Below are 144,179 nucleotides of genomic sequence, written 5' to 3' on the forward strand. Positions count from 1 at the left end.
CAATCTGATATTCAGGCGTATCGGCGACTAAGACAGCAGGCCGAGCCTCTTTTGCTCAACGGCTCCGTCATGGGACGAAGAAACGCCCTTTTTCTCGAAAACGGAATATATTTTACTTGCAGGACAGTTGTAAATTTTCTGGGAAAGTACATTAGCCTGGAACATTATAACATATATGTTTAAGAAAAAATAATGTTCGAAAGCAATAAAAAAATGTAATTTTTAGGTCATATGACCAAGCCTTTCATCATTAGAATAACAAAAGTAAAATGAACCAATGAAAAGTTTTATTTACAAGTCACATGACCTGTTATGCCTACGTTACGCGCTGCGCGCCGTGCCCCGGATCGCTTCCGAGAAGCTGCGCTTCGCGCACCGGAGCACTTCCGGGTGCGCTAACGCGGCGTGTCATATGACGCATTACGCGACAACGTAGGTCCAGAATATAGTCAAAATGTTTCCACCAACCAGCGGTCGGAACACAACCCCTTCCAGCAGTCTAAAAAGTTTTGTTAAATGACAACAGAAGGGACAGGCAACAAGAACCATCAGTCAAAGAGGGGAGGGTAAGATCTTCTCTACCGGGTCACGTTGGGGCGTTATCGGAACTGATCGAATTGGTAGTCTACAGTGTTTCTGGATGTTTCAGATTGAAGCTGGTGTCAGCATGAGAGCACCACCATCTCGTAGCTCCGTCGTGGCCATTCCACGAGCAATCATGGCAGCCGCTCCCCACCAGAAGCGAGCGGGAGTCGGGGGTCCCCAAGACTTTTGTAGAATCTTCAAGGCTGAGGGGACGCTTTCGAGAATGGAGCCCAAGCCCTAGCAGACAAGCGTCCGAGTTCCAAGGTGTCCCAGGGCCATTTTAGTGGCCCACGCCCAAATCTGAAAAGCCGGCCACCATTTTGAGAGTGCTGTGGGAGGCGCCTATCGCTGCACCGCAAGAGCGGGAGCAATTCAACTACATGGTGAGGGAGACGCTGTAGTCGCAAGAGCGGGCAGTAAACAGCTGAATGGCGGAAGAGGCACAGTGTAGCAAAAGCGGGCGGAATGGCAACTGAAACGGTAAAGAGGCGCCCCACTACAGCGTGTCTTCAGGTCAAACGGATTGTGGGACAAGATCCAGAATAGAAGAGTCACCAAAAGGCAAAAAGTTCCGCTTGACCCTGGGAGCCGGCCGCCAATGTCGCGGGCGATCTCAGGCCACACCAGGGTAACACGATTTGGGGAGGGGGCCGGAGTCAAGCGATCCCTCCGAGTCCGCGCCATCATACCGTCCCTCGGGGGCCTCCGTCAAGCAGTTCAGGGAGGCACCGCATCACATTGTTTTCAAATGCAGTCACGTCCTCAAACAGCCCCCACTTACATTGAGAATAGTGAAGCTGCAGCAGGTGCAAATAAGCTTCAGACAGTCTAACAAGCACTCCTCAAAACCTTGAACTATCAGAGTGCATGAGTTTCATGCTCGATCGATTGAGCTAGCCGGATCGGGCAACAAAAAGTATAAAATAGTTATGTAAATAGTTATTTAATAAAATGTTTTACCCTGTTACTTTGCTGGTGTGTTGTATATATTTATAATATTTGCATAGAGTTTGTCGTTATTTTGGGCGGGGTGGGTGACGGAGCTGAGCTGTCTTGCAGCCATCATGGCGTGGAGCTCAAATCATCTCACTAGTTTCGTATTTCTCATGAGGGGTTGTTCCTAATGTTTCTATTTTAGCGAGGTCAAAAAGAGATCCCATTAGTGGCCTACTGATTTTGCTCGATTCCTTTTGTTTTTTTACACGATTTTTCACTATCTGCAAAGAATAAACAGAGTATTGCGACTCTAAGCTTGTTTGTAAATAGAGAATGAACCAAAGAGAACCAATTCTAAAACAGTAAATGGTTGGATAACAATCAATCAAATGGAGAGAGAAGCAGGCACAACGGATTACAACGGGGGCAAAGGCGTGCATTAACTACCCTTCACTATCTGCGAAGAGAGAGTACTCCTAATAGAAATGAGGGGGGGGGTCAGCGTTCAAAGCACATCAGCGTGCATAAATACGAAAATGTTTTTATCTATCACGTACTTGACATTTGACAGCTTATGATATTTGCTATTAAAAAACCATTGAAATTCACTGAAAAAACCATAGGTTAGAGACCATATATAGTTAGGAATTAGCATTTACAAAACCTTGAAAATTCACTGAAAAAACCATAGGTTATAGACCATATATAGTTAGGGATTAGCATTTACAAAACCTTATTTTACTCGCACAAAACCATAGAAATTCGCATATATAGTTAGTTGCAATAACTATATATCGCGCACCCGCAATCCACTGCTGATGATGTCACATATTACATCATTCATGACATGGTCAGTGACATCACTGATGACATCACTGATGACATCATCCAGTGACTGTATGTTTCTGTAAAGTTAAAATATGTCTTACATATTGAAGAATGAGTGGATGTATAAGTGTCTGGATGAAGGATTTAGTAGGTGCATGACTGACTGTATGAGTGAGTGATTAAATGTGTCTCACTGAGTGCATGGGTTAGTGACTAAACTGTCTTAATTTGTGCATCATTATGTCTGTTGTTCTGTAAACTGTTGCATGTGTTGATAAGTAGCTATATGAGTAACTATATGGGTTATTGATTGGTTGCCCAAGTATTTGTATGGGAGACTGAGTGTGTGTGTGGGTGGCTGGGAGGTGTATGACTCTGTGCATAGATGTGTGAGCAGTTGATTCACTAGATGTATGGTTTCAAAAGTGCATGTGGAAACAGCTGTATGGGCGGTTGACTGTGTGCATGAGTGTATTGGTGAGTGAATGGATATCTCAGTGCTACATGTCAAAGTAAGTACATATGTAAAACACAGTACATGTGAGAGTTGACATATATAAATAACTGTGCGTAAGAGCCAGTGAATGTGCGAGTGGCTGTATGGATCATTGTGAACTTGTATCAGGGATTGTATAAGAGAGTAAATATGTGTTAGTATATGTTTGAATAAGTACAGTTTGTATAACTGTAAAGTTGAGGAAATGGAGGTGTGATTGATTCTTTGCATGACTGACTAGGTGTGTGAGTAACTCCATGGATGAGTGACAGTCTGTGAGTGTCTGTTTACACTGATTGTATCTAAGGTTATATTGGAGTCTGAAGAGGTTCATCGTATTATCACATGAATGATATCATCAGTGATGTGATCAGTAATGTCAAATGAGATGTCATCAGTGATGTCATCAGTGATGTCATTTGAGATGTCATCAGTGATGTCATCAGTGATGACACTGACCATGTCATGAATGATGTAATATGTGACATCATCAGCAGTGGATTGCGGGTGCGCGATATATAGTTAGTGCAACTAACTATATATGGTCTATAACCTATAGTTTTTTCAGTGAATATATATATATATATATATATATATATATATATATATATATATATATATATATATATATATATATATATATATATATATATATATATATATAGCGATGCAGAAATCTAACAGGAAACAAGGAAGCTACAATTTGAGTTTTAGTTAAAAAAAATTTACCATATCTAGCCTCATTGGACATTTGAGGGAGGAAAATTTACTTGGGTTTGAACCCACTTTTGCAGTTTAAATCAAGTCTTATGTTCTTATTGATCAGGTTCAAATTGGTATCGTCGATAATATTCGGATCCCCTTCAAGGTCATGAAGCAGATGCAGCATACCTACATCCCCTATTTCAATTTTACTAACAGTGACAAAAAAATGATTTGATCCAGACCTCAACTGAGATCAACAAATACAGAATTAAAATAATTTTAGATACTCATAAAAATGAGTAGATAAAAGACTTTTGCTTTTTAGGCTCACTACAAGTTGGTACAGTAGCAATATTCTACCACCTACTCATACAGCATTCGATAGGATTAGATATGGTGAAATCTTCGGTTTTGTGCTTATAACTTAAAACAGCTGCATAAAGCTTTTTAAAAACTTAAACAGATTATAACAGACTAATTCATTAACGGGATAATTACACAATTTGATTAAGTCTTGGGCAGAGACTGCGTTATACTTTAATTGAATTAGGGTTATATAACGCTGACGAGCCGCAACTATGCTCACATTAGGACATATTAATAAAACGTGTAGAAATTCTTGTTGGCCACCTTTGCATAATTTGCATAAACCTTTCGGATTATTAGTACCATCCCATTTAGCTAAATAAAAAAGTGGCTAATGAGAGTATACCCAAGCGTAAGAGTAGAATACAACATCTTACTCCATGATTTAATTGAAATCCCAAATAGGGAGCATAGGTTTTAAATTCCATTTGTTCTGCAAACCGTATATAGTGCTTCAATTGACTGCAGTGTTCTTTATCAGATTCCAAGCTGATTCTATGGGCCAAATGTTTTAAAAACAATTTCCAGGTGGCTGGGGACCACTGCTGCAAAAGCGCGACCGAGCATTGAGAGACCTCAAAGGCTTTTACCATATTCCTAATAAAAGTATTCCCAGTCACTTCCTCTCTGAAAGTCTCCAATTTTAGCATATGTCTTAAGGTGTCCGGGGCTGCATGTAATAAATTGTACACCCATCTAATAATATTTGAAATTACTCTGGTTGAGATGCCCGTTACCGATAGCTCAAGACGTAGGGCTTGAACTGGCACCGACTGAGCCACTTTTATCAATTTTCGGAGTATGGTCCGTTCCTTTACTTTTATAGATTGCCATGTTTTAATTTGTGAATATTTCATGTCATACGATAAAATCGGAAAGATTTTCATACCGTAGACTTCCAGCATTGGTGTATTTATTTTTATTTTTTTAATTTTTATTTTATTTAATTTTTTATGGCATCGAGTAATTATACACAATCTCTTTTAAGATACTACAAAAAACATGTCCAGCAGAGCAATAATTATACAGAACAGTACAATGCAGGGAAAAAAAGAAAAGTATAGAAAGAAATATAAGCATTATAAAACACATTTAATCCAATTACAAATAGGAGCCCAGAGTTTTTGACCAAAAAGCTTTTTTCTCTTCCCCTTTAGATTATATATTGCTTTCTCCAATTGATAAACACTCAGAAATTTTGATTGCCAGGGACGAAACATCGGTGGGTCAGTATCTAGCCAGCGAGAGGTTATACAATATCTAAATATAGACATAGAGATAAACAGAAAACCTTCTTCTGCTTCTGGTATAGTCCCCCTCCGACCAGATTGGGTTCCAAATATTACCAATTCAGCAGATAGTACAATTAATGTATCTAGAATGTTATTTAAGAAAGTTTGTACTTCATTAATGAATTGAGCTAGTCTAAAATGTCCACATCGGCTACATTTAACACCCCTACTAGCTTTCCATTTTGCCAGCTTTGCCGGGGTATAATATAAATCGAAAGTACACATAAAATGCTGGCTTTTTAGCGATCCGTTAAACAAAACAATGCTGGCCATTTCTAACGAGCTAGGCAGATCTACATTCCTTATTCCTAGACCTTTCTGCCATTTATCTGTATAAACTTCTAAATTATCTTCAATTCGATTTAACATTGTCTGATAGATCAAAGCAATTCTATTCCTTTTCTTGCAGCATTCCAGCACATCAAATTGAGTCATCTTACTGGTGTTTAGTAGATTTTTAGACTCAAGAAAACTACGTATTTGGAGGTATTTAAATAAATCTCCTCTAGAAAAATGATATCTTTCCTGCAGAACGTATATGAAACAAGTTTTTCATCCTGATAAAGATCTCCTAATTGACACAGCGTTGAGCTTTGCCATCTCTGCATAATAGAGTCATTGAAAATTACAGGCAACATTGGATTGTTAAATAGAGGCGTATAATAATTAAAATTTTCACAGCAACGAAACCTCTTTCTGAATTGCTTCCAGATTTGAAACGCCGTTAGCATAATTTTAAATTTAGTTTTTTTGTAGTAGCTTGGTTTGATTAATCTCACCAAGCTTTGACGTGCTTCGGCCCCCATGACCATTTCATATATAGAAGGATATGTAGATTTGTCCGTTATAAAATCTTGAAAGATTAGAGTGCCCATAAGTCTTAACGAGACTGCCCAATAGTATAGCCAAAAATTCGGCATCCCCCAGCCTCCCCTTATCCTGGGAAGAGTACACCATTTAGGAGATCGTCTAGCTCTCCTATAACCCCAGAAAAACGTGGAAGCAATTTTATCTAGTTTGTTAAAGAATGCTGAAGGAAACAGTAATGGGATGGTACGAAAAAAATAAAAGAATTTGGGGAAAATAATCATCTTTATTACATTGGTTCGACCACATAAGGATAGGTGTAAGTTATTCAGCCTCTCAAGAATCCTATTGGCCGAGACAAGCAAAGGATCTAAATTAAGCCCTAGAATATCCTCTACTTTAGCGGAGATTTTTACACCCAGATATAGAGCTGAGGTTGCCAGTGTCACCCCTTCCGGTATGCCGACAGTAGAATTAAATACCTGTGTCTTCGATATGCTTAGTTTATAACCCGAGAATTCTCCAAATTCACCGGCTAGTTCTATGATTTTGGGTAGCACAGTTTTAATGTCAGATGTAACTATCGCAACGTCATCGGCGTATGCGAAGACTTTATATTCTATTTGATGGATTTTTACAGGAGGGATATCAACTTCTTTTATAAGTCTTTGTAAATACGGCTCTATATACAACGCAAACAACAGGGGGGAGCAGGGACAATGCTGCTGTGTCCCCCTTGTAATCGATAAAGGAGCGGAGGTCTCCGCGGCTAACCGTATTACAGCTTTAGGATTGGTATATAGCGCACGGTTAGCAATCAAATATTCTTCAGAAAACCCCTTCCAGCCTAGCACAGACCGCAGGAACCCCCAGTCGACCCTGTCAAACGCCTTTTCAGCATCCAACAGGGCCACTCCAACTGGAGATCCCGTGGCCTGCGCCCAATCTAGGAGAGTGATAATTCACCTTACGTGATCAGTTGTATCTCTTTTCTTAATAAAGCTGTGTTGGATCTTGAAAACCAGATTGGGCATAATGTCATTTAACCTATTCGCTAGAATCTTAGAAAAGATCTTACTGTCTGATGTTATAAGAGAAATTGGTCGATATGACCCTAGATCAGAAGCTTCTTTTCCTTTTTTTTTAAATACAACTATGGTTGCCAAAGACTAAGAAGCGGGTGGGTCACCTTGAAACGCCTGTTGAAAAACCTTGAGAAGTTCCGGTTTAAGCATATTACGGAAAGCGCGATAAAATTCCAGAGGGATGTTATCTGGTCCCATTGCTTTACCTAGAGCTAGCCAAAGAATAGCTGTTTCAATATCTTCCAAGGTAATTGGAGCCGCTAACATTGCTTTTTCTATTTTTGTAAGAGTAGGATTATCCAGATTCCTGAAACACGTTGACGCATCACTGATTGCGCTGGTGCCATCATTAGTCGTATTATATAGTGATTGATAAAAATCACTGAATGCATTCAGTATCCCCAATCTGGATTCTTGAACTACTCCTTCTTGATCAATAATTTTTTTTTTTATGTATTTATTTGAGCAAGTTTTAAAGTGGTACAGTAAAAAAAAAATGACATACACAATAAAAATTTGTAAAATATACTGAACATAATACAATATGAAAAAAAGAGAAAAAAAAAGAAATCATTACATCGTTCATTCCATGCGATCATGGTGAATAAACAAGACGGTAAAAAAATAATTCAATCATTTCAGGATTATTACACAAACATAATCAAGTATAAACAATGTCCTCTGCTGAACCTATAAATGTCTTTGGATATCAAACCAATTAGCAACAGGGGCCCATATCTGTTCCCCGAGTATTCTTGATGTTTTCCCTCTCACTCTATAAATTGCAGTCTCCTGCTTGTAAATACTTAATAATCTGCTCAGCCACCCCTGAAAAGTAGGAGCCTCTTCATCTTTCCACCGTGCTGTCAAGATGAATCTAAATACAGCCGCACCGATAAAGATAGACATTGCTTCTTTATTACTATGCCCTAGAGAGTCATCATACCCTATAACAAAGAGTGTCGTTGAAGTTCTTAGTCCGTGCCCCAAAATTTCGGCCCAGTATTTGATCATACCTTTTTTAATCATGTCTAGTTTTGGACATTCAGCTAGCATGTGAATGAGATTAGCTGGACCTAAGGAACATCTTGGGCAATGGTCATTAATTCCTTTACCCCAGGTAAATAATTTTGCGGGGGTAAAATAAAGATTGTGAATTGTTTTGTAGGTTTGGGCCTTTAAGTTTGACGCTAAGAGTAGCTTCGATGTTAATATCAAAGACTTATCTATATCGATATTTGGATTATTTAGCTTAGTAGCCCAGTTTCTTTCCGTTTGTTCGATATCGTCAGGGTGATTCTTTATGAATAGTTCATAGATGCTACCTATCCGGGTTGTCTGTTTACCTATTAGTTCTAGTATTGGAACTGTTTTTAAATCTATGCAGGGAATCACCTGTCTGAGGGTAGTGTAAATTTGTATAAATTTCATGTAATCAGTGCGGGGGATTTGATACTTTTTACATAGCTCTACAAAAGATACCATAGAATCATTACCCAGGAAGTCTCCTAATTTTACAACCCCGAGGCTCTCCCATCTCCTAGAAATGCTGTAGTTAAGTTGGAGCGGGTTAATTGAGCTCTGCCACAGGGGTGTGTATTTAGTATATTTTGGTATTTTCAAATATTTACTAGCACGCTTCCAGATTTTCCATGCGTCTGTAATGATCTTGAATTTGATCTTTTTAAAATAGGATGGTTCGACTTGTTTCAGCAACAGTCCTCTAGCCTTATCTCCTAACGATAGTTCGTATATTGAGGGTATCTCTTGTTCAGAGTTAGTGCCTACTGTAGATGTGTTATCTAAGAGGGTGGTCATTTGTTGTAAGAGGGTCGCCCACATATATAGTGTTAGATTTGGTATGGCTAATCCTCCTCTTAAATATGGTAAGGTTAGTTTGGGGAGAGCCCTCCTAACTTTGCCATAATTCCAGATAAATCTAGACATGGCAGAGTCAAGATTTTTAATTATACTATCGTCAACCAGGAGTGGAATTGCCCGGAATAAGTATAGTATTTTTGGGAACACATTCATTTTTAAGTAGTTCCCCCTGCCAATTAGAGATAGATGAAGATTATTAACTCTGAGAAGGTCTTTTTTAACTTTCTTGATAAGCGGTTCATAATTTAGTTGCTTAATCTCGTTTATTTTAGGCGAGATGTTTACGCCCAAGTAGACCGCATTGTCAACTCTATACTGGCTAACAAATGATGTATTCTCGGTGCAGATTACCATCGTCTTTTCCCTATTCAGGGAGTACCCCGAATATGAGCCAAAGGACAGTGTGATTACTTCGATCTCATCAATTGCCTCTGTGGGGTTTGGTGTTAATACCGCTACGTCATCGGCATAAGCAAGAACTTTAGTATTATAGGGACCCGCTTTAACTGGTTCAATTACAGTAGAGGTGAGAAGTTTAAGGATAAGTGGGCTGATGTAGAGGGAGAATAGAATCGGGGAGCACGGGCAACCTTGCCGCGTGCCCCTCTGGATGTTAATAGACTCTGATTCTCTACCCCCCACCAAAATTTTTGCCTTAGGGTCAACGTAGAGGGCCTTGATTGTTTATCTCTAACACCTCCCATAGGAACTGCCATGAGTCCCGGTCAAAGGCCTTCTCTGCATCCAATAGGATCATCGACATCTGGCCTCCCTCTACTCCCATGATGTCAAATAAGGAGATGACTCTCCGGGTGTGATCAATCGTACTTTTGCCGGGAATGAAACCGTGTTGCCAGGGGGAGACCAGATGTTCGATGATCTTACTGAGACGGTTGGCAAAAACTTTGGCATAAATCTTTGAGTCTGAATTAATAAGTGAGATTGGACAATATGAAGAGGTTTGTTCTGGTGGTTTATTTTTTTGGGGGAAGATGACAATATTTGTATGTTTCCATGACTCAGGAGGGTTCCCATGCCATTGTACTCCAAAAAATAAATCGTAGAGGAATGGCACGATAAGGTTACCAAGCAGCTTATAAAAATGTAGAGGTATTCCGTCTGGTCCGGCTGCTTTTCCGGTAGCAAGTTCTAATAAAGCTAATTCTACCTCAGTGCTGGAATTTCTTTTTCAAGGTCTTCCCTTGTTGTTTCGTCGATTGTTCTCCCAAGATCTGTTTCATTGAGCCAATCATTTAAAAACTCTTTAGTATTAGGTGTTAACTGTTGGTCTTTGTTTTGGTATAACTTCTGATAGTAGTCTTGGAATGCCGCTATTATGCCAGCGGAGGAGGTATGTTTCTGTCCTTCGTATTCCATGAGTTGAATGGAATTATGCGATTGTTTGTGACGAGTTTTAAGAGCCAAATGTTTTCCAACATTTTCTCCGGTTTCATATATTTTATTGCGATTTACCTGGAGAATTTCTGCTGCTTTTTTAGATAGGTCACTATTGATCTCGGCTTTTAAAATTAAAATCTTGGAGAGAGTATCTTCATTTTGCTCCCCGAGGTGGATCTGGGTGGCGTGTAGGTACTCTAAGGTTGTTAATTCTGTGTTTAGTTGGTCAGTCAACCTTTCACAATCTTTTTTACGCTTAGCTACAAAGGACACAGTTTCCCCCCTTAGGGCTGCTTTATAGCTATCCCAGACAACCACCCTGGGTGCACTATATTGATTACATTCAAAGAACTCCTTAGTCCATAGCTTAATGCGTGTTATATATTCTTGATTGGCAAGAAGCCTACGGTCGAATGACCATTGGGAGTGTGGCCTCTTATAGCTAGCAGCGTCAAATACAACAGAAAGAGCATTATGATCTGATATCGTCTTGGGTGCTTTAGTTATAACAGCATTTAGGGCAATATCAGTAGTTGACATTATATAGTCGATACGTACGTACTTATTGTGGGGGTAACAAAAGTATGTATATCCTGGATCACCTTTATTTTTCAGGCTCCAGATATCTCTTAAGTTATGAGTGACCATCAATTGCTGTACTGCCCTAAATACGTTGGGTTTACGCCCTAGGTATGTTCGCTGTGTCAATCTACTCTGTAAATGGCGCAACGTTATATTGAAATCGCCACATATTATAAGAGAGCCAGTCCAGGATGCCAGCTCGAGTTCTAGATCGTAAAATAGGGCAGGTTTGTCTTGGTTTGACCCGTAGATCGAGCAGACAATAATGCCTATATTAAGCTGTACTATAGTCCATCTGCCGTGGGGATCTGCCAGTTTGCGCGTTGGTTTACCCAGGGAAGTCCTTGCTAGTATGACCACACCCTGAGTTCTAGACGTCTGTGTAGTTGACTCAAGAATGTTAAAGCCGGGGATTTTTAACAGATCTATTTCACCTATTGGAATGTGGGTCTCCTGTAAGCATATAATATCCCATGAACTTTGATATATTGCTTGACACAATTGTGCTCTTTTCCCCCTGTCGTGGAGGACTGCTACATTCCAGCAACCGAGTTTTAACTTCCCCATAATTTTTTTCAAGTAGCCAGACCATGCCTTATGTTAGGCCAGAATATTTGTTTTGTTGTTTGTATATAGATGCTAATTTCTATACAACGTCTTGCCATATATTGAACCTCATTATTTACCTAAGCTATTGTGTGCGTTACTAAATTACTTGTACCCTTTGACTTGCCCATTTTATATTCCTTTTTACCCCCTCCAGTTCCCCACCCCCACCCACCGCCCGACAGAACCCTCCCCCCTTACACCCAGAAATAAGGCAATTAGACTCTGTAAGAGTCTGTGGTGATGGTCTAACGCTATCTGACCAGTGCTTAATGACCACACAGTTCCAGAGAGAAATGAATAGATATAGGAAAAGAGAGAAAAAAAAAGAACTGGGAAAAAAATGATTAAATACTAGAAATACAGAAAATACAGACTTGATATCATAATGCAGTAATGAGTGGTATAGAGGGAATAAAGTCGAGGGGGTCGATAGGATCAAGATGAAGTCTTCAGTAGAGCATTATTTAGACATTATTATTGTCCCCTCTCGAACCTTGTAGTTTACTTCAATCTAAACTAAAGTAAGTTCATCTGAATAGTAGTATAATTGTAACTATTTTAGGCTCTCTAGGTACTCCTTGGCCTTAATCTCCGAAGTAAAATACTTTGTTTGCCCCCCAAATATAACTTTTAATTTGGCAGGATTGTTAAGATACGCCATCGCTTTTTTGTCTAAGAAGGGTTTAATTAGCTGCCTGAGGCGCCATCTTCTTTCCACTGTAATGTGGCAGAAATCGGGGCGAACAAAGTATGAGATCGATTCTCTGTTGCGGCGCTTATCAGGTGTAACTTTATCAGAGATAGCTTGCCGAAGTGAAAAGTTCCCAAAGTAGACTAGGAGTGCTCGTGGGTATCCCCCTGTTTTTGCTGTGGTTTTTATTGTTAATGGAACTCTATGGGCCCGTTGTATTTCGTAGCTCCAATCCCAGCTGGAGAGTTCAGGAAGGGTGTCGCGGAAAAGCTGTATAATGTATGAGCGGCAATCCTCCCCTTCACTTTTCTTGGGGATACCAAGGACGCGTAGGTTGTTTCGGCATAGCCGATTTTCGCAGTCCTCGAGTTTCCATCTAACGTCCTGGAGTTCAGCTTCGTGAGCTTCCACACGTTCGTGAGTCGTGGCTACCGTATTTTCATTTGAGACTATACGTTCTTCCATCTCATTTATACGGTCATTGAATGTGCCTACAGTTTTAGTGAGCTTACGAACAACACCTTGTACTTTTTGCAATGCAGCCCGTGCTTTGCGTCCATCTTTAGATGTTTCTTCTCGATGTGATGCGATGGCCTGGAGTATTGTATCCATGACTTGAGTTAGTGTGGCCCCAGGTTGTTCTGATTGGTCCGCTGATTCTAATTGGAGAGAGTGAGATACTAGGGATGGTTGGGGTGGATGCACCTGGCTTTGGCTCAGTCCGTGGTTTGTTGGTGTATAGTCCCACACCAGATCGTTTGCACCGTGATGTCCTCCCCTTTTCTTCTTCAAAACTGTTTTCCGCCTCTCACGAGGTGCCTTAGCACGTAAGTCTTGATCACTTTCCGTGCTAATAAGTGACTCTGCGTCGTCGTCATCATCCAGATCTTCAGGCTCCCCCTCTGTATCCCTGGACCAACTAACATCCTCTGAGAATGAGTAGAAGTCTGTAGGGTCTGTAAGTTCCCTATCTGTCTCGATCGTTTCTACTTCTATGGCTTCAGTTGCGTTGTCCTGCAGTGTATTCCTGAGAGTATCCTTTTTTGTGTGATTAATCACTGTTTCAGTTGTACTCTCTTCTATGGACACCTGGTGCATCATTTCCTCAGAGTTCTGGACATTTGTACTGCAATTCTCCCCTCTGGCGTCTTCCACCATTAAAGTGGAAATAGGTGCCTCCTTATCTGGCCCAACGACCCTGGTTTCGGTATCCCTAATAAGGGGGACATTCGGTTCCTGTGTGTTATTTAAGAGTGGCAAAGTATGTATTACAGGTGTCTTTGGTGCGTTTGGGGTTAGTTTTAAAGTCACATTGCCACCAACCCCGAGGGACATACCTTCGCCGACTTGCACCTCCGGGAGATCCCCTGTTGTTGCAGTACAATCCAAAGCCTCCAGCCCCGTCATTGCAGATAAGCCGGATGAGTCAGGGCATTCCAAAACAGCCCCGGGAGAATTATCAGGCAGAGGTCCCCCCAAACATTCCAATGCATGTGCTCCAGTCTGTTGGTCCGTGTTTGGTGAGTTTAACGATGGAGCAGGCAAAGCATTCGGTGTGTTTTTTGCTGTGCTGTCAGACCTGGGACACGTCGAAGCATGTCAATTACGGAGGGCGGAGCTGTGGTAGACTTCCCCGCTGTCTTCGGGGTAGGATTCAGTTCTTCGGACCCACCCGCTGAATTATTCTCCGTGTTGCCGTGGCCAGCTGCTCTTTGTTTATTCATAACCTCCTGATCAAGGAGGGCCTGTTTTGCGGCTCTGGTTTTAGCCGCTGCCGCTGCGTTGACTGCTGCATTCTTGGGAGCCATTACAGTAGCGGAGACGTCCTGGGTGTTTTCCTTCTGATGCCGGCTGACAGCAGCTGCAGGTCAAGTCAAGTCAAGTGAGTCAAGTCAAGTGATTTATGTAGCGTGCTACATACCCATAGGGTCTCAAGGCGCTTGAGGAAGGGTGGGGAATTACTTGTCGAATATCCAAGTTTTAAGTTGTTTTCTGAATGCTAGGTGGTTCTGAGTGAGGCGAAGGTGGGTGGGAAGAGAGTTCCAAGCTTTAGCTGCCAGGTAGGAGAAGGATCTACCTCCCATGGTGGTCTTGTTGATGCGAGGTACAGTGGCAAGGGCTTGGTTCGAGGATCGTAGCTGACGGGGGGGGGGTGTAGAAGGACAGTCGTGTGTTGAGGCATTCGGGTCCAAGTTCGTAAAGTGCTTTGTGTGCGTGGGTTAGGAGGCGGAAAGTAATCCTCTTATTTACGGGGAGCCAGTGGAGGTTTTTCAGGTGACCAGAGATGTGTTCCTTACGCGGGATGTCTAGTATGAGCCTGGCTGAAGTGTTCTGGATGCGTTGGAGTTTTTTCTGGAGTTTTGCGGTGGTACCGGCGTATAGGGCGTTACCGTAGTCCAGGCGGCTCGTGACCAGTGCGTGGGTGACCGTTTTTCTAGTTTCGGTGGGGATCCAGCGAAATGTTTTTTTGAGCATGCGAAGAATGTTGAAGCAAGATGATGAAACGGCGTTGACTTGTCTGGTCATCGAGAGTGAGGAGTCCAGGATGACGCCCAGGTTCCGTGCGTGGTCTGTCGGGATGGGTGCTTTTCCAAGGGCCTCTGGCCACCAAGAGTCATCCCAGGCAGAGGGGGAGGTGCCTAAGATGAGGACTTCTGTTTTGTCTGAGTTCAATTTCAGACGGCTGTGCTTCATCCACTCGGCTACTTCTTTCATTCCTTGGTGTAAGTTGGTTTTGGAGGTGTTAGGGTCTTTGGTGAGAGAGAGGATCAGTTGAGTGTCGTCAGCGTAGGAGATGATGTTGAGATTGTGTTGGCGAGCGATGGTCGCAAGGGGGCTCATGTATACGTTGAAGAGAGTGGGGCTGAGTGAAGATCCTTGTGGTACACCGCAGATGACTTCAGAGGCCTCTGACATGAATGGTGGGAGGCGGACTCTCTGGGTTCTTCCGGTAAGGAACGAGGTGATCCATTCCAGTGCTTTTCCTTGGATTCCGACGTTTCTGAGGCGCTGTAGAAGGGTGCTATGGCAGACTGTGTCGAAGGCAGCGGAGAGGTCGAGGAGGATGAGGGCGACTGTGTCTCCATTGTCCAGTAGAGTTCGAATGTCGTCAGTTGCTGCGATAAGTGCGGTCTCAGTGCTGTGTTTGGCTCGGAAGCCGGATTGTGAGGAGTCGAGGGATTTGTTGGTTTCGAGGAAGGTGGCAAGCTGGTTGTTGACAGCTTTCTCGATGACTTTGGCCGGGAATGGAAGAAGCGAGATGGGGCGGTAGTTTTTGAGTTCGGTGGGGTCAGCTGTGGGTTTTTTCAGAAGGGCGCTGAGTTCTGCGTGTTTCCAGCTTTCCGGGAAGGTGGCGGAATTGAGGGAGCAGTTGATGACATCTCGGAGGTGTGGTGCTATGATGGAGTCTGCTTTGTTGAAGATGTGGTGAGGGCATGGGTCAGTTGGGGATCCTGAGTGGATGGAGTTCATCAGGCGGATGGTGTCCTCAGTGGAGATTGGGTTCCAGTCATTAAGGATGTTCAAGGGGGGTGAAGGTCCTGCAGAAGGTTGGGTGGGTTGGTCTCCGGGTCGGTTGTCGAAGCTGTTGTGGATGTCTGCGATTTTGTTGTGGAAGAAGGTAGCTAGGGAGTCGCAGAGGGCTTGGGAGGGGGTGATGTCGTTGGAGTTGGCTGATGGGTTGGTAAATTCTTTGACGATGTTGAATAATTCCTTGCTGTTGTGGGCGTTGTTGTCTAGTCGGTCTTTGAATGCGGCTTTCTTAGCAGACCGGATTAGTTGGTGGTGTATGCGGGTGGCGTTTTTGAAGGCGTCCCTGGTGCTGGTGTTTGGGTCTTTTTTCCAGGCCTTCTCGAGGGAGCGACAGAGTTTCTTCGATTTCTTAAGATCATCGTTGAACCAGGAAGCGTTTTTGCTGCCTAGTTTGATTTGACGTTTTTTCAACGGTGCTAGGATGTCGGCGCTGTTGGATAGCCATTGGGTGAGGTTAATGGCTGCTTGGTCGGGGTTTGAGGAGTGGGCGGGGGGGTTTAGAAGAAGCGATGAGGAGATGTGGTCGATGGTGATTTTGTTCCAATTTCTTCGCAGGGTAGATTGAGGAAGGTTGTGGATTGTGGTCTTATTGTAGATAAAGTGAACGCATCTGTGGTCCGTCCAATGGAGAGCTGTGGTGTGACTGAACGAGACATGTTTGCTGGAGGTGAAGATAGGGTCGAGTGTGTGACCTGCAATGTGGGTGGGGGTAGTGACAAGTTGTTTGAGTCCGAGGTTGGTGAGATTGTCCAGAAGGGTGGTGGCGCTGCTGTCATTGCTCTTATCCAGGTGAAAATTGAGGTCTCCCAATAGAATGTAGTCCTCGGAGGGGAGGGCGTGTGGGGTGATAAAGTCAGTGATGTCATCACTGAATTGTGCACGGGGACCTGGGGGCCGGTAGAGGAGGGTGCCTCTGAGTGTGGTCTTGGGGTCGGTGTGAATCTGGAAGTGGAGGTGTTCGGCGCTGGCAAGGTTGACGTCTGAGCTGGTTGAGATGCGGATGGAGTTCTTATGGACGATAGCGATGCCTCCTCCTGTTTGCTTGATGCGGTCCTTACGGATGATCTTGTATCCTTCCGGGATGGCAATGGTGATGTCTGGGGCTGAAGAGGCATTCATCCATGTTTCTGTTAGGAAGGCGACGTCCGGAGAGATGGTGTCTAGTAGATTCCAGAGGTCGATGTCGTGTCTGTGGACCGAGCGGGTGTTGAGCAGGATGCATTTTAGGTGGTTGGTGTCAGGTCTCTGTTTGGTGTTGGTGGATGAGGAGTTGGTTTTGGTGCCGTCGAACTTGCAGGAGTTGCATGAGAAGGGTCCATGGGTGTGTCCAGGAGCGGCTTGGACGCAGTTGGGGGAGCGGCCGGGGTTAAGGGCTAGGAGGGTGGTGGCATCGTAAGTGATGCGAGTGGGCTGGGCATTACGGGAACCAGGGGGTCTGGCGCTGGGCGCGGTCCAGGCGCGGACGGGCGTAGACAGGCTTACCTTTGGCGCACCTTCGGCGCGGCCGTAGCGCGTGGACGCTGCGCGTTGGTACATCTGACATAAATGGGGAGTGGAGGGGGGCGGAGCGTGGGAGGGTCAGCTGGGAGGCGGGATCTAGGTGCAGGGAGGGTCTGCAAGGGGTCCTAACAAAATGGCTGCACAGTAAACAAACAGATCAGCAAAGCTCCAACAACAATCTCGAGGTGCACAACAATAAAAGCACTAGCAGAAACAAATGCGAGGCAGGTAGCGTTATTGAGCGCTACGCCAAATAATTAATTAAAGCACTTGCAGAGGCACTAAAGCGCACAGGTCACGAGCGCTGCACAGAGTCAATTATAAGAATAGTGCCTGGAGTACAACTGAGCACAGGACACGAGCGCTGAACAGAATCAATTAAAATTAAAGTGCCCGGAGTCCAAATGAGCACCGTTCTCGAGCGCTGCACAATACCAGTGATACCAGCAGGAGGGGGAGGTGAGGGGAGCGGCCGCTTCTGCGAGGAGCAGGACGGTCACAGCTGTACACGAGGGCAAGCACAGGCTCTACCTCTGTGGGTGGGAGGGTCAGCTGGGAGGCGGGATCTAGGTGCAGGGAGGGTCTGCAAGGGGTGTTCTTGACCCTCTGTCCACGCCGCCACCGCAGACATAATTGATCCGCCTTTAGACTTTTCTGCTCCGCATTAACAGGCCATCGTTTGGAGGGTCGGAGGGCATAGAGAAGGTGATTAAGCTGCTTAAACTGCACAAGGCATACTCGCAGAACAGCGCGCGAGTGAAGGGTTCTCTTCTCCTATCTTTCCGTCTGCATGGTCATCAGAGCTCGGTCAGGGAGCTGCTAATAGCGACCTAGCAAGTCGCCGCCATCTTGCCCCTGTTGAGCCGATCAATAATCTTTGTAATGTCATTCATGGCGGCCTTCTGTCTTAACCTTTGTGCTAAAATTCTACCTGTTTGTTCATTAAATTCATAGCATTCCATTTTATATTGTTTATATTTAGATGCTACCTGATCAGCCAAGTATGAATATGCAGCAGCACGTTCAATTGTTAACACGCGTTGTGCTTCTTCAATACCTTGGACAGATTTAATGCTATCAGCTAGTTTTAGTTCTGCCTTCATTACTTTATCCAAAGATATCTTAAATTCTTTCTGTTTCTTTTTCCGGCGGAAATTCGAAAAGCTCAGGGTTTCCCCCCTTATTATAGATTTAAAGGTAACCCATACTGTTTGGACCAAAGCCGTCTCATTATTATGTAGGAAGAATTCATCTATAGTCTTAGCCATGTGTAAAAGGTAATCCTCATCTAGCAACAGATTCCTTTGAAATGACCGCTGTCTATTCAGATTGTTACTCTGCAACAATTCTAATACGAGAGGATTATGATCAGAAACCACTCGTGGTAAAATGTCGATCTTTGTTTTTTCCAAAAGAACTGAAGAGATAAAGAAATAATCCAGACGAACAGACTTTTGATGTGGAGCAGAAAAAAAGGTGAAACCAGGCTCAGTAGGTCTCAATTTGTTCCACACATCAATCAGCCCGTTCCCTAATATTAGCTCCCTAGGAGCCTTATAAGTCCTGATCTTTCGACCTTTATAGTACTCAATGTTCCTAATATTAAAATCGGCTTCCATATGAGCATTAAGATCGCCACAAAGGATTATAGGTTGACGCCAATCAGCCAATTCTAAATTAATTGTATTCATTACCTCATTATCATCCAAGTTTGGGCCATATGTAGAACACACAGTGAATTTATTACCCTCAATAACAATTTCTGATAGCCCCCATCTCCCCCATTTATCCGCTGAGGTTCTGACACATTTCCCCACCCCTTGCTTCATAAAAATAGCAACTCCTCTTTTGACACCAGTCTGTTTTGAGCAGACTAACAGCTCGAGACCTATTTTTTTAAGCATATTCCGCTTATCCCAAGAAATATGTGTCTCTTGTAGAGACAAGATATCAATTTGTAATAATTGAATTAATCTACGTAAGATCCTTATCTTCTTGAAATCATTAAGGCCATTAATATTTAGCGTACATAGTTTTATTTTCTTATCCATTTTGAAGCTTTAAAATTAACCTTAATAATACTTCTCTACTCTGGCGATTGCCACCCTTACAAAATAAACATACTGAGTTAGTCTGCTCTGCTGTTCGTTCAAAATTAACTACCGCTGCCTTACACCCCACACCCCACCACCACCCCAAACGCCTCCACCCCCTGGTGGATGACCAGCCCCCCACTCCCCTCCCCAACAAATGAGGCTCAGGAACTCTCAGATCCTGTAAAGTATGGTATGCCGTGCCCCCCCAACTCCGAGGACTTTCAGAGGGAAAAACCAATTACACTAGGAAACAAAATAAGGTTTAATATATATCAACCCTACCATCCCTACAGACCCCTTAATCATAGAAACTTGCTCATAAAGCTCATAGAGATTCTAAATATTCCTTAGCTTTAATTTCTGATAAAAAAATTGGTCTGCCCTTTCCAGATTTTTTTTAACTTGGCTGGATTTTGCAAATACACAGTGGCCCCTTTTCTCTGAAAATCAGGTATTAATTGCTGGAGATACCATTGTTTGGCCACTGTGGCCTGACAAAAATCAGGCCTTACAAAAAACGAACATTGCTTAGCTGCTGCTTTTTTCTTGGGTCTAGCTAAAGAGTATATCTCCTCTCTGGCAAGAAAATTATTAAACCACACTAAGATTGCCCGGGGGTATTCACCCTCCCCCTGACGAGTTTTCTTGACAGAGAAGGGAAATCTTTGTGCTCTTTGTACTTCTCTTGCCCAGTCCCATGCCGTCAACTCGGGAAAAGCCTCTGTTAATAACTCCACAATGAATTTTCTAGTATCGGCCCCCTTTTTTTTCTCAGGTATCCCTTGAAAACGTAGATTATTCATGCGGGCCTGGTTCTCCAAGCCCATTAATTTATAGGAGAGATCATCCCTATGAGCTCTGACCGTCTCAAGTTCTTGCTTCTGTGAAACCGACTCTTCTTCCAGAGCCAAGATCCTCACCTCGTTTTCAGTCACTCTATCAGCTGTTTCAGTACATATTTTAATTGCTTGATGGACAGCATTCTTCATTTTCGAACAAGTAGCTTGAGTACGCAAGTTTTCCGCTTTGCTTTCAGCGCGGTGAGCCATCACTGTCTTGTAAATAGTAGTTAGAGTAATTTCTGTACTAGTCTTCGAGGTCTTTCCATTGTCTTCGGCATCCAGACCGATTACAGGAATAGTTCCGCCCTCCACTGATGGGTTTGCTGTAACCCCGTTGTTCGTCTTACCATCCTCTGGGCATGATTCTATGTTTTTAGATCCAGAACGCTGGAAGCCTCTTTTCCTGCGCCTTCTGACAGTCGAAACACTGACATTGGGTGAGGTTGACTTAGCTCCCAAGTCCTCTTCCTCTGCCGAGCTACTTTCAGCACTATAGTCGGCCCAATGTTTACTAATGTTAGAGCTGTCGTCTGAAGTATGGTCGGATAAAGAAAAAAGAAAAAAAAATCTCCACTGCTTCCTGCATAACCTGAACATCCTACGCTAAATTAGTACCTGCAGAAGTCAACCTCCATTACAGCACTCAGCTCCTGAATTAGAAGATCAGGCCTGCCCACAATACATGATTCGCTCTGCTCACTGCTCTGTACTCCATCTCCCATAATGCCCCTAACATCTTGTATTGCCTCCTGAGTTCCTGCAGCACTCGGGCTTGAAACAATCTCTCCGTTAGGGTTATTCTGCAACATTGTTACTTCCCCCTGAGTTACGAGATTTTTAGTCTTAGTAGATTTTTTCTCAAATAAACCTGAAAGTGTAAGAGTTCCTTGTTTCAGGTTCCGTGAAGATGAAGAGTTTTTTAGAGATGAAACGCACCCCCTAGCGCCATTTGCACTCTCATATTCTGGATTTTCGGCGTTCACGGCTTGATCCGATGTCTCCTCTGTAATCGGTTGCTTTGATTTGCCGCTCCGGGTGAAAACCTTCGTTTGAGCTTTCGGCAGCATTTTCTTCCTGCGAGTGCCCCCATGGCCCCGCACAACCACACTTTGAAAACCGACCAAAATCGCCGGAAAACGCCACAGCGGGGTATGCCGCCGATGGAAAAGCAGGTCAATCAGCATTTGCCGCTATATTGCAGGTATGGGCGAAACCGGACTTTCAAATCAATCCAATTATGCAGCAGGGGGTAGCACAGACTTACAGAGAATGCTCGGTTCAGCAGGGTTCCAATACTCGTATCTAGTCGAAGTGTATTTCACTCTAAATTGAAGTCGAGCCTTGCTCAGAGCATTAACAGTCGTAGCGCACAACTTCATTCAGCAGCAGATATCGCTCTGACCGGACTCAATCAAGCAACAAAATGATCCCCTCTCAGGAACGCGGAGCAGAGGGCTGAGCTGCTCACACAGCCCACGCCACGGCCGCCATCTTGCCTCCAGCCGGCTTCCAGCATTGGTGCAAAGTGTCCATTTCCCGTGGAGTGGGACAATCTCTGTAAAGCCCCAATGTGGGAATCTGCCTTCCCGTACAGGTGGCAGAGGTGGACTGTATCTAACAGATTGAAAGTAAAAAAACGACCCAAATACACATACTCTCTTACAGTCTCTATTAGTTGATCTCCTAAAGACCAGATATAAGGTAAGGGCTTCCTTCTGCCACTGAAAGGGATTGCTTTCGTTTTAATAATATTTGGCGTCAGGAATTTTTTGATTGCTTACAGATTTAATTCATTCAAAGATCTTTGTAAACCTATCGGGTTCTGGTCAATATAACAATATCATCTGCATACATTAAACAAGCTATATCGACTTGAGCTAATTTTGGAGGGAAATTCTTACTTTGAGAGAGACGCCCTGGGAGATCGCTAATATAGATGGAAAATAATAGGGGAGCTAATAAGCATCCCTGTTTTAGCCCATTCCGCAATGGGATGGGTTTGGTTAGGCCTTTCCCCCCCCCCATTTGGACTCTGCACCATGTTGACGTATGAAGGGAGATTATTATTTTTAAAAGATCTTTGGGAATCCCCAGTTCAGCCAATTTTCTCCATATAGTGAATCTATCTACACTGTTGAACGCCGTCGAAAAATCCATAAAAGCACATTATAAAATTTGGTCATTTAACTTCACAAACTTATCAAGGACTGTTTGGAGCACAGCAATGTTGTCCAAAGTAGAATGCTTTCAGGGAAACCCAGCCTGATACATGGGAATAACTTGTCTAGAAAAAGCCCAGTCTTTTAAGTATTCCAAAACACAAGCAGCAAAGATCTTGCCGGAGGCGTCGAGGAGAGCTATTTGTCTATAGTTTGCGGGATTCGTTCTTACGCCTTTTTTTAAAAGGGGAACCACCACACTCCCTCGCCAAGAATCTGGAATTTCTCAATTTTTCCAGCAATGTTGGAAGAAAGGGGCTTAGAATTTTCCCCAGACGTCATCGTTTTTTTGTAGGACTCTGATAGGTAAATTGTCTGGGCCCATTGCTGCTAAAGACCTGGCAGAGGAAATCAGAAGGAATATCTGGACGGCTGATATTTCCATTAGTTTCTGTTCGGGTAGTTTCTTCAGTACCTGATCCAGTCCAGGGGAAGAAGGGTCATGATGGTTAGATTTATAGAGCCTTAGAATATACTTTTCCCAGTCAGATGATGATACAGTAGTCGCTTGAGCAGATTTAGATATCGAAACACACAACAGAGCAGACCAGGTCTGGGGATAGTGTCTGTCCATGGGACTACCTGTGAACCAGGCGAATGTATGCATGAACAAAAAGCTGTTGAGAACACATAGGCTATAAACCAAACCCATCAGGCCAGCTATTTGCTGGAGTTAACGTCATGTGGGGGTTTTACTAAACAAACAACACTACATCCGACTAAGTCGTGCCGGTGTATGGATGAATGTTAGTGCTATAGACAAGGTAGCTGCGTGAGCGCTCTGCGCGCATTTACTCTAACTTCGCTATTTTAATAACTGTTTGTGTATTTTGATTGTGTAACCCTGTTTTTAGACAGCGCCCCTCACTTGCACCATAATAGGCCCCCGCACTGCCGTTTTGGCGGATTTGGTTCTGGGGTGGGTGACCTGTCCGTATTGGCCGCCATTTTGGAGTGGGGTGTGGGGATAGAGGTGTCTCTACCCTCCAGCGCTTCAGTGCGCAGGAGCAGCCTGGGAACACCTACTTAATGCTCCTCCCCTAGCGCAGCGGGATCGCGCAGCGGGCATGTCCTCGCGTGGCCGGAGTCGTGCCAGAGTCCTGCCCGTCTGCGCCCGTCCGCGCTAAGGACGCGCTGGACGTCGCGGTACTCTGGTCAAGGACAATTATTCCATCTTGGGGCCATCATGCTGACTTACACGCGTGAGAGCCTGTTTGCCATCGATCAGGTAAGCCGCTGTTGTACCCTCCCATCGGTACACCCATTGTGTGGCCCTTATCATTGCCCTTGTAATAGGTGGGCTCTAGGCTTTCCGCGTCCTCTCCCAAGGACTATCTCTTCGGAGACCCGCAGTGATACTCCCACTACCCTGAGGATCCTGAATTTGAATGTTAGGTCTGCGCTGAAACACTATCAGAACATCTATGACCTCATTGAGGAGGAAGCTCCAGACATATTTGCCATGACTGAAACATGGCTACAGGACGCTGACACCGCTATTACCAATCTAGCCTGCCCACCCGGCTATTCTATGTATACTCTGAATAGGCTGTCTAGGGGTGGGGGTGTCGCGTTAGTGGTAAAATCTATCTATTCCTGTGTCTGGAGTGCCCTGAACATCTCCGGGTGTGAAAGTGCCTTGTTCAAGGTCTCTGTCAGCCCTGAGTTTACCCTGTCCGGGATGGTCGTCTATCGTCCACCCGGCAGTGATGTGGCGTTCAGAAATGCTTTCCCTGATATTGTTGGCCCTTTGGTCGCCGACTGTGCCAACTTTTCTATCATGGGTGACTTAAACCTACATTTCGACACCCTCTCTGGCTTGACAGCGCGTTCCATCTCCTCTGACCTAGAGGCCTTTCAACTTCCCCAGATGGTCTCCCAGCCTACCCATCTGGGGGGGCATATTTTGGATCCCCTGTTCACCAATCTGTCGGGGATTCAAATTACTTCTGTTTCCCCGGTGGAATGGACAGACCACTTTTTGGTGTCCATCCTCTGCCCTGTTTCAGCCACTCCTTCCATCTCTACGGCTAGACGGGTTCAGAAGAGGGCTTGGAAAAAGCTTAGGTTAGATGACTTTCATCGTCTTCTATTAGAGGAGCCGCTGGGCCCTTTGACGGATGTGGAAAAGGGGTATGACCTCTTCTGTTCTTGGATAACTAGGGCCTTGGACTCTCTGATACCTATTGTATCAACTAAAATCAATCCCAGAGAGTCGAGTCCCTGGTACGATGGCACACTTCGGGCCCTAAAGGGCGCCTGTAGATGAGCTGAGAGGGCTTGGAGGAAAACCTATGGGGCTGATCTAAAAGCTGCATATGCCAAGTCCGTCAAGCTCTACCATCGAGCCATCTGCCGAGCTTGTGCGGCTTTTTATGCCACCGAATTCCGGAACAGTTCGAATCCGTCAAAAGCCATCTTTAAGGCCGTAAAAGATCTCACGACCAAGCGGGCTACCTCTACGACCGTAAGCTCCCTTTCCCATTGTGAATCCCTTGCATCTTACTTCTTGGGGAAGGTCCAAGCTATATATAGGACATTCCCTAGCATAGGGTTCACTGGGGAAAGTACTAATGGGGCCCACCATCAGACTACACTGCTTGTCTTCCCCCCCTTACCTTGGATGGTTTTGACAAACTTGCGCTGCAAGTCAAATCTGGATCTCCATCCGATCCAGTAAGGCCTGCTCTCTTCCGAGATCAAGCTTTTATGGGGCGTACAGCTGTATGTTCCCTCGTCAACCTTTCCTTGGAAACGGGGGTTGTTCCATCTAAGTGGAAACAAGCCGTGGTGTCCCCGATTATCAAAAAGCCCACCCTGGACCCATCCAAGCCTGAAAGTTATCGCCCCATCTCGTTGTTACCCTGGCCAGCCAAGATCACTGAGGCCCACGTCAACCTGGCCCTGTCTGAACATCTGGTACGGACCAATGCCCTCGACCCCACACAAAACGGATTCCGTGCTGGTCACAGTTCGGAAACTGCGTTACTTGTGATGGTGGAACATCTCCGGGCAAGGTTGGATGCTGGTCAAACGGCGGCACTTATTTTGTTAGATCTTAGCGCCGCCTTTGATACGGTAGACCACAGCATCCTTCTGCATCGGCTCGAGGAGACTGCCATTGGCGGTCAGGTGTTGCAATAGTTCCGCTCCTTTTTAGATGACCGCTCCTTCTGTGTTGCCATCCCTCCCTTCAAGTCCAACTACCCACCGCTGGCCATGGGGGTTCCGCAAGGGTCCTCGCTGAGTCCCACGTTGTTCAACCTTTACGTGAGACCGCTGGCTGATGTCGCTAGGCAGTGGGGCCTTACTTTGGTCTCATACGCCGACGACACACAGCTGGCGGTTACTCTCAGCGGGGATGCGGAGATTGAGGCCCCCAGGTTTCAGTCTGGACTGAAGGCGGTGGCTAGCTGGCTGACAGGCAATTGCCTTCAGCTAAACGCCACTAAAACAGAGGTGATGGTCGTCGGTAAGGGAGTGGAGCTGTGGGGTGACCACTGGTGGCCCTCAGAGTTGGGACCTACTCCGATCCCGGTATCGGAGGTGAAAAATCTGGGGGTATGGCTGGATGCGGGCCTCTCTTTTGTAGGGCATACTAAAAGAACTGCAGCCTGCTGCTTTGGTCTCTTGAGGGGCTTGAGACCTGTTCTCAAGTTCTTTGATGCCCCAACCAGGCAGCTGGTGATCCAGGCCACTATCATCTCCCGCCTGGATTACGCCAGCTCTCTCCTGGCTGGGGCTAACCAGGCCGAGCTAACCCGCTTGCAACGGGTTCAGAATGCTGCGGCGAGGGCGATTGTTGGCCTGCCCAGATTCTGCTCGGTGACAGGTGTTCTTCGCTCCCTACACTGGCTTCCGGTTAGGAAGCGCATCCTCTTCAAGGTTTTGTGCCTTGCTTTTAAAATCTTGAGAGGTATTGGCCCGGAAATCCTGTCGAGTTGTCTGTCCTTCTATGTTCCCACCCGTAGCCTCCGCTCTCAGGGTCTGGCCCTTGCGGTGGTTCCCAGATTCAGGCTTAGCCGCATGGGAGGCCGCTCGTTTAGGGTAATGGCTGCGTCAGCATGGAACTCCCTGCCTGTCGAAATCCGTTTGCGGGAGGACCTTCTGACCTTTCGGAGGGCTATAAAAACCTTCTTGTTTTAGCTGTTTCCTAGTTTCTGTTTTTATTCTCCCGTTGTGTTACGTGCTACCTTGTCTCTGCGCCAGGACGCTCCTTGGCTGGAGTATCTGTGCGCACAATAAATAGTCGTAACATAACATAACATAACATAGCTATGGAACTCATCTCAGAGTGGTAATAATATAGTGCAGTGCTTAAAGTGGTGGTGAGAGTTAAAATTGACTACTCAGACTTAGACCAAAGTTCAAATAGAAGTCTGTGTGTCAAAAATAAAAAAAATAAAAAATAAAAACACGCCAAAGTGGAAGAACAACCTACTGGCGCTGTGCAGAACGGTCAACATGTTTCAGCCATTAAGGGAAATTTCCCTGGCTTTCTTCAGGACCTTGAATATATATAACGGCTACTGCAACTGCAAATAATGTGCATGGTGAGAAATATCAAGATATACTTGTGAAAAAGTTGCATATCTACCAGGAACTGGGATAATTATGAGTCCACTGGAAGGAAAGAAGCGTGTCTTTTTCCCAGCTTTATGTGGGTGAAGACCTCACCTCACCCGGCAACCGCTCGGGAGTATGAGGCCCCGCTCTGTAGTGATCACACAATCCACTTCACGGGTATCATACTCTTTGTTGAAAAAGTCAGGCCTGGAAGCCTCTAGTTTCTTGTCGTAGCATGGCATCACAGTTGCATGATAAATTTGATCAGGAGTTAAATTCTTCTCCTTCGCAAAGAAATCTTTGACTAAGGACCCCATGACTTGCTGGGGAGATTTAGCAGTGCTGATGTATGGTATTATGAAACTTCCATGCGTATTCTCAGCATAACAAATCCAGCCTGGGCAGGCAGAGGCCAACATTGGAAGAGCTTTCTTGTCCTCAGACTGTCTGCGGAAACGTTGCAACAATTCTCTTTGACTTTCTAGGAGGCTGAAATTCCTTGAGAAGGCAGTATCAAACACATAGTGCACACCAATGCCTTTCAAGAACCCTGTGAGCTTCTTGGCAGTCTCTTCCATGGTTAGGTCATACTGTGCAGCAAGTGATGCCCATGACTGTGGTGAAACTGAAACAACCACCAGTTTCTGTTGGCTGGGATCTGCATTCTTGTTCGACTTTAATACTTTAAAAATCTCCTTGTGGCTTTGCTGTGTGATTAATACACTTTCTGCTGATGTCACACAGCCACTGCAGGCTAAGCAATCGTTCAGAGTGATCTTTGCCTTCTCAAGCTTCTGGGCTCCACCATCCTGGTTAACCTGAAAGTAATTCCCATCATCTTCAATCCGGATCTTTGCTGTGGATTTTCCAGGCTTCTTCTCAACTTTAATTGGCTTTATGCAGTCCTGGGAAGGTCCGATGAAATCATCCAAATCAGTCAGCTGTAGGGCGCCGCTAAAATGAGACGCCATCTTTACGCCCCTGTCAGGAGGATTTAGATATCCCCATCTGCGCAGAGAGAATTTTTTCCAGAATAATTTATTATTGTTGTGTTTTCTAGCTTGTTGAATATCAGCCCAGACTCGATTTCCTAGTGCTTTTCTTTCTTTCTCCTTTGTCCGTTGGTGGAGTTTTTTCAGTTTCCTTATTTCTCCTTGTCTTAGCTCACAGAAGGAGCGAAGTTGCATTCTACTCAATTTATTTAATTGTCGAGAATTATTCTCCAAAGGTTTTCCCATATGGCATGTTTTAACACGTTCTCATCTCGAGGTACTTCCTTGAAGAGAGGCAACTACTGACTGTAAGGTTGCCTCAAATCTATTTATTCGATTGCAAGTATTTCTCACTAATGTTAGCGTATCATGAGAAATCATTTGATTTAATTTGCTAATACTTAGTAGGACCCAGTGTGATAAATCCCGCCGGAATATACCATCTTTCCTCCCATGTAATATTACGCCATTAATTGCTTCGATAGAAGACAAAAGCATTTTCCCCCTTTTGTCTGCTTTTAATTTATTAGGGAGGACGGGGGGTGGAATCTGGCAGGCTTCTTCCTGTGGAGATTTCCCCCTATTATAAATTAGTGAATTTTAGATCTTTCCATTGAAGTCCCCGGCCATTATCATCATAGGGTATCCCCTTACCTCTAGAATTGATTCGATTTCCTTGAATGCTTTACTCAGGATTTGATCTTTTGAGGTTCCTGGTGGAAAATATGTATTAAAAAGTAAGAGATCAGTTAAAGTCTCCATTTTTTCTTTCTGGCACTTAATGCTGATGCATTGAACATTAATCAGTGATAGCTCAATTTCCTCCAGGTCCAGTCTATCTCTTCTCTAAATAGAATTGCCAGGCCTCCTTTTGCGTGACCTCTTCTGGAGGCCTCTGCTGCTTTAGTGAACATGAAGTAATCTTTTTGAACAAAGGTTGTCATGGAAAAACAACAGTTGATTGACAAAATGCAGAACAATGTCATACACTCACCCCAGTACAGAGATTTGGGCCTAAATCCATCGTTTTTTTGCACTTCACACCACCCCAGTTCAGACATGGCCATATGCAAATCAGCCTTGACCCTGTGCCTCATGGGAACAGTCCAGCCCGAACTGCCAAGCCATGTCTTTCCTGAACCGGAATCAAGCATCCTAGGACTGGTTTCTGGCTATCAGCCGTCTTCAGCCAGGATAGCTTGACTCCAGTGGTGTGGAGAGCATGGGACTCACGTCTGAGCATACCCATCCCAATCAGGGTGACAAATGTAAAAACAACAGTTGATGGACACAATGCAGAACAATGTCATACACTCACCCCAGTACAGAGATCTGGGCCGAAATCCATCGTTTTTTTGCACTCCACACCACCCCAGTTCAGACATGGCCATATGCAAATCAGCCTTGACCCTGTGCCTCATGGGAACAGTCCAGTCCGAACTGCCAAGCCATGTCTTTCCTGGACCGGAATCAAGCATCCTAGGACCGGTTTCTGGCTATCAGCCGTCTTCAGCCAGGATAGCTTGACTCCAGTGGTGTGGAGAGCATGGGACTCACGTCTGAGCATACCCATCCCACTCGGGGTGACAAATGTAAAAACAACAGTTGATGGACAGAATGCAGAACAGAGTCATACACTCGCCCCAGTACAGAGATCTGGGCCTAAATCCATTGTTTTTTTGCACTCCACACCACCCCAGTTCAGACATGGCCATATACAAATCAGCCTTGACCCTGTGCCTCATGGGAACAGTCCAGCCCGAACTGCCAAGCCATGCCTTTCCTGGACCGGAATCAAGCATCATAGGACCGGTTTCTGGCTATCAGCCGTCTTCAGCCAGGACCATGGACCATGTTTCTTGTTGTAACACGATTGAAGATGGATGTTCCAGAATAACGAGCATTTTATCAGTTGTCTTTCCCGTGATGTTCTAGGACACTATGGCATGCTTATCACAAAAAAGGCAATTTCATATCTTTGCCCAACTTATTCTTGTTTAGAGAAACCGCTATCCAAGCCCAAGGATTTTCATCCAAATGCGGCTTTTACCATGAGTCCGATCCATCCCTGAATTGACGAACACCATCTTTTATAGAAATCTGCAGAGGGATGTCATGCACATGTGTCCTTTCTTTATCTTCCGTTCTCGGCTGTTTTAATATGATTAATAGAGGTGCCTTTTATTCCTTTGGTTTCCCTTACCTGTTTACAAACGGAGCTGGCCTTTTTAACCATGGCAATATCAAAACCATTTTAATGAAGAATGCCTTGTTCTTTGATTATAAAAGCTGGGACTATATTAGACGAAAACTCTAACCGAGCCACGGAGCAGGTCGTTTTATCTGGAAAAGAGACTAATTTGATTTCACCTGTGGTTAACGATTGAAGCAGTCCGATCTTATGTAACAATTCAACTATTCTTCCTCGATTTAATGGATTTTGCCACTAGGAAATATATCTGTAAAATCTAGCAAGTTTGAAAGAGTGGTTTCGGAGTCATCGTTAGTATCTTGATTGGTACATTTACTCTCTGTTATATGCTCTTTTAATTTTAAACAATTTGAAGAGAAATTAGAAGCTAGCGAATTTAAGACTTTGCTGCCTTTTATTTCCATTTGAGGGATTTGTGGAGGGGATTGCTGACAAATATTGAATGCCCCATTATTCTTGGTGTGGGTGTTTTCTTCCCCATTTTGTTCTGCTTGGCTTACTTGGAGAAATTTTATTTTCCGCGAAGCTTTTTTCGATATTTTCTGTTTTGCTCTTTTCTTTCTCAGCTTTGGCTTATTCGTTTTCGCAGACTTATGTTTCTCCTTTTTATAGGTCGTTCTTGCAAGTTCCAGTGGAATTGATTGGTTCTGAGATGATACTTTCCCTGAGCCTCTCCTTTCAGTTGGTTGGGAAGGAGAGAGACTTTTTATTTTTTTTTCGCTAAGAGGATTGGAAAGAAGGATATGGAGTTTTGGATATCATTCCCCATGTCTTTTCCTGGACCGGGTTCTTTGAAAAATGTTCAAAGAGAATACATTTCATCACCATTTAGGGGATTAGCTTTTTGGTATTTGGTTCAATTTTACTAGGTTCAACATTATCTCTTGTCTTTTCTTGGGTGACTTTGGTAGCAAACCACTTTTTAATCCTTCATTTAGGTGTGAATTGAAATAAATCTATTCTGCTTTGTGTATAGTCAAAGGTGGCTGAGGGGCAGAAGGATAGACCATAAGAAAGTACCTCAATGTTGGCCTTACTGAGTTTCCATTTGGAAAGGTTAATTACTGTTTTGTTGTCCTTCATTTTGCTTTTCTCTGCCCTCACGTTTTTGTTCCCACGGGTTTGTCAGTTCCTCTCTTGCTGATATATTTGCTCTGCTTTCACCTCAGCCTTCTCGTCTCGTCCTCTTTGTCCTCTGGTGTTGGGCTTGTTCTTGGCTGCCAATTTTCCTTGGGCTACCAGAGAGAACTCTTTTAAAATTAGCTCTTTTGGGCTCAGGATGCCCGGGCTGCGATGTTGATCCTCATCATTAAGAATCATCAAATCTGCCCCTTCTTGCCCATCAGCTCACAACTCGGCAGGTTGTGCCTAATTTCCTGCCACCGGTGTTGTTCTGCTCACCCCTGGTGCCGATATAGTGGACTGTACACACAAGTGATCTTATTTCTTTGCAAAAGTCAAAACCTGACCTTTTTCATAGTCCACTACTTCACGTAAAAGTTTCCTTTGTTTTTTCTCCCTTACATCTTTTTCAATCCTTTCCAGTCTGGAATCCATTTTTGCAATATCGTTGTCAAATTCATCTTTGTCCAATGCTGCTTTAAGGCATGCCACCACTTTTTCGATTTCTAAAGCCAGCCTTTCAAAATCTTTTGATGCATATTTTACAAGTAATTTCAGCATTACCATTGAGCACTCATGACTGTTATTCACCCATTCCTCCACTAAATCTGGGTCTGGCTCGTTGAAAGTCGGTATGCGACCAGCTTCAACATACTTTTGCAGGGTGGTTGCCTCCCACCATTTATTCTGTTCGGCCTTAAGAAATTTCCATAATTTATTCCACCAATCCTGTTTATTCACAGTTCCTTCTGTGTTCTCAACCGTGTGTGACACATTCGTATGTGACGCTGAAGTCTGTATTGAGAACATTTTACTCACTGCTTCACTTCTTTTCGTGTTTCTGGAAGAAGCCATTACTGCATTTGTTCCAAATTAAAGGCTCTGTGCCACCGCGCCCCGCTTTGCTTTCCGGATGTTTTGATCACTCAATAAGTAATTGACTTCCCGGTTCTGCTTGCCCCCACTCAGTGGGACTTTGTTAATAACGGGGACAATTCTTTGTTCACTCACCAATAACTGCACTATGACGCTGTTCTATTGACTCCATTAGGATGAGTTCAACAGTCGCCTTTAGTCGTTTCCAGGGTGAGAGCCCTGAAAAGTCTTCAATAATCCTCAAGCCGATGTCCTTCTCACACGAGAAAGAGAGGGGGCGGGCAGGGGTTCTTGTCAGTTACGTTCCACCTCTTTTGTTCGCAACAAACACCAGCCACTCCCAGGATGGGGTCGCGACTCTCAGTAATCCAACAGCAATCGTTTTCACGTTGTGTTAACAAAAACAATGTCCAGGCCACTCTGCAATTGCTTAGCGTGTATCGCGCAATAACCACTCCACGCATCAGTTAGCATAAAAGGCCATTTATTAGGACAGGCATGACATTCACAAAACAACATAACATCATTAACTTAAACAATCCCCCCAACATCCTGCCTTTCACCCATCAGCCACTCACGTGCTCCACCCGCCTCTCCCAATTCACACCACGACCTCTTTGCATATCATTCACTTCCCCCTTTCACTTTCCAACTCCTCCATCATCTCCATCCATCGCACTCCCGTCTACCACTCCCCCATCCTGCACCTGTAACCCCCTCCCCGGAAGGGTGATTCTGCCCGTCATGGACTCCCCACCCCTCCCAGGTCCCGCAAACACCCCCTATTGTGCCATCCTGTCCTAAACTGGCATGTTGCCCAACTTGGCAATTCAACAAATGCCCAGCGTCCCCCTTTGTAGCTGTGTAGGGTGGGTGGCCGTCAAAACTGACTTCTCCCTGAGGCACTGGGGACAGGAAGAGGAAGTCATTCCCCTCCTGTCCCCCTAAATAGCCTCCTGACCCCTCCCACCCCTGACCTAAACCCCCTACCTAACTTCCTGCCTGTCCTGTCTCGCGCGAACACCCTGGGGAAAAGACTGGTCTGCCGACCTGCTTTCCCCGGGGGCCGCATCGCGCAATAACCACTCCACGCATCAGCTAGCGTAAAAGGCCATTTATTCGGACTGGCATGGCATTCGCAAAACAACTTAACATCATTAACTTAAACAATCCCCCCAACATCCTGCCTTTCACCCATCATCCACTCACATGCTCCACCAGCCACTCCCAATTCACACCACGACCTCTTTGCATATCATTCACTTCCCCCTTTCACTTTCCAACTCCTCCATCATCTCCATCCATCGCACTCCCGTCTACCACTCCCCCCATCCTGCACCTGTAACCCCCTCCCCAGAAGGGTGATTCTGCCCGTCATGGACTCCCCACCCCTCCCAGGTCCCGCCACCCAGGGAACCCCCGGAGGGCCGTTACCTGCCCCACCAAACGTGCACCTTTCAAACTCAGTCTCTCTTACACCATATCGATTTGTTCCACAAAAAACTAATCAGATCCCGCAGCTCCATCAGGTAAAATGCATTTCCCATGTGGGAAAGGTGCACGCCGTCATCTCGGAAAAGAAGTGGCTGTTCCAGCAGAAGCCCGACATGAGCCAGCACTTTGATACCCTGATCCGCACAGAAAAGTCTCATTGCTCTGTTCAATTTTCAGCGGGCCCTTTCAACGGCCGGAGGCTTGAGTGCACCCCTCCAGATCCTTTGTGGGATAAATTCAGTCCACACAATACAGGCGCCAGCCAGATTGTGTTTCATCGCCTCCAAATCCCTCTGCATCAAATGCAACCGTGACACCCCCGATTGCTTCACCAAGTCATTTTCCCCCAAGTGGATGATAAGCATGTCCGGGCAGCCCAGCTGCAACACTTTCCTTGTTAGCCATGGCAGCAGTTCGCCCCAGCGCATTCTGCTCTTACCCCACCATTGTACTTTGTGATGGCTGCTCCTCAGGCCCAGGCTACGGCCGTACACCTGCCTGTCAGCGTATTTCGAAGCCCAGTGCACGAAAGAATGCCCAACGACCCAGGTGACCGTCTTGGCCCCCGGCCCACGAACACAACCTGCGAAGAAAAAGAGATTAGTACCCCAGCATAACAAGGAAAACAACAATCTGCGCAGCCGGCCAAGCAGCACGCCCCACGCCCTCACTTGCGTGCGTAGCGCTCACAGCACCGTGACCGCCATCGACCAATCCTCCGGATCTCCTCCCACGACCAACCCAAACCCGCCGCCGCAGTAGCTGCCTCAATCCGAAATGAGTGAGTGCCAAACCGAGCCGGATCCCTGCCCAGTCTCCGTAAAGCCAACCGCAAAACCGCCAGCAACTGGAATGACGTCAAGCGCTTCCGCGACGCGTGCACAAAAATCTCCTCATCCTACCTCTGCACTCGACCACAAAACCCCAGCCACTCTCTCACCAGGCACACACCTGCACACCCACTCTCCGACAGCCACACCCATTTGCCCCGACCCACCTGGTCCGTCTTAGAACGCCCCATTCATATGCCCAACCGGACCCCATCCAAACGCACATCCGTAAACATCCGTCCCGGCGCCCCTCGGGCCCCAGCAACTCCGACACCCAAAACACACCAAAAAACATCCAGATCATGCACAGACGAAACAACGCCAGCTCCTCCCCATCATAACAACAGAAATGCAACTCCCTTAAAACCTTCTCCAACAAGTCAAACGTGACCGCCTCACGGGGCAACTCCCCCCCACCCATTTCAGTCCTCACCCGCCCCCAACCCTTCAACATTCCACTCAGCAGATCCGACCTAGCCGGATCAAAACCCAAATATACCATGCTGTAGAAAGAAACTATCGCCAACTTGCCAGCAATCGTTGTCTGCGACAATCCCCGATCCATGCAGTCCAACACAAATTGCACCACCCCTCGCTCACACACATCTTTGGGTAACCTCCATGCTCCTTTCTTCCAACCCACAAAGGCCCCAAACTCAGCCCATGCCAACCTGTACGCCCGCCTAGTGGACTCCGCTAACGACCTCTCAACCAACCCAACCACTCTCATTCCCCCCAAGCCCAGATACCCTCCGGCACCTTGGTCTTGCAACCTTCCGCTCCCGGCGCCAGCTTCCTGAAGCGCTGCCACTGCGAACGAGATAACGCATCCGCAATTTCGTTACTCGCGCCAGGCACATGTTGCGTGCGAAACAGCACATTGAAACGCAGACACAGCAGCATGAAACTTCGCAGCAAATGCAGCACAGGCAGGTCCCTCGCCTTTTGGTTGCTCACCAAGTCCACCACCGTCATATTGTCCACATGAAACAACACCGACCTGTTCATGAATTCTGGGCCCCACACCAGCAGTGCAACCAACAAGGGGAAAAACTCCAGAAACGCAATGCTCCTGCCCTGGCGCAGCCAATGAGCTGGCCACTGCTCCGCACAGCAGCGACCGTCCCAGAAGATCCCGAAACCTGCCGCTCCCGCCGCGTCCGAGTAGAGTTGAACCTGCCACACCATCCTGTCTCGCGCAAACTCCAAAGACACACCATTAAAGTCTTCCAGGAACACCAGCCACACTCGCAAGTCCGACCGGACCCCCAGCGTGACCCTGATCCTGTGGTGCGGGAGGGCCGCCCCCGACATGGCCATGCCGAGCCGCCTACAAAACGTCCTTCCAGCCCTCACAACTGTGCAAGCAAAGTTCAACAATCCCAACACTGACCTCAACTCCATCTTACAGACCTCGAGCGCGCCTCTAAAGGCTTCCTGCATCTCTGCCACCTTCCGTACAGGTAAACGCGCCTGCCAAGTTACCGATCCAGCTTAATTCCCAGGAATGTCAGACAACAACTAGGCCCCTCCGTCGTCTCCGGTGCCAACGGCACCCCAAACTCCCGCGCCAAAAACTGGAACTGCTGCAAAGCCGCTCCACATTTGCCAGATCGACCCACACCCACAAACAGAAAGTCATCCAAATAGTGGGACACCAGCCGGTGCCCACTGCATTCCACGAAGGCCCACTGCAGAAAGGAGCTGAAATTCTCAAAGAGCGCGCAGGAAATCGCACAACCCATCGGCAACACCATGTCCACGAAGATGGCCCCGTCAAACTGCATACCCAACAAGGGGAAATCCGCCGGATGAATGGGAAGAAGGCGAAAGGCCAACTTGATGTCACACTTGGCCAACTCTACCCCCCTCCCACAGGACCTCAACAAACCAATGGCATCATCCACTGACGCAAACAGCACTCTGGAGTCCTCCTCCGCGATAAAATCATTCACAGACCCTCCTTCCGGCCAGGACAAGTGATGAATCAATCTGAACTCCCCAGGTTCTTTCTTGGGCACCACCCCCAGAGGTGAGACAATGAGATCCGACATTGGCCAATCAGTGAAAGGACCCGCAAACCTACCCTCCGAAACCTCCTTCTCCAGTTTATGCGTCACAACCTCCGGCAATTCCTTGGCGGACCGCAAGTTCTCAGCCCAACGCCTCTCCCTCGGCCCCTGATATCCAATTCGAAAACCTTCCATGAACCCCCAATACAATCGCAACGCCGCCTCCTTATCAGGGTACCGGGACAGCCATGGACCCATGGCCTCCACCATAACCTGAGTATGGGCTCTTCGGCCTAGGCTGCCCCTACCCCTGGCAATTTTCCACTGCTCTGATGGTGTAGCCAGCGAGAGGCACTGTGTGACTGCATGACGCCCCCCGCACTTTGAACACTCATGTTTAAACTTACAAGAGGGACGGTTGCAGAAACCCTTATTGAACCCCCAACAGGCCCCAGAAGACACTGGCTTGTACTGTTGTCCCGCTGCCCCAGACCACACAGCTTGGTTTCCCTGTCCACCTGAAATTTCCTGACTACCCTCCCCAGACTGGGCGGGGCGCGACTGAAAAGACCAATAAGTGACCGGAAGACCACTGGCCATATGCGTAGAAGCCACCGCCTGCGTCAAAGACATCCATTGAATCCAGAGTTCCTGGTCTACGTCCCCCCATGGCTTGTCCGGATTAACACTGACCCTGGCCCTGAACTCCTCGTTTTAGCTCAACCAGGCAAAACCCCCGAAATGCAGCTGCGCCTTCCTGATCACGTCCATATACTTGAACATTGCAATAGCCCGATCCCGGTACTTCTTGCAATATATACTCGCGTAAATCAAAAAGGCCGACGTCCAATTCTCCTTTGTTACCGGTACCCTCAGGCGCTCGGGACCTGCAATGGCGACGCCCGATGCTGAGGCGTTGCGGGCTGCGCTCCTAGTGTTCGGCCGGGCTTGGAGGTCTGATCTCCTCCAGCCCGGCGTTCTGGACCAGGCGTGGGTTGGGATGACCCGCACGCCTAGGTCCGCATCTGCGGGGGTTGCTGCTGTCGTCGCAGCATGCATGGATGAGCCCCTTGGGGCTCGTGAAGGTATGCCTAGGCGGGGGAGGGGAAAACGGCGGCAGGAGGCACCCAAAAGAGGGGGGAGGCGGCTGAGCCTCCCTGCCAGGGTTGAGGTCGGGGAAGTGGTGCCGGGAGGGGGGGCCAAGGGGGAGGGGCACAATGGGCCCCAGCGTGCCGTTGGGGAACCCGGGCAGGGTCAGGCTTCACTGGCCTCACAGGTCGGGGGGTAAGGGAGCAAGGGCCTGTTGGTAGGGTATGAGGAGAGTAGTGAAAGCAGTGGGGGGGAGGACCTGGGTGAGTGGGAGGTGGCGGCTGGAGAGGATTTTGCCCTCACGCTGTCAGAGGGGGAGTCTGGGGGGAGGAGGTGTTCCCTATTCTCGAGCAGCCGGTCGACCTTTCCGGGGGCCGGAAAGGGGTTGTCAGGCCTCAGGGTTCCAAGGGTAAGGGCCCTCTGAAGGCGCAACAGCAGGTTGGGCTGGGGCAGGCGGCGGGGAGTGCTGCGGCACCCGTGCCCGGGCAGGGAGTAGTGGGTGAGCCGTGGCAGTCTTCCATGTATAACAGGTGAGAGCACATGTCCGAGGAGGAGAGGGCCAGGGACCAGTGTCGCGTCATTGCTGAATATGAGAGGGAGTGGCAGCGCTTATGCGAGGCCAGGGAGGCGAAGTCGGGTGGGGTGCCCAAGGGCGATGGGGCCCTCGCACCTGCGCGTGGCCGGGGGTCAGCTGGGGGTCGAGGAAGGGGGGTGCCAGGGGCCCAGGGGCAGTGGGACTGGGTGGAAGGTTCAGGGACTGCCTTGACAGCTCAGAGACCTGTTGGCACTGGGGCCTCCCCGAGCGCATACGGCTCGAGGGGGTGGGGGCAAGTCAGCAGGGACAGCTGGCAGAGGCCGTGGTGGGCCGGCGGGGCGCAAAACGGCCTCCAAATGCCAGAACGAAGAAGCAGGGGGGTCCGCGGCGGCCTGCCCTCCATCGAGGGAGCGGGCACCGGCGATTTTGGAGTGCAAATTTATGCCTGGAGTGAAAGGGAAGGGTGCTAAGAGAGTGGTGATGGAAGTGGTGCCGCTGGATGTGCAGGATGAGTGGTTTGACTATGAGGATGAGGAGGATGAATTGGAAGAGGGTGAGTTGCGTGAGACTGGAAGTGTGGGCAAGGCTAGGGTGGAAACTGCCAAGGTTGGTGTTTTCCAGGAGGCACGGGACGGCGCCAGTCGGGCCACCAAAGGGAGCACGAAGCCGGCGGACGCACGGCAGCAGGAGAGGGACGCTCCTGCAACTTTGTCAGGTGAGGGTGCTTGGTGGGACTCCTGTATGGAGGGGGCGAAAGGGGGAAGGAAGAAGTCCTGCCGGTCGGTGGGGGTGGGGGATGGGTCTGTGCGGACGGGGTCCCCAGGTGGGGTGGAGCCGGTGACGGCTGATGGGGGGAAGCAGGTCACAACGGCCAGCGCGCAGACTGACAAGACGGAGGACCTGGGGGGTAAGGATGAAGGGGTTGAGAAGCTCCGGAAGAAGTTGCCGTACATGGGGCTGGCGATGCCTCTGGGTTCATATTCGTCAGAAAAGACGAGGGCGAAGATTTGGAGGCATGAATATGTTGATGTGTTTAAGCTTCTGCATAGGGAGATTCAGGCGAAGAGGGGTCTAAGGAAGAGGAGTGGGAGTTGACCAGGTGGCCGAGGGTACCGGTAACGATGGGCTAATTTTATGACAAATGTCCAATGTGTATTTTTCCAGTCATACCCAAGTGATCAATCATGTTTAAGAGCTTAATCCTCGTTCCTCTTTCCACTGTTTCATACGTTTTTCAAGTTTTGCCCTAAACTCTCCTAAAATGGACTCATCCAGGACCGATAATATAAAGTGAATAAAAAAGATGATGAGAAAGTGCCTCTTTTATTTGTGATTCAAAATCAAAGAAGGAAGCATTTTAAGACATCAAAACAGCATAAATTCATAGAGAACAGTTCTTGGCATGTATGGAGACACCAGCTGGTTACTCCTACCCTAGGTGCATTGCCAGTGCCTCGTCACAGGTATGACCATCAGGTTGTATCGTATGGTATTTAATTATTAATCTTGATTCAAGCCTTCTCAACTCTTGCACCTTATCCCCTCCCCTTTCTCTGACTGGGACATTATCTAGGACACAGAATGAGATAAGGCTGTTCTTACTTTTATGGTGGGTGTCACAGTGCTTGTCTACAGGGTACTGTTTGTCAAGATTTATTATGGCCCTAAGGTACTCTAATACTCGTTTTTTGGCTGGATGGATCATGCTGCCTATTTAGTATTTATTGCACAGGCATCTAAGTGCATATACAGCATACTCTATGTGGCATATAAAATGTTTAAGTATCTTGAAAGGTTTGCAGTGGTTGGAGAGTTTGACCTCCTTAGTGTTGTTACTGAACTTACATGCTTTGCCCCTGCCACATACATAAAATCCCTGGATCAGATTCTTTTTGGTTGCTGCAGGCATCAAGGTTTTGCAGATCATGTCTTTAAGGAATGTAGGTCTACGATATGTTATCTGGGGATAATCCTGAATCCCTTTGGCCACATCTTTGTCAGTTTTAAACACATCCCAAAATGTGTCAATGGTGCTTCTGACTTCCCATGATTGTTGGTGATAAAGAATGATGAACCGGACTGCCTCAGATCCTTGTGGGTCATCATTTTTGCATTTCTCAACAATCAGCTCCTGCCTTTCCCTTTTGTTAACTGTCTCTATGGTACAATTGATTAATTTTATGCTATAGCCTCTTTGTTTGAAACGCTCACACATTATCTCATTCTCAAAATCTTTCATCCTAGTGCAATTACGTTTGGGGCGTAGTAACTCGTCAACTGGGATGGAGTTAATCAGACTGCTGAGGTGACAGCTCTGAGCGTGCAACAAGCTGTTTCCAGCAGTTTAAATCCTGTAAAACATCGTTGTAAGCCTGTTTTTTTCTGCTTTGACTTTTAAATCTAAAAAGTCAATTGTGTCCTTCTCAATATGACTCGTAAATGAGAGGTTGAGGGTATTGGTGTTCAGTATATTCCCAAATACCCTCGCTTCCTTCTCCTTACCTTCCCAGATAACAAAACTGTCATCTATATAACGGAGCCATATTCTGACTTTCGTCTGATATTGGGGAAGGGGTCGGACCACCTGGTCCTCCCACCAGCCCAGGTATAACCCTGCAAAACTGGGGGCGAAGCAAGTGTCCATCGCCGTTCCAAGTGTTTGGTGATAGATGGTATCATTAAACAAGAAAAAGTTTTGTGTGAGGCAGGTATATACCATATCAAGTATCATCTCAATGTGGAACAAATAAGATACAGATCTGTTCCTCAGAAAATGCCTGCAAGCCTTGATCCCCATTTCGTGTGGTATACTTGTTTAGAGACTGTTGACATCTAATGTCATAAGGAGCCAGTCTGAACTCCATTCCACATTTTCGATTTTGTGCAGGAAGCCTCCTGAATCTTTCAGATATGCGGAGAGTGCCTGCACCAATGGCTGAAGGAAAAAGTCTGCATATCTGGACGTGTTTTCCAAACAACTACCCCTGGAGGAAACAACAGGCCTTCCGGGGGATTAGTCATGTTCTTGTGCAGATTGGGCAACAGGTAAAGGGCTGTATTTTGGAATTTGTGCACCTTAAAAAGTTATACTCTTCTATTTGTCAGCCCTCGTTCCTTCCAATTATTAAGTTGTTCTTGATATTTAATATTGTTTGTTTCATACACCTGTTTTTTTTTTTTTAATCCTCATTCTGCAATAATGTGTTACTGGAGTTATCAGGGACCCACTTCTCTGATTTCTGATCCTATACGACCCTTGGTAATATGGCTTGGCTTTGTGGTTTTCAGAGTGGAGTCCCCTTATCTCCTTAACACTTTCAAGATCGAACTGGGGGAATTCATACACCTGTTTACTATCTTTATGTGTCACTTACTTGCAACAAACCTTCATTAATGTACATTTCACAAGAAAGTACCACAACGTTCCCTCCCTTGTCAGACTTTTTAATAACAATTTTGTCATCATTCAGAAGGCATTGTATCGCTGCAATTTGTGTTTTAGTTAAATTCTTTCTACCATATCTACTTTTTTTAGACAGTTTGTTAAGTTCCATCACAACCCCTTCTCAAACACATCAATAGCCTCATTGGAAATTTGAGGGAATAAAATTGACTTGGGTTTGAACCCACTTTTGCAGTTTAAATCAAGTCTTATGTTCTCATTGATCAGGTACAAAGTGGGATCGCGATAAGATTCGGATCCCCTTCAAGGTCATGAAGCAGATGTAGCATACCTACATCCCCTATTTCAATGTTACTAGGTTCACCTGATCTCTTGTCTGTTCTTGGGTGACTTTGGTTGCAAATCACTTTTTAAGCCTTAATTTAGGTGTGAATTGAAATAAATCTACTCTGCTTTGTGTATAGTCAAAGGTGGCTGAGGGGCAGAAGGATGGACCATAAGAAAGTACCTCAATTTCGGTCTCACCGAGTTTCCGTTTGGAGAGATTAATTACTGTTTTATTGTCCTTCATTTTGCTTTTTCTATGCCTTCTTGTTCTTTTTCCCACGGGCTTGTCAGTTTGTCTCTTGTTGATATATTTGCTCTGCTTTCGCCTCTGCATTCTCGTCCACGTCCTTTTTGTCCACTGGTGTTGGGTTTGTTCAGGGCTGCCAATCTTCCTTGGGCTACCAGAGAGAACTCCTTGAAAATTTGCTCTTTTGGGCTCAGGATGCCCGGGCTGCGATGTTGATCCTCATCATTAAGAATCATCAAATCTTCCTCTTGTTGCCCATCAGCTCTTCACTCGGCAGGTTGTGCCTCATTTCCTGACACCGGTGTTGTTCTTCTCACCCCTGGTGCCGAAATAGCGGACTGTACATGCAAGTGATCGTATTTCTTTGCAAAAGTCAAAACTTGACCTTTTTCATAGTCCACTAAGTCAAGTAAAAATTTCCTTTGTTTTTTCTCCCTTATATCTTTTTTAATCCTTTCAAGTCTGCCTCCATCCATTTTTGCCATATTGTTGTCAAATTCATCTTTGTCACATGCTGCTTTGAGGCATGCCACCACTTTTTCAACATACTTTTGCAGGGTGGTTGCCTCCCACCATTTATTCTGTTCGGCCTTAAGCAATTTCCACAATTTATTCCACCAATCCTGTTTATTCACAGTTCCTTCTGTGTTCTCAACCGCGTGTGACACGTTTGTATGTGACCCTGAAGTCTGTATTAAGAACATTTTACTCGCTGCTTCACTTCTTTTCATGTTTCTCGAAGTAGCCATTACCGCATTTGTTCCAAATTAAAGGCTCTGTGCCACCGCGCCCACGCTGTGCTTGCCGGATGTTTTGATCACTCAATAAGTAAATATTTCCTGGTTCTGCTTGACCCCACTCAGTGTGACTTTGGTAATAACGGGGATAATTTGTTGTTCACTCACCACTACTTGCACTATGACGCTGTTCTATCGACTCCGTCAGGATGAGTTGAACAGTCGCCTTCACTCGTTTCCACGGTGAGAGCCCTGAAAAGTCCTCGAAAATCCTCAAGCCAATGTCCTTCTCACACGAGAAAGAGAGGGGTGGGCGGGGGTTCTTGTCAGTTACGTTCCACCTCTTTTGTTCGCAACAACCACCAGCCACTCCCAGGACGGGGTCGCGACTCCCAGTAATCCAACAGCAATCGTTTTCACGTTGTGTTAACAAAAACAATGTCCAGGCCACTCTGCAACTGCTTAGCGTGTATTTATTCCGGTAAACTTTACTCACTCGATGCGTTTCGGGGGACAAGCCCTCTTCACATGAAAACGATTGCTGTTGGATTACTGGGAGTCGCGACCCTGTCCCGAGTGGCTAGGGTTTGTTGTGAATGAAAGAGGTGGAATATATATACATTTTTTTGGGCACATCTCTGTTTCCCGCACCCGAAACGCACAACGATGAGGTCATCATCTTCATCCCCCACAGCAACATCCCCGGGGTCCTAACACTGGGGACTCTGGGACATGTAGTTTCCCTCATTGTGGATTGCTGCACAGGTGTGCTGATTGGGGCGGTGCAGACTTGTAACAACAAGCCTTTTAAAAGGGGCAGGACTAACCTACAGAGTGCTGTATCATTCATGGAGGATACAGGCGCTGACGACGGCTACCATCTGCCAGAAATGCATCCGCCACTCTTTTCATTAAATCCTTCAACTGTCTCCCCTTGGGTGTCTGCTTCTTTTGTTCGGAGAGAAGTTTGTTGCATATATATATATATATATATATATATATATATATATATATATATATATATATATATATATATATATATATATATATATTATATATATATAGATAGATAGATAGATAGATAGATAGATAGATAGATAGATAGATAGATAGATAGATAGATAGATAGATAGATAGATACTCAGATATATGTTTTTTTCATTGGATGCTGTCAGCATGAAAGTGAATAGAATTAGGTAGTGTGTTGGATGTTGGACGACCTAGGAAGAAGTCTTATTATTGGCTGAATATAAATGTATTACAGGCATAGATATGCTTTTGAATCTGTGGAGTAAAGCACACCTGCTAGACCTTTTTTGGAAGTAGCCTGTTCCTTCTAGAATGTGCTGTGAACGTTTGGCCTACCGGTCCAACTGGGTTGCTAGGTAAACTGAGCTAATAGTGTTTTAGGGGGAAGGGTGCTAAAGAGACAGAACATTTGTTTTAAATGTTGAGGAGTGATGACTAAATTTAAGTATTGGCAAGCTTCAATTTCCAACTCAGGATTATGTAATAAACTGTTGCGTAGTATTTAAATAAATACAAAATTAAGCTAGATATCGGTTTGAACTCCCAATTTGTTTTGCAAATTCTCCACAATCATTGTGAATACATTACGAAAACATGCTGGCGGGAAGCTTGTTTTGAAAGAGAGGGAAAGGGTTAACAGTGGAGATACAGTATTATAAAATGAAAGACATGTTTCATATTTCTGCCTTTCTCATGATCATAGAGTGGAAAGTTGAAAAGTTTGCCATTTTATAGTTGCTGTCTATGAGAGTGGTGTACCATTCTTGTGCTTAGTTTTAAGCAGGGGCTGACAATCCGTTCCGCTAGCGGATTTCGCGGAATTTCTGTAAATTCGCAATCCGCGAGATTCGCGAATTTCCCGCAAAATCCGCGAACGAAAATCCGCGAACAGACGGATTGGGTCAAAAGTTCAAGCTGACTTTTGTAACTCTTTTAGAATGGCGCCAGCAAGCTGCCAGAGCCATTCTAAAATAGTTACAAAAGTCAGCTTCAACAAGAAGCTCTAATAGATAAAGTAAAGCAGGTGCTGCTCAAATTCAGTTACACAATCATTAATCACCCCAAACTTGGGGTGATTAATGATTGTGTAACTTAATTTGACCTTCAACTGGAGCACCTGTTTTACTTTATCTATTAGTGCTTCCTGTTCAAGCTATTTCTAGCTATTTTAGAATGACGCTGGCAGCTTGCCGGCGCCTTTCTAATTGGGGCTGAGGGCAGAAGGGCACAAAAGTGGGACAGAGGGCAGAAGGGGACAAAAAATGAGTGGGGCAGAGGACAGAAGGGCACAGAAACAAGTGGTACAGAGGGCAGATGGGCATAAAAAACAAAGGGGTGGCAGTGATTAAGCAGGCAAAAAAAAAAAACAGCGAAATTGCAAAGCGCCTCGCGAACACCCGCGAATACGCAAAGCGCCTCGCGAACACGCAAACATAAAAAAATCCGCATTTGCGTGAATTCGCAAATTTTGCAGATTGCCAATTTGCAAATCCGCAAATTCGCGAATTGCCAATTTGCAAAATTCGCCCATGCTTACTTAGTTTTTACAAATCTTAACAGTGTTAAAACTACCCATAAAGAGCTAAAAGAACAATATAATCTACAAGCTCAATTTATTGATATGTATATAGATTATTTATTAAATGTACATTAGAAATGAAGATGTATATGCGAGTTTGATTAAAAATGGTATCACAGTGATATGAAAAAAATCTATCAGATGAACTTTATCTGGCAGAGTGTATGTTTGTTCAAGTTGTTAGTACTGTTGAAAATTACCATGAGCAATGCTTTTAACAATGACCAGCAGTGGCTGGTGACATGTGAAAGTGGTGGGGAGTAAAAGTTCACAATGAGTGGCTGGTGGCCAGCCCAACCGTCATAAGTGGGGATGGGTGGTGGAGGAGAGCAGTTGGAGGCTTCCCCGGAGAAAGTTTTGAAAACAAGTGTGGGTAAATGGTGCATTTTCAAGCAAATTTCAGAAAGCAATGAGTTTAATAAAGCGCTATATAAAGTGTGCAATTTGTAAAGCATACGCCTTTAGATATATTGCGGGTAATAGTTATTAACACATAACATGCAACACATTCGCTGCCATTCATTCCTGTCCAACAAAAATAACATTTAAAACTATTTTTTAGAACATATTCTACAACTTCTTGCACGTAAAAGCCACTTCAGTTATGCATCTTATATTGGTAATGTATAAATTATAGTATAAGGAACAGATAACAACTGTTAACTCCCTGGGATAGTCACAAAACTAGCATCAAAGGCAAGGCGGGGGCCTTGTGGGATTTTCCTTTCCGAAAGTTTACACTGCATACACTGCAGCCAGAGGCCATACATGCTTCTTTGAATTGCCAATCTGCTCTGTTGTGCTTGATTCCAGGCCCTGCTGTTCAAGCCCTCAGAAGTTACTTCAAGGTATTGCTTGCATTTGGGTGGGGCTGAAAAGGCTGCTTTCCTAAAAGCCATTTGTCAGGCCATAAACACTATGCTCAGGATGGACATGGGCTGTAAACTACTTTTTAATTTGCGGAAGGCATAGAGGTAGATGTTTAAGTCAAAATCTTTTCCTGTAAACTATTCCATCTTCTCTGCACATATTGCCCTTCCAAAATGTTGCACATCGAAAAGCCATGAAAACACCCCTACATGATGCCCCTGCATCATGCGTCCATCGTAAGAAACCAACACATTGGCGCTGTATTCTGTTCAGTACTTGGTGCCCTTTCACTATGACCAATGCTGCTGACCATTGCTCATACAAAAAGTTGTAAATACAGTACTCCCCCAATATACCAATGCATTAAAGGCCTGTGCACAATAACCCTGTAAATTACCTTTAGACCTTGACCTCGTACAGTGCTACTCTACATACCAGAGCCCGGCATGCTGCTCTGTACATTAATCCGCAGTGCAATGGTTTCACACAGATCGGCATGAAAAAAAGCTCGTTACAATGCCTCAGCAACATGCCTGGGTCCACAGCCAGTGTAACATGCTCTCTCACAAAGTGCTTTCACAGAACCCCCTGCAGGGTATCCCTTCCCACCAGCCCTGCAGAGATCCTTTTGCATGGATCCCCATTTCAGAAATACTTTCTTAGGGTGTCTGCATTTAACCCCCACTTGAAGCTGCACAGATGAAGACTGGCAGAGATGGAGGATGGGGGGGGGGGGGGGGTGCGCGCAGAGACACTATGTTGTTACCTAAAGTGCCAGACCTTTGTGAGATGTCCCGGGCCCCTTGGCAGTTGTGTGTAAAGCCCTCTTTCTCTTTGGGATGCACCCTGGCTGCACACCCTCCTGCCTGTGATCGGTGTGCAATGCACATGACAATAATTACCAGGTACCAGGCATAATTTACATCCTGAGGAAGATTAAGCAGTATCTATGTCAACAGGCAAGAAAGCAAGTCGTGGTCGCCCTTATAGGCTCCCGACTTGATTATTGTAATGTGCTGTATGCAGGACTTAACAAGGGGCTGCTTCTGCGCTTACAAATGGTCCAGAATGCGGCGGCCAAGTTTGTGTTAGACCTACCCAAACGGGCGTCAGCCACCTCCGCAAGGAAATCTTTACACTGGCTCCCGATTGAGGATAGGATTTCCTTTAAAATAATATGTCTGACCTATGGGGCCCTAGCAAGAAATAGGTCAGGTGGGATAAGAGACCTCTTGGTCCCTTATACCCCCTCCAGAAACCTGCGTTCTACCAATAAGTCCCTGCTATCTGTACCCTGCCTCCGCAGAGCTAAATGGGGGGGCAAAGCTTTTTCCAGCTTAGCCCCGAAAATTTGGGACGCTCTACCGGTTGAAATTAAGTCTCTTCCCACTATGCAGTCTTTCAGAAAGGCTTTGAAGACTCGGCTATTCGCTAAAGCCTACCTGTATTTTTGTTCTGCCTTTTTTGAATTTTTTGTTAGGCGCCTTGATGCCTTCGGGTTTTAGTTGCGCAATACAAGTTACATTTCATTCATTCATTCATACCAGGGTAAATATGTCTGCCTTCGGTGTTTTATCTCCATGTCGCTTAGCGTTCCTAGCTGACACAATTAAAAGATTGGAAGCAGGTTAAACACAACTCTTGTGTGCGAATAAACATATCTAGAAATGATTCACTTTTGCCATACCACATACTATTACATTCAGATTTTGACATAGCTATCTGTACGTATTACAAATATATGCTCGAGTGAAGACGAATGTTGCACTGTTTGGCACACACAAAAATAAAATAAAAAAGCCATTGCGGAGCTGCGCCAGACACGTGGGACAGGCCATGCCGCATCTGTCTAAACGCGATAGCAATTGGGCACTTAATTTGAAAACTAAACGAGACACAAATTGCCATCCGACCTCACATGCGCACTGCCTCTTTGAAGAGTGCAAACTGGCACATCTATGAAACGTTAGGGCGATTTGGCCCCTTCCGCCTTCTTCTGGCGCTTAACAACTTGACCGTGACTGAAAGAAAGCTGACGCAGCCAGGCAAATAAATAATTGCTGGAGTTTTCTTTTCAGTTTAATACTGAGGATGGAGGGGGGCACAAATAGGGGCTGCGTATATAGGGGGTGATGCCCCAACGCCACCAAAGAGGAACCGCTACTGAAAATGACACTGTTTTAAATGTCTAAACATTATGTGCAGAATAGATACATCTATATTATTTGCATTATAGGAATTGTGGTACTTTTAGTCACACTATTAAACAGGAGTACTGAAGTCATGAATAAAAATAAGAAAATGCGCCTCTATATAAATTATAAAGTAGTACCATTTGTTAGGTAGGTATTAGGAAGTGTTTATGAATGTGGTTTTTAACTTCTATGATTGGTTTGTATATTTTTAGATGGTGAGATATGGTTTTTCTCTTTGCAGGTAGTTATATGTGCAATGAGAATGTTGAATTTACTTATATATGCAGAGAACTATATATTTTTTAAATGATGGCCCAAGGGTGTATATCATTTATGAAATCCCATATATGTTTACATGATGATCTATATTCTTTAAGGCTGTTGAAAATGTAATGTATATTCTGATGGTGGTACATTTCTTCCAACATGCTCTGTTTAAAATTGGGGAGGGGCAATAGTGAAGAAAATCTTTTGAGAGTTTCTGTGCTAGCTTCATTTGGCATGTACATTTTCTTTGAGAAATTCTGAATATATGTTTTAAAGACACAAGAAATATTTGGGAGATATTGTAGATATGTCATTGGGAAAAGGTTTTGGGCTTTGAAAAGGTGAGAATTGTTGTTTTCAGTTTTTCAGAAACGTATTGATGCATGTGGATGCTGAGTAACAGAGCAATGTATACTCTTAGAGAGCCATGTATGTAAACTATGTATCAAGTGTGATATCTAGACTTATTCAATCACCCAGGTACTACACATGTACTCTTCCAATCACATAGGCACTAATTATGTACTCATTGAACTACACAGGCAACATCTATGCGTTCATCCAATCACCCTTATAGTACTAATAAAGTTATGTGAATACACAGGCACTAACTAAGCAGATATGGAACCACTGATGTAGTTCCTTTATACTCTGGGAATCATGCAGGCACTACTTATATTCTGAGGGAATTATGTAGACACCATCCATTCATCCAGGGAGTAATGTTGTACGCAACCAGAAACACATCTATTTACAAGTTATAGTGAGGAATATGTGCTCTTTTAGAACTATCTTGTAAATTATATATGCAACCTGTCACCACTGTTGCATGTACATTAATGTGCAGGTTTTTATATGGAGTGTTTACCAAAATTTGAATCAGACACAACTAAGTGAAATGTATAGAAACACTAAATGTACCAGTGACACAGTTGTAAAGATGCACAGAAATAGGTTATATGTTGTGTTTTGGATTTACAGTATCGAGACACTGTATGTACTTTTAAACTTTGGTTGATGAACATTTTAAAACTGAGTACATGAAGGATAAATTTGTCTTTCAGCGTGTATAAGTGAGAACTGATATATGGTGCAGCCGTGATGTAGGAGAGGGTGCTATAGTATTAAGAGGTAAGTAATAAATTAAGGTATGTGTTTTGATTTGGGATTGGTGCATTGAAGTAAGTGCTTGTAGTTATGTAGGTAGGTTGATTTGTACATTTAACACTGCAACATGACATAAAAATTATTTTTGTATTATGTGTAAGCCAGTAGTAAAGTAGCTGGTACATTGGCTACAAAAAATAAAACAAATATAGTTTAGTTTTTTTTTACAGAACAATATCTGCATACTTATAGACAGATTGCATGCAAAAGCTCAGGGGGAAAAGGATCAGAAGCAAGTTCATTATCTATGCAGAACTGAGACTCCAAAGGGGCAAAACAAAGCTAAAGTGGTGAATGAAAAAACAGCTAATGGTAAGGGGGCACATTTATTTCTTAAAAATATATGTGGACATTTCTAAAGATTATGAAATAATGAAAATAAAATGCAAACAATGAAAAACAATAACAGTGGACAAAATGTGCATTGCAAGAACAGGAAGGAATGCAACAAAGATGAATGCACCTTAACCAGGAGACAGAAGCAGTTTAAGAAAATCAGAGCTATGATGTTTTGTAGTAAAGTAGTTATAAATCTACTAAGAAATATAAAGAAGTATAGAAGATGGAGACATGCATTGAAACAGAAAGAACGAGTTTAGAAAGTAGTTGATAAGGCATTTGGTTTGAAGGTGAAGGGTTTTTTTTGATTATAAATAAGAAGGAAGACTCTTGACAAAATGGTGTTGTACTTGAGGAGACAAAACCAGAAAAAAAGATTTGCGAATAAAAGTAAGATTTGTACAATTATTAGTAGAGAATGCATACATACCTCTAGTACAGAATCTTTCTTTAATGAAGAAAGCTATCTTCATGATAATAGATTAGTTCATGTTATTAATTACAGAGGATGATGTTATGAAATGAAGAATGGCATTCCTATAGTGAAAGAGTTGATGGTACCTACAAATGTAGAACAAGTTATTGGAGAACAGGTACAAGGAAGGTGGAGTCAGATGCCTGTATAGAAATTAAATTTTAGAAGTGTTTATAATATTCAACAGCAATTCATTGATATACTAAGGACATTTCTACATATCTTTCCAAGGCGAAGTTTTGAAACAGAAAATAGGCACTTTACAAGGATTGGATCCTTGCAAGATTAGAAAGCATACACATTTCCAGGGACACTCACAAGCTTGGTTATCAAAGAAACAGGTACATGAATCATTGTAGTCATTTGCGATTTCTTAATTGCGATTTTTAGGGAATCGCAATTAAGAAATCGCAAATGCCTTTGCATGTAGAAATCGCTGAAAAATTTGCGATTTCTAAACATTCCTTAATTGAGACTCGCAAATTGCGAGTCACAATTAAGGAATCCCTCCCCATTCATTCCTATGGGCCTGGAGGCCCATAGGAGTGAACGGGAAGACATTCTCATTTTGCGAATCGCAATTAGTGATTCGCAAATGGAGAATGCGATTTCAAGGGTGCAGGGGGGTCCAAAGGACACCCTGTTGCACCCCTGAAATTGATATGTGCACCCATGTTACGCACACACATGCCCTAGGGGCATGTGTGTGCATAACATGGGATTTTGAAAATGCACTTTGATGCTTTTTTCAAGAAAATCGCAATTTACCATCACCTTACAAGTCATGGTAAATTGCGATTCTTATTTGCAAAATCGCAAATCTTTTTACTTTCTTGCACTGCATTTAAAGAATCGCAAATTGCAATTCCTTAAATGCAATCGCATTGTAAGAAATCGCAAATTTTGCGATTTCTTAAATTGCGGGGGGCTTCTTGTTTCATGCATTCCAAAAACAATTTCTGCGATCGCAAACGGACGATTTTTGCGATTCTCACCGCTTGCGATTGCAAAATGCTTTGATGCATGTGCCTGAAAGTGTGCCAAAGCACTTTCATCATTTCAGGATGTTAGTTGTACACCAGTCAACAATACAAACTTTAGTTAGGAGGCTGTACTATGTAAAAACTGCTGCTTTATGTTTAGAAGAAACAAAAAGAACACTTTTGTTTGGTACTGTGGCAGATGTAGAAAGGTTTTGTAATGATGTGCAGTTAACCACATGGCTGCTAGGCGTTTTCCCCTCCTGTGCTGGGAATTGCTGTTTTACTTTATTTCATGACGAGCTGGGCTCGTCATCAGTGTACGAGGAGGCTACACCATGACGAGCCCAGCTCGTCATGAGTGTGGAAGGGGTTAAATTTTTTGGTCCTCAGCAGGATTCTAAGGGATCCATTCCCCCTTTCCCAACCACTCTGCAAACACCATTGATACTTAAAAAAAACATAGAAATTCACTGAAAAAAACAAAGGTTACAGGGCCGATATAGTTAGGAAATGGAATTAAAATATCTTACAAATGTAATTAAAAAAACAAAAGTTACAGGGACGTTATACTTAGGCTCAGATTTCTCACGCACAAAAACAGAGAAATCCAGCAATTAAAGTTAGCAGAGCTAGCTATAACTTGCGTTCCGCAATGCACTGCTTATGATCTCACGTATCACATCACCCACGACATGGTCAGTGACATTACTGATGACTAGGGCTGGTTGCTAAATTCGGTTTCGCTTGCAGAATTTGCGGAATTCGGGTAATTTCGTGTTCTGTGGAGGAAGCAAACTTGCCCAAAAATCTGCATTCCGCGACTTCGCTAAATTTTTTGCTTGTTTGCGTTCCCAAAATGCGTGTTCACAAGATAATTCTCCTTGAGCATGCAAACAGCGATTGTGCGTGTTTGCGGAATTTCTGCATGTTCACAGAGATTTTTTACTGTTTCGCTGAGATTTGCGTAACGCAATTACGCAGATTCTGCCCACCCCTACTGATGACATCTCACGCATCCACTCACTTCTCAATATAACCTTTCATACACCCACTCCAACTTATGCACTAGCATTCTAAAAACCAATGATACACACATGCCAGTACTCACACACTCACTCACTGTTTCATAGGTCTACACACACATCCACTCAGTTACCTATACAAGCACTCATATACCAACTCACTCACTAATACAGCCACTGATATATCCACTCATACACCCATAAAGCCACTCGTACACTGTTACTCCTACATATATGCACACACCTACTCTCTCACCTATAGAGTCATTCACACAGCCATTTACTCACCTATACAGTTATACACACACCCACCTCTTCATTTATACAGATAATAACACATACTCACCTTTGACTGTCACTGACACAAGTACACATTCACCCATACGGCCACTCACACAATCACTCAGTCACCCATACAGTCACTCATATACTCCACCACTCACCTATAATGCCTTTCACATATGCAGTTCCTCACCCATATACCACTGACTCATCTATTCACTCACTGACACATTCATACATACTCACTCACCCATACATCCCCTTACACACACACACACAGTAACACATAGAGCCACTGACTCATCCATGCACTCATCCATACAGGCAGTTACACACCCCCTCACCCATCCACAAAGACATTGAGGCACCCAAACACGTACTCAGACAACCAGTCACTCACCCATACAGAAACTCACATACCCACTCATACACCTATACAACCACTTAGACACCAGCTGAAAGACAGATACAGACATTCACACAAGTGACTAACCCACGCATTCACTGAGATACCTAATCACTCACTTATACAGTCAGTCAAGTGCCCACAGAATTATTCATGCAGGCACTCATACCCCCCTGATTCATTAATACACTGTGGTATATATATTTAACACTCAAAAACATTTCAAAAACATTCACTGTCGCACGATGATGTCATCTGAGATGTCATCAGTGATGTAATCAGTGATGTCACTGACCATATCATGAGTGATGTAATATGTGAGGCCATAAGCAATGCTTTGCGGGGGTGCGAGTTATAGTTAGCTCAGCTAACTATAACTTCTGAATTTCTTTGGTTTTGTGCATGTGAAAGCTGAACCTAACTATAAAGTCCCTTTAACCTTTGTTTTTTGCAGTGAATATATACATTTTTGAGGGGCAAAGGTGTGTTATTGTTGTGTCCCAATGTCCTCTCCACAGCTCTATACAAATAAAGAATAGACATATTATTGACATTTTATATTCCTCCATGTTCCACCCTTCATAAATAAGTTAAAGCGGACACAGGAATAAAGCTGAAGCAGTTAAAAAAAAGTCCAGGTCTCTGTCTTGTTGAAATCTCTAGGGGAAGAGGGCTGCTTATGATTTGTCTCACCTGTCACCGCTGTGTCATTTCAGGCTGAGCCCAAAAGAAACCCTAATCCTTTCCAATTTCTTTCAAATGATCCACGTCATAGTTATCAAGGTCAGCATGGCTCAATGTGTTAACACCTTTAAATCATTACGTCCTCTCTCTAACCACTGAATGAACACAACCGCTGCTTCCTCAGTCTAAATGAATGAGCAATACTTTTCAGAAATATGTGATTCACTCTTGCTCCTACTTCATAAACAGAGAAGTAGTATAACTGCTGGTAAAATACGAAACATTGGCCTTTAGCAGCCTTCCAAGGCTGGTGTCTTTTCAACATCTTTCATCTTGAAACCATGTATCACCTCCTGCTGTCTTGCAAACTAAGGGGCATATTTACTAGCCCCTTGCACCGCCTGAGCGTCACTTTTTTCAATGCTTTAGTGGCACACTTTGCTGGTCCATATTAACAAGGCTGTGCAAAGTCACCCTGCATGATTTCTCATGGCCTTGTGAACAGCCACGACTGGTAGTGGGAGTAGCAGCTGGGCGGTGATGTGGGGAGGGGGAGGGGCAGGTTGGGGGGTAGTAATGTATGGATTACGGAGTTTAACTGGTAAGTAAACATATAAATAAATAAAACGAATTTCGTTGCTTGCACTGCATCACCAAATTCGATGCAGTGCACGCAACGAAATTCGTTTTATTCATTTATATGTTTACTTACCAGTTAAACTCCATAATCCATACATTACTCCCCCCCACCCTGCCACTCCCCCTCCCCATGTCACCGCCCGGCCGGTACTCTCACTACCGGCGGCGGCTGCTTGTGAATATGGCCCCTTTTAAATATTTCACACATTACTTTGCATAAAATTGGCATTCCATGAGAGCTGCGGTGTGTGTTCCCACGCAACATCCATGGAACTTGGCGCATAGAACGCCACTTTTATGCAGAGTGATGCATGAAAGTGAAACATATTTACAAGAAAATGAAAAGTCACGGATGACTTAACATGGTCTTGTAAGTATGGGGAAGCCCCATCATGCTGCTGGTGCTTCAATAAAAGTGATGCACCGGCAGTGCAATGAGCTTGTAAATAAGCCCCTCTGCCTCCCCAGGGTAGGTACAACAAGGAGAAATATGTTTGTTTGTCCTCGTTTTTTTCTCTTTCTGCAGCACACATACAAAGAGGAAAACAGCTCTATGGATTGTTTTTGTGCAGGAAGGTTTTCCTTCCTGCACAAAAACAATCCTGCCAACAACGCAACGCCCTTGCACCACTGCGCAAGGGTGCCTGTGTTGGCACTAAGCACCATAGTGTGCACTGGCACGAGTTGAAAGACAGAAATGCAACTTAGCTCGGAAATATTGTGCATTCCTTCCCTTTCTATCTGGCATCGTGCAGCACAGCAAAAAGACTTGCGGCCATGCACCATGCCACATCATTGTAAATACGGCCTTAACTCTGTATCAGAGACTATCATCACAAGATTGCTTATGTGCAGCTTTTTTGCAAAAAGGTAAATATCCCTCTTCTCTCCTAAAATTCTTTATGAATAATATTCACAGGCCCTCATGGAAGTTATGTTTACCGTACATTAGCGTTTGCAATGACAAAAGACGGCCAAAAAATGTATTATTTCTTGTTAGTGTAAAATGACAATATAAATAAAGTATGTGTATAGCTGTTGCTTGTCCATTAATAACGTATTTTTCACTTATGCATTTCAGGGAACCAGTTATTTTTTTTATATTTTTTTGCCACAGCAGAACATTCTAATTTAATAATAAGACCACTGTTTTGATGCAAGCTGGCCTTTAGTCTACTGTAAACAAATTAGTGTTACCAATACTTAATTTGTGCAGGTGTTTGAGGATCAGGAAGCATATTTTCATTTATCAAACATTAACTCGGAGTTACCGCCAGAATGGCGGAAAAGGGAAAGGAGAAATCGGGGATGAAAAAGAACTGCAAGATTATAACAGAGTAGCGAAACGGAAGAAAGAGGAATGCATTAGAAATAACAGTAGGCAGCCTTGAAGTTTGGCAACCCTGCCATTCATCAACCACTGGCTTCAAAGAAAATCTTTAGGCCCTCTACATATATGCTTTACCAATTAAAAACTGTGTTTGAGTGTCCCCAGTGTCATTTATATCTGTTCAGTGAATGGGAATGCTACTGGTGAGCACAAGGGCACACAATAACATATACAGATTACTTTCCACTCCTCAAACTGTGCTATGGGTAGACCTGTTGTTCATATTTACACATACTACATTAATTCTCCAAACATCCTCAAGTCTCCCAAAAATCTAAAGTGTCTGAAAAGTAGGCAGGTAGTGAAATACCTCTTTCCATATTCAATCAGGTTTTTGGTGTTCGTTACGCGCGACTACTCGCCTGTAAGTGTCTCAAGGCGCTGGGGGGTGAGGTAGTAGAGTAGTAGGGACAACCAGCCAATGGGGTTGAACCAGGCCTGACACTTCGCTTTCTGGGCATGTGGCTATGTTCTCCTGATTAGGACCCAGATCTTTTGACTGGGTTGAATGTGTGACATTGATCCTCATTCGGTCCATCAACTGTTGTTTTTGCAAACTCGCTATAAGTGTACTGGGGATGCCCAGACGTGGGTCCCAGGCACTCCACACCACTGGAGTCAAGCTAGCCGGGCTGATGAGAGGTGTTACCTCGAAACCGGTCCGGTCCTCGGATGCTTGATTCCGTTCTGGGAAGGACATGGCTTTTGTAGTTCGGACTGGACTGTTCCCATGGGGCAACAGGGTCAGAGCTGATTTGCATATCGCCATTGTCTAACCCAGGGTGGTGTGGAGTGCAAAAAAACGATGGATTAGGACCCAGATCTTTTGACTGGGTTGAATGTGTGACATTGATCCTCATTCGGTCCATCAACTGTTGTTTTTGCAAACTCGCTATAAGTGTACTGGGGATGCCCAGACGTGGGTCCCAGGCACTCCACACCACTGGAGTCAAGCTAGCCGGGCTGATGAGAGGTGTTACCTCGAAACCGGTCCGGTACTCGGATGCTTGATTCCGTTCTGGGAAGGACATGGCTTTTGTAGTTCGGACTGGACTGTTCCCATGGGGCAACAGGGTCAGAGCTGATTTGCATATCGCCATTGTCTAACCCAGGGTGGTGTGGAGTGCAAAAAAACGATGGATTAGGACCCAGATCTTTTGACTGGGTTGAATGTGTGACATTGATCCTCATTCGGTCCAAAAACTGTTGTTTTTGCAAACTCGCTATAAGTGTACTGGGGATGCCCAGACGTGGGTCCCAGGCACTCCACACCACTGGAGTCAAGCTAGCCGGGCTGATGAGAGGTGTTACCTCGAAACCGGTCCGGTCCTCGGATGCTTGATTCCGTTCTGGGAAGGACATGGCTTTTGTAGTTCGGACTGGACTGTTCCCATGGGGCAACAGGGTCAGAGCTGATTTGCATATCGCCATTGTCTAACCCAGGGTGGTGTGGAGTGCAAAAAAACGATGGATTAGGACCCAGATCTTTTGACTGGGTTGAATGTGTGACATTGATCCTCATTCGGTCCATCAACTGTTGTTTTTGCAAACTCGCTATAAGTGTACTGGGGATGCCCAGACGTGGGTCCCAGGCACTCCACACCACTGGAGTCAAGCTAGCCGGGCTGATGAGAGGTGTTACCTCGAAACCGGTCCGGTACTCGGATGCTTGATTCCGTTCTGGGAAGGACATGGCTTTTGTAGTTCGGACTGGACTGTTCCCATGGGGCAACAGGGTCAGAGCTGATTTGCATATCGCCATTGTCTAACCCAGGGTGGTGTGGAGTGCAAAAAAACGATGGATTAGGACCCAGATCTTTTGACTGGGTTGAATGTGTGACATTGATCCTCATTCGGTCCATCAACTGTTGTTTTTGCAAACTCGCTATAAGTGTACTGGGGATGCCCAGACGTGGGTCCCAGGCACTCCACACCACTGGAGTCAAGCTAGCCGGGCTGATGAGAGGTGTTACCTCGAAACCGGTCCGGTCCTCGGATGCTTGATTCCGTTCTGGGAAGGACATGGCTTTTGTAGTTCGGACTGGACTGTTCCCATGGGGCAACAGGGTCAGAGCTGATTTTCATATCGCCATTGTCTAACCCAGGGTGGTGTGGAGTGCAAAAAAACGATGGATTAGGACCCAGATCTTTTGACTGGGTTGAATGTGTGACATTGATCCTCATTCGGTCCATCAACTGTTGTTTTTGCAAACTCGCTGTATGTTCTCCTGAAAGCATCAGCAAGGGGATTATGGTCTGATTAGGGCCTCAATTAGGAGTCCTACATAATTGTTACATTATTATAGCACTCAATAAACAACGGTAACCTTGGGGAACGTTGTTTACTAGATGTGATAAATAGCGACGATTATGAGTTTCCACATGAAAATTGAGCATAGCAGGGCGGTTTGTTTGTTCCTTACCACATTAAAATCTAAATATCGCGGCAATGCAGGTTTTCTTTTGACTGGCCTGGAATGTTATGACAGATCTAACAAATTTGACCTTCTGAAATGTATTGTAGGAAAACGTCTGAGGGTAATATCTGACAAATTCATAATTTTGATGCCCGTGCTAAGGGCCCTTTGTCAAGTCCACCTGACACAGGCTTTTATTGCTGTTTCTCTTCTTAGGCAAACCCAGCTCGCCTGGCCTCTAAGGGTGGCTTATTTAGATATGACCTAACCAAATACCACTAATACTATTGGCAGTTCTGTTAGCCGACGCTTCCACCGCCCCCACACCTTTCTGCAAGTGTGGAGTATTTTAAAGACTGGGATGCCATTGTTTCGACCATTTTAAAGTCACTGCTACCACTGCTTCTTGTAGCAGCCACCACACATAACTGCAATCCTAAACACAAAATGCAAGAACAGGCCTGTCACAACTGCTGCATATGTCACTAAATATCTCCTCTTACAGCTAAGCTCTGAGATGCCAGAGTTTCCTCAAACATCTAACTTTGTCCTCTGTAGTTTTCTGGTCAATTCACATAAACCTGGAAATTGTAGGAAGGCGTTACCCGTTGTGACAATGAGTTTGACTATAGAAATAATTACTTAGACATGCATCAGTAGCAAGCTATGCTCAGCTAGAGAGCTTCTTCCCAGTATGATGTTCGCATTAAACGAGTTCCTGGTAGCAGAGAAAGGCTCATACTTCAGCCGGGCCTAGATTTTGGTTCGGGATTCAGAGTTTCACATAAATGTTTAAAAGCCTTTAGAAGGATTCTTGTTTCTATGAGGACTGGCAACTCACCTGCGAACTTTAGGTAAATATTTCTTATTCTTTGAAAATGTATTTATTTTTAATTGTGAACATACAAAGTGATTACCTTCCATTATTAAAAATACAGTAAGAGACATTCAGAAAAATAGAATGTTACAGTGCTATAAGTGTAAAATGAGTGAGTGGAACAGGTTACACCTATTGATACAACAAATTAAACGCAACGAAAATAAGCTCGTACACATTCATTTAACTATTTCCAGAAAATATCAACTTCTTATAGTCATTTCTGCAATAAATTCTACTATCTTTGACATTAATGAACAATTCTACCATCCTAAAATAAGTTTATGCACGACCAGCAGTCCTTGTGAAAGCCATCTTCTCTCTTCCAATGACAAGGCTAAATTATTATGGAAAAAAAACTGCAACACAGCCATTAGCGGTAACCCCACAAAGATCTGCTCATCATCAGCCCCAACTTGTCAGGCACATGGGTTTAAAATTACTGGACTACTGAAGAACATCACAACGTATGATCTGAAGTATTGTTAACAGATCCGCTATTTCAGAAATGGTCAATATAAATTAACTTTTTGCATAGGTGCTGGGGCCCAACGTAAAATAAATATTCAGTTCTTCTGAATAGGCAATAGATTATGATTTAATTTCATTTTTACTAAATGTGAGGAATTGGGTTGTTGGTTGAGGGGGTATAAGCCCTTCTCAAGCAACAGTCAAAATCCTTGTCAGGATCAACCGCAAACTGTCATTAAGTTTAGCTGTGCTTAACCCTCTGGCAGCTTGGCGCAACAGCAGCCAGGCTTAACTTAGAGGCCTATATGCTTTTGCAGCACACAGGTAATAGAAAAGTGAAACCAGAACACAAGGATGATTCACCACCAGTTTAGAAAAATGTCCAATCAGTAGAACTGAAGATATTGAATTTTAAAGGTTTGGATAGAAGTAGCGCCAAAAAGCGCAAAGCGCATGTGTGGTTATCTGGTCGTGCCGGACTAGGACAAAGTCTAAAGTTTAGGTCGACCATGATGGAGTGTGGTCTGGATCCAGGAACCATGTTAGTCCTACTGAGAATTGTAGCCCGTTGCTTCAGTCTTGATGAGATGCTGCGAGTGCTGCAATTCGAGGTCCTGCGTTGGGTTGTGACATACTGCTTCGGTTCTGATTAAGAGCTGCGAGGGCTGTGATGCAAGATCTTTTGTTGAGTTGCATTGCACCTTGTCAGTTACAAGAAGAAGCAAGCTGCAAGGGTTGTGATTTGAGGTCCTGCTTCAGGTTGCATAGCACTGTGTCAGATCCAATGAGAAGCTGTGAGGGCTGCGATACGAAGTTCTGCATCAAGCTGCATCATGCTGCATTGGTTCCGAGGAGGACTCGATCAGGGGCTACGAGGTGCTGTGATGTGAGGTCCTGCATCACACTTATTCGATTTGAACTGTGCTGCATTGATTCTGAGGAAATCCACAGTTGGGCTAGGAGGAGTACTTCTAATGCCAGTCCATGGCCTAGGACCTGGTTGGTCCCCTCTTGGGAATCAGGACCTACTCAGGCAGAGGCCACCAGCAGGGCACAGACAGGCCCAGTTGAGCCTAGGCAGCAGGGCATGTCTTTGGAGCTTGTTTTGTCCATGTAGCTCTTAAATTAAGGCCAGCCAGCTAGCCCTTGAACTTACTCTGGTGGTTCTGGGTTCAAGGGACAGGTCCAGTCTTCCTTTCTCAGGCAGCAGCACAGTCATTTTTACAGCAGAGCAGCAGAGCAGGCCTTCTAGCAGCAGGGCAGCAGAATAGTCCATCTTCTGAGCTTTCTACAAGGCCAGATGTGATCTGAAGAGTGGTTCTAAGTGCCCCGTTGAAATACCTGGTGTTAACTTTGAAATGGGAGAAGCTTCCGAAGTTTTAAACCCAATAGGTGCTTGGTATTTCCTGCCTCCCTGTCGTGGCTGCAGTCTGTCTGCAGTCACAATAGGTTAGTGTGAAATTCTTTCTGTGTAAGTGAAGGCAGTGTCTTTGTAGTACAAGTAGAGTTGTGCACATCTCCACCCCCCAATGATGCCTTGGATGACCTATACTGCCAACACACATTCCCTCTATTGTGTGTGGCTGTCTGGGAGAAATACATCAAGGCCAAGTGCCATCTACACCCAGTAATGTGAACCAAGAAATAGGCTACAGGTACTAAATAATTATGACACAAAAATTTAAACTTTCTAAAAGGGGCGTTTTTCAGACTTGAGACTTACAATTCGACTTTACCATTAAAGCAAGTTTTAAATTACAATTCCTCAGACACCAAACATGATATTCCTGCCTATTCCGAAACAAAACTTATCACATATTAAATGCAATAAGGTAACTCAATGTTATCCTATGGTAGAGGTAGCCCTCAAAGTAGTGAAAACAAACTTGTGCGTTTTCACTACCAGAACAAATAAAACATAAAAGTGTGTGTCCAACTTATACACTACAATGCACCCTTCCATATGGGCTTTTTAGGGCCTAACAGGAGGTGACTTGTATTTATTGAAAGGGATTTTCATGCTTGGCAAAAGATTAATTTATATGAAACAATTTTCAAGAGACAGGTTTGAAGAGCTACTTAAATGGATGGCACAATAAGTGCTGCATGCCCACTAGTAGCATTCCATTTATGGGACCTGAGTATCTGCAGTACATCTTTACTATGGACTTAAAAGTAATTGAACATGCCAATTGGGTGCAATCCAATTTTACAATTTTTAATGTAGATAGCACAAACAATGTTAGCACTGGTTAGCAGTGGTAAAGTGCACAGTGGTCTGAAAGCCAACAAAAACTGGATTCAGAAAACAGGAGGGGAGAAGGCAAAATGTTTGGGGATCACCCAAGCCAAGGATGCCAGGCCTAAGACTAATTGTGTACACATTTAATAAGTACATGAAATTACTTACTTTTTCTGACACCTTGAAAATCCATAACTTTCTAATTCTATTCACGAAAGAAGAATCAGCATCCTTTTGGACATCAATGTAGAGATTAACATTAGGGTAAGACTGGGAATAAACTATTGTTAAGGAATGAGCATATTCTGCGGAAGCACAGGCTCAGTACCATTAACATCCTTCACTTCACAATCATTGTTTGAAAAGCAAATAACAGAAGCGTTCCTTTCCTCAAGCTTGCATTTCAACCTGATTAAGCCAAATCACAGAAGTGAAGTTTGAAGAATTTTGCATGCAAGATTGACCACAATCCGCATGATTCATGAAGCAAAATTGCGCCCGCAATCACTGCGAAAATGCAATTGCGGGCGCAATATCCGTAATCGGCATTCAACATGAAAATAGCGAAATCGCAAACACATAATAGCGAATTCGCAATTATATTCGCAGAATCCCGGTAGGAGTGCATTAGCGAATCGGAAAATGCGACAATCCACGGATTCTGCAAAATAAATAGCGAATTCGCTATACAATCGCAATCGGCATTCATGAAAAATCGTAAATAGCGAAAAACCCAAAAATCGCTGTTTGCGCGGCGCAAATTAAGGACAACTCAAAGCAGGTGGTAACCATAAAAGCCATTAAAAATGTTCTTTTAAAAAACCGTTGGCCAATCAGTAACAGGTTCAGGCCTGACCAATCACACATAAGGACAATCAGCAGCAGCATTAGGAGTTCCACAATGCCAGGAATGTACATGGTGGTCAGGCGTCGAAGGCTACAGCGAGCAGCACGGAGGAGACGCAGGATCCAGGACAGGATTTTCCGCCAGCGGGTCACCTTGCTGGGCCAAACCAGAGAGCAGATATATGCAAAATACAGGCTGAATGGGGAAATGATAATGCAGCTAATACAGGACCTTGACCCCCTGATGCAGCACCCAACAAGGCGTACCAATGCGGTGCCTACACATGTGCAGGTATTGTGTAGCCTGCACCTCCTGGCCTCCGGGAGCTTCCAGGGGATAGTAACGGCTGCTGGGGGGATATCCCAGCCCACCATGTCACGCTGCCTCCAGACTTTTGTTGACGCTATGCTCACCCAGCTACACCGTCACATCAAATTTCCCACCAGCCAACAGGATTTGGACTTGACCAAGCTACAATTCTACAATGTAGCCCATTTTCCGCATGTACTCGGATGCATAGACTGTACCCACATCGCCATCTGCCCACCAGCTGCCACAGAGTATATGTTCTGCAATCGCAAGTCCTACTACTCCCTCAACATACAGATGGTCTGCAATGCTAAGACATACATCACTGACATTGTGGCCCAGTACCCAGGGAGTAGCCATGACTCCTTCATATTCCGGCACAGCGGCCTCCACACACGACTGGCCAGGGGAGACTTTGGGGAAGGACACCTACTTGGTAAGTACACTTTGTCGACAATGTCACATTGCTATTAGGTAGCAGCGCAGCACAGGCAATCACCCTCTGCTCCTCTCATTCAGGTGATAGTGGCTACGCCCTCCGTGAATACCTCCTCACCCCATACCTCAACCCTGCCACACCCCAGCAATGGCGCTACAATCTTGCACACATACGGACAAGGAATTGCATAGAAAGGACATTTGGGCTGCTCAAGAGCAGGTTCCGCATACTGCACAAGACAGAAGGGGCCATGTATTACAGTCCTGCAGTGTGCTGCCGCATTGTGGCTGTCTGCGCAATACTACATAACATTGCAACCAAGCGCCGGATACCTGTCGACATCTCTGGCAGTGAATCTGAAGGGGACAACCGGCCACCTGCACATGCGCGCCATGCACGCGGGGAGAACCCAGCTGAAGGCCACAGATGTCGCAACCACATCACAGTGAACAGTTTCTAGTGCACCCTCTTCCCTCACCCCACAAATCACAAATGCATGCAAAATGTAATAATGACACAACGCTAATGTGTGCTGCAAAAATAAATATAATTGTTTCATTCACAATAGTGTTACCACTTTGACTTTTTTCATTGCTAACAGTATAACTGCATACTGCTGTGTGAATGGACAGGGCAGGCTTATACTCAGCCTGTGCCTGTTATAGTCATATGTAGTCAATTGCGCCTCCTGCGCGTACCACCCAAGCGCCTCTGAGGCTCATCCGCTTCCGGGGCACGTGTACCTGCCGTGGGCCTGGTGCTGCGCCTGAGTGGCCCTACTTGTGAGGCAGAGTGGCTGCTCATGCTCGATGTCCCCTCACTGACATCATCACCCCCAACAGTGGCAGGTAGAGCAGGAGGGTGTAGTGCTGTCACTGCCGTGGTCAGGTGCTCCAGGACCCTGGTCACATCCTCACAGCACTGGATGAGTTGGTGCTGCTGTGCAAGGGACCGCCGCGACAACTGTGATGTTTCATTGCCTACAACATAATTGGACCTGGTGTAGGCCGCCAGCCGGGTCAATAGCTGATGGTGGCGCCGGCGTGCTGCGTTGCGCTGAGTTAGTATCGCTGCAGTGTTGGCCTCCATGGCTGCAGTCATGCGGGCCATTCCCTCCCCCACACTTGCCATGGCCGCCGTCATGCGGTCCATGCGGTCCCCCACTCCCGCCACATTGCGCCCAATGTTGTATAGCTTTAGCTGTATGGCACCTTGCTGCTGTGCCTGCCGCTGATGAATACGCAGCATGCGTCTTTCGACGCTCATTCGCGCCAGCCGCTGTCCATTGCCCCTCCTGCTGATTGCTGCATTGGTGTGCTAAGTACTGAGAGGAAGGGGTCCCAGTGTCTGTGTGAATTAATTTTATACACTCAAACAAAATAATAAGCAAACTAATTAGGTCCACATTGTTTTAATCACAACGAGACTCAGTATATCCAACATACAGGAATAAATCATTAAGTATAATCGGATGTACAGTGCCCCAAGGGGGGGAGGAAGGGAAGTGGTGAGTGATAAAGTGAGGATAAGGTGGTGAGGTAACGTAAGTGACAGTAAAATCAGTGAATCAAGAGAAAACTGTATTCGTAAATCATATACAGTAAGGAAGACATAAAGTTCATAACAATTGGTTCAGGAGATCATACTTCACATTTAACAATAAATGAAATTAGTAATGGCGTGAAGTTGATGGATCATTGGGCAGTTGTCAACGTTTCGACCCTCTAGATAGTGCAGGGTTGGTTGTGCCCTTGCTGGGGGGTCTTCATCGGGACTGGAAAGGGGGGCGGGCAACCAATTAGGTATACATAATACAGACGTTGAGTTTGTAAGGTGGTGGGGTTACTCAAAAGGTTAACTGTTGGCGCACACTTTGGAAAGCAAGGTAATTAATCTAAAATGGTCCTTTGGTGCTCATTTAGGAAATTAAGGACTGGGGGGAACCCGTAGTGAGCTAATCAGCATGCATTAAAACGTAAGCAGAATGGATCAGAGAATTAAATTAAATGGGTGTCACCCAAATATGGTGATATAAAGGACAAAAGGCAGTCACAATGGTGTACCAGAGCGCGTGGAGCTGGATGCCAGCCCGGGGGTGGCGTCATGTGAAATATTGGTACATGAAATACACAAAAGTACCTGAATATGTCATGCAATAAATCGAAGTCATAAGTTATCAGGTACTTGGATCAAATCCGGAGGGTGGTAACTGCGGATGGAACAGTTAAATAGCAGTTTTGGTGGGTTGTGGTTACCAATACGTGGGCATGGAGTAAAAAACACGGGGGTAAAGCAACAATGGACTTACCCCACAGTCATAGTCGGTGTCTGCACGTGATGGCAGCAATTAGTAAGTCCAGTGACTTTGAAAACTGTGGGCACAAGATAGGGGAAAGCGCGATCAATACAGGTATGGCAACTTAAGGTGCGAGACGCTGCTCGGTAGGAAAACCGTCTGATGGCTTACCCGATGTTTGAAGTATCGTCGGGGACCGGCCAAATTGATTGGAGGATCCGGGAGTTCTGGAAACAATTACGAGAGGACATTACTAGACAGCACTGTAAAAACACGGCGAAAGTGCTTGTCTGTAGGCAAGCAGAGCGCGCGTGTGTACTTACTCGTAGTCTGCAGAATCAATCAGGCAACAGACGCCACTCGGGTGCGGTATGGCGAACCGTTGTTCCTGTTTAAGTTATCACCATGGCAATTGTACCATGTGATGCCTCCAAGCCAGACGAACATAGAAGAAAGAATATGCGGTGGCGAGGTGGGGCACGGGACCAAATGAAACGGGATGTGGTTCCTCATGGGGGAAATTAATGTTAAATAGAATAGTAAGGAATGATATTAAAAATAAAAATAATTGAATGAAGACAAGATCATGGTTCATAAAAAAAGGACTCGACTGGAGACAGCTAGTGCTGTCGAAATTTACTCAATCACAATTGAACTGGCACATGATATGTGAGGGTATAAAATAACATAAACACATGCAATTAGTAGATCAACAGTATGCCCGATCTGAGTTAATGTTAACAATGATCAACAAGGTATGATGGTGTACCTCCAACAGTGGGGTAAAGACCATTTCTTGACGTTAAGAGTGAACAGTCATTGGCACGGTAAGATAGTGTGTCATCGACAGTGGGGTGAGGACCATTCACTGCCAGCTGTCATCACGGTAATCAATGGCGCACCTCTCAAGCGAGGGTGTAAGCCAGTACATTTACAAAATGGAGATACATAGAAATCTAGATTGGCATGGTCTAAAGTTACACAAGCGTTGCTAATTGTGAAAAGGAGCTATCATGTTCATTCAGCCCTGTCTCGATTGAATCAAAGAAGTATATCCATTTCAGTTCCCGTGTGTTGAGGATGCCTGTGATGTTCCCACCCCGTGGTCCCAAAGTAGCTTTCTCTATTACCACCCATCTGAGGTTGTCTGGGGAATGGCCCGCAGCCTGGAAGTGGTCTACTAATGGAGCACCTGACACCTGGCATCTGATCCTACTCATGTGCTGGAGGATCCTTGATTTGATTTTTTGCTGTGTTTGCCCAAAGTAGATCTTGTCGCATGGGCAGGTTATGGCATAGATTAAATTTGTTGAGTTACAGTTGCTGTGTGTTTTGAGCTTGATTTTGTATCGGGAGTATTGAAATTCCTTGGTTTGGATGGTAGTGTCGCAAGATTTACAATGGCCGCATCTGGTATGTCCAACCACAGGGGGTAAATCCCACAAGGAAGTGATAGTCTGCTCTGTTGGTGTTGGAAGTAGAGATCGTATAACAAAGTTCTGGATACTTTTGGCTTTCTTGAAAGCATGTAGTGGAGTTTCTGACTGGTTGATGTCGTCCGAGATGAGCTGCCAGTGCCGGTTGATTACACGTTTGATTTTATTGCTTTTTGTGTTGTACGTGGTAACACAGACAATTCTGTCATTGGATTGGTCGCTTTTATCCTTGACTGTGAGTAGTTCTTCTCTGGGGAAGTACCAGGCTCGTTTGCGTGATTTCTTGACCAGGCGTCTCGGGTAACCGCGTTGGAGCAGACGGTTAGTGAGAGCTTCAGATTGTGTAAAGTAATTGTCTCTGCTCGAACAATTTCTGCGAATCCGTAAAAATTGTCCGAAGGGCAAGTTGTCTCAGAGTGCCCTCGGATGGTGGCTCGTATATTGCAGTACTGAATTTCTCTCAGCCGGCTTGCGGTACAGTGTGGTGTGCAGTCTGCAAGATTCCTCATAGATGGTGATATCTAGGAAATTGATAGTATGGTTGTCCGATTGTATAGTAAATTTCAGGGAGGTAGATTGGTGATTCAGCCATGTGAAAAAGGTGGACAGTCCCTCCTGGTTGCCATTCCAGATTAGCAGAATGTCATCTATGTATCGCACCCAAAGACCCAATTGGTCTCTGAAGGGATTCACAGGACTGAGAACAGTATCATCTTCAAATGCCGCCATGTAAAGTATTGCCACATCTGGGGCAAAAGGAGCCCCCATAGCTACTAGTGAAGTATGATCTCCTGAACCAATTGTTATGAACTTTATGTCTTCCTTACTGCATATGATTTACGAATACAGTTTTCTCTTGATTCACTGATTTTACTGTCACTTACATTACCTCACCACCTTATCCTCACTTTATCACTCACCACTTCCCTTCCTTCCCCCCTTGGGGCACTGTACAACCGATTATACTTAATGATTTATTTCTGTATATTAGATATACTGAGTCTCGTTGTGATTAAAACAATGTGGACCTAATTAGTTTGCTTATTATTTTGTTTGAGTGTAGAAAATTAATTCACACAGACACTGGGACCACTTCCTCTCAGTATTTGTTGCACCCAGGTCCCAGTGACTATGTTTGGGTAAACCCCCCCCGTATATACCCCGCATTGGTGTGCTGGCGAGACCTGCCACGCCTGCTCTGCTGGCCTGACACAGTGGCTGGCCGCTGTGTTGCCGCTGTCGCGGGCCCTGATGTAGTAGCACCAGCTGCTGGTGGTGTCACAGCAGGTGTTGCTGGTGCGGCAGGGACTGGAGGCACACTAGTCGTGGGCCTGGCTGCGGCTGTAGTTGGTGCGGCAGGGACTGGGGGCACACTAGTTGTGGGCCTGGCTGCGGCTGTAGTTGGTGCGGTTGAGGCTGGGGGCACACTAGTTGTGGGCCTGGCTGCGGCTGTAGTTGGTCCGCCAGACGCAGGGGGCACACTGCTGGTGGACCTGGCTGCTGGTGTTGTTGCTGCAGCCAGGGCTGGTGCCTGTGTTTGTGGCGGCACCTCCTCCTCCTCCTGGGCCTCCTCATCTATTAGCAGCCTTTTGCTGTCGCTGCTTTCAGCGCCACCTGTGAGGGTAAGTGGACGATCATTAGTTGCATGTATCTGTCAGACGTGCAGTTGCTACATGCATGCTGGGTGACATTCCCTGACTGGCTATGGCTTTGCGTACTTTGGAACCTGTCTGGCTGCATTGTGGTACTACTACATTGTGGCCACACTACATGTCCCACAATGCTTCAGGGCATTACCTGATGTGCAACAATGGCATGACTATGGAACATTTTGGGAGCCTATACGGTCATGGACATTCATAGGGGATAGGTTCGCAGTCGCATGCCACTTACCTTGGGTGTCTTGGGTGGGGCGGGATGAGTCCAGACGTGTGAATCCAATGCACGCCTCCCTCTCAAGCGTGTCTTCCACTTGGTCGTCCAAGGCTGTGTTTAGAGGGACTGTAGGTCCTCCCCCTCCAGTGCCCGATGCCTCTCCAAGGCGCTCCGCCACCTTCTCTTTGGCACGACCTCGGAGGTCGTACCAAGTTCGTCCAGTGACCTATCGGCCACCCCCACGGAGTTCACGGTGGCGCTATTCCCTGCCAGATCCTCCTTTTTTCCTGCTCCGGCACCCTCCTGGAGTCCTTGCCAAACAGTTTGGAGTGGTTGGCCTCCACCCCTTCTATCAAATGCTCCAGCTCCTGTTCTGAAAATTTCAGCTTCCTCCTCCGCCCTGTGGTGTTGCTGGGGCCAGGAACAGCTTCCTCAGACATGGCAGCACTGTTGTTGCAGAGTAGGAATCAAAAATAGAATAGCAGGAGTTCTCCCACTTGCTGACTCGAGGTCTGCCTCACTGTGGTGAATGGGGGTGGGAACTGGCTGCTTCCTGGTTGTGATGTCATCACTGTGCTCGAAATGCGACTTCCCGTTTTCCCGATCTCGCGATTTTGCGATCTCGTAATTAGCGATATCGCTATTTGCGATATCGCAATCCCAACACGGATGTAGCCGGAAATAGCGATTTTTCTGCGATTATCGTTAATCGCAAACGGAATTTGCGGCCGCGTGCGAATCGCATTTTATTATCGCTAAACATCATGAATTCCGATTTGCAATTTCTCAATAGCGAATCGCAATTTTTCGCTATTTGAGAATCGCAAATCCCGTTTTTCATGAATCAGGCTGTATTTCCTTTATTTTTAGACTGTCTTTGGAGTCGTTGGCCTAGCGCATTAAGTAAAGAAAACGCTGGAGGTTTACATTTAAAAGAACAAATACACAAAATGTACATATCTGTAAATGAACTGTACATATTCAGCAGTTAGGAAAGCAACAATAAAAGATATTTATTTGTAATTCTGTGGTTTGATGTAAGCAAAGATTTTAATAGGTGCAAAACAATTTAACGCATTTCACTTGGCCATGCACACATGATAAATATTCACTAGAAATCGAAGTCCACACAGTCTCAAATAAAACTGTGTGTCTGTGCAGATTTAGTGGGCATTTCAATGGCAAATGTGCTGTCTGTAAATAGACAGTGCACTACCACGTGATGCTTTAGTTGCATTACAAAATTGTCTTCCTCATGTCCATTAAAGTTAGGTATGTCATGAAATGTTCTCATTCTAAAAAGTGGGTTTTCAAAATAAACATTTTTTAACCACTGTTCTATACGATGTCATAAAACTTACTCAAAGTCAAATGTATTCAAAACAAATACTTACAATTCACTATGACAAATGCTTGGAATCTGAGTAAACTTGTTAATCAGATTTTTGTTACAATGTCTAGCGAAATTAATAATATTGCTCACTTGCATCATATCATCCCTAATTCATCTTCTCTTGAAGAACACGTTTTGCTCAAAGTAGTAGCTATTTAATCCTATTAAGTTAATTGACTTAAATTCGAGCTAAAGGTTCTACATAAAAATGTAATGAAACAATTTGGCAATCGTTTTCACATGTAGCCTTATATGCAGGGCTATAGCAAATATGGAAACTGCGTGGCCATGACGTTTTTCACATAATGATAGATTTGTCACATTTGCCACATAATAAGTCATCTGCTGCATGACCTGCACATTTTAACAAAACAAATTGTTTCTAGTCCGAACGGTTTATCAGTTTCTAAGGAGGCAGTGGCATGTGTTGCAGCGCTATGGATGGCCTTTTGCCAATATTGACTGGCCACCTTTCTGTTGCCTATGGCTGTATTTGAGTGTTGTATTGGACCAACGAGGTTCAATCATTGCCCAGGCAGCATTAACAAGTGCAAAATTACAAAATAATGAAGTAATAGCATCACAAAATATGACACATTATGTTGGATATTTTGCCTTTTCTTGCTGCATTATTTACTCAACCCTGCTACATAATTTGGCCCTACCCTGACACATAACTTCAGTGGCCCTGCTTATACTTTTTTGTTTTTAATAGATTGTAATAAGGACAGTCTTAATTGAACTGAGGAATCTTCCCCCATTTAAATCATGTTTCAAACACAGAGCATAAAACAGGGATTAACACACCTTTAATGCTTTGTGAAAGTCAAGCTTTGACAGCTTGCAATCAGTGTATAATTTTACATACATCACCAAAGTCTCCATGCTAGTTTTATTATCCAGTCCCAACAACACTCTATTTAAGCAGACAATAAAGGTGCCAAACTGTGTGGAACATATCCCTATAATAATCGAAAACTCTCATTTTGATATCTACGTTGGAGGAGCTTTTGTGTAATGAGTCATCTGCAAGATATAATACATTTCTGCATTATGAAGTGGTCTGCAGCCATTTCGATGAATTTACATGACATCTTAGCCTACTCCTATTAATATATATTTGTGAAAAACTGAACAAATTATTTCCTTCTAGGCCAAAAACAAATGTAAATCTTTTCTCTGCCTACAAAGGTTAAATGTACTGTCCTTGGTTTTCAATTCCACAACTCTTGTTCTTTTTTCTTAACTAAAGATATAATTTTAACCAAAAATCTTACAAGATGTCCCCCTATTGCTGGCCTGAGCATGTCCAGTATCACCTGTAGATTACCAGAATCACATCTGTTCAGCACAAGATGGGAGATCAGTTTCTCTAAGCTGCTTTGTCAAAGCGTCGTCATTTTTAATAAGAAAGCAATTTAATAGCCACTTTAGGAAGGTCGCTCCCCTTCCGCACAGCACTGCCTGTGTGTCCCTGCCCTAGCTGCTGCTGCTGAGGAAGTTCAAGGCCCTCAACCACCCACAGGCTGCCAACTGCACCTCATCCCTGGTGGCCAGTGGTAGGCCGTAGGTAGGTTTGTTCATCCTCCGCTTTTTTTGCTTTTATTTCATTGCCTGTATTTTCATTGTTTTGTCTGTGACTGCTGTTGTCTGTATTCCCCCACTGCCTGTACGTGGTCCATGCCCCTTTTTCTTCCCTTGGTTCCCCTCGCTGTCCCTGTGCTCTCTCTGCCTGGTCTTTCCTTCTGTACCCCTCGCTGTCCCCGTGTCCCTGCCCGGTTTTCCCTTCTGTTCCCATCGCTGCCCCCGTGCCTCTCTGCCTGTTCTGCCTTCTGCTCCTAGCTGCCCCTGTATTTCTGTATTGTGTATTTTGCCTCTGTGCCCAGGGGCGTAACACAGGCCCCCGCAGTCCCTGCGGTGCGGGGGGGCCCAAGCTCTAGGAGGCCCCCTCTGCACTATTCTCTGGCGGAGAGCTCCTCATTGAGCTCGGAGGGGGCCCGCTATATTCCGTGCAGGGAGGCCCCCTCAGTTTTCGTTACGCCAGTGTCTGTGCCACTCGTTTTTCCGGTATTTCTGTGCCCTTTTTGCCTTGTGTTCCAATTGTTTTTGTGCCCTTTTTGCCTTCTGTTCCTTTGCTTTTTGGTGCCATCTGCCCTCTGTCCCACTCGTTTTTTTGTGCCCCTCTGCACCACTCATTTTTCTCTCGTTTTTTGTGCCCTTCTGCCCTCTGTTCCACTCTTTTTTTGTGTCCCTCAGCCCTCTGTGCCACTTGTTTGTCCCTCGTTTTTGTGCCCTTCTGCCTTCTGTTCCGCTCGTTTTTTGTGTCCTTCTGCCCTCTGTTCCACTCGTTTTTTTATGCCCTTCTGCCTTCTGTTCCACTAATTTTCTGTGCCCTTCTGCCCTTTGTGCCACTCATTTTTCCCTTGTTTTTTGTGCCCTTCTGCCTTCTGTTCCACTCCTTTTTGTGCCCTTCTGCCCTCTGTTCCACTTGTTTTTTGTGCCCTTCTGCCTTCTGTTCCACTCGTTTTTTTTGCCCTTCTGCCTTCTGTTCCACTCGTTTTCTGTGCCCTTCTGGCCTCTGTGCCCCTCGTTTTCCCTCATTTTTTGTGCCCTTCTGCCTTCTGTTCCACTCGTTTTTTATGCCCTTCTGCCCTCTGTTCCACTCGTTTTTTTGTGCCCTTCTGCCTTCTGTTCCACTCGTTTTTTGTGCCCTTCTGCCCTGTGTTCTACTGTTTTTTCTGTGCCCTTCAGCCCTCTGTGCCACTCGTTTTTCCTTTTTTTTGTGCCCTTCTGTTCCACTCGCTTTTTGTGCCCTTCTGCCCTCTGTTCAACTCATTTTTGTGCCCTTCTGCCCTCTGTTTCACTCATTTTTTGTACCCTTCTGCCTTCTGTTCCACTTGTTTTTTGTGCCCTTCTGCCCTTTGTTCCACTCGTTTTTCTGTGCCCTTCTGCCCTCTGTGCCACTCGTTTTTCCCTCTTTCCTGTGCCCCTTTTTCCTTCTGTTACCTTTGTTGTCCCTCACCGCCCTCGCCGCTGTGTCCCCTGTGACCCCTGCCCCCTGACTGCCCACTGCCCATTCGCTGACCCCACCGCCCGCCTCCCAGCTGCTCCTCCCTCCCACCTTCCCATATATGCCGGCCGCTGCACGGCTGCGATGCTGGCACGTCAAAGGCGCGCCTAAGGGAAGCCCGTCTGCGCCCATCTGCACCTGGACCGACCCAGCGGCAGAACCCCTGGCCTCCGCACCCACTACGATGTCAGCACTCTGCACGCTCTCAACTCTGGTCCGAGCCACACCTGCTTCAAGGCCGCCCGGAAACGCACACACGGCCCCTTCACCTGCTGGAACTGCAGCTACACCAGCCTCAGAGCCGATGAACCACCCTGCCAAGAAAGACCGCAACCACCTCTGATGCATACTACTGAACACCCGCTCCGCTCACAATCATGCCGTCGAGCTCGGGGATCTGCTCGACACAACATCCCCGGACGTCGTCTTCCTAACCGAGACTGGCATAACGACTCCTCCGCACCGGACATCGCCATAGCCATCCCAGGAGGCTACAAGATCACCCGCAGAGACCGCACCAATGGAGTCGGAGGAGGAATCGCCATTGTCCACAGAACAGCATCAGGGTCTCGACTAGCACCCAAGACGCGCTCAGCACCGCTGAACACATGCATTTCCCGATTCACACAGACCCTAACTCCACCCTCAGAGGCACCCTCGTCTACTGACCCCCCAGACCCCACCCCCAGTTCAGTGACTCCATCGCCGACTTGATCAGCATGCACGCCCTGACCTCCACCGACTACATCCTCCTCGGAGACCTGAACTTTCACCTTGAGAACAACAACGACAACAACTCCCCGTGCCTGATCGATAACCTACAACGCCAGCACTCTGCACGCTCTCAACTCTGGTCGGAGCCACACCTGCTTCAAGGCCGCCCCGAAACGCACACACGGCCCCTTCACCTGCTGGAACTGCAGCTACACCAGCCTCAGAGCCGATGAACCACCCTGCCAAGAAAGACCCCAACCACCTCTGATGCATACTACTGAACACCCGCTCCGCTCACAATCATGCCGTCGAGCTCTGGGATCTGCTCGACACTACATCCCCGGACGTCGCCTTCCTAACCAAGACTGGCATAACGACTCCTCTGCACCGGACATCGCCATAGCCATCCCAGGAGGCTACAAGATCACCCGCAGAGACCGCACCAATGGAGTCGGAGGAGGAATCGCCATTGTCCACAGAACAGCATCAGGGTCTCGACTAGCACCCACGACGCGCTCAGCACCGCTGAACACATGCATTTCCCGATTCACACAGACCCTAACTCCACCCTCAGAGGCACCCTCGTCTACCGACCCCCTGGACACCGCCCCCAGTTCAGCGACTCCATCGCTGACTTGATCATGCAAGCCCTGACCTCCACCGACTACATCCTCCTCGGAGACCTGAACTTTCACCTTGAGAACAACAATGACAACTCCACATGCCTGATCGATAACCTCGCCAACCTTGGACTGAAGCAACTCGTCACAATGCCACTCACTCTGCCTGCCGCACGCTTGACCCCGTCTTCTCCTCAAGCCTGCACTCTTTCTCAGCCACACCACAGACCTCCTCTGGACCGACCACCGCTGTATCCACTTCGGCTTCCAGAAACCCATCAAACACCACCGCACCCAACAGATCCTTCGCCGCTGCTTGAGCAAAATCACCGAAGACCAACTACACGCAAACCTCACTCTCAGCCCACCCACCGAACCCTCCAACACCGACGACGCTGCCCACAGCCCCAGATGCTGGATCAAGGACTAAGCCAACACACTCACCCCGCTGAAGAAACCCTCTCGCAGAGACACCAGCAAGAGGGCCAGCTGGTTCACCCCAGATCTCCTAGCCTCCAAGCAAGCCTGCAGGAAACTAGAGAAGAAATGGCACAGTGAACAAACTCTGGACAGCTACGCAGCACACGAGGACGCCTTCCGCAACCCCCACCACCTCATCAGGGTGGCCAAGAGGACCTCCTTCAAAGACCGCCTCGACAACAACGCACACAATAGCAAGGAGCTCTTCAACATCATGAAGGAACTCTCCAACCCCAGCTCCAACACCAAAGACATCCAGCCGCTCTGTGCAACTCCCTCGCCACCTTCTTTCACCGCAAGATAGCAGACATCCACGACAGCTTCAACACCCAGACAGCCCCAACAGACAGCAACATAACAGACCCTCTGTAGTGTAGTTCCTATATTCCCAATACGCTCTGCGCATTGGAATAATATATACTGTAGTTTAGACATAGGACTGAGGTCGATTAGGTCTCTACCGAATATGTTAAACTTAATAGTGAGTGCCAGCTAGCTCAGAGGTCACTAGAAACTTTCTCGAATAAACAAGAAGGGATTCGTTTCTGACAACCGCATAAACATGACAACTTTGTTTCCCAAGAATAAAAAATCAAATCTCTAGAGTTGCGAAGACAATAGATAACTATTTTACTCAGTCAATCGTGCATGCTTCGTTTCCCCAGAGATGCAGAAAAATAGAGAGACGAGCGTTTTCAATAAGAGTATTCATTGAACAATCTTCTTTCTCAAGCATTGGAAATGAACTGCTACAATCGTAATACTGGTTATAAAGTACAAGGCATATAATACAAACAGTATTATAAAGTAGTACTGTAAAAGCGTGATATGGTTTCTAAGCCATAAAGTGCATAAAATGTATAAAATACATACAGTAATAAATAATGACTAAAAGTACTCAACTGGTGCTTCCAAAATACGCCTACCCCAGTGTACCTAACCTAAGTCTAGTACGAGGGAGGAAGTAAGTGAGGAGTAGCCTACGTTTAGTAGTCCTCTGCCAGGAATCTATTCCAAGAATTCTCTAAGAGGTCCAATCAGCTCCGTACCTTAGTTTTAGAATGAAGGAGGTGTTGTATCTCTCTCTCAGGATTCGATTTCCCAGATACCCGCAAGGGTAAGCCGGAAACACTGGAGCTGGATTCCTCAGCAAGAGAAAAGACAGCGTCTCTCTCAGTGCATCAGTTGGAGGGTCGGCTTCCTTCGGCACTTGCTGCTGCAGGGATTTGGGCAAGTAGATAGTCAATCTGCTCCAAACCACTGTGTGTTTGTCTGGGCAAACCTAGGCATATTTATACTTTGAAGGTGCCGAGTTTGACGCATGTTTGGACTTAATAATGTCACTCAAAGGCTAAATTCTTGGAAAATGCCAGGAGCTCTTGGAGAACTTAATATTCAAGCGGGGGGAAGTCCCTAGCTGCTAAAGGCAGGTTTTTCCAAGAAATTGTTGTTGATTCTCGGAACTTAGTGGAAGTAGCCATGCCGTGTTTAGGCTGTAAGGCTTAGGCCACATATGGTAGTAATTTCTATGCCTATATAAGGATATGATAAAGTATACCTATATAAGTGCATGAATCTGGAAAATTACACTAGGGTCCTAGATTCATTTACAACACCTCCGCACACCATCGACTATTGCCCCCTGCTAACCTGTGCCAGCGTGAGCATCGATGACACAATCAAGACCATGAGCACAATTCACACTCCATCAGACCCATTCCAGCACCACGTCTTTAACAGAGCAAGCAGCACCACTGCACCCCACCTGCACAACGTCATCAATCTCTCCCTCGAGACCATGACCTTCCCAGAGATCTGGAAACACGCCAAGATCAACGACCTACTCAAAAAATCTAAGGCAGACCCAAGAGACCTCAAGAACATCCGGCCCATTTCTCTGCTCCCCTTCCCAGCCAAGGTCATCGAGAAAACCGTCAACAGACAGCTAACCCGATACCTCGAAGAAAACAGAATCCTGAACACTTCCCAGTCAGGGTTCCGCAGCAACCACAGCACCGGTGTAGTATGTACGCCTCAGCTAGGCCTACTTAGTGCAAGGGTTCGCCCTTCTCTGCACAGAGTCCTCAGACCTTAGGAAGAAGTTGGCAATGAAACTGGAAATACAAAGACAAAGTTTATTAAACCTTTAAAGGTGGTACTACAGTCCACACAACACCCTTCAGTATTGTATCGAGTAGTACAAAGAACTGAAGCACATGGCCCCTTTTATGCACAATAAGGGGGCTCAAGAAAAGGCGGTATAAAAGACAAGAACAGATTTATGACCATATAAGGACTTTTCAGAAGGCACAATCAATAGCTGGGCGGAGCTAACAGTCTCCGATCACATTCCTGGCTGGAACTAATTAAGTAACGGTCACTGATCCTACTGCGCATGTCTGGACATGTTAAAAGCGGAGACTGCTAAAAATAGCCTGTTGCCGGGCAGACTCCAGGTGCAATGAACAAGGAGGTAAGACCAAATGCATGGCGAGCTCATGGCAATGTATGGCATACAAAATGGCCACTACAAATTCAAGATGGAGTCGGTACATTTGTTACGATAATGGTTAAACGAAACATTTTGACACATGTCTTCTGCTAATGCTTAACCTAATCGCTGTTAATTTAGAACAGACGACCCTTTCAGCATTAGCTGAAGACCTTCGGTTTCCTAGGAAAGGCCAGATATTCATCTGTTATATCAATGGCCATCATACTAGCTATCTCCTTTTTCAGATCATTCTGCATTTTGACTTCCGTGATATTATTCTTCATTGGAATACAAGCATTGACACACATAGCACAAATCATTGGGCTACATTGAATACAGACACAACAAGAAAAAATGATCACAATAATTATACATAGGACTGTTAATACTTTCCAGCCCCAAGCAGAGATCAGAGTCAAAAACCATCCTGTAAAAGTCCATGTACCATTTTCTGTATGAATGTCTGCAGCAATTTTATGAGGTTTATTAATCGCTTTATACACTGATGGGGTGTGATCAGGAATAAACATGCAGCAACTACTACCAATGACACGGCATGCGCCACCTCTATCTGCTAACATTACATCCAGAACCATCCGGTTCTGCAAAGCTACAATTCTAGCAATTTGTAGTTCTTCAGTAATGTTACCTAAGGCGGCAGCTGTTTGAACAGTAACAGCCTCCACCACCATAGTTCATCGTCGTATTTTCCTGCTATTTAACGCAGCGCCTACAAAAAAGAATAATCCTAAATTGAAATCAACATACTGCTGTAGGCTGGTGTCAGTCTGATCAACATCATCGGTAGGCAATGTCCTTTTATATCTGTTTACAGTAATATTATTGAACAATTTAAGATTTTGGTGGTACATTGGAGGAGCTAAGAACACAGGGGGTAACAGGAAAGAGACATAACAAATTCCAGTCCAACCGGCTGGCAATCGATAATATCCTCTATTTCCACACACAAAATATGTATTATGCAAAGCTAAAAAAGAACTATTTTTAAAACCATCTATATTTAATACAGTAATACATTTGCTGATCCCTACAGGGATATGTCCGATGCACTGCACACAAAGTTCTGCTTGCGTTTGGGTAACAGAAATGACAAAACGTTAAGCCTCAAGTGAGTCTCTGTTATTGGTGAAGATATATGGTGTAGAAACATTGTCCAGTCGATATTCACTCTGACACTCTTTATTCAACCGGAAAAGCAGTCTCCCCACTGTAGGCTTCCTAGTTGCAAAGAGCAAAGTGTACCAGGCTCGACAAGAGCCATTATGCGAAAAAGGGAGAGGTATAAATGGTGTACCACCTTTCTTTTGGTGTGCAGGCATCATCCCACAAATCCAACAGTTTGTCGCATTAGTAGCGATGTGGGTATGACCACAAGGTATTATTCAAATAAGATTGTCGGTGTTTCAATTCCTGATATTGAGCGTCAATAAATAATGCTCCTCTAGTGCAGGCGTGGTGACAACAAACAACGCACGAGCAGGAATCGTTTCCTCAACAGACCATGTTATTGCTGCCACAATCATCAAGGCAACAACAAACCTTACAACACAAAAAATCTTCTTCTTCTTCTCCATTCTCAGTCTTGGTCCAAAACAAATCTTCCTGAAACTAAAGTAGTTGTCAGAGCTCTTACCCCTTGGGCAGCCGTTGATTTCTTCACCACAGGCCAAGACGGGTGTCGCTACTCTAATGCAGGGCTGATCCCCCCCTTTGCCACATCGGCTCTCTGTTTCACTGACCCAGGGAATGCTCTGACAGCTTCAATCAATCAATCAATCAGTGACACTTATAAAGCGCGCTACATACCCGTAGGGTCTCAAGGCGCTGGGGGGGGGGGGGGGTGCTGCTACTGCTCGAACAGCCAGGTCTTCAGCTTCTTCCTGAAGGAGAGGTGGTCTTGGGTCAGGCGCAGATCGGACGGGAGGGAGTTCCAGGTCTTGGCGGCCAGGTAGGAGAAGGACCTTCCTCCTGTGGTTGCTCTTCGGATGCGGGGGACGGCGGCGAGGGCGTGGTTGGCTGATCGGAGGTGGCGTTTGGGAGCGTAGAAGTTGACTCGGCTGTTGAGGTAGCTCGGGCCTTGGTCGTGTAGGGCTTTGTGTGCGTGGGTGAGGAGGCGGAAGGTGATTCTCTTGTTGATGGGGAGCCAGTGAAGGTCTCTCAGATGTCCGGAGATGTGGCTGGATCGTGGGATGTCGAGGATGAGTCTGGCTGAGGCGTTTTGGATCCGCTGGAGTCTCTTCTGGAGCTTGGCGGTGGTCCCGGCGTAGAGGGCGTTGCCGTAGTCCAGTCGGCTGGTGACGAGGGCCTGGGTGACGGTCTTCCTGGTCTCTGTGGGGATCCACCAGAAGATCTTCCGTAGCATGCGTAGGATGTTGAAGCACGCCGAGGAGACGCTGTTGACTTGCCTGGTCATGGAGAGGGAGGAGTCCAGGATGAAGCCCAGGTTACGTGCATGGTCTGTCGGTTTGGGTGCGGTGCCCAGGGCGGGAGGCCACCAGGAGTCGTCCCAGGCGGAGGGAGAGGAGCCCAGGATGAGGACCTCCGTCTTGTCCGAGTTCAGTTTCAGGCGGCTGGTCGTCATCCACTCGGCTACCTCTTTCATCCCTTCATGTAGGTTGGCTCTGGCGGCGGCGGGGTTGTTGGTCAGGGAGAGGATCAGCTGGGTGTCGTCGGCGTAGGAGATGATGCTGAGGTGGTGTTTGCGTACGATGGCCGCGAGGGGGGTCATGTAGACGTTGAAGAGGGTGGGGCTCAGGGATGATCCTTGGGGGACGCCGCAGATGACTTCGGAGGCCTCTGACTTGTACGGTGGTAGGCGGACTCGCTGTGTTCTTCCGTCGAGGAAGGAGATGATCCATTCCAGCGCCTTGTCCTGGATGCCGATGTTGCTGAGGCGCTGTATTAGGGTGCGGTGGCAGACCGTGTCGAATGCCGCGGAGAGGTCTAGGAGGATGAGGGCCGCTGTTTCTCCATTGTCCATCAGGGCTCGGATGTCATCGGTGGCGGCGATGAGGGCGGTCTCGGTGCTGTGTTTGGCTCGGAAGCCGGACTGTGAGGGGTCGAGGGATCCGTTCGTCTCGAGGAAGGCGGCCATCTGCTTGTTGACGGTCTTCTCGATGACTTTGGCTGGAAACGGGAGAAGCGAGATGGGGCGGTAATTCTTGAGGTCGGTGGGGTCCGCTGTTGGTTTCTTGAGTAGAGCGCTGAGTTCGGCGTGTTTCCAGCTCTCGGGGAAGATGGCGGTGTCGAAGGATGTGTTGATGATGTCTCGCAGGTGGGGTGCGATGACAGCGTCGGCCTTGTTGAAGATGTGGTGGGGGCAGGGGTCGGTCGGTGATCCGGAGTGGATTGAGTTCATCGTGCGGATGGTGTCTTCTGTGCTGATCGGGGTCCAGGCGTGGAGGGTGGTGGTGGGGGGGGGTGGCTGGTCGGTCGTGGTGTGCGTTGGTTGGTTGTTGAAACTGCTGTGTATGTCTGTGATCTTGTTGTGGAAGTAGGAGGCGAGGGAGTTGCAGAGGTCTTGCGATGGGGTGATGTCGTTGTTTCCTGCGTTGGGGTTGGAAAGCTCTTTCACGATGTTGAAGAGTTCCTTGCTGTTGTGTGCGTTGTTGTCCAGCCGGTCCTTGAATGCTGTTCTCTTGGCGGCGCGGATCAGCTGGTGGTGTTTCCGGGTGGCAAGTTTGTAGGAGGTCCTGTTGTCAGGTGTCGGATCCCTTTTCCAGGCTTTCTCGAGGGCTCGGCAGTTCTTCTTGGAGCTCTTGAGTTCATCGGTGAACCATGGGGCCTTCTTGCTGCCGGGTCTGCTAGGCGGGGTCCTCAGCGGGGCGAGTTCGTCCGCGCAGTTGCTGATCCACTTCGTGATGTTATCGGCGGCCTGGCTGGGGTTCGCTGAGCTGGCAGGAGGGTGTTGGCTCAGGGAGGTGGCGAGCTGGTCTGCTGTGATCTTGTTCCAGCTTCTGCAGGCGGTGTGTTGCTGGTGTTGGTGGGTCGTTGTTCTCTTGAAGGTGAAGTGGACGCAGCTGTGGTCCGTCCATTGAAGCTCTGTGGTGTGGCTGAAGTCGATGTCTGTGCTGGATGAGAAGACGGCGTCGAGTGTGTGTCCGGCGAGGTGGGTGGGGGTGGACACCAGTTGCTTGAGTCCCAGGTTGGCGAGGTTGTCGAGCAGGGTGCTGGTGTTGCGGTCGTTGTTGTTCTCCAGATGGAAGTTGAGGTCTCCCAGGAGGATGTAGTCAGCGGAGGGGAGGGCATGCGGGCTGACGAAGTCGGCGATGTCCTCGCTGAATTGCGTGCGTGGTCCCGGGGGTCGGTAGATCAGGGTGCCTCTGAGGGTGGTGTTCGGGTTGGTGTGGATCAGGAAATGCAGGTGTTCGGCGCTGGTCAGGGTGTTGTCGGTGCTGGTCGTGAGGCGGATGGTGTTCCTGTGGATGATGGCGATGCCTCCTCCCATCTGGTTGGCGTTTCGGTCCCTCCGGACGATCTTGTAGCCCTCTGGGATAGCGATGGCGATGTCGGGAGCTGATGAGGCGTTCATCCAGGTCTCCGTGAGGAAGGCAACGTCTGGGGCTGTGGTGTCGAGGAGGTTCCAGAGTTCGATGGCGTGTCTGTGGACGGAGCGAGTGTTGAGCAGGATGCACTTGAGGTGGGTGCTGCTGGAGTTCGACTTGGCGGGTGCTGGTGCGGGGCTGGTCCGGCTGCAGGAGAACTTGCAGGCGTGGCAGCTGAACGGTCCGTGGGTGCGTCTTGGAGTGGCTTGGTGGCATTCTGGGAGTCGGCCGGTGTTGAGAGCGATGAGGGTGGCGGCTGAGTACGTCAGGCGGGTCGGTCGGGCTCTTCGAGGTCCAGGGGTCCTGGCGCAGGTCGCGATCCGGTCGCGGACGGGCGCAGACGGGCTTACCTTTGGCGCGCCTTCGGCGCACAATCGGCGCGCCCGCTGCGCGTGACCGCTGCGCGTTCGCACGGTCGCCATTTAAGGCGAAGTGCGCGGGTGGGCGGGGCAGCTGGGAGGCGGGAGCGGGGAGGGTTACAGAAGAAAAAGGGGGCGGGGACAAGCGGCGGTGGCGGGAAGGGAGGGCGGGGGGCGGCGCGGTAGGCGGACAACAAGGAAGGAGAGTACACACGTTTACTAATCAAACAGGCACAAAAATGCGACAAAAACGGGTGAAAAACAGAAGAAACACAGATCGGCAATACAGGCACAAATTCCAGACAAAACAGAACAAAACAAGGGGAAAAAGCGCTCGTAGCGGCGGCAGCCGGCGAGCGAGGCAAAACGAGGCAGCAGCGAGGCAAGGGGCACACGCAGCAGCTGGTGGCCGTGCGGCGCGGGGGTGTCCCACAAGTGGGTCACACTCACCTGCGTCGCACGGTCGCCATTTAAGGCCAAGTGCGCGGGTGGGCGGGGCAGCTGGGAGGCGGGAGCGGGGAGGGTTACAGAAGAAAAAGGGGGCGGGGACAAGCGGCGGTGGCGGGAAGGGAGGGCGGGGGGCGGCGCGGTAGGCGGACAACAAGGAAGGAGAGTACACACGTTTACTAATCAAACAGGCACAAAAATGCGACAAAAACGGGTGAAAAACAGAAGAAACACAGATCGGCAATACAGGCACAAATTCCAGACAAAACAGAACAAAACAAGGGGAAAAAGCGCTCGTAGCGGCGGCAGCCGGCGAGCGAGGCAAAACGAGGCAGCAGCGAGGCAAGGGGCACACGCAGCAGCTGGTGGCCGTGCGGCGCGGGGGTGTCCCACAAGTGGGTCACACTCACCTGCGTCGCACGGTCGCCATTTAAGGCCAAGTGCGCGGGTGGGCGGGGCAGCTGGGAGGCGGGAGCGGGGAGGGTTACAGAAGAAAAAGGGGGCGGGGACAAGCGGCGGTGGCGGGAAGGGAGGGCGGGGGGCGGCGCGGTAGGCGGACAACAAGGAAGGAGAGTACACACGTTTACTAATCAAACAGGCACAAAAATGCGACAAAAACGGGTGAAAAACAGAAGAAACACAGATCGGCAATACAGGCACAAATTCCAGACAAAACAGAACAAAACAAGGGGAAAAAGCGCTCGTAGCGGCGGCAGCCGGCGAGCGAGGCAAAACGAGGCAGCAGCGAGGCAAGGGGCACACGCAGCAGCTGGTGGCCGTGCGGCGCGGGGGTGTCCCACAAGTGGGTCACACTCACCTGCGTCGCACGGTCGCCATTTAAGGCCAAGTGCGCGGGTGGGCGGGGCAGCTGGGAGGCGGGAGCGGGGAGGGTTACAGAAGAAAAAGGGGGCGGGGACAAGCGGCGGTGGCGGGAAGGGAGGGCGGGGGGCGGCGCGGTAGGCGGACAACAAGGAAGGAGAGTACACACGTTTACTAATCAAACAGGCACAAAAATGCGACAAAAACGGGTGAAAAACAGAAGAAACACAGATCGGCAATACAGGCACAAATTCCAGACAAAACAGAACAAAACAAGGGGAAAAAGCGCTCGTAGCGGCGGCAGCCGGCGAGCGAGGCAAAACGAGGCAGCAGCGAGGCAAGGGGCACACGCAGCAGCTGGTGGCCGTGCGGCGCGGGGGTGTCCCACAAGTGGGACAAGCTTTCACAATGCTGCAGATTTCTCTCTTGGCCTCAAATTATATCAGGTTGCTCCAAGGACTGTCTGGTCCGGGAAGAACTCCTCAGATCCGTCAGGCGTCACAGCACGACCTCTTTCCGCAGTCAGAACCTCTCGGTGGTCGGTCAATATAGCAGGCTCCACCAAAGTCGGGAGTACTCGGCAACAATGGGTCCCATGAACCCAGCTCTTGCGATTCGTGACTCGAACTGCTTTTCTTGTGGTGAGTAACACCTGCTACGGTCCACCCCACCTCGGTTCCAGACTGCTCGACCTCTCGAAGGATTTTAGAAGGACGAAATCCCCAGGTCGGAGGTTGTGACCTTCTCCGGTGCATCTGTCAGGGAGTGCTTCTCGAACCTGTTGATGAATAGAAACTAAGTTATCAGTTAATTGTGCCAAATAGTCATTCATCGGGACACAAGGTACATCATTCACAAAACTAGGTTTAGGAATTCCCCAAATATTCATGGGACGGCCAAAAAGAATCTCATAAGGTGTAAGGCCCGTCCGAGAATGAGGTACTTATCTGATTGACAACAATGCCAGTGGCAATGCATCTGGCCTAGTCAGAGAAGTAGAAGCCTGTATTTTAGCTAATTTCAGTTTCAGTGTTGCATTGTATCTTTCCACTAGACCTGCTGATTGTGGGTGAAATACTGCATGAAACTTTTGCTTAATCCCCAATCCTTTCAGGACATACTTTATAACGTCGCCTACAAAAGGAGGTCCGTTATCGCTCCACAAAAATCTACAAACTCCATAACGGGGGAAAAATTTCTTCAAAAGCACCTTCGCCGTAGTAATTGCAGTGTTGTCTTTTGTGGGGTACGCCTTAATCCGTTTACTGAAGGCACACACCACCACCAAGACATACTTTAGATTATTACAGCGTTCAAGCTGAATATAATCCATCTGCAAAACTTCAAACGGTGCAGTTGGTATAACTAACCCTCCTGCTGGAGTTCGTGTCCCTTTTCCAGGATTAAATCGTAAGCAAATCATACAGGACTGTACTACTCTCTTAGCTGTGCTAGCAATCTCTGGATGCTCCCAAACTTGCGCCAGCAATTTCACTACTGCTGAAGCTCCAACATGTGCTAGCCCATGTGCCATCTGAACCATAGGTTGCACGAAAGCTATGGGCAACTTCCATTTGTCCATTTGTTTGTTTCTCCAACAACCTTCATCATTCAACTCTCCATCTATGGACCACTGCTCCCGTTCTTTGTCAGAAGCAGTCCTCTGTATCTCTAGTACTTCTTTCCTAGCATCGTGCCACCGCTCAGCTTGTGACTTCACTACATACATGGAAGTAGTGTCTGGCTGCATTGTAGTTTCACGTGCCACTCGATCTACAAAAGCATTTCTTTGTCCCACTTTGTCAGGCACTTGCTTATGCGCAATACACTTCACTATAGCTATCTTTTTTGGGTATGTCAAGGCAGTCAGGAGATTATGCACTAGTTCACCGTGCATTATCTGCATCCCATGTGATGTCAGAAAGCCTCTTTCCTTCCAGAGCAGGCCAAAATCATGTGCCACTCCAAAAGCATAACGGATATCTCTATAAATGTTCACACACAATCCTTTACTAAGCTCGCACGCTCGTGTCAAAGCTATCAGTTCTGCTGCTTGAGCTGACTTCTGTGGTATGTGAGCTGTCTCCACTATAGTGTGAAGCATAGTGATTGCATATGCAGCTGAAGTTGTAGCATCCGGTAACTTCAGACAAGATCCATCCACCCACAATTCTCCATCCACATCTGGAAGGGGCGTATCCTGCAAATCAATGCGACCGTTTGTCTGTTCCTCAGTCAGAAAAATACAATCATGTGTTTCTTCCACCTCAGGCCGAGTCACCGGAAATGGCAACAACGTGTCTGGGTTTAGTGTTGCACATCTCCGCAGTGTAATGTGAGGAGCTAAGAGCGTCAGCTCATATCCTGTTAAACGAGCACTAGTTAAATGCTGCGTCTTTGTCTGATTCAAAAGGGCATCAACAGCATGGGGTACCAACACCAAAAGCTTATGCGATAAAGCTATTCCTTCACTCTGGCGTATTGAAACAGCTGTTGCTGCAACTGAGCGAAAACATGCAGGCAGTGCTCGAGCAACACGGTCAAGTACCGCTGAAAAGTAGGCACACGGACGTTGCTTGTCGCCGTGTGTCTGTACTAAAACTGACATTGCACATCCATCCCTCTCATGTACATACAATGTAAAAAGCTTCAAGTAATCTGGAGTACCTAACACTGGTGCTGAACAAAGGGCTTGTCGTAGCTGTCGGAAAGCATTCTCACATTCATCTGTCCAGGGGAGGGGTACTGGAGTATCTTTTGTCAATAGTGCTAACAAAGGTTTAGCGATGTGTGAAAATCCTAATATCCATTGTCTACAAAAAGAAGTAAGACCCAAAAATGCTCGAACCCTTTTTTGTGTAATAGGTACTGGTGTGTCTAGTATTGCTTGAATATGGTCTGATGTGAGTGCACGCCCCTCCTTAGACAAAAGGTGACCTAAGTAGGTTACCTTTGGTCTACAATTTTGCAACTTCTTTCTGGAGACTTTATGGTGGTGCAAAGCAAGAAAAGAAAGCAAAGACAGCGTGCATGTCTCACATTGTTCGGGGGTATCAGCTGCTAACAAAATATCATCAACGTACTGAATGAGCGCCACACCCTGGGGTAGAACAAAAGAATCAAGTTGTCTTTTCAAAGCCTGGCTGTAAATACTAGGACTCTCAGTATAGCCTTGAGGAACTCTACAAAAGCGATACGATCGATTATTCAAAGTGAAACCGAACAAATATCGGCTATCAGGATGAATAGGGATCGAAAAGAAAGCGTTCTTCAAGTCTATAACAGAGAACGTGGTAGCAGTGGATGAACTAATGCAAGAAGTGCCGTGATGTCAGAACCCACGGGATATTGAGGTATCACTATCTAATTCACCTCCCATAAATCAATAATGAATCGATAAATCCTAGTATCAGTATCTTTCTTCAAAATTGGGAGAATTGGACTGTTACAAATGTTAAATGGCACTTCCTCAACCACCCCATTTTGAATAAGATCTTGTACGATTCGTGTGAGTGCTTCTTCACCCTCCTGTGAAATTCGATATTGGGGCAGGCGTGGCAACACAGCTTCCTCCTTTACAGTAATGGGCACTGGTGGTATAACCATCTAACCTACATCTGTATCTGAAGTGGCCCACAGTGTATCAGGCAAGGAAGCTAATGCAATATTGTCTTGAACAATGCAAACTCTGTCCATTGTAGGGGGATTGTGATTTAAAATCACATCTTATGTGGGGGTACATCTTATTTTGGCTCTAAAATACTTGAGCATATCAAGACCCACAATATTATCTGGTGTGTTCGGGGAAAGCAAAAACGGGCATGGGGCAGTAAACTTATCAACATGAAATGCAAGTGGTTGAGACAATGGGCTAAGGGAAGGAGTTCCATCGAACTCTATCGATGTAATTGTTAAGCCTAACAGGGTAGCCCTTGGAACCAATTGTTTGGACAAAGCGCTACGAGTAGCTCCTGTATCAACCAAAAACTGATCAGTAGAACCCAAAAGATGTGCTGTAACATAAGGACCCCTCTGATCTACTGAAACTTCAACTGATTCCTTACCCCATCCTACGCAATCCTATGCAAACGCAGAATCACACAACTCAGGCTGCGCATAATCAGACATCTGATATTGGTTATGCCTATCAAAAGCGTTAGACCCATTTTGTATCCGCACATTAGAATCGAACCTAGCGCGATCATTAATAGCGCCTCTAAAACTTGAATTCCCCGAACGATTCCTCATGGATCCTCGGCCACGGACATAGCGCTGTGAGCGCAACAATGGGAACTCCACTGCCCAGTGTCCAAATTTCCTACAAAACGTGCATTGATCAATAGCCAAGGAATAACGATTAGAGGAGGAGTTCGAAAATCCTTGTCTACCTCTATCACTACCTCGAAAAGGTGGACCATAGGCCTGAGATAACATAACTTTTGTTTTTAATTCTTTTGATTTCTTTTCCTTGTTACCCTTCGTTTCTAATTTCTGACCCTCGTAATATTGAGCCATTGTCAGGACGGATGCCGGAGAAGACGTAGTCCAAAAGCTTTCGCTGGCTTTCAATCGCCTAGCCACTCCTGGTAATAAATTTGAAACATACTTATCTACAAATAAATGACGGCCCGTATCGTCCATTAGCGACTGACCGCTAAAATTATGAAAAGCTTCCTCAAAACGCGTGAAAAAATCTGAAACCGATTCATCTGTCTTTTGTTTGCAGGATGCTAAATAGTCCAATCAATCTTTTTAGGAGGAATAACTGTTTTTAATTTAGCTAATATTGCACCGGGAAGATCTAAAATCAATTGACATGGCTTTTGCGCTGGTTCCCTATCCGCATCGTCTCTCTCTATCTCTTTCCATACCGCCCCATATGCTGCTCTATCATCGACTTTATGCACAGTGCACCACAAATCGGGCGGAAATATGAGCCCGAAAAATAAATCAATATCAGCTAATGTCATAGTACAAGAATTTAAAGCTCCCTCAACTTCTTCATAAAAGGCACCAGGGTTTTTACGTGGGTCAGGCAATGCAGCTTTAAGTGCCATAACATCTGCTCTATTCCAGGAAGTATACACCCAATTATAAATAAAATACCCTTTAGCGTCTACAGAATATTTATCGTCACTCGTACCCGCTCCTTTAGGTGGAACGTATAAAGGCGCGGCCTCTTGCATAGGCTTTGCATGCACTATCGTATTCTTATCTGTTTCGAAAATAGATGCTTGTTTCCCGTCGACCAATCCCGTCCGTTCGTCTGATTGAGCTTTCCGTTGCTCCTCTCATAGATGAAGCGCCTCGTTCCGGACTTTAACGAGACTTTTACGTAATTGCTTACAATCAGCTGCCACATCATCTGGTTCAAGAACATTAGACACTTTTCAAAACAATCCAACAACTTCATATGCAAAATACTCAGTAAAATACAACTGCTCTTTTTCATGCCACCCCTTGAGAGCTTCTAGAATCCCTGAAACCACAACCGTGTTCTTAAGTGACTTCCGAGCCATGTTCCTAAGTTCAGCCGCCCGGTCGACCGAAATCATGGAGCGAGTACCCGGTTTCAATTGACCACCATCAGAATCCTCATCGTCACCGGATGGGGCAGACGGGATGACATACGGAGGCGGAGGACGATCTAACAAAGAAAAATCATCTTGCGGTTTATTAAGGACAGGATTAAGAGGTAGTCGAACAGTATATTGGCCAGAAATTCTGTAACCTACGCTCTTTTTCCTGTCTCTCTTCCAACTCCTTTGCTTCCTTCTTTCTTAATTCTTGTGCTTTTTCATACACATTCTTCTGTTGCTCTTTCTCAATCAGTGCTTGCTCACGTTTCTCACGCTCACGTACTTCTTTCACCCACATTCGCACACTCTCAAACATATCTTGTCTAGATTTTCGCTTAAACATACACTGTTCCACATACTCAATTTTTCGCATATCAAACGACCCATACTTTGGCCAACATAACTCAGAATCCTTTTGCGTGTATTTCCTCCGCAACGTGCTGTACATTATAGAAGAAAGACCATATTTCACATACATTTCTCGATGAGGTGTCCCTTCTGGGGGAGCCGGCTGTGATTCCTCAAGTTTTAACCGGTTCTCTCCACAAAAGCAGCACAACCTACGAAGTGCGCTAAAAGCGGGCATGCCAAAAATAGTGCAGAACATGCAATATTATAATCAAAGTAGCACTTAAAGTATCTATAATACGTTGTGCTGCTCAAATCAAAATCGTATCATGGAGAAAAATCTCCTCATTACCTGCCTATATGTATTGCAATACATATATTTCACATAGACATACACATCAGGGACTAGTCCTTCCAAAATTGCCACAGCAAGCGTATCCTAAAACTGCCTTGCCACTCACAGGCTTCCAAAACCCACAGCAAGTACCGTATAATGGTTCTTACCACTCACAGGGTCCAGTCTCCAACTGGCAAGTTCTAAATTCGACCAAACGGCCACTACACGGCAGGCCAACAGAAGAGATCTCAGTCGAGGACCGGCACCACCTGGATGGTCAGATCGGAAAGAAAGGAAAAAACGCCTTGGATGCCAAGACTCAGGTCTCCTCTGGCATGCGTACGCTTCCGCAGCGAGAGTCCAATCCTTTGTCACGACCGCTCCTACGGGCATCCGAGTCGCCGGTGAGCTCCACGTGTCGGGCGCCAATTTGTAGTATGTACACCTCAGCTAGGCCTACTTAGTGCAAGGGTTCGCCCTTCTCTGCACAGAGTCCTCGGACCTTATGAAGAAGTTGGCAATGAAATTGGAAATACAAAGACAAAGTTCATTAAAACTTTAAAGGTGGTATTACAGTCCACACAACACCCTTCAGTATTGTATCGAATAGTACAAAGAACTGAAGCACATGGCCCCTTTTATACACAATAAGGGGGCTCAAGAAAAGGCGGTACAAAAGACAAGAGCGGATTTATGACCATATAAGGATATTTCAGAAGGCACAATCGATAGATGGGTGGAGCTAACAGTCTTCGATCACATTCCTGTCTGGAACCAATTAAGTCACGGTCACTGATCCTACTGCGCATGTCTGGACATGTTAGAAGCGGAGACTGCTAAAAATAGCCTGTTGCCGGGCAGACACCAGGCGCAATGAACAAGGAGGTAGGACCAAACGCATGGCGAGCTCATGGCAATGTATGGCATACAAAATGGCCACTACAAATTCAAGATGGAGTCGGTACATTTGTTACGATAATGGTTAAACGAAACATTTTGACACATGTCTTCTGCTAATGCTTAACCTAATCGCTGTTAATATACAACACCGGGACTACCATCATCGCCGCCACCGATGACATCAGGACCCTGCTGAACAACGGCGAGACCACAGCACTCATCCTCCTAGACCTCTCTGTTGCCTTCAACACCGTCTGCCACCGTACACTACGCACATGCCTCCAAGCCGCAGGGATCCGAGACAAGGCTCTGTATTGGACCACCTCCTTCCTATCCGGTAGAACCCAGAGCGTCTGCCTCCCCCCATTCAGTTCCAAAGCCTCCGGGATCATCGGTGGCGTACCCCAGGGATCCTCCCTCAGCCCGACGCTGTTCAACATTTACATGGCCCCGTTTGCACACATAGCCCAATAGCACGACCTCAACATAATCTCCTATGCCGACGACACTCAGCTGATCCTCTCCCTCACTAAGGACCCCATCCCTGCCAAAACCAACTTCCACAAAGGAATGAAGGCCATCGCCGACTGGATGAAAACCAGCCGTCTGAAGTTGAACTTAGACAAGACAGAGGACCTCATCCTCGGCTCCAACCCTTCAGCCTGGGACGACTCCTGGTGGCCGACAGCACTGGGGGCAGCCCCAACACCCACTAACCATGCACGGAACCTGGGAATCATCCGCGCCTCAATCGTCTCAATGACCAGGCAAATCAACGCTGTCTCCTCCTTCTGCTTCAACACCCTCCGCATGCTCCGCAAGATCTACAGATGGATCCCGACAGATACAAGAAAGATAGTCACCCAGGCCCTCATCATCAGCAGTCTCGACAACGGAAACGTGTGGGAGCCCTGTCCAAGCTCATCAAACGACTACAAAGCATCCAAAACGCCTCTGCACGACTGATCCTCCATGTACACACGCCACGGCCACATCACCCCCCACCTGAGAAACCTGCATGGGCTCCCCGTCAACAAGAGGATATCCTTCAAGCTCCTCACCCACGCACAAAGGCACTCCACAAGACCGGCCCAGCCTAACTCAACAGACGGCGCTCCTTCTACATCCCCAAACACCAGATACGCTCTGCCGACCTCTCATTCGCCCCTGTCCCGCACATCTGAAGAACAACCACCAGTGGGAGATCCTTCTCCCACCTCGCCGCCAAGACATGGAACACCCTCCCACTGACCCTACGACAGACCCAAGACCTGCTGACCTTCAGGAGGATACTCAAGACCTGGCTGTTCGATCAGTAGCGCCTCTCCAGTGCCTTGAGACCCTCATGGGTATGAAGTGCGCTTTATAAATGATTGATTGATTGATTGACTTTTACTGGTTGCATTTTAATTCTAAAACAAATACCCGTAAATAAAATTGGATGATCTATTACCTCTCACCTATATTTAGTCTGAAAAAATTATGAACTAGATGACTTATGATCCGTAAACATAATATCAGGGAATGAGAGTCACGTGCTACTATCAAGATCAACACCAAAAGATTCTGGCCATATACCCAACTGTGTGATGTATGCTAGTGTTTTCATTATTCATGTGCTATATTTTGGCACACCTGTTACAGTGTCTCTCAAATTGCAGGGTTTGCAAGTGAAGTGACACACGAACAAGAAGTCCTTTTCTTTGATTAGCACAGGGAGGTCAATCCATACCTTTTCTTTGATTAGCACAGGGAGGTCAATCCATAAAAGGGGCCCTAAGTTGGAGAGAGATATAGCCCTCACTCTCGTTTTCTTGAATTCAGGAACACCAAATATGGAATGCAAATACTTGCTGAGCATCTAGAGATGGAATCTGCTAACTACCAAGTATTTTTCAATCTCACAGAATATCCTAAACATCAAGCACAGAGTTTTAAAAATAGTCCTTTATCTGACTGGGAGCCATGGCCGATCTATTCTGTCTGAGCAACCTTGATTAAATTTGTACAGATCGCAGATAGCTCTAACATCCAAATTTTGCATTCTCTGCAACTTGTTAAGAGATTTTTCAGGCAGACCTAAATGCAATAAATTGTGGTAATACATTTTTAAGTATACAGGTGGAAACCTCTTGCTTGTGTAGATGCTTGGGTAGGTAGACTACAATATTTATGATGTTTTTCTGTAGGAAAAACAAGGTGATAGCAGGGCATTCATCTGTTGTGCATAGATAAGTGATTATCTCTGTAAATGTCCAAGGGCTTAAATTTGGACATCAGTGGAGAGCATGCCAAAGTGCGGTGGGCCATAAGTAACCCTGCCATCCTGCTGTATGATTTCTCACTAGCAACAACTTTGTTTTGTTTCAGTTTTCAGTTGAGGGAAGGTAAGGTACTTTGTTAGGATCCCTGCCCAATCAGGTGCTTTTCGGTCCAATTTCACCATCAGTTAGGTGTTATCTGGGTATAATATAACTGTACCTCCAAATCATTTAATAACCAGCGGTAAAAGATGTAAAGATATATTAAAGAGCATGGACCGTATGTCCGATCCCTGTTGAGTTTGAGCGATGCAAAGCCAACATTAGATCATATGATCATTTTTTTTAAAGTGACGAACCAACTCAAAACAGTGCCCTTTATACCAAGATACACAAGACATTTTATCAGTATATTATGATCCACTGTATCAAATACTGCAGATATATTCAATAGTATTAATGTTGCAGGACCATCCTTGTCTACAATAAGGTGCTGCTCCTCCAATGCCAATGCCATGCATTCTCTGTTCTTCTGAAAGGTCTAATCCCAAATTGTCAGGCATCTAGACAACTTTCCTTTTCTGGCTTATCCATTAGTTGTTTGAATATGATTTGTTCTACCAGTTTGCTAATGGCAGTGAGAAGGTGATCGGTCTTCAATTTTGTTTAGCCTGACAAAATGTTTTTTCCAATCAGTTGGTAGGTTGCCTGCACTTAATGATAAATTCATTCTCTTTGTCACTGTTGTACTGAAGTCTGATGGGGAGAATGTTTTTGCAGAAGCAATATGGAAATTAGGTCATCTGGGGACTCTGACTTGATTTCCTTCCTTATGGTTCTGGCTACCTATTACGTATATTAATCATGCTCCTTCTACTCTAAAATACTTTCCATGAAGAATCTACAGTGTTGCAACAGCACTGCTATAGAGCTTTGTTGAAATAAGTCCCTTATTGTGCTTCTTGGGTTTTGGTTTGTTGTGACTTAGCTTCATGATTGTGCATCGCTGAGACACTGAGATCTAAAGACAATGTTTGGAAATGTTGCATGAAGCTTTGGTAAAATCTTTGCAATGGAAAATGATTTGTACTGTGATTAAGAACTAATAATAGGTGGTGTTACAAATCGGATTTCTGGTTGGCAGAGGTATGCACTCTGTCCAAACAGGATCTATAATCATAGGCAGGCTAAGTCAGATGCAGACCATAAATTAACCTGTGCTCATCCTCTCTCAGATTAGCATAGAGCAGTCAAGCTTAACTTAAGAGGCAATATGTAGGGTATTTGTGAACACTTTAAACAGTAACTGTAAGTAATGGGGGTCTCTAGTTGGCAATGGTTTGCACCTTTGTCAAAGAACGGACCCTTTTTCCTAGTCAGGGTAAGGGGAATACACTTCTAAAATAACCAATGCTCACCCACTTGGTAGCTTGGCACAAGCAGACAGGCGTAGCTCAGAGGCACAGTGTAAAATGTTTGTGGGTACATACAGTAATACAGCAAAAACACTTCAAATGGACACAACAGTTTAGAAATATAGGTAATCTTTATCTAAACCAAACAAGACCAAAACAACAAAAATCCACAATACAGTAATTAAAATAGGACTTTTAAAAGGTAGAAACAGTCTGTCCATAGCAAACTATAGATGAAACACTTTCAACACAAAGTACCTTGGGTGCGCCACAATCATAAACAAAATCAGCTGCAAGGAGGGTGATGTGTCGGTTCCTTATGTGCAGGGGAGGTGATGTATCGGTTCCTTACTTCAGGGGAGGTGATGCGTTGGTTCTTTACTTACACGCAGTGGAGGTGATGCGTCAGTAGCTTACTGAAGGGGAGGTGATAGGTCAGTTTCTTACTAAAGGGGAGGTGAAGCATCGGTTTCTTACTGCGGCCCCAGGGTTGATGTAGACTTGGCGCCCTGGTGCGATGTGTGGGGATCGGGAATGTGTCACTTCTTGGTGCAGTGGTAGCAGTGGCTCTGGGTTGATTTCTCCAGCTGCAGTCCCACAATGCATTGGTTCTTGTGGCTGCACAGCAGGGCCTGCGTTGGAATCGGTGCAGTGATCTCAGCCTTCGGAGATCTGATCATGGTATTCGGCGTGCAGTAATTTCTCAAGCGGGGGGTAGGCACCGCTTCGATTTCTTCGGCGATGTATGTATGTATGTATGTATTAGCATACTTATATAGCGCTGCACTGCCACCCAAAGGGTATCCTGGCGCTTTGACTCAGCAAGCCGAACCACCGATGCAGAACTCAGACTGCTCTAGGAAACAGATAGGTTTTCAGTCCTTTTTTGAAAGCTGGGAATTCACCCTGACTCCTCAACAAGAGCGGGAGAGAATTCCAGAGTCTGGCGGCCGCAAAGCTGAACGACCGCCCTCCCATCCTTATCCTCAGAACTCTGGGAACCGTCACCAGTCAAGCAGTGGAGGAGCGTAGGCTCCGAGATGTGGCGTACCAGGAGAATAGGTTCTGTAGCAGAACTGGGCCCTGTCCATGTACAGATCTAAAAACCAGGCAGGATGCTTTAAAAAGGATCCGCTGATGAACCGGCAGCCCGTGTAAATCCTGAAGTGCCATGGTGGAGGAGGCAGCACGCAGTCGAGAAAGTGCCAGCTTGGCTGCCATATTTTGGACCCGCTGCAGCTTGCCCACCAGCGTTCTGGGCACCTCCAGGAGCAGTGCGTTGCAGTAATCCAATCTGCTTAGGATCAAACCCCGCACTACCTCTGGCCTAGCCTGCGCTGGGAGCAATGGTAGGACTTTCCGCAACATCCGAAGCAACATCATGCAAGTGGCTACGGTTTTGTTAATGAAAAGGTCCAGTTGTAGGTTGGGGCCAAACATGACCCCCAGATTTCGAGCAGACTCTGCTGCAGTCACTGTCCCGGAGAAGGAAGGGGGCCAGAAACCATCCGGTAGTGCAAGCGGGACACGGTCATTGGAGCAGTAGAGCACCTCCGTCTTTGATCCATTAAACTGGAGAGAGTTGGAGCGCAGCCAGTTCGATGTGGCAGTCATACAGCGATGGAATGTTTCTAAAGAAACCACATCTTTACCCTCCAAGGAAAAGACCAATTGGGTATCGTCGGCGTAATTAAACACCGAGATGCCAAAGGATTTTATCAATTGGATCAGAGGGCGGAGGTACAGATTGAATAATATAGGGCTGATGGCCGAGCCCTGCGGTACCCCCTGCCAGAATTTCTGCACGTCCGACTTAAAAGGCGGCAGAGCCACCACCTGCTGTCTGTTGTTAAGATATGAGACTAACCAGTCCCTGGCCAGTCTCGTACCCTGATTTCCTCCAGTCTCTCAATGAGGGTGGAGTGGCTGACCGTGTCGAACGCAGCCGACATGTCGAACAGCACTAGAAAGGCTGCCCGACCTGTGTCGACCCGCGAACGAAGATTGTCTAACACGGCCACCAGCGCAGATTCCGTCCCATGTGCTGGCGGGAACCCAAACTAGGCCACATCCAACCAGGTGTTATCCTCTAGGAAACTGGATAGAGAGCGGGTAACCAACTTCTCCAAGATCTTGACCGGAAAAGGGAGCAGGGAGATGGGCCTATAATTTGACAGACAGGTGGGGTCAAGTGTAGGTTTTTTCAGGAGGGGAGAGACCCGGAACAGTCGCAGTAACAAGTGACTGGTGGCAGATGGAGTACAAAGGGTAGAAGAGTTCATCCTGAAATAGCTTCCAGAATTTATGCGGCAGAGGATCCAACGGAGAGCCAGATGATACAGTCTGTGCCAGTTTACAAAACTTCTCAAAAGGGGAAAAGAGAAGCAACTCAACTGAGGTCGGTTGTTAAGTTCACCTGGGGCTCCCAGACTAAGGGGAGAACAGTTCCGCCGGGGTCGACTGGGAGAATTCTCCAAAGCCTCCAGACTAGGGCAGCTCAGCTGGAGACAGTTGGAAGGTACTCCCAAGGCTACCAGGCTGGGAGGAAGATAATTCCGCTGGGGAGGACTGAGGGATTCCTCCAGGGCTCCCAAGCTGAGAGACAAACCCCTCTGTCGGGGTCGACTTGTAGACTCTTCCGGACCTCCCGTGCCGAGAGGGAAACAACTCGGCGGGGGTCGACTGGAAGGTTCATCCGGAGCTCCCGGACTAGAAGAGGAGCGAATCAGCTGGGGTCGACTGGAGGACGCTTTCGGAGCTCCCAAGCCGAGGGTCAAGTCACTCGGCCACGGTCGACTGGAAGGTTCTTCCGGAGCTCCCAGCTGAGCAAAGCATGGGAGACCTCCTGGGGGAGCTGACTACGTAAGCTGTCCGAAGGGCTCAACAGGGATGAAACGCCCCCAGCGAGTCCGCTCAGAAACGTGCCGATCTTATCCTCAAAGGCGGCTGCCAGAGAATCACATAAGACCTGTGAGACAGGGATAATATTCATGGCTCCAGCCGGATGGGAAAGATCATTCATAATTCTAAACAGGGTCTGAGACTTGTTGGTCGCCTGATTTACCATATCCTCCAGATAGACTGCTTTTGCACACTTAATCTGTGCTTTATAATCCTGTAGAGCCAATCTAAAAGTGGTTTTCGCAGCATTAAATAATGCCTCCTCCACGCTCTCTCTTCCCGCTTGCATCTCAGCTTCAGCTGCAAGAGGTCGGGGGTGTACCAAGGCATAGCGCGGTTCTGTCTATTCCTAGATCTGTGCAATGGAGCCACCTTATCCAGGGAGTTAGAAATCTGCCGACACAGACTGGCGTAGCTTTCATCAACACCATTTCCTAGTGTAAAACCTTCAGGAAGGAGGGTGGGCAGGGCTGGAGATTTTAGGAGTCTAGACCAAGGTCTACCCATTTTGGTATTACTCAGCCCTGTGTTACTCGGAACTGCAGGTAGGTAAAGATGGAAGGAAACAAGCGCATGATCCGTCCAGCATTGGGACCTGATGTCGTTCACCACAACATGCTGGGCGTCAGCAAAAACCAGTGTATGACCTTTTTGGTGGGTCGCAGAGAGAACCAACTGTTGCAGCTGAATATTGCTACATGCCTGGCAGAGATCATGATAGGCAGAGTCTAGAGGCCCATTTGGCCATAAATTAAAATCTCCCAGGACTAGCAGTCTATTATGAGAAGTGGAGAGATCATAAATGAGGTCAATAAAATCCGGAAGAGTAGAAGGGGCAGTACCCGGTGGTCTATAACAGAGCACCCCTGAATGTAGCGTTTTCTCCTGCCCTATGTATGAAAAACAGGTGCAGATGTGTCGTACTTCTCATCGTTGTGCTACTCTTCCAGCTCCCAACAACAGGAACAACCTCCAGAGGCCCAACACAGTCATAGGCACCTCTTGGCAAGTCAGACCTCCCAACAAGGAAGTTCAGGGGAGCTGGTGGTGAAGTCTTTGTATCCTTGAGACTTCAAAATAGGCGGCAAGCTCTACTCCAAACCCTTGGAGATCTTCTTCAAGCAGGAGACACAGCACACAGCAAAGTCTTTGTCCTTTCCTTGGTAAAAAAAGCCACTGCAGGCCCACTCCAGACAGGACACAGCAAAGGGGCAGTACTTCTACTTCAGTTTCTCCAGCTCTTCTCCCTGGCAAAGGTTCCTCTTGAATTCCAGAATTAATCTAAAATACTGGAGTCTGGACCCCAATATTATTACAGCAAATTCCTTTGTTCTCTTGGTGCAGAGAGGCTCTGTGCTCAGTTAAAACCAGGTCTGTCCTCTCTGGTCTAGCTTCCTGGCAGGAGGTGGGCAGCATTGTCCAAGGCAGACATGGCCAATTCAGGTGCGTGGGAAATCTCTGCTTGCTACTCTCAATGCAGACCAGTCCTTTTCAAGTGCTAGTGAAAAATTCTCCCACTACTCTGAATGCAGCCCAGGTCTATTCAGCCCAGCCCTGACTTATCCAGGAAAGGCAGGGCACACGTCAACCCCCCAGTGGCCATCTGAGAGAATGCACCTCCCTAGCCCCTGCCAGAGAGTCAATCCACAAACAAGCAAAGGCACACAGGATGGCTAATCAAGAAAATACCTACTTTCTAAAAGTGGTATTTTCAAACACAGGATGTAAAAATCATCCTTTCTAAAAGATGCATCTTTAGGTTCTGCATTCAAGCATACTAAACTTTAACTTCCTATCTGGTCCAAATGGGAAGTTATATTTATAAGACATTATAAATAAACTCCCATTGTCCTATGGGACAGATAGCCTTTCAATAGTGAAAAACGAAATTGGCAGGATTTCATTATCAGGACATGCCACACACATCAGTCCCACCTTTCACATAGAGTGCACCATGCCCTCAGGGGTACCTTGGGCCTACCTTAAGGGGGACTCACATGTAAGAAAAAGGAAGGTTAGGACTTGGCAAGTGGGTGCACTTGCCAGGTCAACATGGCAGTACTGAACTGAACACAGACACTGCTCTGGCAGATCTGAGAACCTATGGCGAGGCTGCTCGTGTGGGTGGCTCAATCAAATCAAATAAGCCAAGTATGGAACGACTATTCCATGACAACAATTTACAGGGTGAGAATATACACTTTAGCACTGATCAGCAGTGGTAAAGTGCCCAGAGTCATAAAACCAACAAAGGTAGAGTCTGGGAATAAATCTGCTGGACAAGCCAGGTCTAACAGTAACACACTGAAAACACTACAAAAATACCCCACACCAGTTTAGAAAAAATAGATTATGATTTTATGAATAAAACACCAAAAAACAAAAATCCAAGGACTAGAAGTCGAGATATGAATTTTTAAAGCTTAACTATAAAGATAGCGGGTAAATCAAATAAGCGCAAAATGAATGTTTTCTGGTCTTGCTGGACTAGGGCAAAGTCAAGAGTTCAGGCTGACTACGATGGAGTGTGGGCTGAGTGCAGGAGCCACATGAGGCCTGCTGAACAAAGTATCTTGATCTTAGTCGCAAAAGGGCGCAGCCAAGTAATGCCTCATTGTCTATCCCTGCAGTTGAGGTGATGCACCAATTTTCTCCATGCAATGACGGTGATACGCCAGTTCTAAAGAGAAAGACTTGTAGCCGAGATGTGTTGGTTTCAAAATCGATGTGCCATGCTTCTCCCACAGTCAAGGGGCTGCATGGATCTTCACACACTGAAACGCCTGCGATGCAGCGGTTTTGATGCGTCGGTTCTGGAGGAGATGCATTAGTTCCAAGTGCAAAACACCATTTCTTGTTCCTGCAACAGCAGAATTGCATCAATTGTGCTTCACGCAGCAGAGGATGCACTGGTTCCACTGGAGTAAACATTTGTATCCACTTCCAATGAACGAGTCCCAGGAGCAGGAGGTGAGACTCTGATATCCCTGAGTCTCAAAACAGGAGGCAAGCCAGCATGCCCTTAAAGATCACTCTGGGTTCAAGCAAGAGCCCAGTTCTTCCTCAGCAGGGGCAGAGGGTAGCCGGCAGCAGGGCAGCACAACAGAAAAGTAGTTCTTCCAGAGCATCAGTCCAGCTGAGTGGCAGTCTTTGTCACTGCACAGTAGTCCTTCTTCCTGGGAAAGTTTTTTTACAGTTCCAAAAGTGTCCGATTTGGTGGGGTCAGAGACCCAGTACTTACACCCAGGTGTGTCTTTGAAGTGGAGGTGACTTCAAAGAGGGGCTCCTAAGTGCGAAAAGGTCTTCCCTTCCCAGCCCTGGCTCCAGACTCACTAGAGGGGGGTAATCAACCCTTTGTGTGAGGACAGGAAACTGCCAATCAGATGTAAGTGTCTGATTCTCCCTCCCACCCTGCCCAGGATGAGCCATCAGAAAGCCAATGGCCACTCAGTCACACCTAACTTTCCTTTGTGTGTGGCTGTCTCGAAGGAATGCACAAAGTCCATCTGTCACCCATCCGAGGTGTGTATTTAAGAGCAAAGAAATGCCATCTTTCTAAAATTGACTTTTCTAAAAGATTAATGTTAAATCTAACTTTGCCAACAAGGAAGATTTATGATTAGCATTCCCATGATATAAAACATGACAGAGCTACTCCTTCTTAATCAGGAATTATGGCTTAAAAGTATAAGGAATTCCCAGTGTTAACGTCTTAAAGGGGTAGGCCTCAGGGTAGTAAAAAACAAATGCAAGTGCTTTTCACTACCAGGACCTGCAAAACTTACAATTACGTACCCTACAGATTAGTCACACTTACACAGCATCATGCCCTATTGGCTACCTCTCAGCCCATGCAATCTATTGACGCCGGTCCCGCAAACACAAACAGCTGTGTAACTGTGGCCGAGGGAGGAATGGAAAACTAATTATCGCACTGAGCGCTACCCTTCAATCACAGATCAGGATGAAGCGTTATGCCCTCCAGTGATCATCTGTATGGCCACCATGCTCCTGGGATCCCCTTGACCCTCACGAAGATACATGGATATGTGACCAAGCCACACTCTCGGTCCCCAGGCTACCCCACTTTCCGTCCTGAAGAAGACCCGCAGGCCGAGGCCCTCGATCACCCTTGAGCCCCGAAAGGGTCGAAACGTCGAGGCCCATTTTACCTTGCCCCTCGACCACTGTCTGTATACCCCAATTTCCAAACCAATGAATTAAGAATTTATTTATGCTGTAAATCAATGATGTTGAATTGATATTACAAAGTCCATTGGCCAGGTGCCCACTGAACTGGGAGTGTATGACCAGTTTTTACAAAAACCATTGTAAATATTCTCTTCATATCACCTTTTTGATGATTTCACATCACCTCTTCTTATCACCCAAGCACCCCTTTGCACATTCCTGGACACACTAAGCTCTTTTTGTACCGATATTTGCTGAAAATTGAAAAAGTGTAAGCAACGGATAATTGAGTCTATAGGAGGGAGTGACTTAATAAAACTCCATCTCTGAGAGATAACTTTTGGTCACTTGTTGCGTATGTCCGAAACCCAGTACCTTGATTCATGCGATATGAACTTACTTTTAGAGGTTTAAAAAAATGTTAATATTGATTGCAAGTGTCAATTTGTTTCATATACGATCGTTAGTCTTGGACCATTGTTTTTGATACCATATAGAACCCAGGTCCTTGACCATATACTGGGACACCCCATTTTTGATAATGGCTATTGCCTACCTAAGGCCTACCTTAGGAGTGACATATTGAACAAAAGGGGAGTTTAAGGATTGGCAATGAGTTTTAAATGTCAAATCAACATGGTTGTGTAAACTGGACACATAGGCTCTCCGGTTGCAGGCCTTGGCCATGTTTTAAAGATCTACATGTGTGTGTGGCACAAATGTGATGCATACCCATTAGTAGCATTTAATGGACAGGCCTTGAGCACAGGTAGTGCACTCTACCGGGACGTACAGATAATTTAAATGTATAATTTGTGGATAGGTCAATGAAATGATGTTTAGAGGAGAAGAGCATGCACTTTAGCACTGGTCGGCAGTGGTAAAGTGCTCAGAGTCCTAAGGCCAGCAACAAGAATACAGCAAAATGTGGAGGTAAGCTGGCAAAAAGTTTGGGGAAGACCATCCTAAGGCTATCAGGTCTCAAAGATAATATGCTCAACCAATGTGATGTTCGAGCCTCAAGTTCTGTGGCCACTTCAGGATGTATATGCTTCTTTTGTTCATATGCATCATGGTATGATTTGGAAGACTGTAGTATAAAATACATTAAAATGTGTTGTTATGATGCTAAAAGGCCCTTATAAGACATAATATTCCATGCTTGGGACATGTGTTGTTATGTAATACCATATCAAGTTGTAACTCATCTCTGAATAAAGGTGCACAGCAAACAAGATTACATCAGTGGCCGCCATATACAAGATTTCTACCAGTGATCAACTCATTCCTCTGGCACTGTTACCAGTGTTAACTTAAAAAACCTGTTAACAATGTGAAATGTTGTTATGTGGGCAATCCATAACAGATATAGCTGCAATTAATCATTGTATTAATATCTTCAAGTATATTTTGGAAATTCAACCAATTTTCTCCAAACATCAGCTAATGAGTTCTGAAATGTTTGGCATATGTATATCAATGCAGCCAAGCAAACACTTCTAATTGGTTGCAGTAAGGCTACAAAACAGGAGAGCTACTTAAGGGTAGTTGGAGATCAACCAGTTGCTCACGAGCTATTAGTTGAAGAAAAATTCAATAGGCATTGTGACAGTTGACCTATTGTGAGAGGTACTGGACTTTCAACGTGTGGTCATATATAGCAGAAGGGTAGTATTCCTTGTAAATGGTAACACTTATGCTTTGCTCTTAGGCTATACCTCATTATAATGGCAGTAAATAGATGTGCAGCTTTTCCCCGGCCCTAGCACAAGTGCAGATACCTTTAAATCTGATAGGTGCGCTCGGGGTCAGGGGAGTTGCAATCAATTAAGACTGTGCTTAATTTGAGCTGGTTGTTACCGGCTCAAATGTCAATGCAATTTCAGTCTTAATCTCAGTCTAAATAGTCAGACATTAAGGTTTTATTTTAAAAAAGTTATACTATTCCAATTTATGCTTGGACTAAAAGATATTATCAGAGTTTTGCTGCAACAAATAGTGGGGCATATTAGCAAGCAATAGCGATAATTATCGCTATTGCTTGGTTAGAGACAAAAATTTACCGCCGAGCTGCAAATGCGATAAAAATCGGCCGCAATGCATGAATATCGCTGAAAAGTCAGCGATATTCATGCATTACCGAGCTAATGCTCTTAGCCATGTTATCCACCTCCCATTGGGTAACATGGCTAAGAACTGCTCAGGGCAGGTGTTAGCTTTTGGAGATATTCGCGCTTAGCGCAAATATCTCCAAAAGTTGGTAATAGGAGATAGCGATGTTAGCGACTATTTCCAGTCGCTAACATCTTGGCACACCCACTTTGCATGTCATTAGTGATAAATATCACTGACATGCAAAGTGGGGCCCAAGATGGTCGCTATCTCCTACTAGCTGTCGCTAACTGGTGTTAGCGACAGCTAGGTAATAGGGAGATAATTTTATCTCCGCTTTCTTGGCTTTTAAAGCCAAAAAAGCGGATATAAACCCCCAGTATCTTTTTTACTATTAAAGCTTTATTTCGATATAACAAATATCTTAAAAGCACATACCGATTAAAATACAATACATGTTTTTGATTAAAAAAACACTTCATAAATATTAAAAGACAAGAATAAAAAAACCTTAAACCATTTACAGCTTTGAACATGATTTTAAAAAAAAGAATCACCTAATAAAATTTATCATAAGGCTTTAAGTCTAATCACCCATGCCCAGATGAGAAATTTAGCTACCCCACAGGCCAATGTAGTGTTGGGCTCTATCTGTAAGATTCTTAAAGCAGAGACATGGCTCCTAGTCTCGAGCTGCCGACAAACAGGTTTTAGCCACTTCGATCGGGGTTTGTTATAGGCGCTGCAAACGAAAAAAAGGTGCAGAATAGTTTCTCGTGCAACATTACAGAACGGACAAGTGGCAAGTGTTTGGTGAGGGGGTTTCCACTTAGAAGTTCGTTCACGAACCGGTAGGGTTCCCATTCTAAACTGGATGTATAAGGCCCTATCTTTGGGTTTTCTGATGAAGTCCATATAAGGTACGAGAGAGTGTACTGTCTTGTGCAGACGAAACTGGTCTGTGAGTCTACCCAGATTTTCAGCTCTAGAATCCTGGGCATCGACCCACAACCAATATGCTCGCTTGACCTCCAGTTTAGAAACCGATGCACCGGTCTCCCATGCAATACTAAAACCAATAGCCGTTAACAGCTCCTTAACCTTTGATAGCCAAACAATTTTATGAGACCCCTGCATATTCATAACTTCCCTAAGGCCATCTGCATAGCTAGCTAGCTCAGGTGTACGCCACAGACGAGCCCAATAGAGAAGCGGATGCAGGATTATAAGGTCTTTAATAGATCTGCGGCCAAGGTCGTATTGGAGAGGTTTGTTGGGGTACCCCTGGGTAGGGACAAAAGCTCCCTAAAGAAATTATTTTCAGCCATGACAAGGGAATCGACATTATTGAAACCCCAGAGCTCCGCTCCGTACAGTGCGCTGCCTATAGCTTTTGCGGAATAGATCTCCAGTGCAGGGGCAATGGGTCTGGGTAATGAGGATCTGTGCTCCCTTCCGATGACGCCCACGACACGTTTATGGTTTAGGGCCATTTTTTCAATATGTGGGTTCCATTTGAGTTGATTGGATATCCTAATCCCTAAGTAGTCAAACATTTTGACACGCTCTAGTGGCTCCTCATTAAGTGTGAGCGTACGATTGGCTTTCCTACTGGGGTTAAAGTAAAGGAGCTTTGTTTTGGAGGTGTTAATAACCAAGCCCCTTAAGTAACAAAAAACGCAAAACCGATCCAAAAGCTTTTGGAGCCCCATGGGCGTTTTAGAAACCAATAACGTATCGTCAGCAAAAAGCATAGCGGGGACTTTAACACCGGCCAAGCTGGGGGCATCAGCATCGATGTCAGATAGAAAGGAGACAACCCCATTTACAAACAAAGAAAAGAGGGGCGGCGCCAGGACGCATCCTTGACGAACACCTCTGTTTACCGGGATTTTAGCAGTTTTCTGCTCCTGCGTGCCCCACCGGATGCATGCATACGTTCCGTCGTGCATGCGGGCCAACAGGTTCAGAATGGGCAAAGGGAACCCCATCTCCTGTAAATAGTCAGACATTTAGGTTTTATTTTTAAAAAGTTATACTATTCCAACTTATGCTTGGACTAAAATATATTATCAGAGTTTTGCTGCAACAAATAGTAGTTTTTTTACTAGCTTAGCCACATATAGATGTTTCTTAGCAAAGCGTAGTGAAACTTTTTCCCTTTTAACAGGATTATTAGGATCGTTAACCTTCCAAAAAAAAACATTTTGCTTTCTATGCATCATTAATTTATGCTACCCTAGTATTCTTTTTTTTTAAATCTCTGTATGGGGTTTCAATGGCTAGGGCTGCAAATCTGCATATCAACATGAAAGAACTTGCAAGAGATCTTTTTTTTCATAATTCCATACCTTAAATGGATCTCGTCTCAAAAATTTGTGAAAGCGTTACATTTTAACGTTCAAGAATGCATAGGCTGACACCCAATAACACAAAAACAAGGGGGCATATTTACAAAGAATTGGTGTAGGGCAGTGTCACAAGTCATTTTGCTGCACTGTCCTATGGCAATTAACGAGGGCAGGACTGCACAAAATTTTCAAGATATGGTGCATTCCGGCCCTTTCAGCCAGCACTGGTACACAGTTAGCAGCCGTGTGCCAACTCAAGCACCCGTGTCTATGTTGTTGGCATGAATGTTTTTGTGCAGAAAGGAACATGTTTGTGACGGATACACCATTGCAAATATGTTGGCTGTCCAGGCCACCAAATTACCAGCGATTATAGCGTATGGCTCTTGTACATTGTGGATATGCTGTTACTCATGTCTATGACAGTGTATCCCATCAGTCACCCACTGTATATCTAAGATACAACTAATTTGAATACAGTTTGAAAACGGCAAGAGTTGCGATGATTAATCTTGCATTTTAAAAACGGATTTGAAAATCCCAAACTGAAAAAAATCAAGAACTACTAGAATCCAGCTTAATTTTTAGCAGTACCCTTTGAGTCTTTAAGAATATTTTTTTAGCAATTGATCAGTGGCACATTACTCGATATTGGGATGTATTGCTCCTATTGTTACAGTATTTCTCATGATGGAGTAAGACGTGTTTGGTCAGAATATTATTTTGGTTGCATAAATTTGTTTGCATATTTGATCAGCACACGGGGGCTTGATGGTATCCACATATTGACAATGTTTTATCGTTTGTGCTGGAAACAACTAAGTGGCTCATTAGGATGGCAGTGTTTGGCACATCCGCGGTGGTGGTGGCGGAAAATGTCCTTTTCCGCACTCCAAAAGCGGTCGTCGCGTCCACCATATTACAATGGGCAAAGATAGCGCAATACCCATCTGCTGCAGAATTTCAGGAGCTGCCAGAAATTTCCTTCTGCAATGGTGGCAAAGGATGCCAATAGAGAAAGACCGTCTTACGATATGATGTTACGACCGCCAGACAAATCACGATGCCTCAAACAGCCCATCAGAACGCAGCGGAGAAACCAGCCACTTGGAGACGGCAGAAGCACTACTGAGGAGATCGAAGCTCGAGTCCCGGGCATCTCCACATGTTCCAGACCACTATGGATCCAGCTCTTCAACCCCTTCCACTGCTGTACCTGATCCACTACCAGCATATAAGTTGTCACTGCGGTCAACACCGCAAGTGAGAAAATAACACATCTCTGCATACAACCACAACACACAACTCTTACGCTGAAATACGTTTCCTGTCCACATCAGACACTCTGGTAGAGACATGAACACATCCCCCATTATACTCACACATGTCCAGCTTGCTTGAAATCGACACCTCCGCATCGGGGTCACACATCAACATCAAAATCACTTCAATGTCCCGGTCGCAGGGGTGAAGACAGAGTAAAATCTGCGCACAATGTGGCAGAGCCAGAGACAGTCATGGGCAGTGTGGGCAGCTGCCCAGGGCCCCACCTTCACGCCACCCACATACTTTACTTTACTTTACTTGTAGATTTATATAGCGCAGCGAATCATTCCCAAAGGGATCGCTCATGGTGGCCTGCATCAGTTGGTCACAGCCCACAGCATGCTTCCCACATCCATTTCTGCCCACCCTGTGTGCCCCTTCAATGCACTATTTAGCAGCCAGGTGTGGCTCGACCTCGCACCTCACACATCAAAGGGCAAGGTAAATTGACTGCAAAGGTGGGGGTGAAGATGAACACCTTGCACAGAAGGTCAGGGGCTGGACAACCCTCCTCCTCACCACTGCCTTCCACTCATGTGAATCAACCTGAGTACATTAAGAAATGAAGAGTCACTCTGTATATTAACAACCACTGGACTGTTCACACTGCATGTCAAGTCCCTCAAACAGATCCCACACTGACACTCTGCCACATACACATATCATAGGTCAGCAGCAAAGTGTGACAATAAATGGACTAACCCATGGTGGAGTGCACAGTGCTGGAAAACCATGGAGCAAGCCAAATAGCATTTGTACATGACATGCAAGAGGAGGAACATATCACACTACCCATATGCCATCAAATCATATGCCATCAAATCACACATGGGTGGCACAGTGATTGAAATTAAACCTAAGTGACATATGTGCAATATCTCTGGGATACAGCAATGCAAGCTTTGCATTGGCACATAAATGATAGGAAGTGTCAGAAGCCACACAGTCACCATCCCCATATCTGTGTCAACTACCTTGACATGTGTATGCCACCAACACAACACATATGGCTCATTGTCATACTCCCTGACTGGCAAATCCAAGTAAGACCTTCACTCATACCCCCCATCTATCCATCTCATACCTGCACTATTCAACACCTGTGAGAAACACACATAAAAGTGCAAATAAGGTCCTGTGAGTTTCCTGACAACCAATGACACACCCTGGTCTGTATCTATAAATGTCAGATTCCCAATCAGGGATGACTGAACAAATGCTGATCAAAAACCAATAGCCAAACACAAATCTCACAAACAAACTCCAAAGAAGTCTAACAAGCTCAGCCATATGCAGGCAAACAGTGAACAGGCAATGTGAGGCTTGACAGAACAGGAATACACAACATTTTCACTCTGGACAAATGCACGGACACCATACCCCAACCCAATCAAATATGCATTATCAAATGCCAATCATGAACACTAACTCCGATCAATGAAACCGCAATTCTGCATCTTTCAATCGTATACATTGATCAGGCCCATGGTAGCGGAGCACACCTACAGCGGGCTTCAAAATTGTATTGCACTACGGCGTTTGCGGTTCCCATTGGCCGCAATGTCATTGATATTGGCGGTATCACACCGCGGGGTTGAGGCGTTCGATACTGCAATCCTGGATCTTTCAATTGCACCCAATGACCGTGATCACAATGGCGGAGCACACATACCTATGGACACATTATGCTCTAGCAATGGCAAGAGCCAATTTTCAGCATTGAACACTATACCTTTACAATGTATTACAGCATCTGTTTGCAAAATGAAATGCTAGTGTGACATTCAACTCACTGATGCCGACACATGCCATGTCAGTGCACATGATTACATGCATTAGCATGTACTTACTCACATGCCACATATGATATTTGTGTGCATGTACAGATTTTGTGTCTAATGGAGTCTCATATTTGCGAACATGTCAATGTGTGAGTTGGCTAATCATCCCACATTAATAATGGACTGACCACATAATGTGCCTATGTCACTGTGAACATTTCTATATTGATTTTGATAGTTGATCAGCTTACACACACTGTTCTCATTGTGTAGAAAAGTTGTGTTCTGTGCAACTTAAGCAAGAAGGTGTGGCAGGTACAGCAGCTACCTAAAAGTCAGCAGAGTCACCAACATGTACTGTGTCAACTACTCCCAGGGCTGCGGACACGATGTAGGAGTGTATCATTTAGCATTCTCATAGTCAGATTCTGTTTTGGAGGTAGTCAGTATGTACATACTGACCACATGTACGACTACATGAGATCAAGGTGTCTGCATGTGACATGTGCATTAAGCTGTTGTTACAGTCCTGTCATTGTTGGCACTGCGTCCGTCAAGATGTAAGATGTTTGACACATCTCATAGGGGAATTACATTGACATGTTGTCGTGTTCTTATCTAGGACCCTAATTAGATATTCCGATTTATGCCCTTGTGGGGTTATAATCAATATTATCCTGACAAAGGCATAAGAATCAGATTCATATTCAGTAACAGCCAATGCAATCCAAAGCACAGCACGGCTACTCCCATCGACTCCTAGAAAGCACAACGCGTTCTTTAAACAAACCAAGCCTCCAGAAACCCTGGAAAACCCCCCTGCTTTTTTTGCTTTGAACAAGAACTCCTGAAGTCCTGCAAGAACTGTTAGTTCTTGGTGACATCTTCTGTCCAACCTTACGTCAAACCCGGCACCTTACAGGTATAAAATACCAACAGGTGCCTTAAGCAAACACACAGTGGTTTGGAGCAGAGCGGCCATCTACTTGCCCGAGAGCCCAGCTGATGCGAGTGCCCGCGGAAGCCGCCCCTCCTGTTTGACGCACTGAGAGAGACGCTGTCTTTTTCTCCAGCCGAGAAAATCCAGCTCCGGTGTTTCCAGCCTAGCGTTGCGGGTTGCTGGGATATTGAGTCCTGAGGAAAGAGATACCAGACCTCCCACATTCTATTACCAAGGTACGGAGCTGACTAAACCCTTAAGAGAATTCTTGATGCAGATTCTTGGCAAAATTATCTTAACCAACTTAACTTAACCCTGCTACTTACTCATCCCTTCCCACATATTAGGCTTAGGTCAGGTACACCGGGGTAGGCTTAATTGGAAGCACCAGTTGAGCCTTTTAGTCAATGTATTTATGTGTGTATATATTTTATCTATTTTAAAGTATCATATGGCTAAGAAACCGTATCAATGCTTTTACAGTATTATTTCATAATTCTACTTTTACTGTACGCACTTTACTTTACTTTAAGTATTGCAATTGTGGCAATTCATTTCTCTTGCATGAGAAGGAAGAGAGCTCAATAAATAAGACCCTTTTATTGAAAACTCCCGTCTCTCTATTTCTCTGCATTCTGGTAAAACTAAGTATGCACTGCTGACTGAGTGAAATAGCTGTCTATTGTTTTCACACAACTCTAGAGATATACTATTATTCTGAGGGAGCAAAGATGTCATGTTTATGCGGTTGTCGGAAACTAAATCCCTTGTCTGAGCCAGGGAAGGTTGTCCATCCCTCTTCATTCCAGAAAGTTTACAGTGACCTCTGAGCTAGCTGGCGCAAACCTAAATTAAGTTTAACATAGTCAGTAGAGACCTAGATGACCTCAGTCCTACGTCTACACTGCTGTTTATGTTATTCCAATGCTCAGAGCCTATTGGGAAAATAGGAACTACACTACAATGTGTACCCTTCCATATTATGTAGGACACGACCAAAAGTGCATCGTCAGCTCCTAGTGCTGGCGCGCATAGAGGATGAGGACATCATAAGGAAAATCCATCTGTATCGCCTTACCCTTCAAGACCTATGTGGTCAGTGTGAGCCCCATCTGAGGCCTCACAGAACCTATCCGACTGCTTTGACACCAACAGTTGAGGTGATGGCAACCCTACATTTCTATGCAACTGGTTTGTTCCAGTACATGGTGGCCATCACTGGTGGGATGCCTCAAGCTATGTTCAGCATGGTGCTACGTGATGTCCTGTCCGCAATGATGACATACAAGGACCGCTACATCCACTTTCCAAGGAGACATGAATTGGCAGGTGTGAAGGGTGATTCTTATAATCTTGGACACATACCTAATGCTGTTGGTGCCATTGACAGCAAATAGGTTGGCCTAATTCCACCGCAGGCAGGGGAGCACATCTACCGGAACAGGAAACATTTCCATTCCATTAATGTGCAAGTGGTATGCCAAGCGGATATGAATATCTCTCATGTCTGTGCAAATTCCCAGGTTTGCACATGACTCCTACATACTGCGTAACAGCATTATCCCACAATTGATGGCAAATCTGCATACAGAGCATGCATGGCTTGCTGGTGAGTATGCATAATCAAGTAGTGTGCTGTATGTGTGACATGCTGTTCTCAGCTACTGTTTATATTAGTAAATTGCTCTTTGTATCTAACACCTAGGTGACTCTGCATATCCCAACTGGCCTTGATTGCTAAGCCCACAGAGGAATCCAAGGACCCATGGTGAAATCCACTACAATTATGCACATAGGAGGACACGTCATGTGGTGGAGCATACTTTTGGGCTTCTGAAGTCTAGATTCCGGTGTCTGGACAAGAGCGGAGGTGCACTTCTCTACTCTCCCCAAAAGTTGTGGCATATCACAGTTGCCTTCTGCATGCTCCACAATGTGCTAATGGCTTATGTGTGTGGCACTGAGTACTTTGTTCCAGGTACCTCATGTCTTTATTGATGTTGTTGCTCATTGTGATGTGTGCTAGATTTTGTACGTTGTTGACTAGTGGTGTGTTTTAGCTGTAATGTTATCACCTGACAAGTAAATGTCATTCTCTTCTGTCTTTCTAGGTTCCTTAACCCTATCAGTGCCTCGTCACAATCAGAGATTGTAGTACATTAAAATCTGAGTTGATATTGTACATACTGTGATAAACATGGAGCTGACACAAAGACATAGGTGTGTAAATAGTGTTTATTTACAATTGTATATGGAACAGAGAAGTGATTGTTTTAAAATTGTGAAAAGTGAATTTCTGAGTTGACAGTGGGGTTAAAGAATCAGTATATCTCCATTATAACTCTGCCCAATGTTGCACGTACCGGTTTTTGTTTTCTGTTTATTCATTTATGATGACCCTAAATTACATTATGATGATTGCTAAGGTCCTGTATTCATTTGTTCACAGGCCCCTGACGAAGGGTCACATGACCTGACCCGAAATGCATTGGGCAGAGTTATAATGGAGATATACTGATTCTATAATGAAATGGTGCATAAAAAAACTCTTGATAATGCACGATTAAGAAAAAAGAAAAACAAGTCAATAAAAAGTCAAAATTGATTGCTAAAAGACTGAGTGATGAACTTTTTTCTAAAGGAGATAAAATATAAGAGAAGAAACAACTCAAGTTTCAAGTTAAACTTAGCGCACAGTTAGTGGAAGTTAAGCTAACTTTCACACAATCCGTCACAAATAGAGTAGTCACCACATTGATGTAGTCACACAGTCCAACAGACTTGTGCCATCAAAATGGCAATGTGAGTAATGACAGTCAACAAAGTCAATATCAAAGGGAACACTAGTGCCATCATGGATGGCTCAGCGACTTGCGTTTGGACGGTGTATTGCCACATGATCCTCCCCTGGTGTTTCTCGGATGTCCTCTTGTGCGTTTGGCGGGGGCCTCTGCTGCAGTTTCAGCAGTATCTGACGAGTCATTTTGTTTCAGCTCACCCCTCTCTGTGGCCGCAGCTGAGGTGGTGGGAATATCAGCAGACATTTTTATATCAAGCAGAACACATTTAATTTTAAATACAATAATTACTGATAATGTTTTTTGTTAGGGCCTATATTATATATTAATACATTTAACACTGACATTTATACTTTTTTGTGAAAAATGGATTTGAAATATTTGTTTAAACAACAATCAGGCTATGCATAGTTTAGGAGTGATAACATCCCTTTATTATTAATGTTGAATGTTACAATGAGTATTTATCACAGAGAATTATTGTCAGATGTGAAGATCATTTTTAAATCTAAATCTCCTCATTGGAATATTTTAAAAGTTAAAGTGACTCACCTTAAATTTTAAAAACAGCAGATAATGGGGATTAATGATATTTGTTGATGTAAGTGTCTATAAACAAGATTCCAGAAGTTACCTGTTTCATTGATAAGTATGCACACTTTAGAATTGGATATGCCCATTGAGTCTAAGACTGGCATTAATACGACTTTACAGATGACAGAAACTGATACTTTGATTAGGGAAATTGCAATGTAATGCGTACAATGAGCATTTCTATGTGTTATATTTCTATATATGATGACTCAGGTGCTTAAATAATGCCAGAATCCACCAGAATAGCCGCCAAACATCGTTTGACCCTATACATCAGCCAACCTCAATGCATGTGGCTCAATTCCAGCAATCATTTAACATGATACTGACTATGGTACCAGGATCCATCCTTTATATACACTTCTTCCATTGTGTTAATACATGGTCCACAGCTTTATTTTTTCATTTAGAGGTGATAACAAATGCTTATACACTTCCAGCCCAGTGCAGTACGTCTTTAAAGTTCCTGTAAGAAGCAACCATTTACCACTGCAAATGTGTTAAATAGGAGAATTCACCTCATTAATACACTAGTCAGTCCAAATCTGTGTCAGAAAAATGTCTTAAATATAGAGCTGAAGCAGTGATTTTTTGCCACTAAAAAAAGTGTCAAATTGCTGCTTATCATATGAGCTTAAAAGGTATGTTCTGCTCCGGGCTGCAAATGTAGCAGAATATGTTGACATTTCTGAAGTAAACAACAGAAGACTACATAATAACCTGAGCAAAGTTACCTAACAATGAAATTAAAACATGACTGGACACATCACATCAAAACAGTCAAAACAGGATGCAACACCAGAACAGTAATCCAACACAACAAATTCACCTTGAAATAATGCAGACCAAAAACAAAAGAGCACTGAAACAATAGAACACATAACCACAACAAGATTACAATGAACAAATCTGCCCAATTGTTCTCGTCACGCATTACCACCTTTAGGATCTTGGTTTTAAATTCCATTGGTAAAAGGTGTTTTGACAGAGCACTGCCTTAACTCTCCACTGAGGACATAAAGTAGCACTTGCCATAAATACTGTGTGATCAACCCCCAGAGCTCGATTTTTGTGATGTTGTATTACTTAAATTAGCACAATCAGTGCTCACTGTAAGTGATCCTGAACAATATTTTGTGGAATTTTGATGACTCCATGCTACTCATGTAATGTGCCATATTGTAATGGCAAGTTGGCGAGCGTAAGCAAGTTTTGTCATCCCCCTTAGTGTGATTTCTGGTTGCTAGGAGGACATATTGTGAGATTTTTCTGAATAGGGCCATCGTGGGCAGTTGTGACTGTTCATGATTAGAAGACTGCTGCTCAAGTAGAAAATATACTGGAGTGGCAGCAAAATCAGCTAGAGTAGCTGCACACTCTGGTGCACTGCATGGTGCAGTTCATGCTGATTTTCGACCATGGAATGCTCTCCCTGCGCAAAATCACAGCATGAGCATCTCAACATGCCTATGTCCGCCCATTGGTTGAAATCTCGAGGAGTTTTTATGTAACTCCATGTAATTCGGCAGAGTTAAATTCCTGCTATTCAAACATGGATTTCTACAACAGACTGCTCAACAAAGAAGGGTGTGCAGTTCCCCAGTAGAGGAGGCTAAAAGAAGGGGGAAGGGGATGACCCAAAGAATGGGTGAAGGCACACTGAAAGGGGAATCCTCCCTTTCGGAACTAGAACCCTCAGACACCCAGCAAGCTAGGTACATGCTCCATCATATGGGCTTGCTCCTTGTCGGGTCCGCTGTGCAATACCCGAAGAGCACCCATAGAGGGGCTCTTTGACGGAGATCTTTTATTCCTGCCGTATTGCGCCGTGGGTGTGAGGGCCCTACGGAAGAGTGTAGATGTGGATGGGTGGTGTATTAAAAAAGGTTAGATAGTCCACTGAGTAAGTTTAATAAAGTGTTAATCTACATTGTTAAAAAAGGTTGAAGAGAGGCTGCTCGCTGCCTCTATGATCCAGGGGAGCAATGCTCTACTCTGTATTACTGGTCGACATGTTTCATGTTAGGTGTTCATTAAGATACAGTGCATTTCCTCAGGACCTAAAAGTAGCTATCTACATGGAGTGGTACGGGGAAATGATGTACCCACCACTGTGCTCAGAGGTGGGCAAGTAGTCCTGCCACTTCTAGTGAAACCTGCACAGGGATGACAAGAGGGTAAACATACAGGTAGCAGTAAGTAACGTCATCAAAACTGGCCCAATTGATAATGGTTCATCTGGCTAGAACAAGTAGATGGGAGCTTAGTACCCAACCTAGCCATAATTAAAATGGGGGGGTGGGGGGGAATTAGGAGAGGTGTATTAAAAACCATATGGTTAGACTGATACTGGTAATAATGCAAAATAAAATAAAACTGAAAAAGTAAGGCGCAGTGGTCTCACCTTACTAAAAAGAAGCGCTGGCTTCACCGGTCTTCTCTATGGATAGCACCTCAAACGTAGGTGCCCTATGCAGAGGAGGGAAAGTCAAAAAATATATACAATTATGGGGTAGAGAAGAAGCCAGGTGCTCTCAACAATGGCGCGGCCTCACATGGGTAAGCCATCTGGTGAGGGATGATGGAGCTCGACTATCCCCAAACTGCTACCGTCTCCATTATGGGATGACTGACCAACTGTAGGGTAGCTCCCTCTGGTGGAAGGGGAGCGGTGCACGGAGCGACGGACTGGCGGGAGAGCGCCCATGCATTCCCCATGGCCCCCAGCGCCGCGTGTCAGAACGGGCAACCCGAACAGACTGGCCGCCAAGTCTCCTGGATTCGGAGATGGGTCAAGTGGGAGTGCTCCAAGTGTGCCCCCTGCCCAGAGGCACGTAGTATGGTCGGAGCAACAGGGTACAAGAAGCGTTGGTTCTCATATGCTCTCACATTAAAGAACAATCACATGGCACTCACCTGTCCGTGGTAGGGCGCGCTGATCCAACCTACCCGAGCGCTGGGAACGAGAAGCCGGAGCGGAATCCAAGTGGTGCCGCAGTTTTTTTATTCAGCCATGTTTCCTCATTAATCCTGGTCAGGTGGTTTGGGAGGGGGAGTAGTACCTGCGCACATCATAGGGAGCGCCGGGTGAGAGCCCTTTGCAGCAAAGTATGATTGCCTTCAGTCCAACGAGGCGGGCCTCTTAGAATGTTTAAATGTTTAAAGGAGGGTAGTGGCTGATGCTCAGGGTGGTGATGCATTGCCATGGGGGGGGGGGTTAAGTCGTAAAGACTGGCAGGAATATTCTTACCCAAACCGAATGGAGTGATGCTCTATCCCTCATCAGTTAGTTACGGTCAATGATAACAACCGTGAACATGTAGTGAAAGTGGCAAAACAACGCATGTCAGTGGGAGTGCACTGATATCGGGTCTTGACAAAAAAAAGTGGCGGCCAAAGGGGAGAACAGCTCGCCCATTTATGTGAGAGCCTCGTGTGACTATAGCGTGTGCTGGCAGGAGTACGTGTTCTCCATGCAAAGTGTCAATAATCACTGGGGGGCCAGCCGCAGGCAGTTACTCGCTCCCTCAAAGTGGGGGGAGGAAAGGGAAGTGGGAAGGAAGGGAAGGAGGGGAGAGAGATAGGGCATTACTTCATTAAACTGTATAAGGACCCTGGTTTCAAAAAAGAAGTATACATTCATTGAGGAAGAACCTCATACAAGTAATCATGGGGCTGGACCTTGGTCACAGGTGTGTGTGATAATATGTACCTGTAGAATTAGTGGTGGGTAACCCCCTGAGATGTAGATGAATATGAGCTCTGACAATTTGGACAGAGTGGGAGCCACTATCGATGCTTGTCACAGCTGGTGAGTTAGATTAATAGTATAGAAGGGTAGGTACCCGCAAGGGGTGGAAAGAGGCAGTCACTTGGTATCATCACTAAAGTGTGTAAGGTGCCTAAGCATCTGTGTATTTGACTATGTAGTCAGCCCAGTGTATGTAGGCTAGTTGCAATTAGCCAGCAGTGAAGTTTATGCTGTTGCAAAGCCTAATTAAGGATGCGTGTCAGTGCAAGCCATGCTCAGTACGTATTTACTAGGGCTGCCCAGGGGATGTTATCGTTAAGGCTGTCGGCATCAGTCGCCAGGAGGTGTACCCACCTTTGTTCAATCCTGAAGAGGGCCTGATGTGTAATGCAAGGGTGTGACACAATCCATTTCAGGCTGTCTGCGTTATGGTTCAACTCCTTACAGTGGCTGTACTACTTGGTGTGTGTTTTCAAGCATCTTAAGTGATACGTAGTTTGATTTGTCTCATTGTCATCCCTACGTATCTCTTATTGCAGGGGCATGTCAGGAGGTAGATGCACTTCGACGTGTTGCAATTTGTAAGTTGTTTGAGTCGCCATGTGAAGGTCTCAGAAAGTCTGATCTCCTTACAGACACTGGTTTGGTTACAGACCGAGCAACTCCCGCACGGGTAGTGGCCCGTAATGGGGGGCACGTCCCAAAGTGTTCGTTAGAGACCTTATTCCTTCCTTCTGGGTCTAGTGTGTACCACAGTGTCCTTCAGGTTGGAGGTACGTTGAAATGCAAATCTAGGGCGTGGTAGAGCTAGATCTCCTGAATTCACTATGCCCCAATGTTTGTTGATTGTCTTCTTAATGAAGGCTGAGTTATTTGTAAATTAAGTGACAAAAGTAAGTACGTCAGTGGGTTCCTTATCTGTGACCTGTAGTAACACCTCTCTGGGGTTATTCATGGCCCTTTTTGTGTGAGTGCCAGATCTGCTTAGGCGGGTAACCTCTTTCCAGAAGGTTGTGCTGGAGATGTTGTGCCTCTGCTTTGTAATCAGACATGGTGCTAAAGTTCCTCCTAATATGGAGGAACGGTCCAAAAGGGAGGTTGTCCCTAAGTGACCTAGGGTGGTGGCTGTCATAGAAGAGGAGACTGTTTCTATCTGTCACCTTCCTATAAAGATTGGTGCTCAAGCCCGTGTCACAGAGCCAAATCCTAAGGTCCAAGAAGGGGATGTTCGTTTCTGATATTGTGTGGGTAAACTTTAGGAAAGGGTTCAGCGTATTCACCCAATTGCAAAAGGACTCACAGGTGGTTATGTCCCCTTTCCATAGTATGAGGATATCATCTATGTACCTCCTCCATAATGTCAAGTTGTCCTTGTATGGGTTGATGGAACTCGTAATGACGTTTTCCTCAAAGGTAGCCATGTAGATGCAGGCCACACTTGGGGCAAAGGTACTACCCTGGGTCTGGTGGAACAGTTGGGTGTCGTACTCAAAACAAATCTCAGTGAGAGCAATGGTGGCGCAGTCCATGATAAAGGGGATGGGTGTAGTGGACGCCCACTCCTCTCTGAGTAGGCTGGACTCTACCGCCTCCAAGGTGGGCGATTGAGGGATATTAGTATACAGCAACTCCACATCCAGGGTTACTAGGAGGTCCACCCCTACCCTCCCCTCGATATTTTCAAGAAGGTGGAGGACATCTGTGGTGTCCTGCACAAAGGAAGGTATTTTCTTCACGAAGGGCTGGAGGAACTTGTCGCAACATTTTGACAAGGGTTCTAGCAAGGACCCTATCCCTGACACAATGGGTCTCCCTGGGACTGGTGTGGTGGGTTTTTTTCTACAAAAGACAACAACAGAACAAGTCAAGAAAAGAGACACATGTGTCTCATTATGTACTCTATATCCTTCTTAGGAACAGCCAATGATTAGCTGTTGCTTTCTCTTCTAGCTCCTATTTTCCTAAAAACCATAATATAAATACATACATCTTTACATTACTACAGAAACCTCTGGTCTGCTCTCTTTAATCCATTGATTTGTTTAAGTGGCGTTCCCATTTTGTTTCCACCTAGTACAGCTCACTTTATGCATTGGAAGTCTCACGTTATCCATTGGCTGTCTTCGTTGTGCTTAAAGCCATTGTGCCCTATCTCACGTACAGAGGCACTAGAAAAAGACTGCACTTGGGCTGCTCTTCCACTCCTTTACATTTAAAGGTTTGTTACTTTTTTCCATATTTTTGTAGAAAAATAAAAGTCACACACCAGTGCTTGTTATTTATTGTAAAGCCATAAAAGCCATAAAAAGGATAATTCTAAAACAGTGAAGCATAGACGTTTAAGAAGATTATACTTAAAGGAGTTTCAATAAAGACAATATAAAAAGATGTTCCCTTCTGTGTTCTTCAATGCTACTAAAGAAATATTATATTCAAAGTACAATAAACCAAAGGAAATCTTCTTACAATACATGTATAGCAACACGTGTATCAATCTTATTATCTTATTATTAGCATCTTTATAAAAATTGAGACAATCCTTTATGCAATTAAAAACACTTATAGTTAAAAATCATTCCATACATTCATTAAAAACAGTACATTTTTAAAATGTGATCATTTTTACATTGATTCTTTCAATGATTGTAAACATTCACTGAAAATGACTCTTGTATAGTTATCACCACATAACATAGTGTACAAAACATAAATATACATTAAAAACAAATGAACCGTGTCCTTATGTTGACGCATATTGGTGTATATTTGTCGTTTGTAAACACCTTCTTCAGGACTCAAAATATAAAATTAACTAGTGTTCTTTGTGACAAATAATTTATCCTGAATTGGGATTCAGCACGGAATCTACGCCACTGGTGTCAAGCTATCCTGGCTGAAGACGGCTGATAGCCAGAAACCGGTCCTAGGATGCTTGATTCTGGTCCAGGGAAGAAATGGCTTGGCTTTTTGGTCTGGACTGTTCCCATGAGGCACAGGGTCAAGACTGATTTGCATATGGCCATGTCAGAACTGGGGTGGCTTGGTGGGCAAAATAACAATGGATTAAACTCAGATCTGTGACTGGGGGTGAATGTTTTGCCATTGTGCAACATTCCGTCCATCATCTTGTGTTTTTTGCTGTTCACCCTATGTGGGAATGGTATGCCCAGACGTGGGTCCCGTGCTCACTACGCCACTGGAGTCAAGCTATCCTGGCTGAAGATGGCTGATAGCCAGAAACTGGTCCTAGGATGCTTGATTCCGGTCCAGGGAAGACATGGCTTGGCAGTTCGGTCTGGACTGTTCCCATGGTGCACAGGGTCCAGACTGATTTGCATATGGCCATGTCAGAACTGGGGTGGCTTTGTGAGCAAAATAACGATGGATTAAACCCAGATCTTTGACTGGGGGTGAATGGTTTGCCATTGTGCAACATTTCGTTTATCATTTTGTGTTTTTTGCTGTTCACCCTCTGTGGGAAGGGTATGCTCAGACGTGGGTACCGTGCTCACTACGCCACAGGAGTCAAGCTATCCTGGCTGAAGACGACTGATAGCCAGAAACCGGTCCTAGGATGCTTGATTCCGTTCCAGGGAAGACATGGCTTGGCAGTTCGGTCTGGACTGTTCCCATGGTGCACAGGGTCAAGACTGATTTGCATATGGCCATGTCAGAACTGGGGTGGCTTGGTTAGCAAAATAACGATGGATTAAACCTAGATCTGTGAATGGGGGTGAATGTTTTGCCATTGTGCAACATTCCGTCCATCATCTTGTGTTTTTTGCTGTTCACCCTATTTGGGAAGGGTATGCCCAGACGTGGGTCCCGTGCTCACTACGTCACTGGAGTCAAGCTACCCTGGCTGAAGACGGCTGATAGCCAGAAATTAGTCCTTGGAGGCTTGATTCAGGTCCACGGAAGACATGGCTTGGCAGTTCGGTCTAGACTGCTCCCATGAGGCACAGGGTCAAGACTGATTGGCATGTAGCCGTGTCAGAACTGGGGTGGTTTGGTGAGCAAAATAACGATGGATTAAATCCAGTTCTGTGACTGGGGTGAACGTTTTGCCATTGTGCAACATTCCGTCCATCATCTTGTGTTTTTTCTGTTCACCCGATATGGGAAGCGTATGCCCAAGCGTGGGTCCCGTGCTCACTACGCCACTGGAGTCAAGCTATCCTGGCTGAAGACGGCTGATAGCCAAAAACCGGTCCTAGGATGTTTGATTCCGGTCCAGGGAAGACATGGCTTGGCAGTTCAGTCTCGACTGTTCCCATGAGGCACAGTGTCAAGACTGATTTGCATATGGCCATATTTGAACTGGGCTGGCTTGGTGAGCAGAATAACGATGGATTAAACCCAGATCTGTGACTGGGGGTAAATGTTTTGCCATTGTGCAACATTCCATCCATAATCTTGCGTTTTTTGCTGTTTACTAACCCTGGGCGTAGTGTGCGTAGTGGGGCTACGTGAAGCTACGCAAAGTGGGCGAGAAACTACACCCACCTGCGCACTTCGCGTAGCCCCACTACGCGCCACATGCCCCCCTCCCCTACATACCTAATTTAATTAAATGGGCAAAGAAAAATAAATAAAATGCACTTACCTTGTCTGCGGCATCCCGGGGCTCCCTCTGCTCATTCACGCCGCCGTCTAATAACCAATGCGCATGCGCGGGCGGCCGCGCATGCGCATTTCTCGTGAGAAATGCGCATGCGTTGCCGCCCGCACATGCGCATTAGTTAGCAGACGGCGCCGTTAACGAGCAGAGGGAGTCCTGGGACGCCACGGACAAGGTAAGTGTAATTTTTTTTCTGCCCATTTAATTAAATTAGGTATGTTTGGGAGGGCGGGGGGGAGGCGGGTGTCGGGCAACTTCGCTACGCCAAAGGAGTGGGCGTAGTGCTGCCTGCTTCGCCTACTTTGCAAAGGGCGAAGTAGGCAACACTACGCCCACTTCGTGGGCGTAGCGAAGTTGTCCGCCCAGGGTTACTGTTTACCCTATGTGGGAAGGGTGTGCCCAGACGTGGGTCCCGTGCTCACTATGCCACTGGAGTCAAGCCATCCTGGCTGAAGACGGCTGATAGCCAGAAACCAGTCCTAGGATGCTTGATTCCGGTCCAGGGAAGACATGGCTTGGCAGTTCGGTCTGGACTATTCCCATGAGGCACAGGGTCAAGACTGATTTGCATATGGCCATGTCAGAACTGGGGTGGCTTGGTGAGCAAAATAATGATGGATTAAACCCAGATCTGTGACTGGGGGTGAATGTTTTGCCTTTGCAACATTCCGTCCATCATCTTGTGTTTTTTCCATAACAGGTCCTTAGGCACCTGGTCGAAGGCTGCTTTAAAGTCAACAAAGCAATAGTGCAATTACATTTTTAAGGATGCTGCTTTCTCCATAAGTATGGATAGGGCCAGTAGGTTACTAGTAGTGCCTGATTTGGCCACAAAGCCAGTCTTGTTAAATGGCAGCTGCTGTGTTTTTAGCGCCCAGGACGACAGATCTTCCAACAAGAGGCTGGCGTAATATTTAGAGTCTACGTCCAGGAGTGCTATCATCCTGTAGTTTTTGGGATCGGCTCTTCTGCCTCCCTTAAAAATTGGTGAAATATTGCTCCTTTACATGAATCTGGTATGTCATAAGTGTGTCGGCAATGCAAAAATAGTGGGGCCAGATGTTCAGACCAAAGCGTGGGATCAGCTTTAAACAGCGCCTGCTGGAGCCCGTTAGGGCCTAGGGCCCTGTCCGAATAGGCAATGCTAATACAGCGAATAATATTTTGTCTCATGCCTTCATAGGATAACCAGAACTTTGAATGTAAATGGTCTTGCTGAAACTTCATTTCCACGGTATTAGTAAATGAAGTAAAAGCATCGAGTTTATCATGTATGGTTAATGTGCCATTTCTCGTTGTTTTTCATGGTGAAGTGATGTTCAATTGATCCCTTCCTTTATTTTGATCTTGGAAGTGCTCTGTTAGAAAAAGGCCCCATTCCGCTTCGCTTATGTTGGCTCTGCATTGGCCAGTTACGCCCAGTGTCCTCCTATTCTCCAGTGACCAAAAGGGTTTAGGATTAGAGTTTTTACTGGTGTGGACTAGTTTCAACCCCGACTGGTTGGCAGCTTTATGTTTGTCCCTGTTGATGGATATTCTCAATGCTTTCTGAGCTTGCTTGTAGACAACGAATGCATAAACATCTCCCTGACATTTCCTGTCGAGACATAATGCAGAATTGCGTTTCGTCTTTAATGTTTTGTCTCTGCTGTAATGGGAGGTTGTACGGGGTTTGAAAATTTACATACTGAAGGCGGAAATTGGCTCAGCAATTGTTGGACGAGGAGCTCCCATATTTTGATTGGGACAATCTCTCCTGTGCTCCATTTTCCTAGGAGAGATCTGCATTTGTTCATTATTGCGGGGACTAGATGATCCGTTCTTTTCAATCTTTTAAGGTTCTCTGTGCATATGCCAGCTGTAGTTTGAGCTATTGCCGAGTGATGAACAACATTGAGGGATAGACCTATTATTTGAGGGCGATGATCACTGACACCCAGAGATGCAATATAAAAGTTCTCTATTAAGGGGAGCATTTCGAAGTTTCCAAGCGTGTAATCAAGAAATGAGTGGGAGAGGCCGTTTGTTCGAGTCCAGGCTAATGGAGAATCCATAGAAAATCTTCTGTTCAATACAATGAAACCCAGGCTGTTAAGTTGTAAAACAGTATATTCATCCAGCTTGCTTGGCCTAATGCCTGATGGTTTGAGAGGGGGCACTACGTACTATGGTGCGGCAGGGAGTATTTCAGTATATTCCTCTTGAGTGCTTAAGTATAAATTGGTATTAAAATCTCCAGAGATTAAGCATGAGACTGCTCCATGGTCTTCTATCAGGTTGGATAGGATGTCAATCAGTCAATTGAATTTGGCCCTTTTCTTGCTAGAGTGAGGTGCAACATAAATGTTAAGCAAAAAAAGTTGCTGGCTGGGTTTGGACTGCTAATTCTGATGCCAGTAATCCAGTCTTAATTAAATTCCAATGCTTTGATATCCAGGGATAATTTACAGGTGGCATAGATCGAAAGGCCGCCTCGTGGCGGGCCATGCTTGTGCACTCTAATTGCTGGTAACCTAAATTTAAGATAACCTTCAATAGGGGAACTTGTTACAGACCAGGTTTCCTGGAGAAGTATGATGTTATTTTTTTTCAGGAATTCCAGACTGTCAGGGGATTGAAGTTTTGTGTCAAGGCCATTAATGTTCCAAGAACATATCGACAAGCTGGAGCGGATAATATTTCAATCTTTATGGCCTCGGAACAGGGCCCCTGGCAGCCTGGCCCAATCGAGCTTTACGATGGTTTGGCTCTCCTGGCAGGCTTGCCAGACTCTGTTAGGGAACTGCTTCGAGCTGATCTTAATATCGAAAATTGAGGATTTACTGATTGGATAGCAGGAGCCGAGGCACTAGTAAAAAATGATGGGTACCGAAGATCGGTAGGTGTTACTAGATTTATACCCCAGCTGTTAAATTGATCTATCTGTGCTAGTACCAGGTCCTTTATTGCTTCGATTGCCAAAGTTATCAAGGTAGTTTTGATTGATCGGTGGCTGTTACTAGGTTTGAATCCAACAGATATTATGTCGCTAGATACCAGTTTGCTTAATTCTGGAATTGATTTAAAAAGTCTGAGAATGTTCCCACTATTCAGAATGTCGTGCAGGCCTTGGGAAATATACTCTGGGACTAACAACAGTTTGGTCTGGGTCCGTTCTTTGCACAGTTGGCTCTCTGTTAGGACGATGGAAAGATCTGGGGATTTTACGCTGTTGTCTGGTCCCCATTGGTTTCCAAAAGATTTTCGCAGTGAGCCTGTCTTTTTGCTGGAAAGGTTTGGGGACACTTTGTTAGAGATGGTTTTACTGCTAAAGGAGTTAAGACTTGCTTTGTTAAGAGTGATTTTACACTTGGTGGCAGGACCCTGGGTCGTAGTTGGAATTATTCGACGCCTTTCCTCTGCATCATGGCTGGGATTACCTGCAGCGTGTGCTAGACCCTCTGAATTCTTCCCCTGTCTTGTCTTGCCTGCTGTTGGCAGGATAGATGGACAAGCATCAGGTGTAGCCATTAAGATGTCGCTTGTGGGTAACGGGCGGACCGGATCTGTTTCGGGCTCCTCATTGGGTGGAGAAAGGCCTCCTTTTGGTGGTGTTTGGAGAGTAGGGTTAAGAACTTCAATTTGCTCAGACCAAGTGTTTAATGCAGGTTGTGGGTTTGTTGATGTAGTTTTTTTGTACAAAGTTGATTGTTGGGCCGAGGACTGGCTGGTATTGGAACTAGTTGTGCTGGATGAGCCCGGTGACGAGGTAGAAATGTTTTTTTTTTAAGTAGTGGTTTATTGTGTTTCGGCTTTCGGTTACTTATCTTGCGGTTTTTCCAGAGTCTTTTTTTCTCTCGCTTACTCATCTGGTGGAAGTGAGCCACGGTTTCTTCTTTGCCGACAAGCGAGCTGGAGCTCTCAGGAGCCATGTAGCCGATTTAGCATATGCTCTTTAAGGGAGTCACTTGATTTAATTTTAAGGATGGTGAGTTGGTTGTTGAGGATTAGCAGATTAGGCGGTTTGTTTTGTCCATGTTTTGAAGTGCAAAAATGGGGTAGGGGGTGTTAGTTTGACAGTTCTTGAACTTTCTAAAAAGGTTATATTTTTATCGGGGCCTTGATTTCTGTTGTTTGGGTTCTGAACAACTGGGTCAGATACCACGGGAGAACAATAATCCTGGGATGGAATTCAGGTCTGCCCTGATAGACTAGTTTCTTGACTTCAGTTAAAACTGACTCAAGGAACTCCGGTAACGAAGAGAGGCTGACGATTATTTGCGAACAAGCGCCTGCACCAAGTGGGCTTTTGATTGTGCTTTTGTGATCAGGGTGTTAAGGCCCTCTAGCTTTTGATTAATCCCTTCTGTGAACACAGCGAGTGTATTTAAGAGGCCCACCTGCAAGTCCAATTAATCAGAATGATAGTTTAATGCTGAAACTGTTGATTGGGGTGTTTGCAAAATTTGAGACCAAAGAATGTTCTCGTTGTTCGAGTAGCCGCTCTCCATGGTAGGAGGTCTGTTGTGATCGTCATTGAAGAAAGACAAGTCAAATGAGTTTTTAATGATCAGGCTGCCTGTTGAGTGGCCCATGTGGTTACACTGATCAGATGGCTCTGGTATGAATTGTGTTGGTGATAGGAGGTCCTCGCATAGGGTAGGCCCTATTTGTAGTTCCCTTTGGGTGATTAATGCTGGTTTATTCCTAGCATGCTCGTCCGCAGCCGTAATCGTGATCTGTGCATTTGGTGTTAACGGTGGTGGCGAGCTTGTATTAATAAAAAGATGGTCGTCCTTCCTTAGAGGGGAATTTTGAGGCAAGACTAATGTTGGCATTGTATTGGCTGGTGGCTGGTCGTGTTGGAACACGTTAAATACCTGTAGAGATGCTAGTGAACAGCTCTCTGTAACATTTGGAGCTGAGTATTCATCTTTTGTTGGAATTCTTGCAGAGGATGTAATTTGAGGTGGACTGAGTCCTGACCTGTAAGGGCCGTCGTGAATGATAGCCACTACTTGGTTTGATTTATGATCTGAGGGCTCAGGGGCGACTGTAGTTTCCAGCACAGAGCTGTACGAAGTATTTGAGGTAAGGCCTGGCTCTTTTGTTGCTGCAGCGTTTTTGAAGAAATCCCTCAATGTCGCCCGTTTGGGGGAAACGGGCCACACTGACTGTAATGCCTAGTTTTGAATCTGAAAGTTTGGAGCTGACAGAGGGGGTTGGCCCGACAGTCTAGATGGAGAAGAAGTGCGGGGGGGGATTGAAAGGTGAGTTGATGGTGACTGAGCATTTCCATGGGTCACGCTGGGTTGAGGTATGTCCAAGGAAGGTGCTTCCGCCGTGTCTGAATTATCACTTAGGGACTCTTGCCCTATGGCTTGAGGTAGGGATTTGGATTGCAATTTCCTGGTTTTCCCTGACCTCATTGCAGGGTTGTAGTGAGGTAGTGACCTGCAGTGCCACTGGAATGCCTTAGTGCCTTAGTGCCTTAATGCCCTAGCACCTCAGTGGTACCTCTTTGGTGCCTCAGGAGCACACACTAATTAGGGAACCTCCACTGCCTGGGGCAGTTAGAGCGACTGGGGCAGGCTGTAAAGTAGGGCACACACGTGCACTCACTCACGGGGAGCTTAAAGCTTTAATCAGCTTGTGTTGCAGCAGGTGCTGTCAATGATGCGACCAATCTTCCTGGCAGAATGGGCAGTTTCCTCAACAAAAGAGATTACATCCACTTGGCTTGACCCATCCTTGCTTTAAGCTGGCTGCTCCATGTGCTGTTCCCTTCCGTGTGCTGCTCCCGTTTTCTGTCAATCCGGAGGCGCGCGTGGGGACAGTAACCACTGCTGCTCCACGGCAATGCCACGGATCACTGATGCTGACTGGGCCCAATGCAACAGCCGCCTCTTGCCAGACCTATATGCTGGAGTAAGAGGGGATTGTAGTGGTCCGGGGCGTAAGGCAGCGGTCTAGCTGACCCACGCCGCCGGAACGCCCCCGCGCTAACGCGTGACGTCAGGCGCAGGGGAGGTTATAAAAAAAGAGGCGTGGCTACGGCGGGTTAGTCGGAGCCACGTGTGAACCGCAATACCGGCTCCTGTAATCATTAGCGTTGCGAGGTCGCCTACTTAGCGCTAGCCAGACTACCAACGCTACACTGGCGACGAGGGTCCTGTAGAACCCATCCTGACGCCTTGCATGGCACACCCTGCTATCCTGCCACATCTCCGTGTGGAAAAGACGATTAAGGGTAAAACGAAAGGAACAACGGACAATTAGGCCTAGAGCCAAACACGCAGAGCCGCACTCGCAGGAAAACTTGGAAAGGAAGCCAGGGCAACGCCCAACAAGTTGGAACAGCGCCACCCGCGACAACAGAGCGGGTAGAGCAGCGCACCATGCCGCCACCCCGGGCCAAGAGTCAACCCACAGGCAGAATATATGCATCACTGCCTAGGCCCCAGACCCAGGTCGTGAGAGCGCACCCAGTGCCGAGGGAGACTGTGCCAATAGCCCACTCAAGGGACAATCGTCATTCCCCGGGCCAGTGCCACTTCACAGAAAAGGAATGCTAGAGGAACAGCGCGACACGCAGCGCACGTGCCAAAATGGCGTCTATTCCCGCCCTCAAACCTTTTGTGGTCGATGGAGCCCCATTATACCTTGCCCCACACTGGAGAGATTGGACCGACCGCCTCCAAATCTATTTTGAGGGAGCTGGGATTTCCAGAGAGAGGCGCAGAGCCCTACTACTACACCTAGGGGGCAAGGACATACACCGCATCTATAAAACGTTGACAGAGGCAACACCGAAGACGTACCAAACACTACTCACGGCGCTGAGCTCCTATTTTGAACCAATGGCGAGCAAGGATTATGAGCCGTTCATCTTCCGCCAAGCGAAGCAGGAGGCCGATGAGTCATTGGACGCATTCCATGGCAGGTTAAAAGAACTAGCCAGCTCTTGCAGATTCCGGGATGAGCAAGAGGAGATCCGAGGGCAGATCATCCAGGGCTGCTTATCGTCCAAACTCCGAGTCGCCATCCTCCAGGAAGACGACAAACCCCTTCCAGACATACTCAAACTGGGCCGCTCCAAAGAACTGTCTCAGGCGAGAGCCTCCCACATGGAAACAGCCCTACACCGAACAGTTAAGATCGAACAAGTTAACACAGCTGATAGAGTGAACGTGGTAAGGCCCAAGGGGAGACAAACCAGTGGGAGAAGGCAGCCAGACAAGAAGAAGGAGTGTGGATATTGCGGGGGCCATCCTCACCGCATGCAAGACTGTCCGGCGAGAGGAAAGAAATGTAGCGCATGCGAGTGGGTGAACCACTTTGCAGCGGTATGCAGGTCCACGAAAGCCAAGAAGGAGCCTGCACATGCGGTGAGAGAAGAAAGGGACAGTGAAGAAATGGATGATGACGCAGAGGATTACCCAGTCCACTATGTGTATGCTATCGATCAGCCACAAAGGAAGAAATGCCGCCTTCCGAAGTGCCGCATCAGGATTCACCAGCAAGAGGTGAGAGCCACTATCGACACGGGGGCGTCCATTGAACTGATGGCTGCAAATGTGTACAACCAACTGCGTGCAAGGCCTCCCCTACACGAAGCAAGAATCCGAGTGTTTGCATACGGCCAGAAGACGCCATTCCCCTGATCGGGTGCTTCAAAACAGAACTGCAACACCAAGAGGCAACAGTACCCACAACAGTCTACGTCACAAAAGATGGCAGTGGCATGCTGCTAAGCGGACAGTCGGCCGAAGATCTGAAACTCATATCCTTCGCCATGACAGTACTAGAAGAGGAACTAGACACCATCATGGAAGAGTTCGAAGATGTGTTCAAAGGCATTGGGTGCCTAAAAGGGAGAGAAGTGTCCCTCCACATTGACTCGTTGGTCCAACCAGTCACACTGAGTCATCGGCGCATTGCGCTCCACCTGAGGAAGAAGGTAGAAGAGGAACTAGAAACACTGGAGAAACAGGGGATCATAGAAAAGGTCAATGGTCCCACCCCATGGGTATCTACGATCGTAGTAGCCCGAAAACCCAAGCAACCCGGACAGGTCCGCATTTGTGTAGACATGCGCCTCCCGAACACAGCGGTAAAGAGGGAGCGGCACCTAACCCCCACAATCAACAACATCCTAGGAGAACTCAATGGGGCGAAATGGTTCTCCAAAGTAGATCTTCGATCGGGATATCACCAGCTACCGCTCCACCCCGATTCAAGGTACATAACCACTTTCTCCACTCATGTGGGACTAAGGCGATATCGGCGTCTCAATTTTGGAATATCAAGTGCAGCAGAAGTATTCCAGAACACAATTCGTGAGGTACTCAGTGGACTCCCAGGAGTTCTGAACGTGAGCAATGACCTGCTCATCTATGCGTCATCCATCGAAGAGCACCACAAAAGACTGCGAGAAGTTCTCCAAAGAATTAAAGAGTCCGGCTTAACCCTACACAGGGAAAAGTGCCAGTTCCTGCAGAACAAAATCAGCTTCTTCAGATACACCTTCTCGAACCAAGGAGTGGCGCCGGACCCCGACAAAGTAAAGGGCGTTCAAGAGACCCCGGCCCCAACGAACGTCTCGGAAGCGAGAAGCTTCCTAGGTATGGTGAACTTCTGTGGGCGCTTTATCCCGGATCTCTCCAATCTCACCAAGCCACTCCGGAAACTAACCAAATCAACCACCATGTGGCAGTGGGGCCCAGAACAGGAGAAAGGTTTCCGAGACACAAAGGCAGCCTTGCCAGCGGACACCACTCTATCATACTTTGATCCCTCCAAGCCCTCCAACGTGGCCGTGGGCACCAGCCCCTTCGGCTTAGGGGCAGTGCTGACGCAACTTCAGAACAATGGGGAATGGGCACCCATCGCCTATGCAAGCCGCTCATTGACTGATACGGAGAAGAGGTATTCGCAGATAGAGAGAGAGGCCATAGCCATCCATTGGGCCTGCCGACATTTTCATGTTTACGTGTATGGCCACTCCTTCACGGTGATCACAGACCACAAGCCCCTCATACCCCTATTCCAAGGCTCAGTGTCAAAACCACCTCCGAGAATCGAGAAGTGGATACTTGAACTGCAAGGGTATGACTACTGAGTGGAATATAAACCAGGGTCAACGAACCCCCCGGACTACCTGTCAAGGCACCCCCGAGAGGCTACCCTGGAAGAGAGAGAAGACGCGGAGGACACAGAGGAGTATGTCCGACTAGTGACAGAAAGATCCCGACCACTACCCATGAGCCTCTACTCCATCATCGAAGCATCACAGAACGATGAATGTCTTCAACTAGTCGCCAATGCAGTCCGGTCAGGGAACTGGCGCCCCATCCAAGACACTCTGAGCAAAAGAACACCACAGGCTAAAGCGACTCTAGAATACATCCTGCGAATCAAAGAATAACTGTCCCTCGACAGCCAAGGATGCCTACTACGGGCCCCCGACTAGTCATGCCGGCCAGCCTAACCCATCAGGCAGCGGAACTAGCGCATAGAGGACACCAAGGCATGGTAAAAACCAAGAGCAGGCTGAGAGCCAAGGTGTGGTTCCCGGGGATGGACCTGATGGTGGAACAAACTGTCAGAGCATGCAGCTGGTGTCACACAGCGGGGCAACCAGACCACCCTCACCCAGTCTTGACCGAAGACAACCCTCAGAGGCCGTGGGAATGTGTGAGTGCCGATTTTGGACACCTCCTCGATGGACGATACGCGCTAGTGATCATTGACAATTTCACCAAGTACCCCGAAGTAGAGATCGTAGGGAGCCAAACGGCCACGGAAGTCATCGCCAAATTTGAGAAAATTATCGCCACTCATGGCATCTTTGAAGTGGCCAAGACCGACAATGGGCCACCCTTCCACGGTCAAGAATTCGCAGAATACCTAAAGAGCTGGGGCATCCACCACCGGAAAATAACCCCACGCTGGCCTCAAGCCAACGGGGAAGTGGAGAGGTTCATGCGCACGTTCAACAAGACCCTCTGCATTGCCCTAGCAGACGGATCACCATTAGAGGAAGCCATTTACAGCTTCCTGAGAGAATATCGCATGACTCCGCACGTCACAAAGGAGGTGGCGCCAGGTGTGTCGACCATGGGCCGAATAGTGAAGGACACACTCCTTAACCACTCAAAGTGGGTTCCCGAGCGAGCCAGCAAAGAGAAGGCCCTGGTAAATTGAACTCGCTACAATGACCAAGCCAGCAAACGACGAGGGGCCCATGAGTCCTCCATACGACCAACTGACCAAGTCTATGTCAAAGATCGCTACCCAGGAAGCAAGTTCGAACACCAACCGTGGACTGTCACTAGCCGGACCGGCACCATGGTGACTGCTCAGAGAGGAGCCGAAACTGTCACCAGAGACATCTTGCTCTTTAAGAAAGCACACCAGAGCACCTCACAGGGTCCAGAACAGTCCAGCCCGAGCCCGCAGCAAGGAGGGGAATCAGAGATTGACCAGTGGGTCTCAGACGAGGAAGACCTGGGAGAACAGGACACTTCGCAGCCTCCCGCCACCCCCGAAGGCGGGGTGACAGGCTTACTTTCTCCGGCTGGGGCAAGCAGTACCCCAATCCCGGGGACACCAGGGATGGCAATGCCCCGAGGAGGACGGTCCAGATATGGACTGCGGAGGAATCCTACACCCTCCTCCCAACTAGCTGACTACCTGGTGGAGTGACGCCCTGAATGAACACTGGCCAACTGATAACAGACCCATCATTATAATTTACTATAAGTTTGATTTTTCACTGTTTTAATAAAGGTTAGAAGGAATGTAGTGTTCCGGGGCGTAAGGCAGCGGTCTAGCTGACCCATGCCGCCGGAGCGCCCCAGCGCTGACGCGTGACGTTAGGCGCAGGGGAGGGTATAAAATAAAGAGGCGTGGCTACGGCGGGTTAGTCGGAGCCACGTGTGAACTGCAATAACGGCTCCTGTAATCATTAGCGTTGCGAGGCCGCCTACTTAGCGCAAGCCAGACCACCAACGCTACAGGGGTCACTGCAGTAGCGAGGTCTCCCTTAACGCACCCAGGCGAACTCAAGGGCTGGAGGGCCAGAACTTTTGCCACGTCTTCGCCGCTGAACAGAGGGGAGTCGCCGATGTGGCCGATGCCTCGGCTGTTATGCAGCGCACTGCTCCGTCTTGTGTCCGAGCCCACAGATCCTACACACTACTCAGATGCTCTTCCGTGTTACTGCTTTACTAGAGTTATCGTAATAGCACAAGGTTAGAAGAGGCCGAGACTCAACACACACAGCCCCACTTAGCTGCCCGGCTACCCGCTGCCTGCAACCAATGGCTGGATGCCAACTCACCGCAGAAAGAAGAAAAGGTAGAAAGGAAGGCAGCCGGAGTCAGCAGTGTCAGCGGGATCAGCAGGGGAGCCGTGGTTCGAGGGAGCTGCGGTTCGGCGCCTTCCCGCTGTTTCTGCTCACTATGTCCCGCTTGGCTACCAGCCACTGCAGAGAAAGGCAGCCGATGTCTGCGAGGAGCCGCGGTTCGGCGGAGCTGTGTTTTGGGCGTTCTCCGCGTCTTCCCGCTTGCTCTTCTCACTGCTCACTCACTGGGCTATTGGCAATCAGGAGTCAGAGAATATGGAAAACAGTGAACAGGGCCAGACTGGCCATAGCAGGCACCGGGAATTTCCCTGGTAGGCCGGTAGGGTGAGGCCGGTTTTGGGACCCTGGAGGCCGTTTTTGTTACTGGGGGTTGGCAATATCGGCCCCCTGTAACAAAATTGGCCGAAACCGGCCATCGCAAACTGCTCGGCTGCACTCCCCCCTCCCCCCAGGGGGACCAAGCTGAGCAGTTTGCCAGGGCCGTTTTCTGTTCCCAGTCCGGACCTGACAGTGAAAACTCCTCATGGGGAACCAGAGCGGCGCTGTTAGTGTCAGTCAGTCTCCACCGTGTTAGTCGCGTAACTCCAGACTACTAATTTCAATTTGGTTCTTCACAACTCATGTATTCATGCAGAACCAAAGCAGCATTAAAGTCAAATGAAAAACAATAAAATGATAAACTGAATTAGAATAAAAGAACAATTAATTCAATAAAATGCCACCAAAATGTCAACAATCTAATGAGGAAAACCTGATATTTCTTTTACGTTTTAAGTTCAAATAGCACCAAAAAGAACTTAGGGCCAATGAAAGTATATCGTCGTGGTAGACCGAGACCTAGGCTCAATTTGACACTCACCATGATGGAGCAGATAAACAAACCAGGTTCATCCTGCTCAAAGATTTGACCTTCTGACTTAGATTTTTACTCCCCAATCCACTACAGGAGTGCATTTCTAAAACCCAAGGGGTCTCAGAGGAGGCAATAAGAGATTCACAGAGACTAAGGCAGAGGCCAGTGTCAGAATCCACTTGAGGCCCAGTTGCCAGTTGCAGAAAAGACCTCTTGTAGTTTGCATTTATAAGTTTAAACAAGAGGTCAGCCTTGTGACCCTTAGAGTCCATGCCTTTGTCCTGAGTATAACAAGGAGTAGGCCAAGTCCTTTAGTGATCCTCTCAGGTCACAGACAGTAGGTCCAGTCCTCTTTTGTTCTACCGGGAAACCACATTTTTGGTAACTCTGGATCCGCTGAAGCTACACAACATTTATTTGTTAAAATCTGCTGATTATGCAGTGGCTAATGGATTATGTTGCTAATGCAGCAAATCCATAACTTCACAGAACATATTGCAGCTGAAAAATCGAATTATTCCAGTGGCCCTGCCTAAGTCTTGCACCAGAACTGACAATTCCCTTCATCTCTCATACATTATTGACCTGACCTGGGCATCATCGTTCATATCAGGCTGCTGTGCTGTTTTACATTTTGTGTGCCTTTCAGGTGTAGCTTGCCATAGACTTACACTTCCTTAGACATGTCATGATTACAATGATGTGCATGTTAGCGTTTTAATGAAAAGTAGTCAATACAAAGTGGTGCATGGAATTCACAGCCCACCTTTTTGAAAATCACAGCCCCAGACCTGTCAACTCACACCGTGTCACCGTGTGACACACAATATTGGCTCCTTTAACACGATCACCCGATGAGGAGTTGATATCCCACGGGGAGTTGATATCCCACAGTGGCAGGGAAAATGAGCTGAATACCCCTGTAAACACTGAATTTTCAGCTTGCTTGTGGAGGGTTTGAACTGCTTACATCCATTCATATATGTAAAAACATCCCAGGACATCAGGACCAGCACCAGAAAGCTTTTTTTCTTTCTTTGGAGGAGGTGGTTTGGTGGTGGCAGGGGCAAAAGTGCCTCTTAGGTACTTTTTGACTTGAGGACCATCCCTCTCCAAGGCCCCGCACGCTTCCTCACACAGTGAAATTTTCGTTTTATTTTCCAGGACTGCAGCCCAAATTACCGTCTTTTATCAATTATTCTCACTGTAGCAAAAGTTAAAATACTTACTTTTTGCAAAACCAAAACTGAGGACGTGAATATTAATATGCGCATTTTGGTTGGACAGCATGTTGAGTCAATTAATCTGAACAGAAATTAATAAATGTGATGTTTCAATGCTTGGAAACTTGAATTTTTAGAAACGTTTTGGGCAGGCAGAACACTTATACTTCACTGCCTGATATAAACTTGAGAGCAAAAAGCTTTCTTATAAACATGTGTAGCAATGAATCTTTTGCGTATGCTCTTTTTATTTCCTGTCATATTGAAAAAATACATACAAACCACGGATGTGGATAAAAAGTGAAGTAAGAGCAAACGATGACATTTTTCTGTTCGACCTTAAAAATGCAGCACAGAGCTGCACTTGAATGTGCATTAACAGAAGAATGATCCGTGTTTCTTCACTGGAGCTCACATCACGAAGCCAGTACCTTCACATCATTTCAAGATACACCACTTACAGAAATATGGACTTCTAAATGTCCGCCAGAAAGCATCGCCTCTGAGGACTCTTCAACGTCTGAGAAAAAAACTAAGATATGTCAGATTTTTGTCATACCTGAAAAATAATGCCAGTTCCTGTTTCTCGGTGTAAATGTTATTCTGACCTCTTTCTTCACAGAGCGGATGCAGGATGGCGAAGTAATGAAAGTGTTCTGTTGTCTGCAGAGTAAAACGATTTCCGAATCGTTTTACTGATGAAACGTCTGTCTTGTTTTGCTTCCATCCTTAGGCATCATGTTATCAAACAATTTTAAATAAAAAAAAAACAGAGGCACAATTATTCACATTTATGGGACATTCACTGAGGTATCTTCAATAAGAAATTAAATATTTATACAAACCCAGAAAACCATTATATTCTGGCAGGAAATCAATTTGCAAAGCACGATAAGGGGAATGAGAGTAAGACACGTTCAAATCGTATATTATTTATTTGATATTTATTAACATATGTCATAGCACACATGCTTAGCACATTGGAAAATACATCTTCTTTTAAAATGTCTTGCTCGCGAGTTTCATGGAAAATAGAAACAGCTTTTAAGAAACAAGATCTAGCTTCCTTTTCTTAACTCCCTATATAATATTATTTGTTAATGTATCCATATATAATCACACATATTTCCTAGCTATATTGGCCAGCTTTACCATCATGATACTAAACATCTTAATAGAGCCTTCGAAGTTATAACTGACGTCATTTGGTCTTGACTAAGTAGGTTCCTAGGGCCTCATTTATGAGGCCGTGCATCACTTTTAAGCCGGCGGGGCGTCACTTTTTGTGACGCACCAGTGGCGTAAAAAATGCACCTTGTTGCGCATATTTACAAAGTGACGCATCTAGGTAGATGCGTCACTTTGTAAACCCCTGCGCCACATTATACCTGCGCCAGGTATATTGTATACAAGGGGGCGTATTGACGCAAGGAAGGGTAGTAGAATTGACGCAGTGAAATCTATGAGATTTCACTGCGTCACTTTTAGGACGCCGTTGCGTCAAAATCTTGCGCCTGCCTCACAGCAGACGTAAGACTGACGCAGGCCCTTTCACATGGGGCTTTCCCCATGTGAAAGGACGCATTGCTGGAGTTGCGTCACTTTTGTGACACACTCCAGCAATGCGTCACTTTTGTGCTTACAGACACGTCAGAAATACTGATGTATCTGTAACTCCTTGCGACATGATGCGTCATACATTAAATATGACGCATCAGGAATGTCGCAAGGAGTGCGCACTGAGAAGTGACGCATCGCTGCTTTCACGCAGCGATGCGTCATTTCTCATAAATGAGGACCCTAGTATATTTATTTGCATTTTTCAAATTTATTGCATGCTCCATGACGATTGAGGACTGGTGCTCATCATTTTAAAAGTAGTAAGAAGACAAATATGTTTATTAAAAGGCAAATGCCATCTCATTTGTTTGTTTTTCTTTCTTGAAAAAAAGTTAGCTTCAGTCGTCCTGTCAATCAATTTTTCGATCTCCTAAAAAGATGCGCACTACTAATATGAAGTATTATACACACATATATGAATGCTTCGCCAGGTTTCACTTCTGCATGCCATTTATATCTCTTGCCTAGGAATTTCAGAGTTATAAACACAACACATTTGCCACATTTCTGTTTGTGCTTAAAGTGAACCTTCTATTTGCAATTACGGGGCATATTATCAAGGGGGTTTATCTCCGCTTTTTTGGCTTTAAACGCCAAGAAAGCAGAGATAAAATTATCTCCCTATTACCTAGCTGTCGCTAACACCAGTTAGTGACAGCTAGTAGGAGATAGCGACCATCTTGGGCCCCACTTTGCATGTCAGTGATATTTATCACTAATGATATGCAAAGTGGGCGTGCCAAGATGTTAGCGACTGAAAACAGTCGCTAACATCGCTATCTCCTATTACCAACTTTTGGAGATATTCGCGCTAAGCGCGAATATCTCCAAAAGCTAACACCTGCCCTGAGCAGTTCTTAGCCATGTTATCCAATGGAAGGTGGATAACATGGCTAAGAGCATTAGCTCGGTAATGCATGAATATCGCTGACTTTTCAGCGATATTCATGCATTGCGTCGATTTTTATCGCATTTGCGATAAACCTTGGTAATACCAAGGTTTATTTGCGGTAAAAATTGCCGCAGCGCAGAGGTACATTTTTGTCTCTAACCAAGCAATAGCGATAATTATCGCTATTGCTTGGTAATATGCCCCTTTATTCGGTTTCCTCACTTGAAAACCATAAAAGTATAAAATGAGGACAAGCGAGATTAATATATACGTTTTAAAACTTAGCAAATTAAGTCAGATCAGCTAAATATAGAGGACACCAAATATAAAACATATTGTAAAATTCAGTAGAAATACAGTCTTCGATTCAATAACATACATTACTCATCAATAAATATATGAAAATCGCAAATATGCCAAGCGGAAACTGGTACCAGAAGGAAATAAACCTCCTGTTTGGCCCGCATACAATTTACATAAAAAGATTAAGTGGCAGGTGCTTAGGCATGGAACGCACATCACAAGGTTATCATATGTGAGTTCTCAAGTTCAAAAGAAATTTTATTAAGAATGCAATACAATGTATCATCAAAAAACACGTGACATCATCAAAAGAAAATATTATTTAACATTCTAACAATAGCATCAAGGCATATGAATGCATAACGTGAAAAGATCTGTGATGTAGACAACGGGGTAATAATTAAAAATAAATAAATGTATAGTAAAACAAGGTTATGTTAAATAGGTTAAAATGACATTTGAATATTTCAAGGTGGTAAAGCAACTTCTTGAATGGAGGGTATTGGAGCAAATGAACTTTTGGGACACTTGTCTAAAAACGTCGTAACAGGGGACCATAGAAGTAATCGTTTGGGTTTCAAGGACATGGGAAAGACAAAATATGTATCAAGTCTGTAATTATGACAGACGGAGTACCACCAAGCGAAGTATGAGAGTTTGGAGACATCTTTCCAATTTTTTGTTATCTGCTGAAAAGCAGTAGCAATTAGTAGATCAATGATTTGTGTTTGTGACTTTGGTTTGTTCCAACAATTAGCTATGCTGCCTAGGATAATATTAGCAAAATCCAGGGGGACGTTAGATTTAAATATAAAATTGATTAGGTACCAGAATTCTTTACAAAATTGCAGAACTTGTGGGCATGAAAAGAGTAAATGTTGAAGATCAGCTTGTGGGGATAAACAAGACCAACAGGTGTCAGGAGTATTAGAATGCATTTTGTGTAGGGAGACAGGTGTTCGCAATGATCTATTGTAGATAAAAAATAGAGTTTGTGTAGTGCTGGATGCTCTGGAGGATTTCCTAATTTTCATCCAAATCTTATTCCAAATGAATATGGGCCATTGTATGCCTAAATCAATTTCCCAGGAAAGTTCAACCTTAGTTTTGGGTCTCTGTAAGAGCGAGGATAATAAACAAGAGTATAAGGAAGAGGCCTTTGGTGATCTGGAAATTATATTTAACCAGGCATGTTCTAATGGTACAGGGACAAGAGGTAGGTGTGAAAATGTGAATAAGATTCTAGTATGGCGCAGCGTAAGGCTAAAAATGTATGTTAGAATAATAATGGTAGGTGGCATAGGGAACGTATATTGGAAGAAGTAGGAAAATAGTTATTCTCAAATAACTGATGTACGCATATATTGCTGTTATCTCTCCAGATTTCCCAATAAACTGGTTTTCCTTTGACATAGATGAGTTTATTATGCCATATGGAAGAGTTCAGAAAGGTATTCAGATTACGTGATTCAATATGAAGAAGTGTATTCAAGGTATTACAAGAAAATGTAATAATATGTCTGTGTAAGTTTTGCGGTTTCCTCGTAAAAGACAGATATTCTTGAAAGGAAAACGGGGAAAGGAAGGAACTCTCTACATCAACCCAAAGAGGGAGGTCACTTGATGGAGTCGACAACCATGTAGATAGATGTTTCAATAACAATGCTTTGTGATATTTAGAAAAATCAGGAAAGCAAACACCTTCTTCAGATTTCTGACGCAACAACTTTAATAAAGACATTCTAGGTTTTTTATTTACCAGAGAAAATAAATAAGAGTGGAATTTATTTCATGGGACCATTTTGTGGGGATAGTCATTGGTATATTAGAAAGGAGATAAAGAATAATAGGTGTCAACATCATTTTAATTGTATGAAGACGACCCCACCATGAAAGATACAGAGGGTGCCACTTGGTCGTAAGGGAAGTAATTTTCTCAATACATTTATTAAAATTAAGCAGAATGGATGATTTACGGGAAGAAGTAAACCAAACACCAAGATATTTTATATGAAGGGGACTCCAAGTAAAATTAGACAAAGATGAATCTTCTTTAAAAGTGTATTTGGAAAGGGGCAAAATTTCACACTTTTCATTATTTAACTTGTAACCTGAGACTAAGGAGTATGATTCAACTTCATTCAAAAAGGCCGGCATGGAACTATGGGGTTGGGAGAGAAATAAAAGAATATCATCTGCATAGGCAGCTAGTTTCATCTGTAAAGATTTAGAGAAGTAGCCTGTGATAGATTGATTCTGTTGAATTTTAGACAAGAAAGGTTCAAGGGCTAAGTTAAAAAGGAAAAGAGACAAAGGACAGCCTTGTCTTACACCTCTACGTAAAGTAAAATAAGAAGATGTGAGACCATTAGCAAAGATGGCAGCCTTATGTTTGTAATATAATAAAGCGATTAAGGAAATGATTTTTGGGCCAAATACGATCCATTTCAAAGTCTGAAATATGAAAGGCCAGGAAACTCTATCAAAAGCCTTCTCGGCATCTAGAGTTACGACAGCTAGGGATTCTCTAAGATTTGATGACTTAAAAATAATATCAAAAAACAAACTTGTGTTGTCATTGATAGATCCACCTTTACCAAAACCAGATTGTTCTTTACCTAAGACGTGGGGCAAAAAGGATTCTAATCGGAGAGCTAATGACTTCGAAAAGATTTTGTAATTTAGGTTGACAAGTGAGATGGGTCTATATTTTTGCAACAATGTAGATCTTTCCCCTCTTTGGGAATAGGATAAATTAAGGCTTCTAAGAAAGTCTCAGAGGAATTACCAACAGAAAGAAAAGAGGAAATTAAAGAGATAAAGAGAAAAGCTTAGGGATGATTTTTTGGGCAAAGTGTAAGAAGAATTTAACAGTGAAACCATCTGGACCAGGGGCCTTCTTTCTTTTAAGGGATCTGAGCGCAGTAAGTAGATTGGTCGATGTCAGGTCTGCTTTTAGGATATCGAAATGTGGAAGAGGATTCAGACTTTTGTGAATTGAAGAAAGGTATAGGGAAATATCATCTTCAGAGGGGTGCATTTCAAGGGTATAAAGTTGCTCAAAGAAGTGAACAAATTCTTCCAAAATGTCCGCATCTTTGTGCTTGGAAATGTTGTTATCCCAAAAAATGGATTCAATATTCAATTTATTTTGTTTATTCTTTATATAGTTAGCTAATAATTTACCAGATTTCTTTATCCTCCATAATATTTAGCACTGGTTTATAAGATAAACAAAGAGGCAGCATCGGTCGTGTCTTTGTATTTTGTATTTTAGATTTAATGAGGTCTGTTGCTTTGATTTGGAAGTGTAATTAGTATGTTCTAATTTTTTTTGTCATCCAGAGGAGTTCCTTATTTAAAGCTCGGGCTGATTTCCACTTGTTAGAAGTATATTGAATAATGAAATCTCGAGCAGAAGCCTTAAAAGCGTCCCAAATTATGTGAAAGGGCATAGTATCATCATTGGTAAAGAGGAAATATTAATTAAACAAATAAATAAAGGAGGAGTTAAAGTGAGGGTCCAAAGCAGAGTATTATTGAACCTCCATCTTCTGGGATTTGATGAGTGAGGCAGTAAATCTATGGAGACAGGAGCATGATTGGAAATATGGATGGGACCTATTTCCGCAGAAATTAGTGATTGAGAGATATTATGTGATGTGAAAACATAACTCCCTCTTGATTGTATCTGATGAGGTGCAGAGTAAAACGTAAACTCCTTCACAGACGGAATACATATTCTCCAAATGTCAATTAAATGTGAATGTTTAACAGCTTGTGTGAAGGTTTTGTGTGCTTTGGAAGGGACAAAGAGAACAATAGATTTCGTATCTAAAAAAGGATCGATATTTGGTTACAATCTCAAGCTAGTATAGTATTACTAGAGTAATTAATGGAAATCAATTATTGTAGATAGGACCAATAGGGGGCATCTCCAGAAGTTGGGGCGTAAACATTAAACAGAGAGAGCAAAATGCCATCAATCTCTAATTTAGTAAACAACCATCTACCTTCATCATCTCTTTCTTGGGAAACAAGGGAAGTCCGTAATGACTTGTGGACCATTTTGTTTGCCATCCCCCGGGGAAAAAAAGAGTTCACCAACCAAATTTTTTGTGACCTTTAGAGATTCAGACTCAGTAAGGGGTGTTTCCTGTAGCAAAATGATTTTAGCATTCAATTTAGATAAATAGGATAAAATCTGTTGTCTTTTAGTAGAGGAATTCAAACCTTTAACATTCCATGTAATCATTTTTAAAGCCATATATCAGGGGATGAGCAGTGTATAATGAGATGAAACAAGCATAATGCATATGCCAATCATGTATAAATAAGATGCCAGTAATGACGTAGAACATTTGAAACTTGATAAAATAGAGAAGGAGAAAAGAGAGAATATTAAAGGAGAATTAATAAAATTAAGTAATTTTTTGAAGGGAATATGAAGAAGTAACATTACAGTTTAGGACAAAACTAGTATAATGAGGAAGAAGAGAAGAGGAACAAAGAGAAAGAAAAGGGAGAGGAGAGAGAAATATTATGCAACACAATAAAGAAAACAGAAAGAACACACTCACAAATAATCCAAGACACATATAAGGTGGGGGGAGGTAGGGTCACATGGAAGAGTGATGACTCCAGACGTCAAGCAAGTGAGGGAAGGGACGAGAAATGACAAGCGATGCAAAAATGGGGAAATACATCTAACGAGCAGAACCTGTAATAAAAGAAGATAATAATCAAATGAACAAAAGATCAGCAAATGGGAGCATTGAGTGCGATCAAAACAGAAACAGATAGAACATCAACAATATTTATGAAGTAACACTAAACAAAATAAATATTTAATCCAAATAGGACAACAGCAACATGAGCAGGCCAACGTAACAACACATTCTATTTGTTAGTCGACGAGGAGGATGCAGATGTATCAATAGAATCAGCATGACTGAAGTTGAGAAAGCTTTTCAATTTTAGAAGATCCTCATATGTAGTAGTCTTGTTATTGAAGGTTACTTTGAAGAGGTATGGGTAAAAAAGGCCGTAATGAGCTCCAATAGATCGAAGTTGAGGTCTCATCGCTAAAAAGTCTCTTCTTTGGTCGGCAGTGGGTTTTGAATATTCCAGAAAGGAAAACAGAGCATTTCCTGCCCAAGAAAAACGTTAGCCGCATCTAGTTGCTGATAAAACTTTAAGTAAGTCAGTGTACGCTAGAAAATACAAGGTAACTCCTCTTGGTTTTTTCATACTAGCAGAAGATGATTCAGAAGGAGGACCCAAATGATGAGCTCTTTGGATGTTTAGCTGGGTGTCTGGAGGCAAATTAAGTACTTTAGGTAAAAAT

The sequence above is a fragment of the Lissotriton vulgaris genome, unplaced genomic scaffold, assembly GCF_964263255.1.
Source record: "Lissotriton vulgaris unplaced genomic scaffold, aLisVul1.2 SCAFFOLD_896, whole genome shotgun sequence".
NCBI classification, from domain to species: domain Eukaryota; kingdom Metazoa; phylum Chordata; class Amphibia; order Caudata; family Salamandridae; genus Lissotriton; species Lissotriton vulgaris.